This window comes from Centrocercus urophasianus, unplaced genomic scaffold, assembly GCF_019232065.1.
Source record: "Centrocercus urophasianus isolate 14NV4802_14NV808 unplaced genomic scaffold, USGS_Curo_1.0 seq_54, whole genome shotgun sequence".
Classification (NCBI taxonomy): Eukaryota; Metazoa; Chordata; class Aves; order Galliformes; family Phasianidae; genus Centrocercus; species Centrocercus urophasianus.
In genome coordinates this window covers 1,307,588-1,449,588 of record NW_024885133.1, presented here as the reverse complement: position 1 = coordinate 1,449,588, position 142,001 = coordinate 1,307,588, and the positions used below count along the sequence as shown (strand labels likewise).

General features: G+C 42.0%; 5 protein-coding genes across 8 annotated transcripts; 3 read left to right on the top strand and 2 right to left on the bottom strand.

Annotated features, from left to right (window-relative positions):
• Positions 1-17,640: 17,640 nt before the first annotated feature.
• On the top strand, positions 17,641-21,946 carry FEM1A (fem-1 homolog A). Its single transcript, XM_042835688.1, has one exon. It carries the CDS (start codon positions 18,003-18,005, stop codon positions 20,049-20,051), a length of 2,049 nt encoding a protein of 682 aa, XP_042691622.1. The 5' UTR covers positions 17,641-18,002; the 3' UTR covers positions 20,052-21,946.
• A 2,761-nt stretch (positions 21,947-24,707) lies between these two features.
• On the bottom strand, positions 24,708-28,025 carry TICAM1 (toll like receptor adaptor molecule 1). 2 transcript variants are annotated; one of them, XM_042835690.1, is made up of 2 exons: positions 28,002-28,025; positions 24,708-27,038 (listed from the first exon to the last, which is right to left on the bottom strand). In XM_042835690.1, exon 2 carries the CDS (start codon positions 26,829-26,831, stop codon positions 24,981-24,983), a length of 1,851 nt encoding a protein of 616 aa, XP_042691624.1. In that variant the 5' UTR covers positions 26,832-27,038; positions 28,002-28,025; the 3' UTR covers positions 24,708-24,980. The 2 variants fall into 2 exon arrangements, with proteins under 2 accessions (XP_042691624.1, XP_042691623.1); XM_042835689.1 differs by lacking the exon at positions 28,002-28,025 and adding an exon at positions 27,842-27,946.
• Positions 28,026-28,624: 599 nt separating this feature from the next.
• On the bottom strand, positions 28,625-37,386 carry LOC122169470 (perilipin-3-like). Its single transcript, XM_042835681.1, has 8 exons — positions 37,376-37,386; positions 33,499-33,567; positions 32,842-33,037; positions 32,153-32,235; positions 30,915-31,845; positions 30,296-30,495; positions 29,976-30,104; positions 28,625-29,890 (listed from the first exon to the last, which is right to left on the bottom strand). Exons 2-8 carry the CDS (start codon positions 33,553-33,555, stop codon positions 29,342-29,344), a joined length of 2,145 nt encoding a protein of 714 aa, XP_042691615.1. The 5' UTR covers positions 33,556-33,567; positions 37,376-37,386; the 3' UTR covers positions 28,625-29,341.
• Positions 37,387-43,657: 6,271 nt separating this feature from the next.
• On the top strand, positions 43,658-54,851 carry UHRF1 (ubiquitin like with PHD and ring finger domains 1). Of its 2 annotated transcripts, none has more exons than XM_042835728.1 (16): positions 43,658-43,820; positions 45,693-45,956; positions 46,652-46,815; positions 47,214-47,429; positions 48,243-48,349; positions 48,512-48,698; positions 49,684-49,807; positions 49,888-49,995; positions 50,807-50,911; positions 51,752-51,858; positions 52,402-52,564; positions 52,680-52,817; positions 53,185-53,290; positions 53,408-53,565; positions 53,846-53,944; positions 54,570-54,851. In XM_042835728.1, exons 1-16 carry the CDS (start codon positions 43,668-43,670, stop codon positions 54,714-54,716), a joined length of 2,346 nt encoding a protein of 781 aa, XP_042691662.1. In that variant the 5' UTR covers positions 43,658-43,667; the 3' UTR covers positions 54,717-54,851. The 2 variants fall into 2 exon arrangements, with proteins under 2 accessions (XP_042691662.1, XP_042691663.1); XM_042835729.1 differs by lacking the exon at positions 43,658-43,820 and adding an exon at positions 44,898-45,225.
• Positions 54,852-66,810: 11,959 nt separating this feature from the next.
• On the top strand, positions 66,811-141,694 carry KDM4B (lysine demethylase 4B). Of its 2 annotated transcripts, XM_042835607.1 has the most exons (22): positions 66,811-66,973; positions 68,723-68,898; positions 70,142-70,256; positions 71,643-71,836; positions 89,386-89,435; positions 92,217-92,320; positions 96,056-96,193; positions 108,450-108,646; positions 109,147-109,179; positions 113,168-113,337; positions 117,789-118,282; positions 119,406-119,523; positions 122,422-122,600; positions 123,681-123,903; positions 126,469-126,545; positions 126,707-126,762; positions 127,261-127,369; positions 132,460-132,645; positions 132,741-132,905; positions 133,564-133,683; positions 136,826-136,918; positions 138,680-141,694. In XM_042835607.1, the coding sequence occupies exons 1-22, from the start codon at positions 66,833-66,835 to the stop codon at positions 138,863-138,865; spliced, it is 3,324 nt and encodes a 1,107-aa protein (XP_042691541.1). In that variant the 5' UTR covers positions 66,811-66,832; the 3' UTR covers positions 138,866-141,694. The 2 variants fall into 2 exon arrangements, with proteins under 2 accessions (XP_042691541.1, XP_042691542.1); XM_042835608.1 differs by lacking the exon at positions 109,147-109,179.
• The last annotated feature ends 307 nt before the right edge of the window (positions 141,695-142,001 follow it).

Below are 142,001 nucleotides of genomic sequence, written 5' to 3'. Positions count from 1 at the left end.
TGTGTCAGCGTGCATCATGGTCCACTACTGCATTGCAACACAAGTATGATTCTAATTAAGCTGGTGCTCTCCACTGAACAGTGCGAGACAAGAGCTTGGCTCAACCAAGCATTCAAGCAGACACTTCTCTTAAGCACCCACATCCACCCCAGTTCAGCAAACACTTCAGCAGGACTGAGGTATGCCACGGAGTCAAGACTGAATGAGAGCTTAAGGCAGAACTCTGAGCACAGAATTTTGCTTTTCTGCACACTGAAATCAACTGGGAGATTTATCTGTTAAAACATTAAATTCAGATCCCCCCAAAGCAATCCATTACTAGGGCAGCAAATGAAATACACCACCTAAGGCACTACTCTAAGATCATAATAAGAACCCAAAAGAGGTGATAAGCAAGTGATAGAATTGATGCATGTGTTTTTACAGGCAAGTCTTCCCTTGAAGACTTGTGATTGTTGTGTGTCCTTTAAGTGTGCCATTGTTTAGCTCCTCTTTAATACTGAATGCATTTACAGCTGACTGAGTCCCATTGGGATTTGTAAAATAAGTTTGGCAAAATCCTCACTTGAAAATAAGTAGGAGTGGGATTCCAAATTCATTGGGAAAGTCTAAGAAGTTCATTTGTCTATAGATACTAAAATCTTTTACTAAATCTTGTCCTTTAGTAAAACAGATGCTGGGATTTTTATTTATGTAATTAAGCATGCTTTTTTTTAAGCATGGAGACAATATAAGAATGGAGAATAGTTAATATGATGTTCAATATTGATATTGGTGTTTGAATACACTAAGGCTTCTCTGGATATCTGGAGCCTTCAGCATTCACTGAGATTAAAAGGAGCTCCCCTCTGAGCAGCTTTGAACCTCCTGGCCACAACTCAGTGCTGACAGATCAGGACTGAGCACACATTATCTTGGCTGCTGTATGATCAGAGAGCATCCAGCCCATGGATTAAAAGAAGCTCAGTTATAGGATTGACCTTGCAAATGGAAAAAATTCATAACAAAATTAAAAAAAAAACGCTACCACACTTTCCATTGACTCAGCAGAGCCTAAAGTGCTCTGGTAGTTTGTTATGCTACTTTCATGAATAGGGCCATTCACATTCTACAATCATCACACACACACTGACTCCAGTAGCCCTTATTTGCAGAGGCCACATGGTTCCTGACTTTTGACTGTGAGATGTGGCCCCTTCCTGGTATACAGTGAGTACAGAGATTTTAAGTTTACCCTGTTTATACACAGCTATATGTAGCAGCACTGAAATGAAGGGTCAATAAGAGGATTTTAGCTCCAGCCACCTCTGAACTTGGAGGGAAGGCTCGAACAAGTGTTGCCATACAAGGTTTGTTAAACTTGTTGATTAACAAGGGGAGAGGCTGGGTGGGGTTTGTTTGTGTGATTGTTTGCATAGTTGCAGCCACGTGGAATTTTGCACTTATTCAAGCCTTACAGATACATCACCATGGTGAGCTGCATGGCTCCATGAGACTGTCATCTCTTTGGGATATGAACATTTTGTTCTATGCTTTTTCTGCACATAACATTGTCTTTAATTTGTGCTTTGTGTTGCTTACAAAGTGCAAAGAATGGGTATTTTGTGGTACAGTCTGTGGCTCTGCATATGAACGTAAGAACAAGCAACACTTTGTGTGTTCCATGCAGCATCAAGCTTCAGTACAGAGGGGAGAATTTTGTCTTTTGTTTTGATTTGGAGACTGACTCAGGAATTCTCATAAAATAAACCTACAGTAACTTATACAGTATTGGGCCCCACTTAGGAGAATTCAAACGCACTTGCAGAAACTTCAACACATAACTCCTGCAGGAAACAAATAAATGCCTAAAGTTACGTGCCTGGCTGAGCGAAGTATTCAAAAATACTCCTGTTATGTATGCAGAGATCTTTTTATTCTGTGTTACTTAGGCCTGTACAGCCTTCCCAAGTCATGTTCTAGGGAGAACAATGGCAAATCTTTTCAGTAAAACTCATGAAATTATTAATGTTGTAGTCTGCAATTCTGTCCAATCAAATCTGCTATGTCTCTGTGTTGCTGGTACAATGTATCTGGAGAAATCAATGGCACAAAGTGATAGAAAACTTTACGTAGGTCCTTCCCACTCAGTTAAGACATTACTATCTGAAAAACGAAGGGTTCAAAAAAACCCTAATGCTCTGCAGACTGCACTCAGATATTGCACAGAATCTAACAGAGGCAGTGCGATTTTCTCCTGAGCAAGAAAAGAAAAGGACAATTCAGATAAACCTCTGAATTCAGGGTGTGCTGTCAGCACGCTGAACGTCTAAAGAGCTTAAGAGTTGTTCATACAGGTTGTTCAGATTTGCTTGGAAATAAGAACTAATTCAATGAAAGAGAAGTTTGGCTGATTTTTGCAAAGCTAATTTTAAACTGATTTGTAAAGTAAAATACACTTCCTCCTTCATCTGTAAAATGAACATTCTGATATTCATTTCACAGGTGTACCTAAAGACCAAATTAAGAGACATCCACAAAGTTCTGGAGATCCAGGAGCAAATGGAACAAGAAAAAAAGGAAAAGGTTATTATCTTGTCAGGCTTGGCCTGAGAGGAACATTATCCATATGTCTTGCCAGACCTACTTATTGTCTTATTTTCTCCTACTTTATCTTTTATCACCTTTCTAATCTGCTCCATCTAATCCAGCCAATGTTTAATTTTAGCACAGCTCTTGCTACTGCTGATGAAGCTGTGTTTGGTAAGAGGGGTATCTGCAGCTTTTATGAAACCTGATAAAGCAGAACACAGGTAGGTAAAACAGTAGGTAACAATTAATGAATACTTAAAAATATGTATTTGCTTATGTATTTGCTTTTTTTTTTTAAAAAAAAAAAAAAAGAAAATAGATGGTATTGGTATATTCTTCTGCTTGTCTGGGAATGGGTTTGACAGAGCTCCCTTTCCTGCATTTTGACAGAATGGACTCCATTCTGCATAAAGTACATTGATGTATATAATAATACACGTGTGTTTTATTTACTGTGATGTGGATTTGACAAAAAAAAAAAGTTATATATAAGTGGATGTAATGCATGAAATAAGTTCCTATAATGGGAAGTACTGCATCATTTCAATCATGAAGGATTCTGTGATAAATTCTAGATGGACTGTGTTTGTCAATTATTGCTTATGATTTGGCTGTACTGACTCAAAGAAAACAATAGAGTTCAGGGGCTTCCAGTCCTTTAGAGGGTTCAACAAGCAAATCACAGCATGCTGGAAATGCTTCTGAATACCAAAGCCCTTTCATTTTCCCTTGTCATCAAACAGCACTTCTCCCCCCTTCTTGCTAATATTGCATTAGGGTATAAACTTTATAATATCCAGAGCTGTTTCCTGGAACAGATACGAGTGGAGCACTTGGTTAGGGACAGCCAGAGGCTGGGAGAGATTATTACCTTCAGGCAGTCTCAGTAGAACTTCCCAGGGTTCCTATGGATGCAGCCTAATGCAGGACTTACAATGCTGAACAGACTTCCATTATGAGGCTGGTGATATTGATGTACATCTACACACAGACAGCTCCTAGTTAAAATGCACACCAGTGGCTCCAAAATACAGCAGCTCAGTTGGAGTTCATTAACAGCAAAATCATTCCAAAGGACATTGTCTCTGAGTGGAAATAATTTCATTTTTTTCAGGATTGGTTTATAGTTGCATATAGCCTGGAGATTTTGCTAAGGATGGTGTTGAAAGTGGAGTTAGAGATTGGGCCTTGGTTGTACAGCCATGTTGCAGGCTTTGGTAAGATTAACTCCAAATGTGCATGTGGCATCTACCATGGTGAGACTCCCGTTTAAACAGGGTGTCTTAAAATGAATTTATTTTAAAGAGGTGTCTTTAAAGCATGTGTATGCTATAGGAGTCCAGAGCTGGCCATATGTCATAGACTCTGCACTGCTAATGGAGGATCTCCACCCACAACAGTGATGGGTGAGCAAGTGTGCTTTGTTCTGCTCTCAACATCCCTTTTCAGCAGGCACATAAGCAAATGCTCCAGAGCTGTATGGCTTTTAAGACAGCGAGGGGTTGCTGTGGTGGGAAATCTTAGTCCATTTCAATCAGCAGGTATTATATAAACAAAGGAATGACCATTAATAGATACGAATGGACTGCCACGCAGCTTGAGCTTCTACTTTCTCTTACTTATTTGCCAGAGACCTTACTGGAATACATGAGACAACAATTGATGATTTAGCAATTCACTGCAAGTAAGCACCTAATTACCAGCTCTAAGAAGGGAAGGAATAAAAAGCAACTAGGGAGGTTATTGGTCATCTTAGCTTTGATTTCTTATATGGAGTCTTGCATGAAACATGCTGGAACTCTCACCTTACATATATGTCACTGTTACTCAAGGATAAGTCTGGTGCCTGTTCATTGAAAGCTCAGCTCTAGTTTTAAGATCTACTCACTCTGGAAGTGAAAAACAACAACAAAAACACAACAAAAAATTGTACAGCAAAAGGGACAAATTGCTCCTCAACAAAGGCTCCTATCAGCAGCCTGTAAATAATGTGCCAATGGCCAGAAACTGCCTTTCGAAGAGGCTCTGCAGCCTCAGTGTGTACTTTGAAAGCAACTGAGGGACATGAGCAACATGATAATTATCTCATGGGTGACATTTTCACTGGCTCTTTGGGAAAAAGGAGAGATGGGTTTGAGATGGCTGTGATCAATATTCATCCTAACATCACATAAGTGGCATGGTAACATGTGGGAAATAGTCCTGGAAAGCAAAATGAACAAGGAAAGAAGGTAGGGAGGATAGAGATGGTGAAGACAGACAGATTTTAAATCCTCGAAGCTGAAAGAGCAAGCTACAGTCGGAAGCAGAAGGACATAACTTGAGATAATCAGAGCAAACTGGGAATTGGAACAGGCATCAGAAAGTCTGGCAGAGCTCCACGAGCCAAGAAGTGCAGGAATAGGAGTCAGAAGGACTGCAGGATACCTGATGGAGAAGAAGGTAATGGATCCCCCCGGGTGAGAAAGAATTCTATACAAAATGGTGTTCACATGTACTTGCACAGGGAAAATTCCCCAGTAAGTACATCACCATTAATTCCTCTTCCTTTTACCATCACCAACCATCAATGGGCAGCATTGTCCCAGACTTAGTCCATCGTGTCATGACTTTATTAGGTCATAGTTGCACTCAAAGCATAAGGAAGGAGGAACAAAACATTACCAGACAGAGAATAAACTGTTGACACGATGTGCAAACAATTTCAAGCAGATCTGACAGACATAAGTGTCTGCTCTGCATTCTCCAGTATTGCCTTTTAAAGGAGATCTCAATGCAGAAATAATGTTTGAGGGTTTTTTTTCCTAGATAAATATTTGTAATAATTCTCCGTCATAGACAAACTGTGCTGAAGACAGAAATCATTGGGTATATTCAGTATAGAGGAATCTCCCAGGGTACCAGTAGAATGAATTAACAATGTATTTCTCCAACTAGAAGTGATGAGCAGAGCATGGAGCAAAAAGAAGGTAAGGCAGTTAAAAACAACTTGTATTTTTAGATCCCAGGCTCCCACAGAAACCTTTGGAGATGCCGAGCTCTGTACTTGTGAAAAATAGGCCTTTTATTTGCAAACAAAAGCAATGTTTTAGAAGTCCAGCTTGGACTTCTGTTACTTAAAACTGTCTTTCTCTGGACCAATTTGCTGTCCTGATAATTAATGTAGTTAATCGCTGCTTTCTTCTCCCTTATCTGCAGGTTTGCTTGTTTGTTTGCTTTGGCGTGTGTTTGTGTGTTTGTTGTTGTTGTTGTTGTTGTTTGTTGTTGGTTTTGTTTGTTTGTTTGTTTGTTTGGTTGGTTGGTAATTTAACACAAGCAGAGAGGAGCAGAGAGAAGAAGATGAAGAAATCTCTCGAAGGATGCTGTAACACTAGTATCTAACTAAAAAGAATTCGGACATACACATAATCCTCAGGAAAATTCAACTCCACCCTCCCAGCAGACTCTGGTGAGAGCCCTTGAAGTGGTAATTAAAGTCTATTGAGTGGCAACTGCACCTGTTTAGAAAGGCTAGTGTGGGTAAGAGGTGCACAAAGGGAGATGAGCAGCAGAGATGGAGTGTGAGAGGAGCAGCTGGAAGTGGAGAGGGGAAGTGGAAAGAGGAGAAAATGTAATTGTTGGAGAAGTCAATCCAATAAGATGTGCATTTCCTATTCTTCCATTTATTAGCTTTCTGCCTGCTCTCCTGCACCCCTTCACACATGCAGCTGGAACTGCCCCACTCTCACACCCACTGATGGAAACTCCAGGGGGCTTTCCCCACTTTAGCCAGAGTGCAGGACCAGCTGCTCATCTAGTGTAAATCAACAGAGTTCCACTGAAGTCCTTGTGGATTTACAATCAGCTCATTTACACCAGCTGAAGACCTGTTCCAGTGACACTCATTAACAGTCACTGGGCTCTTCAGACTGGTGACAGCTGGGACATGCTAGTTCTTGTCTGCTGGATTGTCTTTTTCTCTAGAATAGAGCATGTCCCTTTGTGTAAGCTTTGCCACCCAAGTGTAAATCCTATAGCATCTGCAATGAATAAATCAGTGATCTTTCTAGATTCAGCAGATGTGTCTGAGAGCAAGAGTCTAGGCAGAAACTGACTGAAATGGAGGAAATTAGGACAGTGCTTACAGGAGGCCATTCTGTGTGTATTGGTAAGATTGCTATTTTTGCACATGTAGCTCCCAGATGTTCTGATCTGTTATCACACTCAGATGGTCCTAGGTACTATCTGTGAAGCCATGCAAAATGAACTTATTCTTAATACTGCTGGTAATAGTGGATTTTTTCATGACCTTGCAGACTACCACTGGTCCAAGGACCACTGGTGTGGAACCACTGTTCTGTCCAGGGATTTTACAGTTCATACCACGCTTGAGGGCCAAAATCCGTGATGTGTAGTGATGTAATGTGGAAGTTCTGCTAGTTTATTGAAAGTCAGCACAGAGCAGCACTGACTTGTGTCACCAAATAACTGCATATTAGCTTGCTAATGGCACAAATCAGCAGGTCAGGTAATAATACAACGGAAAAAAGATGAGCACAAAAAGTGGCAGAGAGAAATCCTCCAGTGTTTGAGTAGAAGAGTAAGGAAAAGAGGTCATTCTTTAGTACAGAAATCTGGACTGCTCTAGCAATCAAGGAGCCAAAGGCTAGAGCTGCATAGTGATATAGATGCATGGTCCAAGAGATTTGCCATCCTGAAGCCTGTGGACTGATAACAAATCCTAGTTCCTTTGCCATAATCTGAACTTCATATTTGATGCCATTAAACAGGATTTCATCCTGTTTCCCCTACAGGGCATTTCAGATGCAGCTATAAAGACATAGCACATCTACTCTGTACAATTAATCAAAGACTCTGACAATAGAATTATTTCTTACACTCAACCTATGCACACACACTACTGAAGCTTACTCAAGTAATACCTTTATCCCATCTAAGTCTTTCTGTGTTACTACGCATTTGCAAGGGGCTACATTAATATAAACTATCCCTTTTCACTGCAATTCTATATGTGCCCTAGCAATAAACTGCACTAAACTAGAATTTCTGGGGTGAAAGCAACCTGTTGAGCTGAGAAAAATGATTCAGGCAGAATAATTTGACTGGTGTTTGCAAAATTTTCTCTCTTGCTGAACTTGATGGTAAATAGTCCCTTGTGAATAGAAACTTCATTCTGTTCAGGCTGGCTGGGATGGTTGAAATAAGCCACAGGACTTTCTTCCTGATCCCCAATTGCCAGAGCATATACACATCAATGCTGGTGCGAAGTTGTTGCATCCGCTTCCTATTAATGTCTCTGTAGCATGTTGTCCTGGTGGCTGTACCAAGAACTGCATCCTTGTGAATGAAGACAAAGAAATGTGTATTCAGCAAAAGCCAACTCCTCTGGCTGTTAAGGGTGAGATTTATAATTAAGTGGAAATATGATCGAACCAACTCACTGCAGCTCAGCTACAGTTAAGAGAGACAGACAGATACATCTGAAGAAGAAAGCAGTCTACCAAGCATAGTCTTAGGGTGGGATTAGTTTTTGCGCCGGCTACAAAGGAAACTTACATAACTCACTTAACACTGAATGGCTAACTGCTAGTTGGTTGCAGTTATGTGAGAAGAATCATGTGCCAAATCCCTCTCCTAAATTCTAGTCTACAAAAGCACCAGATAGGTGAATATCAAGTGATATACTGCGTTATTTCCATATTTTTGTTCCTGAATACTCGTCTCTCTCTTTTTTTCTTCCTTCCAGCCCTCCTGTTCCTCACCCTTTTTCTTTTTCTGCCTTCCCTCTCACTGCTGAGTAGCCTTTTGACTTTTCCATCAATAAGTCTAAAGAGCATTTGAACGATTCTGTTCCCCCCCTTCTCTCATCCCTCCAGTTGCAAGTCAGGCAAGCACATCGATCAGAGGAGCTCAGGAAATATCTGGTGTTTTGTTGTCAGGATGATAATAACATTGCAGTTGTGAATGGGCTGCTGCAGGTCTGATCATGGACACCTGCAGGGTTTGTTTAATTGCATTTAATGACAAATCCTATACAGAGGAGCATTGCCAGAGAGATTTATTAGCCACCAAAGAGGCAAAGCACAACAGCTCAAAATATAATTTGCACTGAGCATTTTTCCCCTGCCTCTCTTTAAACCACTGTAATAAATAACAAATCAGGTAAAGTGGGAAACACAAGTCTCAGAAAGAGGTGAGGGGCGGAGGAGAGAGACTGAAACCAAAGGAAATAACAGCAATAAGGCCACGCTGTTCTTTCTACCATCCCTGTGGTTGGGTATATAGAAAATACTGTTTGTTTAATTTACAGCCTGTGAGTGCAGCTGGGGATCTCTCTGTGATAAGCCAGCCTCTTCTCAGATAGCTGGAGGCTAAGCTCTTGACTCCCTATTCTTTCTAATCAGGCTTTTTTTCACCATGTTTGGTAGCTAAGTTTAGACCTGATCTATATAAACAATTACAAAGAAACTACAGAGGCTTCTCAGCACTATGGCTTTTACCTACCACAATTACAAGGAGGCATAAGTTTCCATACTGTTGAAATCTCTGGGACAAACTACAAGTGGCAGGTCCCATTCTGAAAAAATATCACATTGAGAAATATGGCCCTACAGAGATAGCTTCTCTATCAGAAGTCTAGACAAAAGTCTCACACACCTCTGAGTCTGGACAGAATTTATGTGTTCTGCTAAATACCGTGCTCCTAAGAGGGAATGCATACCTGTAAAATCAACAGAGAACCTCATTCCCTTGCTCAAGCCAATTACTTCTCTTGCTTATTATGTGATTGTCTAGTGAAAACTTGTGGCAAATCCCTTTGCCAACCTGGTATATCACTGCTAGGCAGAGCGCAGTTCCAGAACAATTGTAAAGAGTTGTCACTTGAAATGGGGTAGTTGGACTAAATGACTTTTGAATGTTCCTTCCAACCAAACTATTACAGACCAGCCTATTCTACTCTACTCTAATTGCAATCTAAGTTAGCACTTTCTGAACCATTTTCTCTCACACAAGTTCATAAGTGATCTTCACGATTCTCACTCTCTCTTCCAATTACTCTTGGCAGAATACTGAATTGTCCTGGCCAATTTATTTCTAAAAATCGTCTTGCCCCACTGAAGTGGTTTTTTTTTTTTTTTTTTTTTGTTTGTTTGTTTGTTTGTTTGGGGGTATGCTCTGTAGCATGGCAGAGAAGATTTGCTGCCCTTTAGAGAAAATGCTTTACTTTAGGAAATTCAAGCACAGGCCAAAAGAGGCACATAGCAGAGCAAGGTTGTAGTCAGAATAAGCAAAGGGTGCATGCTCACCAATGTTCTACTTCATATTCACATTAAATTTTACACTTTAAATGATGTGCACCAGGAAGTCTATGGATAATGGCAATCTCGTTCCAAAAAATATCAGCCAGGAGTGTCCCTTCTGCAATGTTTAGTCTCTGTTTTAATAGAGGTAGAAATTGGCAGTTGGCAGTCATTACACAAATGTGGTGTAGGGTAACACCTGGACTTCAGATTTATCTGATTTCCTGGACAATAGCAGTATCACTAATACCCTCTGTTAAATAAGACCACCTGGACATCTCCTGGTACCAGCTCAAGCTATTACAAACATGCTTACCACCTAGGCTAGCACAATGGATTGTTATCTCCTGAGCAGCACAAATCCCCAGATTGAAACAAGCCATCTGGAATCTGATTAAAGTGTCCATAGAAAGCACATATGTTTAAAATGGAGAGAGAGGGAGAGAGTGGAAGGGTTGGTCCTTGCTCAGTAGGGCACAATCTCTGTCAGAACCAGCAAATTCTTCGTTTGCTGAAAATTCTTTCTCCTTCTATGCAAGAAGCCTTTCACCAAAGCAGCTCTGCAGAGGTGAGGCTGCTGGAGGATACTGTTCTCCGTTTTTCCTTTTTACAACTGCAGACAGAAGTATGTTTAAGAGTCTTAGTTTGGCAACAGGAAGGATACCATCCCTTGTCCGATTCTACTGGCTGAGAGAAGTATGCCCCAATCAGACAATGGTGGTCAAAAGGAATAAAGCAAGATCCTTTCCTTGGATGTGAGCCAGCCTTGTCCTTTCATGCATTATTCATGAAATATAGAAGGTATTAACAGCAAAAGCTGGGAAGTGGGAGCAAAACTAAACCTGGGGTGAAATGAAGATCACTCTTCAACAAAATCAGAGAAAAGGAAACAGAAAAAAGATTTTATTTTTCTTGCTTAAATCAGTCTCTCAGTAGGATTCCAGGAAACTCAGTGCTATCATTTTCTTTTTCCTTGCTGCTTGATTCATTTTCTCCAGCATTCCCAAGTATATATTGAATTTACTTATTTTAGTCAGACTAAACTACAACAGAAAGATAGGCAGGCTGACAGAGCACTCCAGGAGAAGTTTATCATAGGTATGAAAGAAAGAGATCCTGCTGAGTTCTGATATCCCTGAAAAAAAAAACATGACCCAAATTTTTATACGTATATACAGTCTGCTGGGTGAGAAAATGGAGCAAAAAGTCATAGATACAGTCACCAAACTGGATAGAAGATTATAGTGAGATCTGACATGATCTCACAAAGAACACTATGGTTTTTTTGTTTGTTTGTTTTTGCACCACCTAATATGTCTGGCAGCCATCTCTGAAATGAGACACAAGTGTTGAATGAATGAGAACAAGTGAAGAAGGATAAGAGAAGAAGAAACGAAGGAGGATATCCCTGACAAGGAGGTGCTGCTCTCTGTGGTCTGGCTCTGTGTGGAAGACTAGTGATTTTGTTGTTCTGATTTATAAAGGTGACAACAAATCATAGCCTGCCATACAGCACAGATCTTCACCCTTGCTGGTAGGAAGAGATTGTTGACTGGACAGGCTTAGACTCTGAGTGAAGCTACAGGAGGAGTGTCCATGAAGAACCATGCTGTGGGGCGTTGAGTATTGAGTATTTCTCTCCAAGTACAGCAATCACCTGCTTTCAGGTGATTTAAAGCAATTTCACATCAAGATCAACTATCATTATCTTCATACTGTCGATTGAGGAATCTTAAGTGTCTAACTTAATAGAATTCACAATATTTCTGTGGCAGAGTTGGGGTTTGAACCTCAGCAGCTGAGGTCTGCTGAGCACTCAGAGCTTCTGCTTGTTTTGAAGTTCCATCTTGGTGCTTCCAACAGGGTTTCAAAAATCAAAACAAGTAAACTTTCATTACCAGCCAGAAGCTCTATTCTCAGAGATGTTTAAGTGTGAAAATGGAATTCCAGAATCCTGCTGAGGCCAGAGGGGAAAGTAAGTACTGAAATGTCTCTAATAATTTGGTTGGTGGAGCTATATTTTCTTTGTCTGCTCAGCATGGCACACTTGTCGTTGTTATTACCTGAAGGGAGGGTGAGAGAGGACTGAGCCATGCCCTTTTCAGTGGTCCCAAGACAAGAGGCTGAGGGGAAAAAATGACATGCAGGAGATTCTGTCTGAAAGCATCAGGAAGCACTTCTCTGCTTTGAGGGTGACCAAGCCCTAGAGCAGGCAGCCCAGAGAAGTTGAAGAGCCCTCCTCAATTCTTGAAAATACTCAAAAGCCACTGCAAGATGAAGACAGCCACTGACCTCCAAAACAATCTGTTTTGTAGTTTACAAACATATTTTACAGTCCTTGTATCCAGATTCCTTGTGGGTCCTCATCCTTTGTGTCCAATTGATACTGAACAGCTCCTAGGTTCTGTTTCCTAAACATTTGTTGATCTGCTGCAACTTTTTATTCTATTTATTTCTGCCTTATTTGTTACCTTGTAAAAGGAAATAGCAATTCTCACCTCTTAGGAAGATGGCTAAGAGTGCTCTGTCTGTCTAGAAGACTGCATGTTCCTCATGGCTTTTGTCCTACCAGGGAGCCACATGCTGCAAAGGAGAATGATAGCATGCGATTGAGGAGGGGACAACTTGTTGAGCCACTCCCAAGGAAACTGATTGTACATTAAAAGCAAATTGAACCTAATTCTTAGGTGCAAATCTGATGCTTTTCTACCTTGCCATCTGCCTCAAAGCTAGTTTTTTCTCCTTTAAATTTGGAAGAGAAAGGGTCCAAATCCCAAGATATTATTATTATCATCTCAGATAATCTGTAAGTAGGAGGAGAGCAATTATTTTCCCAGGAAATTTACTGCTAAAGGAATTTAACAACTGTACAAATTGCTGCCAATTGGTGATGTATGAAAGAAAAGATCATGTTTCATAAGATGAATGACATACTCTCCCTTTCTTCTACCCTTCTACTGATATAAAAGGTACAAGAAATCGGACGGCAGTAGTGCAACCACTAATGCTGAAATTGCTAGGCTGGTGTCTAATGTAAATGGAACTTTGATGATTTAGTGTTACCCAACATATCTCTCCTCCTTGCTCACTTCATGCAGTCTGACAAAAATCCTTCCTTCCAGGTAGCAATGGCCTCATGCCCTGTATAAGCACAGAAAATAATGTCATCACAAGCCTTAATGATGAAGGTAGTTACAGGACAAAGGCCCCTGCAGCAAGTTCAGTATTGGGTCATTGTTCCAGCTAATGTCATGGTGCCATTTCTCACTATTTTTAGAATTGTTCTCTTTGTACAGCAAATTTCTCTTGTAGTTACTTAAAAATACAGCAGATCTTGCCTTCTCTGGACTTAGTAGCAAAAGATTATCTTCCTCTGACTTCTGCAAATTAGACAATCCCCTAAAAGCTGCAGAGATTGATTAAAAAAACTTAAATTTAAAACCTAAATTTAAGCTTAGAAAAAATGAGGATCTCAACCCAGAGTGCTGTTAGCTCTCGGTGTAATGACAGACTAAGTACAAAGACCTTACAGAAAACTGCAGGAATCCAAGTTATCCCTTCACAGTCCTAAAAAGTAACTCAGGGATTCAGTAAATCAGCACAAACCTAATTCCCAAGTTGTTTATATGTTAGCACAGATCCAAATTTCTCAACATTTTGAGGAAAGAGATGTTAAACACTGGATGAGGAACATTCCATCCTTTCATGCTAAAATTGTGTTCCATGTCATATAGCCAAGCTCTTTTATTATTATCTACTTTGTATATTATGGTTGCCACAGATATCTTATCAAGAATTGAAACTGATTTTAGTTGCCCTATAAGCACAGAAAATGCAATCTTTAAACTCGGAGTTTAAAGATTTAGAAAGCAAGACAGATAGAGAACAGTTCTCATTCCCATGTTACAGACAGGGAAATAGGACACAGGAAGGTTAAATGACTAGCCCACGGTCAGAAAAAGTTTCTAGCAAAGGTAGGGTCTCAGCCTATTTTTCCAAAGTCTCTGCCCAACATTTTAGTGATCCATTCATTTGTTTTGTTTTGTTTTGTTTTTTTAAGTACTGTGTCATTATTTCTGTGAAAAAAATTATGCAACTCCTTCAGCAGCCAGTACTATATAATTCAACTTGTCTGAAAGGGAATATGAAATGGCAGTTTAAAGAAAAAAAAAAAAAAAAAAAAAAGTAACCCTCCTGCCATACAGTCTAGCAGCCCTGTCAAAATGTCTCATGTTTTATCTTCTTTTACTCTGACTGGTATTTAAGTTCCCTCTGTAGTCTTAGAACACTGGCTGGGGCTTTATCTGCATTACCCTACAAAGTCAAAATCATGGAGTCTCCAGGGCCATGTGGAGGACGTATTCTATAGATGAGGGATGTGATACCTTCCAGTCCTTCACTTCAATGCCAGGTGTTCAGAGCCACATGGCATTAGGAGCCTGTGAAGGTTTCCTGTCAGATTCTGTGACAAGGAGGAGTAGTGACTGTTACTCATGAGGATGCAGGAACCAGCCCATGCAACAGACCTGCTCACCCAGATCCTGCTCACCCAGATGCACACTGTGTTAGATGGGACGTTATATGCAGATCAATTCTTCAGTGTTGTATCAGTGGGAGCTGCACTTACGATGCCAGTCTGATTCAGGAGACAGTATCCATCTCTGGGTAATGTTTCCAGGCATCCTGGGAAGGACCCTGGTTTCAGATTAATTGTTTTGGTGGTGACTACTGTAAAAGAAGTCAAACAAAACAGGAGAACCAATGTCAAGGGAAATTGATCAGAATGCCTCTGGTTTCTGCCTCTCTCCCAGCCCAATCCTGCCCCAGTGCAGCACATCAGTGCAAGACAAGTTGATGTAACACAGTCACCAACATGTTCTGTGACCTCTCAAACCAGATAATCCACTCACAGCTGGGTCAGGGTGTACATGGCTCATCTATTTCATACCTATGCTTCCGATCTTTACTGAGCATTTTCTTTATTCATGGGAAACAAACAAACAAACAAACAAACAAACAAACAAACAAAAACAAAAAACAAAAACCACAGCACGTTTTAATCAGCTGTAGTTCTGTGTTGTGATGTTTCTAACAGCTCACCCAGGAACTGGAGGAAGGCTCTGATATACATTTGGGAGCTAACAAGCTTACTTATTGTTACAGTGAATTTCATATGCATCGTGAGGAGGGGAAATGAATAGGGAGCTTCAGCTAATAGATACCTCAGATAAAAGTGTGAGTACATCTGATCACCATAGCAACACAAAGAGATTGCAGGGAGAGAAAGTGTCACACCGCCTGTGTCTGTGCCTTGACCTGCCACAAAAACAGCAGCTTTCACACACAGATGCTCGCCAGCAGGGATACAGACCTGTGTATACGTCACAGCCAAGCACATACATGTTCTGTTCACATTTTCAGCTGTTCAGTTGCACGTAGTGCAATTGGAGGGGAGGGAGTGTTGATCTGCTGGAGTGGAGAAAGGATCTACAGAGGGACATGGATAGATTGGATCAATGGCCAAGGTAAATTGTATGAGTTTCAATAGGGCCAACTGTCGGGTTCTGCAGTTTGGCCACAACCCCAGGCAACCCGACGGGCTTGGGAAGGAGTGACTGAAAGCTGCCTGGTGGAAAGGGACCTTTGTGTACTGATGGACAGACAGCTGAATATGAGCCAGCAGTGTGCTCATGTGGCCAATAAGGCCAATGGCATCCTAGCTTGTATCAGGAATAGTGTGGTGAGCAGGACCAGGGAAGTCATCCTGCCCCTGTACTCGGCACTGGTGAGGCCTCACTGTGAGTACAGTGTTCAGTTTCGGGCACATCAATCCAGAAATGACATTGAGGTGCTGGAGCAGGTCCAAAGAAGGGTACAAAGCTTGTGAAGGGCTTGGAGAATATGACCTGGGGCTATTTAGTCTGGGAAAGAAAAGGCTGAGAGGAGATCTTATTGCTCTCTTCCATTACCTGAAAGGTAATTACAGCAAGAGCAAGGCTGGTTTCTTCTCACTGGTGACAGGTGACAAGATGAGGGGAAATGGCCTCAAGCTGCACCAGGGGAGGTTTAGGTTGGATACCAGGAAAAACTTCTTTACAGAAAGGGTTGTTAAGCACTGGAATAGGCTGTCCAGGGAGGTGACTGAGTCATCATCCCTGAATGCATTTAAAAACCATTTGGATGTGATGCTCAGGGACATGATTTGGCAGAGGGTTGTTAGAGTTAGGGTGGTATGGTTAGGTTGCAGTTGGACTTGCTGATCTTTAAGGTCTTTTCCAACCTGAGCAATTCTATGGTTCTATGATTCTACAGTCAGCTAGTGCATGCACACACACACGAAACTCCATTAAAATGGACCACCTGTGTCCAAACTCATTGCTGACAACTATTTACATAGGCAAACACAATTTTTAGCTTGTGAACACAGGTGTGGATTTGCAGAGGGAACATTAGGATAGTCACACAGCAAATATTCCAGTGCACATAGCCACTTCTCCTGTCCTCACACAGCACTTGCACAGCATGCACATCCAAGGTGCTTGGAAAACTTGGCTTGTTTTCTTTTCAGTGTGAAGCTGCTCTGTCCCCAAGCACACTGCTCATGCAGAGGACACACGCATGCAGCCCAACTTTGTGTGGGAATTCTGTCACAGACACTGGCTTTGGCTGTCAGGAGCACTGAACACCTGCTGCTCCCAGTGACTTTAACAGCTGCTGAAGTGAAAATTAGGCCCACGCTGTCTGTTATGCAAAAGCAGTTTCTAAGCAACAAAAATTATATTCTGTGTGAAGGCAACATGCATTAGCAGCATAATCCTAGGTAATTCCAGACAAGACCTAAATGGGTGGAAGAATGGATGGACTGAACAATAACAATGATAGACTAAGTAATGGTAATAGAAATAATGAAGCTAATCTTATTTACTGGGAAAGGAGAGGAACACTATAAATAAAACACAACAGGAGAAACCTGGTACCAATTCCCCATATAAAGATTTGAGCAACTTAAATTTGGCTTGCACCCTAAAAATAGGCTCTAGTAACCCAAGCTTTACTAACCTCAACCAGGGTGTTTATGGCCTTAAATATTTGTGCTTCGCTCCGCATCAGCATTTGGGCACAGATAAAGCTGCACGTTGCGTCCTGCGCTCTGAGAGCGCTGCTCTGACAGCGCCGTGCCGCGGGCAGACCTTGTCCGTCCACAGCACTGCCAACCCCAAGCAGTTCATAACGCACAGCCTGACGACGTGCAGCTCTAGCCTTTTGGAGTTCAATCACTTCAAGGAACGAAACAGAAATTAAACCCCCAATGAAATTTGTACACGTAAGGTTACGGAAGGGTTTTGGATGCCAAAAGCCTATCGGCTCTACACAGAAACTGAGGCTTCAGGCCGCGCTGGGGCTCTCAGGGTATTCCGGCACAGAGCGACTCTTTTTCTTTTCCCGCCTTTTGACCAACTCAGAGCCAGGCCCACCTCCCCCCAGCCGCTCTGCTTTCCCTGTGAGAACTGCGGCCCTCACCGCCAGACCCCGTCTAATCCACACTGTGGAAGGGAAACCGCGGCGCTCACTGCAGCCGCCCCGAAACCACCCACCCCCATCACCACCACTTCCCACCCTCCTCCTCCCCCAGAAGCCCCTGCGCTGACGGGCGCGGGGTGCGCCGGGTAACGCGGCCTCGGCGCTCCTGGAATCCGCGGGGAAGGGCTGCGTTCTGTGCCTTGCTCGGACTGCATTTCACACAGCATCCTGCACGGAGTCTCGGCGCAGGCTGTGGTGGCCCCTTCCCCCTTGCGTGCCGGGAGACGGAGTCCCTACGGGGGAACCCTCGCGTTGCCTGCCGGGCGCGAGACTACATTTCCCATCATCTCCCTCCATCTCCGTCCCCCGAGCCGTCCGGGCGCCATTTTGTTTCGCGTTCCAACCTAAGATGGCGGCTGGGCGAAGAGAGTGAAGGTTGTCGCCGTCGGGTAAGGGCCGTCTCGCCGAATGTCTCCGCTCCCGTAGGGCTCCTCCTCGCCGGGGGCCACCCTCGCCCGTTCCCCATCCCGGGGCCGATTTGGGTCCGCAGAGGCGGAACCGGTCCATGGCCAGGAGGCGGCCGACGCGTTCGGTGCGGCCCCCGTCGCCATGGACCTGCGCACGGCCGTGTACAACGCGGCCCGCGATGGGAAGCTAAAGCTGCTACAGAAGCTTCTGGGCAGCCGCAGCCGGGAGGAACTGGAAGCGCTGACAGCAGGGCCTGGTGGAGGTGATGGCTCCGGGGGTGGGAGCACTCCGCTGCTGATCGCTGCCCGCCACGGACACCTAGAGGTGGTGGAGTACCTCCTGGATCACTGTGGGGCCCGCGTGGAAGAGGGTGGATCTGTCAACTTCGATGGAGAAACCATCGAGGGGGCCCCGCCGCTGTGGGCCGCATCTGCTGCCGGGCACCTGGGGGTGGTGCGCAGTCTCTTGGATCATGGTGCCTCAGTGAACCAGACCACGCTGACCAACTCCACGCCACTGAGGGCTGCCTGCTTTGACGGGCACCTGGAGATTGTGCGCTACTTGGTTGGAGAGCGCGGGGCTGACCTGGAGGTAGCGAACCGGCATGGACACACTTGTTTGATGATTTCTTGCTACAAAGGGCACCGGGAGATTGCACGTTACTTGCTGGAGAAAGGGGCTGATGTCAACCGCAGGAGCGTGAAGGGGAACACGGCCCTGCATGACTGTGCAGAGTCAGGCAGCCTGGAGATCCTGCAGCTACTGCTCCGCTCCAAAGCCCGCATGGAGAAAGATGGCTATGGCATGACTCCTCTGCTGGCTGCCAGTGTTACTGGGCATACCAATATTGTAGAATATCTCATCCAGGGAGGGCTGCAGCAGGAGGAAGAGGATGTTGCAGGGAACCAAAACGAGACCTGTGCTTTGGGTGGGAGCCATCAGAGGTGCTGCAGCGCTGGTCGGAAAACTCCTGAGGGCTGCGACAAAGAGCAGCATGAGAGATGTTGTGCATCAGCTTCCAGTCAGGATGACCAGCAGGTTCCTAACGTATTCTGCACTCGAGAGGCTGCTGTGGAAGCACTGGAGTTGCTAGGTGCCACATTTGTGGATAAGAAACGTGACCTTTTGGGAGCCCACAAGTATTGGCGAAGGGCAATGGAGCTTCGATACGAGGGTGGTCAGTACCTGCCTAAACCTGAACCAAGGCAGCTTGTGCTGGCATACGATTACTCACGAGAAGTAAGTTCGTTGGAGGAGCTAGAAGCCTTGATTACTGATCCAGATGAGATGCGCATGCAGGCACTGCTCATTAGAGAGCGCATCTTGGGTCCTTCGCACCCAGACACTTCCTATTATATCCGCTATCGAGGGGCTGTCTATGCTGACTCAGGCAATTTTGAACGCTGTATTAACTTGTGGAAGTATGCTCTTGACATGCAGCAAGGCAATCTGGAGCCTCTCAGCCCTATGACAGCCAGTAGTTTCCTTTCCTTTGCTGAGCTTTTCTCTTATGTGCTTCAGGACCGCTCCAAAGGCACTTTAGCTACCCAGCTGGGCTTCTCTGATCTCATGGGAGTACTGAGCAAAGGTGTCCGGGAGGTAGAGAGAGCACTTATGCATGGCAAGGATCCTGTAGTTGACTCGGCACAGTTCACCAAGACACTGGCCATTATTCTCCACCTGGTTTTCCTGCTGGAGAAGGTGGAATGCACCCCAGAGCAGGAGCACCAGAAGCGCCAAACTATCTACCGCCTGCTGAAGTGTAGCCCTCGAGCCAAGAATGGCTTCACCCCTTTGCATATGGCTGTGGACAAAGATACCACAACAGTGGGACGCTACCCAGTGGGCAAGTTCCCATCACTTCATGTTGTTAACTTGCTTCTGGAGTGTGGGGCTGACCCAGACAGCCGTGACTATGACAACAACACCCCGCTGCATGTTGCTGCTCGCAATAACTGCCCACTGATCATGAGTGCACTGATGGAGGCTGGAGCCCATATGGATGCCACCAATGCCTTCAAGCAGACTGCTTACGAGCTGCTGGATGAGAAGCTGCTCTCCAAGAGCATGATGCAGCCCTTCAATTACATCACCCTCCAGTGCCTTGCTGCTCGTGTCCTGGACAAGCACAAGATTCCCTACAAGGGCTTCATCCCTGAGGAGCTGGAAGCCTTCATTGAACTACACTAGAGTGGGAGAGCTGAACTCCCAAGCCTTTCTTGGCACTAACTTCACCCCCAGGAAGTAGCACAGCCTGAAACTTAAGGCTATCTTTGTCTGGGTGTCAAAGGCCGTTTTGTGTTGATGGGCTGCAAGCTTTGTCCTTACTTGTCACTGGCAAGCTGGCGAGTGCGGGGGTGGGGGAAGAGGAGGGTCAAGAGCTCATGGCTATCCTTCATTGCCACCTTCAGGTACTAGTTATCTCCATAGAGCACTGTATCCAGAGAAGGCTGCAGCCCCTGCGTTTTTCCATACGAACCATCTTATCCTGAGGAGGAAGGAAAACGAAGATCCCTGGGACCTGCTGCCTTTCCCATTAGTGCAGAATTAACACAGCATTAAGCTTTGGAACAGCTACATGTCACATATGCACTCTATCCCTTTCCATCCCCAAAATTGAACAGTTAGGAATGCAAGAGTGGAATAAAGTATTTTCCATCTAGTTCTTTCCCTGCCTCCTCCTCAGACTTGATACAGTACTGGTCTGATGGCAAAGTGGCTTATTCTCTGCTGAGGTAGTTGCTTTGCATGACAGTAGGGCAGGGTATGGTGATTATTTTTTTGTTTGTTTTCTTTTTTCCTTGGTTGGCCATGTAGGAAGTGATGTTGAAGATTTCGATGATTGTGCATAAATATGGGTTATTTTTTCTCTTTTAGAGCCAGGCCCTATCTATGCTGCAAGACTACTTCAATCCAAGTAAGATATAGTAAGATCAGTTCTGGTTACAGTTTCATCGGAAGATATTGATATGAATGGGGAAGAAAACCTGTGACCTCAGAAACAAAATGCTAATTGGAATTCAAGATTTTGCCTTGCCCATTCTGCACACATTAACTCCCTTTCCCAAACAGGGTCCTTCAGCTCCAGAGCTCAGCAGGTGATCACACTGAGCTGTACAGAATGAATATAGCCAAGTTTCAGAGCCCAGCCTATGCACTTTTAACCATCTCTGAGGATGTATTCTGGTAAACCCCTTTAGGATGGGAAGTACTTACAGTGTGAGTGTGGGTAGTGCTTAGGATTTTTTAATTGAGCCAGTGAGTGTAGCATGTCCGTATGAAAGAAGAAAGAAATGTAAGTTAAGGGCACCTTCTGGGCTTATTGATATCAACCCAGGAGGCTCTGTTAGTATCCCATTTTGAAGACCTGCATGAAGTAGATTGTTAATATCTGTTTTTGGCTTCTGATTCTTTCTGTATATTTACTGAGGGTGGCGGTGCTACATCAGGAATAGAATTTGAAATCTCATCTGGCTACTGTTAGGCAAGCTCATTTCTCTAATTAGAATCTGCATGCAGCTTTTTTTTCCTCTTTAAATTTGTAGTCTTGGGGTAGGTATTTGCCTACATTAGCAGAACCCTTCTTGGTGTAAACACGATGCTGTTCAAGCAGTTTATCTTCTTGCAGGAGGAGGGACTTTGGCGCCCTCTGGCTCCTTTTTTGGTCTGGGCAGAATGGAAAGCACAGTTGAGGGTGAAGCAGCTGCCTCAGCTTTTGAGAAATGTCAAGATTGGGAGTACAGAACCCTGGTAAACAGCCATGTGCTATATGCTTCTGAAGCTTCTCTATGTGTATGTATAAGCCAGCATACTCATAAACCTCAATAATCCAATACTCTCTGCTCCTTAAAGATACTAGAGATCTGCCATTACATTTTTGCAGTGTTAACTATAAGTTCTATTTATAAAGTAAGGAGTTCTAACTTTTACTGAGATGTAAAGTTCACATGTAGTTTTGCTGCATTTTTCCCCCCTCATTTTGGCTGAAACTTGATCTAAAATGCAGGAATGGAATTTGTTAATTTGTGAGCTGATGAGTGCTCTTAACTTTAAATAATAAAACAAAAAAAAAATGGCTGCTAGGATGTAAGTGCCTTGGACTTCTTGCTGGTAAGCCTCTATTTTCAACTCCTTGTTTCGTAGCAATGGTATGTTTGTGGATATGGTAATTCTGTTTCATTTCATCTGAATTTACTCATGGGAAGAGTTAATCTACACTGCAGATGCAAACATTTCCCCTGAAAAGGGATAACACTGATACTTGAATGACATATCTTTATATACTTTGCTTTGTCTTATGTAAATGAAGTAGGAAGGGATTATAATCTTTTGACTCAGATATTACCAGCCTTATACACAGTCAGGACAGGCAGGAAGAGGGATGCAATGTGGCTGTCATCAATTTGTTTTTAAGCTCCAGAGCTATCAGTGGCAGATGAAAAGCAAAACAAAATAATTAAAGTTTCTGGAGCTAGTTTCAAAACAATGATTTGGATTTAAAAAATAGCCTTCCCTGGGCAGGAAAGGAAAAGATGTATAAAATATTTGAAAGTTTTTCCCTTCACTGATCATTCCTCAAAAATAATTTGCAATAGCTTGGTCATTGTTGAGCATTTCTCAGCTTCACAGAGAAACACAGGGGAAAAATCAGAAGGTCACAAACACGTGTATGTTCTCTTGTGAAAACAAAGAGTGACAAGCTTCCTTTCCATGATGAGGAAGAACAAAGACAGCCCTGAAAATGTGGAGTGAGTGAACTTGTTGCTGCAGTTGAAATAGGCTTTGCCTGTTATGTGGCAGTCACACCTTTTGAGTCACTTGGAAATCAGTGTACAATAAGCTTTAAAAAAAGCACCCTGCAGAGTATTTTACTGCCTGCTGCTGTGTCTTTCTCTGTTTCTCCACTCCAAGCAAACTTGTTGTGACTGTTTACAAACTGGAGCAGTTTCCAGCTGACCAGATTTGCAAGGTTTATAAAATTTATAGAAAGCATAATAAATGGAGCAAGATTGATGTATATGCTTTCTTCAGAGGATTTGGAGGCTGCACAACTGCAGTGTGACAATGTTGCAGTAATACAATGCCTATTCTAACAAAGGTGATGTAGAGAAAATAGGATCATCTTTAGAAAGAATGCAACCACCACAAGAATTTCAGCAGGCTCTGTAAAGCATAAATGAGTTAATCCTTTATTATTAGGTCAGTGTGAGAAACAGAAGTCAAACTGTTTCAAAGCTGGAAGCCAGCAACTGATGGCAGCTCTTAAGCAGGACAGAGGGGGCTTTGGTTTGTCCAAGTCCCTTTATCTTGCACTAGGTCTTAGCCAAGGAGGCCCAGGAGGAGCTAAGCCTTCCTTGAGGTCAAGGAAGGGAGATAGAGAGACATTCTGTGAACAGACTTATGAGTTCTTCTATCACCCTTTGGGCACTCTGCTTGGATAGTACGTGACCAGGATGGCCTGTAGTAGTCCTGCTTGTTGGCTTCCAGACAAGGCTGGCTTCTCTTGATTTGAAATATACCAGGGCAAGTATTCAGAGTGACATGAGCACACAAATATCAGCAGTAATATCAGGAATGGGAGTCACCTGCTGTGTATCAATTGCACTGGCCCTGAAGGCTGTCTTTAATGAGCACTTGGTAGCTCTCTGGCTCTTCCCAGGGTGAGGAGTAGGTAGGGTGAGCTGCCCTACAGCTTGCACGGACCCTGGAGCAGTGCCAGTAGGCTCTGGAGTTTGCTGCTGTCACTTTGAGTCTGCTTGGCAGAGGAAACAGTTTCTAGACACCTGGTGGCTTTGGTCTGACCTCTGCTGACAGAACAGGCAAATGGCCATGGCAACACCCATCAGGCTGAGCAAGCAGGTTGGCATTGTGCTTCAGATGCCCTCCTTGGGCTAAAAGCCTAGTAGAGGTCTGCCTCATAGAGCCATTGCCCAGATCCTGCAGAATATCTCCATGTCACTGGCCTTTCTTCACTCTTGTAATGCTCTGCTCAACACTTCTGGTTTTGAGTCAAACTTTTCCCTCAAAGGTGGTAAAATAAATGGAAGGAATAATCTCAGTAGAGCATATTTCTGTGTATAACAGCCAGTCTAGCAGGGCCTAATCCCATCTGTGAACTTTTCAAAACAGATAAAGGAGAACCCACAGCTTCTGCTTTCTTAGACTTTCTCCAAATTTTCCTCCTTTGCATTCTACCTTTGTTTTTTGTTTTGTTTTGTTTTGTTTTGTTTTTTGTTTTTCCCAAAGTACAGCTTTCCTGTAAAGTTCTTATTTAGCCTCATACCTGGTGTATAATCTTGGTCCTTTGAGTTTAACAGAGTTTTCTTTAAAATATTTTTCTTAAACCATGCCTCTAGGGGCATGTGGGAATTCTATCTCACAAACACAAAGCTTGTCTCTTTGCAGTTTCAGGGGAGAACTGAGAATAGTTATCTCCTGATGCCTCAGCCTAGAGGCCCACAGCCTCTCAGAATTTTTTGAAGCAAGTTTCATGAATTTTCCCAGCTCTGATGTGAGGCTGGGGGAAATGGCGCTGCACAGCAGCAGCAAGGGGAGCGTGCCATGTGCACATAGTAGGCACCGATATGAACAGGCCACACTGCAACCACAAGCAAAGAGGGCAGCCAGTGTGACCTTGCAGTGCAGAGCACCTTCACAGGAGGCCACAGTGACTCCCCAAAGAATTCTCAGATTTTCCCTCAGATTACTGAGGGTCAGCAGCAGATTATGAAACATAATCCAGATGTGCTATCTCCCAGCCCCCTCCACTTAAGAGCTAGACATAGAGAGATATCCCCAGCTGTCCCTTTTCTGATTTTACAGGAAACAACTGGAGAAATGCAAATATAAATTAATTAAAATTTATTTATCAAACCTTTCAGTTAATCCTCAGAAAATCAAGAAAATTGTTTTCTCGGTTAAAGGAAAATAAGCAAATGGATAGTAATCTGAGGAAATGACAACCTCTTTGTAAAAGAAGGCACTTTTCTCCTGTGCTCCAAGAAATAGAGGCTATTAGGCCCCACTGAAATCAGAATAGTCCCTTTTCCAGCAGAATCTCTCTAGTCTAGAGTTTGAAATGAAGAGTGGGTGACTCTAGCTGACTTTTTGCATCTCCGATTAAGCATTCTCCCTGGATTCTTCCCCACTGTCCTGTGGACCTGGTGCAGCAGTTTCCACATGCATTGTGTTGTGGTTCCCAATTTGAACCATTCGAGCATGTTGAATGATGATGGGATGGGCACCTCCTGGATCTGCAGTCCTGTAGTGCTGGCCTGATGGGAGATTAAGTGGTTGGGAAGGAGAGGGACCCAGCTGGGTAGATGTGGGATGACCAGCCTGGAGAAGTGGGTGTGTGGCAGCAGAGACAGACGTTGGAGGATGGCATTGTTGGGATAACTGGAGAGGCAGGAGCTGTTCTAGCAGCTGCTCTAGGCTTGACTGATTCAGCTGCACTACTGATGGAGACATCTGGGGAAGGGAGCCAAGGGTCAGAGCACCTAAGTTCTGCAGTGTTTGGCAGTGATCCTGATATAGCTCTTGCTTCCTTTTCTGCTCTTGGACTTGCTGTATCTGGCACCACATGGCCTTCCTTTCATTGATTTTCTCGGGGGTAAAGGTGTTCTGCACTGTCCTGGCAAACACAGGAGAGTTCTCATCCAAGGCCACCAGCACACTGAGCATGCTGGGAATCTGACTCCGCTCCAATGGATTCTCCTTAGGTACAAAAGGAATGACAGAGTTGTGCTTGGAAGGTCGCTGGATGGACTCCATTAGAGCTGAGTTTGTTTGAAACATACACTGGTGGCACAGAAAGTTCTTGGTCAGCAGAAGGATGAGGAAAGCAGAGTTTTCCATAGCATCCTGAAAGCAAGTCAGCTGGTTGTGTCCTGCAATGAGGAAGTCCTCACAGAATGTGGCACCATTGGGCACCCCCATGTTCTCCAGCAGGTCCTTGATGCGACATGCAATATGCTCATCTTCCCAAGCATGTAGAACAACAAAAGTGAAGAACTTTTTCTTTTCACCACTGGGCTCTGGTGCTAATGCTGCTTTCACAGTTTTTAAAGGAGGAGGGCAAGTTGGAGAGGCGGATGTGTGGAGGGGAGTGGGAAATGGTACGCTGTAAGGAACACTCTGAAGAGGAGAGGGAATGGTTGTAGAGGAATTGGTTTGAGGAGGAAAGGAACAAACTGAAGTGGAAGCAGCTGCGGAGTTGGAAGTGCCTGCTGGAATGTAAGAGTCTTCTATGGGTATGCAAGCAGGACCAGTATTTATTGTCGTTCTTGAATAGGGAAGACTTGTAGATAATTTTTGCTTTTGGTCTCTGTTTTTTTTTGGTACCTGAGGTTCTGCTATCACTGTGCTGGAAATATCATCACTCTCAACAGGTTGGCCCACAGCACCAAGTGTGGGCAGCTGTGTTTCAACAATAGGGAGAGATGGATGACAGGAACTGACCTGCAGTGTCTTCCCCAGATGGGGGACTTGGGGATTTGTGTCCTGAGTGGAATGACTGCTGGAGCTGCCTGTTTCCTGCAGGCTGTGGCTCTGTCTCTCTCCATCAGGCTGTCCAGTATCACTGGTGATCTCTTCACACAGCAGACTGGACTCACAGGAAAGAGTTGGCGTGCGAAAAATAGCTGTTGGCGATTGACTGATCAGGAGATTGGTGAAGGAATTGGAGATCCCTGAGGATTGCAAGGTCTGTGGGCCTGAAAAGTCTGAAGTGTTTCTAATCTTCATTGGGGAGCTTTTTGCCATGCTGTTTGGGCTGGTCATACGGACAAATCCTGTGCTCACATCAGATCTCAGTGTCCGAAACTCACAATCTGAATCCACAGTGCTGATAGCTGAGCCACACCTTTCCTGATCTACAACCGGGATGCTATTGACTGCGTCCCTCTGAGAATCCCTGTTGATATTAAAAATGTCCTCAAAGCTTGGCTCGACGTCAGCACTCTGTGCCATCTCATCAGCTGGTGGCCAAGATGATGGACTGTAGCAGCGTGGATGGAAAAAGCATATTACAGCATTTGGATTCAAGGTTTATTTCCCCGCAGTGCTCTGCATTGCCCTGGTTGTACTTCCTGTACCATGCAAGCAATGCCTTTTTGCAGCTCAGTGATTCGACTCAGAAGTGAGCTATCTCTGTCCTGAAGAGCAGAGCAAATGAACCTATGAGAAGAACATGGGAGAACATACTGAGACACGATGGGGCAGAGAGCTCCCAGGCTCTCAGAGCTCTGGTTTTTTTCCCCCCACATTTACTGCTTACAAATATGCCAGCACATGTGACATGCTACACACATAATTCCAACTCTGTTATTAAGCAAAGAGTAAGTTCTTCACATTCTTTTCACATTATAGACAACAGTTTTAAAGTCACTGCTAAATTAATCATGTATTTGGGTAAAGCCACGCACTCATCTCCTCCAGGGCCGCTCTTTGCAGTGGCAAACTAGGAAATAAAGCCCTTTCAAGTCCCAGGAAGGCCAAGAATACCCACACATCTGCTCTTGGGCTGCCTCATGTCACTGTGGACATTGGTGTGATCTCCTTCTGTATCTAATCCCTGGTCTCTCCTAAACCGCAGCACTCACCAATGCTGACTGAGCGGGGTTAGATTGAATAGCAGACCTGCAGCTCCACAAAGAGCCTGGTGAACAGCTTTCTGCATATAAAGGAAACTGGGGTGTTTACAAATAGCTCTCAACTGGGGAAAGTCTAAAATTTAAATTTGTTTTTCTCATTCAGAAAAATTCTCTAATTGCCTAATGAATGAGTTCAAGCTGAACCTGAGGAAATTTGTGGCACTTTAAACGAAAACCGTTTCAGTGAAACAGTCGATGGGGGGAAGGAAGGAATGAAAGGCCAGGCATCGAAAGAGCAGAGCGGGACCTTTGTAACTCGTTGATACCCTTCCGCCTTGTGACTCAGCGAAATGCCCCAAACGCCCCCAAACTTCTTGTGGTTCTCACCGTGCCTCTTCGGCCGCCGCTCTCCGCCCCGACGCGCAGCGCTTCCGCGGAGCCGCACCACAAGCACCGCTTCCCCGTCACACCCCCCGGCTGTACGGTCCTACCTGCGCCGCTCCCGCCGCCCAGGAGCCCTCGGCCCTGCCCCTAGACCGCCACGCACCCCCTTCCCGCACAAGCAGCACCCTCCAGGGCCAGGCCTGGGGTCGCGGATGAGGCCTGAAGTGAGACGCTCCGCGCTGCCCCGGGCCCGGCGTCGCTGCTGCCCGGGCGGGGCCTCCTGGCACACGAGGAAGCGGAGAAACTCGGAACAGCGGGGCGGAGCAGAGCTCGGCCCCAGGGCTGGGGCGGAGCGGCGCTTGCGGAGCAGGGGCAGGAAGCCCGGCCTGAAGCAGCGCCTCCCTTCCACCCCCCACCCCCCCTTTCCGCTGCACTCGCCCCGGCAGAGGATGAGCCGTAACGCCTTGTGCTGTCACCCTCTGTAATAGCTCCTGGACGTACTTAACGCAAGCTGCCAAGAGCACATGCGCTATAGGAATTACATTTTCTTACAGCGAGAGGCTTTCGGCATCGCTCCTCCGAGCGCCAGGGGCCAGAGGTACGATGGGAGAGTGACGTGTGTGCAGAGTGGGGCTCGAACACTGGGAGAGGGTTGCTCCTGGTGCAGCTCTTCCACTGAACGCATTTATTATGCAAGTGATTTGTCTAACACAAGCTTCCAACCTGCTCTAGGTAAAGGAAAGAACAAGTTTTATTTTCAAGTCTTTACCATTACTCCAACCCTAGCAGTGGTGCCACACCAATACAAAATAAGTGACACCAGGAACAGTTCCCAAGCAAACACTGCTTTGTAGAAGTGAACAGTACCTACCTCCCTGTTTTGTTTACAGCCACAAAATATTTCACTTGTAGAATTAATTTAAGCACACACAGATAATCACTGAAGTTCTTTTTACAGTCAGGAAAGACAGTCCCACTGCAGATTGACATGCTTACAAGAAAATCCCTCTACAAAAGAGCAAGTTTTTGGCTGATAGAAAGAAGCTACTTCTGAGAAACAGCCTCTCACCCCCAGCTGAAGTCAGAAAGGAAGTAGTGTCTGTAACACAGTTTTAAAACTTCAGGAGGAAAACACAATCAAAGGTCAAGTGAATAATCCTTAAGATCTCTGCAGCTTGGATGAAGTTATTAACATAATTCAACATTAAAAATAACTCGAGACTTCTCATCCACAGCTTGTCTCAGCAAGAACCTCCAGTCAGCTGTGCTGACTTAATTAAAAAGTACAGACCCTCTACCTTCCTTTTTTGGATTAACATGCTTGAAGAAAAAATACATCAAGATCCAGAATCACCCCATCTTGGTCATCAAGCCTTCTTGCAAACTACATCTTACTGTAAGCTCATTCTGGGACAGTGAGAGCAGCAGCATGACTGACTTTGGGTACATGATTAAAAGACTAAGGAACATTCTTACAGGCCTTAGCCAGATGAATTGAGCTTCTCAGGGATCTTCCTTCAGCGCATTAGTTATTATCTCCTTTGCAGCCAACACCTCTTCTGCATCTACCTTCCCTTCTAGCTTCTCTAGCATTCCACATGCTTCCCCCAGATTTGTTTTTGCTCCTTTTGGTTCTTCAGGCCTCTTAGTCACCTTTGATGAAGCAGCCTTTTCTACAGCAAGTGATTTTATATTACTTTTACCTTTTTTCCCCTTTCTGCTATCCTGTGACACTTCAGCTGTTGCCTTGAAGGGACCCACAAGCCAGTTTAGAGGGGTGTTCTGGGTTACATACTCAAATAAGACATCGAGAGACCTTTGGGCTTCAGCCACACAGTTCCGGCTCTTGGTCAGAGTTGTGCTGGAGAGATCCTGAAAAGAATTAGCACTGGCAAAAGAAGTGTGCAGCTTCCTGATATTTTGAGTTGCCTGATGCACAGCTTCTTGGATGTTCCAGGGGAGGCCATGGATGCTGACTTTCAGATTCTCATAAATAGCTTGTAGCTGCTGAGTGATGATATGCAGCATAGCTAGAGTCCGTGATTCCATCTGCTGGGAAAGAAATACAGCTCAGCTGCTGTAGCAGATGAGATGCACACCATTCACAAGAGGTCCAATTACATACACCCACATATACCTCCATTTGGGAAGCTGTTTTAACTTGGTGTCCCTTGGGTTGAGTCAGACACCAGCTCACCCACAGCTGATGGAGTTTCTCTTGCCCGTCCAGAAGCTTCTGGCCAACCTCCTTTTTCACAGATTCAATCTGATAGGAAAAATGAGAGGCATAGTTGCATTCAATGTACATACAATCAGCTAAGCAAAAGTGGTTCCGTCAGCACTTCAGATAGGCAGGGACACAGCTAGGTGCAGGATGGAAAAGCACCTACAACCAACTCCTAAAGCAGAAAGGTTACAGAAGGAAAAAAAAAAAAAAAAAAAAAACCATGTTTGTACCAGATTTATTGCCAGCTGTAGTTGTGAGAGTGCATTCTGAGTGCTTTGTTTAACATGCTGCAGCTTGTTCAGGGAGAGCTGATAGGCTCGGTGGCGGACTTTGCTAGAGAGGGAACCCAGTCGAACAAAATAATTCTGCTGCTGTTTCTGCTCCTCCACAGAAGCCATACCAAATCCCTCAACAGCAGTGGCAAGTTGACCTGAAGGAAACAAGAACAGAGGTGTAGCTGTGCTAGCTGTAAGGAATGGCAGGGAGTAGTAAAATCCCACACTGGAAAAGTAGAAGACTGAAGTTGCTGTATAAGCAGTAGAGGTTTGCAGATGCTCAGGTATTAAAGGTGAGCTAGTCCCCAAACAGAGTGTTCTCTTCAGATAAGCAGGCTTGACAGACAGGTTGAAGCAGGCACCCACGTTTGTCTTGAGGCTGTAGGACAAGGAGTAGCTAGCAAATTCTTGAAGTCTGTCCCACAGCAAGCAGCTAGGCAGCGTTGACAGAAAGCCATCCTGGTGATACATACAGAGCTACGTGTCTATTTAGATGACTCTTTCAGCATCAGGTGCTCCCTAGCCATGTGAGAAAGGCTTTGCATTTACAACCGCCAGCTCAGCATTTTCTCACCTAGTTCTTCTTCAGTCATGGGGAGGTAATGATCCACCAGATCTTCTGATACACCCAGGACAGATTCAACACCACCTGCCACTGCTTGTCCCACTGCCTTGGCTTTGCTCACACTGTTGAGCACCACTGAATTAGTTATCTCCACACCCTCTTGGATGGCTTCTCTGCTCTGCTCAAGGGCTGTATTTATTTTGCTAGCTATGGTGCTGTACGCAGCATCCAGAGCTGTACTGACTGTTGAAGCAACCGCTGATTTGGTCTTCTCCATACCATCCTGAACAGCCACTTTTGTTAGATCTACTGCCTCTATCACCTTGTTAGTCACAAGGTTCTTGGCACCCTGGGCAACCTCCACAGCACTGACAATAGTATTTGCTACTGCAGACTTGGTCACTTCCATGCTGTCCTCCACAACATGCTTACTGAGATCCACAGCTTCTGTCATCTTGTTACTCACAAGGTCTTTGGTACCCTGGGCAGCTTCCACAGCACTGACAATAGTGGAAGTAACCGCAGACTTAGTCAGTCCCACGCTGTCCTCCACAATGTGTTTAGTGAGGTCTACTGCTTCAGACACCTTGTTAGTGACAAGCTCCCTGGCACCCTGAGCAGCCTCCACAGCACTGACAATCGTATTGGCAACTGCAGACTTGGTCATCCCAATACTGTCATCCACAATGTGCTTAGTGAGGCCTACTGCTTCAGTCACTTTATTAGTTACAAGGTCCTTTGCACCCTGAGCAGCCTCCACAGCGTTGTTAATGCTGTAAGTGACCATTGACCTGGTCAGCTTAACACCATCCCCAACAGCATTTTTAGTGAGATCCATAGCTTCAGTCACTTTATCAGCCACTGCTTCTTTTGCCTCACAGGCAGCATCCATAGCAGATGTCACTTTGGTGGAAACCAGCTGTTTGGTGTCTGAGAATACCTATGACAGGAAGGGAATAAAGATTATTTTTTTCCTGAAGCGGGTTTTCCTTCCCCAAAGTAGCTTTTCCATGTGGATAACTGTGTGCACTCTGCTAGTAGACCAGAGAAACACACCGTTTCACGTTTGTTTCCACATGCTGAAGGCATATCTCCAGCTTTCATCAGCTAGCTATGAGTCCTTTAGCCTATACCAGGGACTGACCTGACAGAGCACTGTTGCCAAATTTTATTTCCCCAAGTTCCTCTGTGCCCATAACAGTTCCATCAAGAGATCAAGCCATGACTCCCCCAGAAAAAGCTTTTACCTTATCTGCTGGCTGTTGAAGAAAAGGCAAATTCTCCTCCAGCTGATCCAGTCTTTTACAGGCATATTCATTTGCAAGTGCAACTAGACAAAAAAAAAAAGACAGTACCAGTTTAGACTTCAGTTTTCAGAGAGGTTTTGACCCTACAATGACCAACAAAGAGTGCTCACAAAAGCAAACAAAAACACTGTTTTAGGATGAGATGCATGCAATACCCCTAAGTGACTGGAAGGAGTGGAGCCAGGATCCACCTCGACCTAGACCTCATTTAAGGCTTGACAGTAGAGGCAAAGGGATCTTGTTGGAGATTTACTGTGTACCTAAGGCCTTCCAAAGGTAAGCCAGTTTTCTTCCTTCATTTCTGTGTCCGCAGCTACTGTGTTTGGGCTTGTCCTCATTTACTGCAGCCAAAGACTTTAACACCCTGCTATTACTGCTATACTTTCCACCCCATTATAACATTACAGGGGAGTCAAGAGGCCAGACTTCACATACTCTAGTAACAATATTACATCCAGCAAATTCAGTGAAATTATTGAGCTGCTGAAAACAAACAAGCAGGGGGCTGAGTGCTACCATTAACTAGAATGTACTCTAAAGAAAAAAAGAAAAAAAAAGGATGTCACTGAATGAGTCCATGAAACTCCCCTCCCTCTCTACTCCTGTATAGGAAGGGCCCCCTTGCTTACTTTGTGAATCCAGTTGGTTCAGTATGGGCTGTGCGCCACCAACCACACTGCCTACTGCAACTGCAGCCACAGTCTCAGCCACATTGCAGACACCACTGAGGCAAGGATGCATTTCCTTAGTAGAACTGTAGGCAGATGAGACCATGTTGAATGCAGAATTAAGCAAAGGCAGGTTGGTTATCCGGTTGACAGCACTCTAAAACCATAGAGAAATGTGTGAAGTCAGAACCAGCCTCAACCTAGTGTGTGAATATAAGCTATTAAAGATTCTAAGGCATTCAGTCTATCTCATCTTTTTTTTTTAGGCTCAGAGTTGAAGAGACTTGCCCAAAGACAAGTCTTTGTCAGTAGCAAGCCAGGAATAGAAGCTGGAGCTCCAGGCTTGTCATGACTAACTCAAACTTTGTTTTAGCACCATCAAGTTCAAATGCAGAAGTAGGAACTATAACAGCCAATGTTTCAGAATTATTTGCATTACCTGAGCCAGCCATGGAATATTTCCTGGGGCGAGCTGGCTTCTGTATGAGTTTGGACTTAGGCACAGCTTCATTTAGTCATTCTTTCTGCTACCCCCAGCCTGTTTTTGAGATGCTGGCAGAAGTTGCTAACCACTATATGTCAACAGGTAGTTTAACTGCCACATGATAAAGTACCTACCTCTTGCTGCTGTTCCTCAGCCTCCCAATCTTTTTTTGGGATCTGCTTTGATGCCATAGTGAACTGCAGCTGAAAGGTTAAAAAAGGGCACAGATGTACAATTTAAGATTCTGCCAGTTAACCATAGTCACAGTAATACTTGCGAGAAGTAGAGGGCAACAAAGTTTGGATCCAGAGCAGTCTAGGAACTTCACAGTAGCATTGCTACCAACTTCAGCAATGCTGGAAGTCTCACAGCTCTGGGAAGAATATGAAGATGCTCCAGAGCAGGCTGTGTTCCTGCTGTAGCATTCTGATCATCTACTTAAAAACTTGTTCTGGTCCTGCTGGAGAGCAAAATTCACCTCCTATGATACTAACTCCCAGAAGCATTCTTACTTTGTAATGGGATTTAAGAAGTTCAAGTATAAAAGTGATACAACAGCTTGAATGTGTATTGTCTCACTAGCTTGGATCAAGGTTGACATCCAGACACACCAGAATAATGACAGATCTAAGATTGCATCTTGCCTCAGTCAGGCATAGCAGAGATTTCAGCATACTTGTTGTTCCTTGCAGTATCTGCTTCCCTGTCTTGCCAGCTAGTGTCTCTCTTCTTAGAAATCCTACAGCATTTTTCCAGTGGGAATCCCTCAAACCAGAATTCATTACAAACAGGATTCCCAAGCCAAGAACTAGACTTCCTAGCAGACTATCCAAAATGCCTGCCATCTGATAAGCAGCAGAGACTGCTGTCTCTTTCTTGTCAACACTGACCTGCTTAATTCTTACATTTTGCTGTGGAAACAGGAACAGAGAGTTGGGACAGAAACAGTGAAACGGTCATTCGTTTGCTCAGAACAGATGATGGACAGAGCTTGGGGAGACTTCTCAGTAATCAGTGCCACTGTGTTTGACAGTCTGGCAAGTTATGTATGGAATTAATTGGCACTGTGGTGTGAACAAGGCAGTCAGGGATGCAGAGTACATGCCTATAGCAGGAGTTGTCACAAACTGGGACACCCTCCTTTTCCTCTGGAGGGCCAGCTGACACAACACCACATCAAAGGTACAGTTTAAACTTCAGCAGCCTGGGAAAGTTTCTAGAAAAATCGCTCCAAGTAAAAGCAAGGCTTGAATGCAAGTTTCATGCCCAAAGTCCATATGGTTTGCGCAGTCAGTAGTTACTCCTCTCTCAAACAAGTTTGTTTTTTTGAAGCTGAGAAGCACAGCTATTTCAACACCATTACAAACAACTCCTTTGCTGAGTTGCATCACTTCTCAACAGTGAGAAACACTCATACTATAGTGTCTCACTGGCTGGTGTCAGGGTTAGCACACAGAACAAAGTACAGCCAGAAGTAGTGCTCTAGCTGCAAGCGTAAGTCAGGAGTAATTAAATTAAAAAAAATACAAAGATTTAGAATCAACCTCTGAAGTACTAAGAGCTCTCCTAAATTATGGAGGCAGCAGTTAGTGACAACCCTCACAGCACAGTCATGTTAGAACATAGTTTGCTGTCCTCCAGAGGAGGAGTCAGGGTGTGTTGCAACTCCAGTGCTTGTAGCATAGATGTGTCTTTGTGAGTCATGCAGACAGGCTAGTTTTGTTTTCTCTTTCTGTGCTCTCACCTCCAGAGGTGGGGAGCAGATCTTATGTGCTGCTATATCACAGGGAAGCGCTGTACTCAGCAGCTCCACGAGTTGTTTCATACTCTCTGTTGGGAGACGTGACTCTAAACTGGGGTAGCTGCAAGCAGAAATCCCACAGTCTCCTCTACCAGCAGGCAGCCTCTCAAGGAAGAAAGCAGAAGCAGCATCACTACTTGCTCTAGTTGCATTAAGCAAACCAATTCTCCCTTAGCAGGACAGCTTTGTCTTGCAGATGACTTCATATTGCTACAGCAGAGATACGAGGTCACTGCTGGAGAACATTCTCAGAATAGTTCCAGAAAAAAACAAAACTTCTCAGTACATCTCTCTAGTGTGGCATAGTCACATAGCTATTGGTTATTGCCAAATTTGACACAACTTGGAATTCAGCAAAACAAAGGGCTAAGGCACCAAAACTCCAGAGCTGCTGCCTGCCTGTTTTCTTCACCTCAGTCTATCACCACTCTGCAATAGGGTAGCCTGGCACAAAAGTGCTTTCTTGCTGGGGTAGGCAGCTCCCCTCATTTCTGTCTCTGACAACAATCAACATACACACATTAAAAAAAACAAACAAACAAAAAAACCCAACAATCCCCAATTTTAAGCTTGCACAGGGCTTTTCTTTTTCTCTGGAAACAAGTTCTGCCCCAGGGAAGCTGTTACATCATCCTGTGGATGGAGAGGTAGGATCTCAATTAGGAATCTTTTCTCCCCTCAGTGTTTCATCTATGGAACTCTGATTGAGTCACAGCTAATATGCCTAGTTCAATAGCTTACCTGGCAGCTCTTCAATGGACATTAACAAATGAGGCTAAATTTAACAATTTGGATATGAGCAGGGAGGACTGTCCAGGGCAGAGGTATTAATCTTTGTTTGAAGCACTTATTTGCATTTTTTTTCAGATTTATCATTAATACCCTAGTTACCATAAATGTGGTTGGCATAATGTGGTCAAGAGAATTTCTGCTGCGGGGGAAATGGCAGTGCCCTCAACCAATCATGGTGTTTGCAAACACTCAGGGTAGAGCAAGATCTGGAAATGGGATTAGAGAATTTAGGCCTTGGAACAGCAAATACAGAGTTGCTGGCAGAAGTACACATCTGCAACCTTTCTGGAAAGGCTATCACTTTTAGGATGCCTCAAAGGCTAAAACCACTTCTGCAGTGGGAGTCAAGGATTGCTCCCTCCCAGAATCCCATGGGAAAATGAACACCATTGGTGGCCATTGCTAAGTACTTGCTTGGGACAGGAAGCATACAAGCTCCTAGAATTTGGAGATAATTAAAACCATTTCTTCTATTCTAAAGAGAAATAGCTTCTGGGCTTCCCAGTATTTTCTGTTCACTGATTATAACGCAAGAACTTCCAGAGCTCTGGACTGCACCTGGAACTTGCAGAGCAAGAAACATGCTTTGCTGACTACTAAACAGGAATTTCAATCTGTCGGTTTCAATAGAACCAACTTTGGTAATGAAGTCTTTCACAGACACAATTTCAGGTAGCCACAACCATATGCAGAATCCTGTCAGTCTTGAGAAACACCACACAGGTTTGCCAAGTACTCCTTCAAGCAGCCAGGCAAGGCTACATGCACAGATGCAGCCTCTGTCCGCCCATGAGCAAGAAGTTACCTTGTCACTAACCCCTTCGTTAACTCTATTATCATGCCTTCACCGAGTGATCATCAAGGGAAATAGCTATAGGCAGTAGTGTCAACAGGAAGGGCATGCCCACCTGAATCACAGATCAGCAGCAGGCACATCACGCACAGCCATGTACTGCAGACCCCCTGCCCTGCCTCTTCCCTCTAGAGAAAGAAGAGCTTTTGGACCTGCAGCTGCCCCAACACAGCTCAGATCCACAGGGATCTTATCAGAAGCTTCTTCCAAGCCCTAAGATCTTTTTCCTGGCATACCAGGTAAAGCACTGTCACCAAGATGCCACTTTGTCTCTCTAGTAGCCCATCCCAAGGCATCTTTTGTGCCTAGCAATAGGGAAAGTAGCAAACAACACTGGGACTGCAGCTGCCCCTAGGGAAGCTGATAGGGGAGGAACACAACCCAAGCAGGAAAAGGATTTTAGCCTTAGTGCTCCCCAGAAGCAAGAGTCAGCTTGAAGCCCAGCCTCTGCCTTACATCTCTGGGAGGGCTGCAAAGCAAGAGCCAGCCTCAGCAGTCTCACGGTATAGGAATAAGCCAGATGCCCAACCCACAACATCCTCCCCACCAGCCCTCCCTCACTTACCTCGCCTGCGTCCTCGGTTTCAACAAGAAAGAGAGGGAGCCTCGCCTCGCTTAAATACCCGCGGGCCTGATGAGCAGACCAGATAGCCAATGGACGCACGACACGCGCTGCCCAGGCCAATGGGAAGAGAGAAGCGGGAGGTGTGAGGAGGCTCCTCTGAGGGGTCAGAGCTGAGCCGCCCCCCGGAATAGAGACAAAACTGATGGGGCCTTTTAGGGGACCGCGTTGGAGGGAATCCGTCCCTGCTGTGTTCCCTGCCCGGCAGGGAGTGTTGCAGTAGGACCAGGGGCTGGAGGTGCTGCCATGGGGCCCACCCAGTGCTTGGCCCTCGGCCTGCTGCTGCTGCTCCATGGTGGAGATCACAGAATGTTAGGGATTATGAGGCATCGTCTTCCAATCAAGATGAAACATCATCTAGTCCAATCCCCCTGCTGGAGCAGGGGATCACAGAATCACAGAACTGTAGGGGCTGGAAAGGACCTCTAGAGATCATCAAGTCCAATGCCCCAGCAAAGCTGGCCCCCTACAGCAGACTACACAGGTAGAGATGGGTGAGGTACTTGCACCAAGCATGCTGTCCAGACAGAGATTGAGAGCTATTTCTGCAATCCTTCCAACAAAGAACTGCTGCAGAGCTGTCTGTGCTGTTGGGGATTCACGTCTGGGCCTTGCACACCACCCACAGTGTAGGATCATGCATCGCAGCTCACATTCAGCTGCAGTTTGGGAACAGGAGTTCAGCCTATTTCTCGGGTCAGGGCTCAGCCCCTGCCAGCAGGCAGCTCATGCTTGGCTTTTGCCAAAGCTGTGTTAGCAGCCAGCAATGTGGTTGGCAAGTGCTTGGGATGGCATGCCTTGCTGGCACTAGGCATTGCCCAGAAGTCTCAAAGGAGTAAGACAGACGGTCTGTGGTTCAGCGATTGGTGTTTCCTTTGCAGATCTCCCCTGCAGCATGAGCTGGAACTGCCAAAGATGGCAGGCACTCTTGCCCCCAACCTGCGCCTCGGCACAGCAAATACATAATGAGGAAAGGTGCTGCTTCTCCAGCTGTGATTTTCAAGGTAGAAGTTGTCTTTCATTTTCATACTTGCAGAGTCCGCAGCAATACAGGACTCTGAGCCTGGCTAGAAGAGATATGGGCTCTTTAATATACAATAAATAATGAATGTTTTAGTATTTTGTTTTTCTGTTTGTGTTGCTTCATGTTCAGATCTCAAAAGATGGTTTGAAGCTATTAAGCTTGCTGTTGTCTGTTTTCCAGATCTGAGGGGAGGAAACTGAGGCACAGGTAAGAATTATCTGAAGTCTTCTAATATTCAACTGATTGAGTCACTTTGTTTTTGGCCCATGCAAGCAGGAGACCTTGGGTCTCATTTCTGTGTTGCCTATGGAAGCCATGAAGGAGATGGGGCGCATCAGTGTGTTTTGAAAGCGTGTTGTTAAGCTAACAAAAACATTGACAATTATCACTTTGCAGCTTTGAGGTTAAAAGGAATCCCCCTCCTTACCTGAGTCAGACTTATCACCATCTTATTGCCTGAAGAATTTTGGAGATCTCAATATGGTGGCTTTTATATGTTGTGATGTGCACAGGGGAAGGATGGATGTTCTTATCTGTCCTCAAAGATCTGAGGAAACGTTTTTCTTTCAGGAACCCAGGAATCAAGAAGTTAGTCCTGTGTTTTTGTAAATGTTTGGGCTATATATGGAGGTGGGCTTTGTGTTCAAGTAAGCTAGTCCAGGGGTGTGCAGGGCCTGAGCAGACTTAGGTCTGGTGATGATGGTGAAAGTCCCATAAGCAGACTAAATTGCATTGTTTAAATGGGTAAAACAGCGCTTGCAATCTGCACAACACATCTTCATGTGACTTGTAGCACAGAGGAATGTGTGTAGAAGTGAGAATTCCCATGTTCCTTTGTAAGTGGCAGGTGATTTGCATGAGTTAACACCAGAAATTATAATTAATTAGACAGTGTTTGATATCTGAAGTGTCACTTTGGTGATCCAGGACAAAAATACTAATGCTTGGAGCTGCTGCTCAGTGATAGACCTGCCAGTACTGTCAGAACTCGGAAATTTTGGAGATTGTAATTTAAAAGCAAAGGTTTGCGTGCTCATTTCTGTGATTCTCGTTATGTATATGCACCATATAACTAAAGCAAAGATAAAATCAGTTCAGAAGTTTGGTGGGTGTGGGAAGGTGTAGGAGGAAGCAGAGAAACATGCTTGCGAAAGAGTCATGCTGGCTGGAGCAAACAAACCCTGTGGCACCAGACAGAGTTATTCTGCAGCCCCTGTGCATGTGCTACAACGTCAAGACATAGTGGAAGTGTGGAGGATTTGAAGGATCAGGCCATTACAATGCTTTCCCTGTGTTAGTCCCCGTTCCTCTCCCTTCTCTGTGGTGTGCTCAGCATCATCTCTTTGGGGACCAGAAGACATGCATGACACCCCATCTGCCAGTGCACATCTGCTGCAGCGGAAACAGTCTTGTTCATCTTCACTAATGCCCTTTATTCCATAAGTAATATGCCAAGATGCTGTGGTCACCTTCCCCATGATAGACTCAGGCATGAGAAGAGATGATTCATGGGTGAGGCATGTGTTGCTCTGATTTCTGTTCCTTGCTTAAGTCAAGTAAAGCCCTCAGGCTTCCATCAAGCTCCTTCACAAGCTCTGCTCTGTTTAGCTCAGATGTCCCTCTTTTCAGAGCTGCAGCACAGAGTTGTTTGGAGCCCACTGAAGGGACAAGTCAGCCTGTGGTCTTTGCCATTTGTTTCCTTGCAAGGTCCACAGGATGGTGTGTCCCATGTATCTCCACTGCCTGGAACCTCTGCTCTCATATTCCTGTCTTCAGGAATATTCTCCACCACTTCCCTTTGATGGGAGTGGGTCCTTTGGGTAGCAGTGCAAAAATAGTTTCAACTGGTAATGACAACTCAAAGCACTTAACCTTTCATACTGCAGCTTCCTGTCTGCTGCAACAGCAGTTGTTGCTCTTCACAGCAGCCTTGTCCAAGACCACGGTGTGAACAAGCATTGGGTATCCTTGTGCTAGTCCTGCAGTTCTGGCTGTTTGGATCTAGAGCAGAGTGATGGAGGCAGGGCTGTGGCAAGAGACTCCTGGTTGGATCTTGTCTTATTCTACCCAGCTCTTGGTTTTTGCATGATGATCTCTAAAGGCAACGGCCATCAGAGTGCCATGGCCTTCTGAAAACAATTTGCTAGTGAAGTACCAAAAGCTTTAGCCTAACTTTTACCTCCCAAACCTGTTCTTCCTAAACCTTCAAAGCACTTTCCTTGTCCAAGGCATGCTGCAGCTCCCTACTGCCAGTTCTGTGTTCTGCAAACCATGAAACATGCTGTTACCATGAAGCTTTTAAGCTCTTAGAGTGTTTAGATCTCTTTTGAGTTTCTTGTAGTTTTCTAGGATGAGACACCCTGCTATTTCTCCCCAAATTCCTTATGTCTTCAGATACTGAACAGAAAGTGCTGTAAAGGCACTGTAAGGCATAGATTATGGATCATAATAACTATGATGAGTAGATTGTCCTGCCCACACAAGGGCAAATCTTGGAGCTGGTATAACCAGCTATCAATTCTTCTTTATCCAACACTTAAAATCATGTTTATCAGCTGGTATTCCTTATGTGCATGCCTGTTCAAATATATATTCCTTGTGCATCAAGTTAATGTGACACAGTATTCAAGGAAAGGGTCAGGTCTGGATCTTAAAGTGTTCTTTTTGAACTGCTTCTTCCACGTTTATAGAGGTGTAAGGAATGCTGAAAAAACTCTGAAAGGGGGTATTAAGTGTATGTTGTTAAACTGGAAGTTGTGAGAGGTGTGTGTTCTCCACTCTTCTAAAAATGGGACTTGGGTGACTACACATGCATCCAGGTAAGCTATTAAGCAACACGACTTGAGACTTTAACCCAAAAGGCCCAAACATGAGATATTTTAGATGCGCAACCTGTCCTTATAAGAGTGAAAACTGTTCTCCCAATGCACAACCTTTCTTCCTGCTCCCTGCCAGCTCTGAAATATCTAATAACCCCTTCAGATTGTGGAGTTTGCTGCTGCAGTGGGTCAAGGTTAAGACTCCAGTTCATCTCTAGGGGGGAAAATGACTTTCTCGTAAGGTAAAGCCTTCAGATCTGCGAGGAAATGAAGCCTGACTGCTGCAGGTCGTAGGTCATATCCAAGGCTTTTATGCACTGATACATGCCTAACCTTTGGTACTAACCTAATCTAAGCCAATGCCTTTCAACCTGTGATCTGTGGCTTAGCTGTGGGATCCCCAGCAGATCCTAAGGATGAGAGCAGGGGGATAAGGGAGGGATGCATACTGCTCTATTGCTGTATGCATTCACTACAGCAGTCTGCAAATCGGGGGTGTGCTGGGTGCTCCATCCCACAGATTTTGTGTTTTTTAACATGCACATGAGAGATTGGCTCTGTGCCTGCAGGTGCAGGGGGCATAGCAAGGGAAGTTCTGCTTTGCAGTGAGCTCCAGAGCACCTCATGCTCTCCTTGTCTGGAAGGACCAGGTAGCGGCTCTGCAAGGCCCAGGCAGATTGCGGAGCTGCTGAAGCTGCTTCTGTTGGAGCCACCCGCCTGCAGCGACCACACTCCAAGCTGAGCACCTCTTCCCCACCTTATCCAGTTTTCATTCTTTCCTACTTCTTTCCAAGCCGCCTCGTTTCTCAGAAACCTCTTGGTAATCCCCAGCTTATGGTTTGCTCCACCTGACACCCAGGCTCAGCAAACTTTATCCTTTTTTATTTTGTTCCTTGTTGGAGGATAACTCCCCAGAGCAGCCCCACTCTCGGTACCCAGGCCACATTTCTGAGGGGCCCCATGCTGCAGCACTGCTGCCCACCCCGGGGGCTCTGCTGCTCACAGCTGAGGGGCTTGGAGCTGCAGGTCCCTGGAAGCCTCTCCCCACCACGATGGTCCCTCAAGCTGCCCTGAAACCTGTGCTACATGGTGGGCACTGGGTGGTGATGGTGTGGCCTGGAGTTATGGTGATTAGAGGGGAATGAAGAGGTGAGACTTTGACTTTCTGGACCTGTCGGCGGGACAGTCGTGCTCCCAGTTTTATATTACGGGACACTCAGTGCTGCCTGCGCCCTGGGATGCTGCGGGGCTGTCTGCTGCGCGGCTCTCCCGACTCCGCGCTCTCCGGCCCTTCGCCCCCCCGGCAGTGCCGCTTTCCCGCCCGGACCTCCCTGCAGCTCCGCGCTCCCGGGAGGCAATGGCGGCCCCACCCCTCCCGCTCGTTCCCGCCAGCGGCGACCAATGGGCGGGCGCCCGCCGCGCACGGGGCTTTTCCGCGCCAAACTCCAAAGCCCGGGGAGAGAGCGGGCGGCGGCCGCGGGGCGCAGCGCGGTAGCGGCCTCCAGCACCGCGGAGCTACGCTGGTGAGTCCCGCTGACCCAGGCCCGCCAATAGGGTTGCGGCCACACTGGGGAGGGGGCGGCAGCGGCGGGAATTCACCTTCGCGCTATGCCCGTTGCGAGCAGCGGCTCCGTGTTGGTGACAGCTGCTGGGAACTCGCAGCGCCCGTCACCGCGGGGCAGGGTGCTGGGGGGCGACTCTGCTCCCGGACGCCGTGCGTAACGCGGAGCTCTGGGGCTGCGGCCCCTGCCCTCGCCATGGGGCTGTGCAGCGGGGGAAGCGCGGGCAGCGGGGCGGGCAGAGGACCGCTGTTGGCCCTCAGAGCTGCCAGCAGCCGCGGGTTGAGGCGGTGGGGGCCGCTGAGGGCTCCGTTATTTTTTTTTTCCGGGAGAGGAACGGCAGCGGCGCCCCCCGAGGGTGGTCGTGGGAAGAACGTTTCCGCTGCTGCCCGTGGGGAGCGCCGCCGTTCCTGGCAGTAGGGCTGCTGCGGCCACTTTAAGAACTTAATCCTCCGCGCCCCAACTAGTGCTCCGCTCTAATTTGCATAGTCTCGCGATGTCTAGGGGGAGGCCTCCGCGAGAGCTGAGAGAGTGTTTCAATTGTGGCGCGAGATACAATTGGCGCGCGGCGCCCGCCCGCAAGGCGTAGTGAGGCCCGGGTGCGAGCTGGGCCGTTAGGCGCGGCGGGGGAGGGGGCGGGCCTAAGGCACCTGCAGCCAATCCGAGCCGGAACCGGCCGGGCCGGCGGCCAATGGCGCGGAGGCAGCGGGAGGGCGGGCCGGCCGGGGCCGGGCTGGCGGCGGGCTGAGCGCGGCCTCAGTGGTCGGGGGGCTGCCGCGCCGGGCTCCGGCGCCGTCCTGTGACGCCGCGCTGCTCCCGTAAGGGCCGGCGCCATGTGGATCCAGGTGCGCACCATGGACGGGAGGGAGACCCACCGCGTGGACTCGCTCTCCAAGCTCACCAAGGTGGAGGGGCTGCGCCTGCGGATCCATGAGGTGTTCGGCGTCGAGCCGCACCGGCAGCGCCTCTTCTACCGCGGCAAACAGGTACGGAGCGCGGGGCGGCCGCGGGGCCCTCTCGCGGGGGGCGGTAGGGCTGTGCCGCTCTGGGGGCGGTGACACGGTGACACCGCGCGGCCCCGCGCAGCGTTCTCCGCCCCCGCGGTACGAACGGGCGCGACGCCGGGAGCGCTGCAATGTTGGGGGGGTAGAGCCGGGCCAGTCCCGGGCTTTGTGTGCCGCCCCTCCCCTCCTCCGTTCCCTCCGTCCCATTTGGAGTGTGAGGAACCCAGGATATCCGCGGTCGCGGGGGCGGGAACCACTGGCCGCGCCAGGGGGGCTCCCGTGGGGCTGCGGGTCACTGACAGCCGCAGTGTTGCTCGGCGATGCGCGCCGAGGCGACACCAAGCGCTTGGAGCAGGCGCGGCCTGCCACTTCGCTAAGTTTGCTGTGTGCTCCTGCATCCTCCGTTCTGCGTGCGCGTTTGGGCTTTTTGTCAGTTCGTTGCAGACAGAACCGTTTACACTGTGTGGTCCAACCTCCTTCGATCTTCCTCTGCTGTGCCCATCAGCACTTTGGCTTTGGAATCGTTAGAAATGGTTACGTTTGAAGAAGTCAGGAGAAAGCTCGTTAGTTTAAAAAAAGTGCACCCGTTGCTGGAGGTGCACACGCAGCTGCTTCCACCTTCACCAGGAGTGCTTTGCACGCTGTGGTTTGGCATCCTGGTGCGGTTCTCTGCTGCTCTGCACCTGCTGCCACATGGTCTGTGAGCGCAGCGCTGTGCTGCCGCCGCGCTGTCTCTCTTTAGAAGAAGCGGCGCGCTTTTGGTACATTCTTGTGTATCGCAGTGAGTCTTTGTCTCTCAACCAGATCCAGCCCAGAGCATTTCCTGCATGCTCCGATTTCCAGGGATTGTCCTGTAACCATTCAGTGCCATAAATCAGAATTGAGATATCATACCGATTCCTGTAAAGTGTGAATTTTTGTGGCTTTGCTCTGTTTCCCGCTAATAGAGAACAAAGCTCTTGAATTGCAGCTTCTGGTGGTTTGGGCTGAAGGGGGTGATCATTTCCTGTATAATTTTTTAGTCAGACCTTTTATGCAGCGAAGCTTTTGTCTCAGCTTCTGACTGTGCCGTGGCCTCAAGTGCAGTGTTCTGATGGCAGTGAGAGTCCTACCTGCCCTCTGTGCCCCTCTTTTTCTAGGAGCGAGATATTTATTTGACTCCATACAATGCCATACTTGCAAAACAATCCTTAAAATTGTGGAGGGTGTGACACTAAGACATGCCCTGCTACGCTAAGAAGTGGATGGACAGTTCCAAGTTGAAGTGAATCCTTGACTGTGCTTCCAATGGAAAAGCTGGAAGTCTGGAAGAAAGAACGTTCCTTGGTCTGTACTTAATGCTGCATTTCAGAGCGAGGTTCTAGCAATAATCTGGAGCATGCAGAATGTAAGGACTGTTCTGTGTTAATATTTGTATGATGGGATGTGTTTGAATTAAGGAGCTTGCATCAGAGTTCCTAGGTAATGTGGAATAATCTTTAAGTTTTGATAGGAAGTAGTGAATCTGTGGTTCTTTTAAGTTCTTCTCAGAGTTGCATTTCTAAGGAGTGTAGCAGTAACTTTTCCAGAACTCATAGAACACAGCAGTTTAATGTGGGTAAAAGTCCATTGCAGTATGGAAACGTAGTTTTTTGGTCTGTGGAGCCTGTTGGAGAAAAAGGAATGTTTTAAAATAGAATAACAATGTGTGACTATTGTGCAACTGAAGAACTGCCAGGTCCCCAGTTGTTAGTGGTCTTTGAGAAATGTGGTTGGTTTTGATGCATGAAGACAGTTGCAGCACGATGGATGGTTTTGAATTGGAAAATCTCCATTGAATTCAATAACCAGATGATTTTGATGCTTTCCCTGCAGATGGAGGATGGTCACTCCCTTTTTGATTACAGCGTTGGACTGAATGATATTGTTCAGCTCTTGGTTAGACAAAGCCCAGCAGTGCTTCCTGCTGTGAGTAAGGAGAAGGATTCAGAGCTCTCTGACACAGACTCTGGCTGTGGTTCAGGTCAAAGTGAATCCGACAAAAGCTCTCACAATGGAGAAAGTGTCATGGACCTGGAGGGGCAGCCCAGCACGGCAGCACAGTCTGACTGGGCTGACCCAGGATTTGGCCTCTATAAGGTGAGTCAGTGAAGAACAGGAGTTGCTTGGAGCTGTGCTTTGGGAGGGAAGGGGTTTTTCTGTGGTTGAGAACTTGGGAAAATCTTTCACGATACAATTGGTTTTTTTTGTTTATATTTTTTGAACTTTGCAACAGCGAAACAAAAAAAAATTCCAATAAACCCACAAACTAATTAAATGCAACATGTTCTGGGTTAAAATAATTATTTTTCATTTTCCCCTTTTAATTAGAATTACAGTATGTGTTTAAAAAAAAGAAAAGAAACACATTACAAGAGCTTGCATTTGTCAAGGCCGAAGCTTCCCTGAATGGACAAAAGGAAATTCTCAACCAGCTGTTCAGAATCATTTTACTTCTGTTTCAGTGTTTTTTATTACAGATCTAGTGTTCTCTTTGTCAGATTATGAGCAAGATGACTCTGAAAGCCTGTTGTAGGTTAATTAATGGTTTGTACTAGATAACAAGGCTTTTTATACGTGCTGGTATATAACGGATTTTTAGCCTGACAGGATCAATCAGAGGAGACCATAGGGGGATGCATGTTGGGAACAGGAAAGTAAAGGAGATCTTAAAGTTAATTGGTTAAAAATCTTGACAGTAGTTAGCTAGAGAAGGTTAAATTTTCAAGTAGATTGGAAAATAAATGCTTACTTTGAAAATGACTTTGGTGAGCTGTATACTTTGCTTTATATAGATCAATGACTTGGTTGATGCTCGTGATATGAATATGGGAGCATGGTTTGAAGCCCAGGTTGTAAATGTAACCAGAAGAAAAGCTGCGAGTGAGAGTCGTGCAGTTGCTGATCAGCAGACAACCATTCCTGAAGAAGATGTAATATATCATGTGAAATATGAAGAGTGAGTTTTGTTGACTTCGTGCCTAATAAATTCATTTGGATTGTGATGTCAGTGGGGAATTTGATTGTAGAGATCCCTGAGGTAAAACAGAACTGGGCTAACACAGTAATTGTATGAGTTAACCACATTAACCGTAAGACAAAACACATGGACTAGAATCGTGTTTTTAGAGATATGAAATGCTATTACCCAAGTTTTGGATGGGTTGCAATACTAATTAAGTTAGGCTGCTCTTTTTAGCTGTGACTGCGTAGGAGGAGTTTTTATTCTATCCAGTATTCCAGTTTGTGGCTTCAGTTCTTAAATCAACTCGTCTAGGTAAAATATACTGTGAATAAAGTGTGATGATGAATCTTACTTTTCTTCCCTGACCTTCCATGTCTACCTTCTGACTCAAGTTATCCAGAGAATGGAGTTGTGGAACTGAGTTCGAATGATGTACGGTCTCGTGCACGGACTATCTTGAAATGGCATCAGCTAGAAGTAGGACAGGTGGTGATGGTCAACTACAATCCTGATGAACCAACAGAGAGAGGTTTTTGGTATGATGCCGAGATCCTGCAGAAAAGGGAAACAAAACTGATCAGGGAGATAAATGCGAAGATATTACTTGGGTAAGCAATTCAGAACAGAAATGTGGGATAAATGGAACTCTCCAGCTCTTAAGCTTTCATGAGGTCTGAGTGACTGCAAAACAAACAAACAAACAAACAATGCAAACAAATCCTGGAAACAAACAAACAAAACCAGCAACAGAAATGCTGAGGAGAGATGGAAAACTGAACTGTCTTTTGGGGTGATTGAGTTAAACTGGAGGAATTGAGCGCTTCAGGGAATCACAGGGCATACTGATCTGTGGATTCGCATACTGCTGGGAGAAAAAGCCCCATATTTGCTAGGAGGTGAAGAATTTACTGTATTACCTAGTGGTTTAACAAAAACTTCAGGGTAATGTTTTGTGTTACATATGAAAATTTAGCATAAGCCTTCACTTTATGAGGATGATAATCTTCGATTCCTTTCTAACGCGTACATATGAAGAACTCTCAATTTATGTTTCACATGATAAAAATACATTTTCAGAGGGTTGCCAGAATATTCCTTCTTCCTCTCACTGTAGTTATTTTGATTTTATAAAGGAGTAGAGGATTTTAGTCTGGTTGTTATCAACAAAAAAATATTTCAATGACAATTTCAACTCTACCAGTACCTAAATTTTCAGCGAAGTAAAAGGAGCACACTTCAATTACATGGAAGGATTCCATGGTGATGCTGTCATACTACTGTTGTAGATCACTTGATGCTACAATGGGTTTTCTTGAGATACAGGACTGATGTCAGATCAGTTTATATTACCGATGTATGTGAGCTGTGAATTCATACTGTATGATACTTTCTGAACTTTGACTTTTATCAACTTATTGTAGGGAGGCTGGTGATTCTTTGAATGACTGCAGAATTAAATTTGTGGATGACATTTATAAAATTGAAGAACCGGGCAGTGTTTGTCCAATTAGTGCCAGACCATTGAAACGTGAGTATTGTATTTTTCTCACACATACTGTTATCTTATTTTGTGATGTTCTCTTAATAACGTCTGAGCATCGGAATTCTAAAACACGTGCAGCTGTGATTCCTCTGACCATTCGTAATGTATCTTCGCACTTCCTGGAGTGTTGTTTCTTTTTGCTAACAGGACAAAGTGGACCTGTGTGTAAAGCTTGTAAGGACAACCCAAACAAAACCTGCAGGATCTGTGCTTGCCATATCTGTGGGGGTAAACAAGATCCTGATAAACAGCTCATGTGTGATGAGTGTGATATGGCTTTCCACATCTACTGCCTCAACCCTCCCCTTAGTAGTATACCAGATGACGAGGACTGGTAAGTTCTAATAATGCTGTGTGGTATCATTGTTGCCATCTAGACTGAGTAGTGAGTAAGGACTAGGGCTTCCTGTTAGTTGGCGAGTGATTGTGCGAGGTGAAGAGTTGTGCTACTTTTTTGGGTGTTCTGAGTGTGCTGAGCTTTTTATTTTGTTTTTGTTAGGAAACTTCATAGCTTCTCTTGAAAATCAGGTCAGTGAGAGTATTTTTTTTAGGACAGTAAGCCAGTGGCTTTCAAACTTTTTTTCCCTAGTTTTGGGACATACGTTTCCTCAAAGAAAAATGGAAGTAACTCATAAAGTAATGCTTCCTATTTATTTCCATGGAAACTACAACAGTTACTAAAAGCACAGCAACACTACTTGATAGAGCAAGTTCTAGGCCACAAAAAACTGTTTCACAACACAGTCACCACCACTAGATGTGCATTTTTGTTCATTTGGCAGGCACTGATAATTATCAATGGATACAGTTTTTTCTGCACAGAGAAATTCAGTTCAAACCCTTTTCTTCATTTGCACTTCCATGTCAGACACCATTTTGTCACGCTGCTCCTCTGCTGTCATCTGTCGCATGGCAACAAAATGTAACGGGATATTGGTGGGAAGATTGCACCTTTACTGCCATCCCACCGACATCCACCTCTTCTGTTGTGGGCCAACGTGAAATAAGATAGGAGGTGTTACTTTGGAGCAGCTGTCATGTGGGAAAATATATGGTTTTATTTCATGTATAACATGCTGAAATGGGATGCAATAATTTTTATGACACAGATGATTTCTTGACATGTGCAGTGGTTTAGAAGATGGTGCAAGGCCACTAACACAGCTAACACAGATCCAATTTGTGTATGGGGAGTTGCTTCAGTGTCCTGTCTCTGTTCATATGGGGAAACTGTAACATTATAACTCTATTTTTGAGACTCTTCTCTTTTGAAATTTAAGCTTTGCTGCTTGTTAACTTTCTTTGGTTTATGAGTTCAGGTATTGCCCTGAATGTCGAAATGATGCAAGTGAGGTGGTTCTGGCAGGAGAGAAATTAAAAGAAAGTAAAAAGAAACAAAAGATGGCATCTGCTAATTCATCGTCGCGGAGAGACTGGGGCAAGGTCAGGTTTTATTTTTGAAGAATAGCGTTGGTGTGTGTTTCCTTGTAATTCTTGGCTAACTGGTCACCCTTTTGAAATAGGGCATGGCATGTGTTGGTCGCACAAAGGAATGTACCATTGTACCCTCTAACCACTATGGACCAATTCCTGGTATTCCAGTTGGCACCATGTGGAAGTTCAGAGTTCAGGTATGAAGCAGAATCCTGGTCTCTTACACTATAAGAAAAGTGGGAATGATCTCACTCTTACATGTAAAACCTGAAATGGTTAATATTAGAAGTATATGTCCCTGGATATGTAAATGCAGAAAGGAAAGAATTCTGGCTTTGTATCAAGTGTTCTACAGCTAATGTTGCATTGTCCAGGCCTTTCAGGTGTGAGTCTTTTTTGATGACTTAAAATCCAGACCAAATGTATGTACTTCCAGTTTTTTGCCCTGGAGGTGTGTGGTATCTCCCCCTTCTTCTGACGTTAAGTCTCTCTCAAAAATCTGGATATATTAAACAGCTTTATTGTCCTCTTACAAACGGTCGAAAGAAAGCTGTGAGCTACTCAGACTTTTTCAAGTAGGATGTGAATGCTGCCATTGCAAGTCTTCAAAGACTATTACCCTTATGTTGTTGTAGTACCTGTTGTTACTGCATGTTACTGTAAAATTCCTGGGGTTTTCAATAAGCAATCTAGGTTGGAAAAATCAACGTTTCTAAATTCACATAATGAAAAGTATCCTTGTGCTCAATTCACTGGAATACTCCATTGCTTCATTTTTGAAAACATTTTTCTTTCTTTTATCTGAACATTTTGGGAGGGTGTTGGTGAAGACAGTTTCTCTCTGGAATATATGCAAAGCAAATGTGAAGTAATACTACTATTTTAGTTCCAAGACAAATAAGTGATCATGTTGCTTGTGGTTTGTTGATAGCAGTTGCCTATCAAACTTATGGATTGTTTTTTTGGTTTTAAACTTTTTTTAAACTTAATCTAATTTTCCTCTTCCAGGTGAGCGAATCTGGTGTTCACAGGCCGCATGTGGCTGGGATCCACGGCAGAAGTAATGATGGTGCTTATTCCTTAGTTCTGGCAGGAGGCTATGAAGATGATATAGTAAGTGAATCTTTATTATTTATGTCTGAGAATCAAACTGACTTGCAGCTATGGTCATAATTACATCCTACGTTCTCTCAGATGTTTCTCCATTCTCACGACATTTATTTAGAATAAAATAGGTGAAGGAAGTCTCCAATCCAGGAAAATCTTCTGTATTAAGTTTAACATCTATATGTCAGCTTTTAATCCAGGAGTTCTTAGCTGTATTTTCTGGGTCTCATCAGACTCTGTATGTGCTGCAAGATCTAGAACAAAACCAGGGATAGAAGTGCTACTGCTGAATATATCTGTTTGTTCAGCTAGCCAAATGTAATCCTTATCGGGCTTTCCCAGCCTGTAATGCTCATTCTTCATCAGTGTAGTACTAGTAGTAATACAGTGTAGTACAGTGTAGTACTACTCCCTGACTCCTTCCCCCCGAATGCCCCTTTGAACCTCTCACAAAACACCTATGAATGCAGAATATATCTCATCTACTGTTTTGAGTCCTAATTCATGCAGCAGTGTAAGTACCAACGCACAAGTTCAATGATCTTTCATCTAGAACACGCCATGCGCTTCCACACAGGTTCTGTGCAAGTGGTGTGCTACTCTCTTGGCAGAGGCCTCTTTGCACTTTTCAGGTGTGATGAGACAGCAGTTGCAACCCTGATTTCTCTTCTGCTTTTCTCAAGAGAGAACTACACTTAAATGGAGGAATTATCTTTCCTTTTTGTTTTTTTTTGTTTTTGTTTTTTTTTCTAGAATGCAATGTTATAGCTACTTGATTAAAAGACTTTTCCTTCTTGTATTGAATTACTCTTGTGAATATGTTGAAACAATCCATGTGCGTTTCAGGATCACGGGAATTCCTTCACATATACAGGGAGTGGAGGTCGTGATCTTTCTGGAAACAAACGTACAGCAGAACAGTCTTGTGATCAAAAACTCACCAATATGAACAGGTTGGCAACATTTACATTCAATTTCTAACCTAGAAGCTGGCAATCTGTCAACTTGAGTGTTTGTTTGTACTATTTGTAATCAAAAGAAACTGGCTAAGTGCAAAAACTACTTTTGTAGGCTGCAGATCAGCTGTGCAGTGGAAATGTTTTTTAGAGTGTACTGTACAGTTGGACTAGATGATCTTGCAGGTCATTTCCAACCTTGCGATTCTATGATTCTATAAATGAAATACAATAAAAAACGATAGTCGTCTCACATTCAATATTGGCTCAAACATAAGAACAGAGCAGTAAAATAGCATAAACATGTTTCTGGTAAGCCAAGCTAAGGTTCAGCACAGTGACAGTACACTGCTACTCTTTGTAGTAATAGCACCTGACTGTGTCAGTGCAGTGTTGAGTAAAACAGTGTAGTTGAACTCTGTAGTTGAGCTCTGTACTAATTGGGTTACATATAAGTTCTGCTTTGCTTTATCTTCCGTTTTTGATTCTGAAGAGTTCTGTCTGGTAAATATGCTAACTTGAATGGACTTTTTCTTACAGAGCTTTGGCTCTAAACTGCAGTGCTCCCATCAATGACAAAAATGGAGCTGAAGCTAAGGACTGGAGAGCTGGAAAGCCAGTCCGAGTGGTGAGGAATGTAAAAGGAGGCAAACACAGCAAATATGCTCCTGTAGAAGGGAACAGATATGATGGCATATATAAGGTAAGTAGGATTTGAATCTACTGATTTAAGAAAAGAGAATTTGCTTATGGCAAATAAGGTTTTATAATGTCTGGTGGACTTGAACGTGGCTTTTTTTTTTTTTTTTTTTTTAAAGGTTGTGAAATACTGGCCTGAGACAGGGAAATCTGGATTTCTAGTGTGGCGTTACTTGCTTAGGAGAGATGATGAAGAACCTGCTCCTTGGACCAAAGAAGGAAAGGACAGGATGAAGAAGCTTGGCCTAACAATGCAGGTGTGCTTCTGGAACATCACTGTGGTTCCCTTGGAGAACTTGATGGATAGCAAGGCTTTTTCTATTATACATTGAGGATAACCTGCTCTGCATTGTGTAAGATTCTAAGAATCAAGAGAGCCCGCTTTAGACTGAGGGGGATTGAAGTGCTTTCAATCTTATGGGTTGTTTTCCTTCTTACATCAGGAGATTAAATGGACAAAACTAATTTTCTTTTAGTGAATTTTTGCAGCCTAGCGCTTTGGAAGAACAGTGTTCCATTATTATGCCAGTTGCTCCAGGAATTACCTTTCCAACCTGTAATAGACAGTAAGTCTATGAATTGGCATATTTACATTGGGTGCTTTTTGGTTTTGTTTTCCTACAGTATCCTGAGGGGTATTTGGAAGCCGTTGCAAACAAAGATAAAGAAAATAATGGAGATGATGAGTTTGATACTCCAGGGAAAGGAAAGAGGAAAAGAAAATCAGCAGGTTTGTGAAGTAGGCAAGTGGATATAGAAAGCCTTGTAGGTCTTTGTGCATTTTACTAATCTTGTTTGTTTGATTTTGGTTTTGTTTTTTGTTTAAAGTCATTCTGTTTTCTTTCAGGAGCGGAGGAAAAGGTCCTTAACTCTCCTTCAGGGACTCCGAAGAAATCAAAAGTTGAGCCATACAAATTGACGTCTCAGCAGAAATCTCTTATAAGAAATGATGAAGCCAATGAAAAACTGTGGAATGAAGTACTTGATGCTCTTAAAGATGGACCGGTAAATCATGCTTGTCATTCCTGAAATAAAGTGATGGTTAACTTATCCCTAGATATAAACTTCTTGGCTGTGCAAGGAAGTAGCTTCAGATTGTTAGTATTTTTTTTCATTGTGGGCATCCACAGCATAACTTTAAAGCACTGGTTCGTACTCGTATTTAAGACCAATAGGAAGGAGAGGAACTTGCTAATTTTTTTTTTGTGTGTGTGTGTTGAGCTTTGTAGAAAAATTGCTTGTATCTTTCATAATATAATAAATAGTTCAAATGTTTTCTTTACAGAAATTTCTAAATAAAGTTGAAGAGGCTTTCTTGTGTATTTGCTGCCAAGAGGTGGTGTTTCGGCCAGTCACAACTGTATGCCAACATAACGTGTGCAAGGTGAGCAGTTGGTGCAACTCTCCTGTTAAGCAGTTGAGCCAGCAAACCTTGAACTGACTCGTTTAGTGATGAGATTTTGTTTTGACTCAATCTTTTAGCAGGATTCAGGTATATATGTGAAAACTTGTGATTTGATAATAGTTCTTTGGCACAGAAAAGTTGATGCTTTAAGGAAAACTCCACTGCTGTATTGCTACTATCAGATTATTTTAAAAGAGGGTAATGACAGCTTATCTGTGGATTGAGTAATACTGCTCAGTGACTCTGGAGTCGACAGTGTTACAAAGCATATGGGTTTTTAGTCTGTTTCTCCTTAGAGGTATGATGTGAACTGTTCTTATGGAAGGTACAGTAGTCTTTAACATTTCTACCATGCCCTTAAACACTGTGTCCATGACAAATGTGCTCTGAAGAACATGGACTTATTATAATAGTGGTTGCAATGAAGGAAGCTTTCTTTCCTATGACAAGCCTGGCAGCACTTTGGGGCTTTCTCAGCTCTTGTCAAGTACCTAGGTGGACTTGGATGTAGAAGGAATCTCAATTTCCAACAGGGGCTGCGTAGAATAAGCGGAACTGCAAGTCTTTCTATTCTTAACCAATTTCTTTATTCATCCTTCACCAGGATTGTTTGGATAGGTCCTTCAAAGCTGATGTGTACAGTTGTCCAGCCTGCCGCTACGACCTTGGCAAAAATTATACCATGCAAGTGAATGAAACACTGCAGACCATTCTAACTCAGCTCTTTCCTGGATATGGCAACGGGCGGTGATTCCGTAAAGCACTTCTAATTTTCTTTTATTCAAACTTATTAATGGATTTTACATGGGCTTAATTTAAGAAAACAAAAAAAAAGTAGTTGGTGTTCTCCCAGACCCTTAAAAAACAACAACAACAAAAAAATACCCAACATATTCCTTAAAAAAAAAAAAAAAAAAAAAAAACCAAACAAAAACCAAAAACCTGAACCTTCCATATGTCCATAGTTTTTGGTTTTTTTGTTCTAAATGCTGAACTTTGTACAATTATTTGCCCCTCAAAACTGCCATCCATCAGCACAGTTTATAATATATATTTTTTTTTAATGGGGATTTACAAAGTGCTTCTGGTAAGGCTGCTGACAATTGTGAAAGTTTTTCTGCTTTTTCTGTCCCTTCTCCCCACCTTTTTATTTTTGTTTTATTAAAAAAAAAAATGGCTTGGTTGCTAGAACAATCTTCAACATTTGGGATTTGGGCATAAAAGTAGATTTGTGCATCACCCTGGCAGCATTTTGGTGTGTAAGATGGTTCCTGGCTTATGACTTCTGTTTTTCTAACACAAGTGGGTATTTGTTATTTTTTCAATAACTGTTTTTATACATTTGACAAAACTTATCAAAGCCATTTCCTGCTAATTTTGTATGTTCAAACAAACTACTGGCTTATAGTCAAGTAGTTAGAGCAATATGAAGTACTACCTCAGTTGGACTTCTTATTAGGGAACTATTTGTTCAGCCAGATTCTGTCTTCTGTCCTGAAATGCCATTATGGAATATACTAAAGCCATTCTTAAGTGCCTTTTTTCTTTCTTTTTTTTGAAATACTGGGCCCAGAATCACCGTATATATGTATTATTTTTTTTCATAAGCACTGAATTGTTTAAACCTGCCAACCGGATTTTGTTCTTTGAGTAAAATATAACACTGTAGCTGTATATGATTAGCATGGATTTGCAAACTTTCAGGTTTCCTCCTAATGCTAGGTGTGTGATGGTAACATGAATTTATATATATATATTATTTTTTTCCCACTGTGTTTCTACCTAGAAATGGAGAATAATTTTGGAACTTTGGAAACATTTTGGTTATTGTATATGACACCAATGAGGCTTGCTTTTGTGAATGGATTGTCTTTTTCTAACATAATCAAAGTTTGCAGTTTAATACCTCAGCAAGACAGAGATGTTTTTAATCACATTTGACTGCAGACAGACTGGAACAAACGTGCCTGGTTTTGTTTTTCTTTACTCTTACTCTTTTAAAATTATAATGTTAATATGTTAGGGGAAAAATGTTTTATAGGCTTTTTGCTGAATTTGTTAATTTTTGTACAATGTGCAAGTTGAAGTTCTCAAAATAAATATCTTTTCAGATGAAGGTGTTGGCTGTTCTCCTTTAACTCTCTGAAACAGGTTTCCAGACTTAATTGCTTGTGCAGGACTTTTGTATTCATCTTTCATTACTCTAAGCCTATTTTAATTTTTAATACTTACTATTTTTCACTATAGAGAAATAATGGAAAAACTACTTTGATATTCTTGTACTCAAAATATTTCATAGTCAGCACTGGAGAAAAGTATATGGTATATTCAATTAAAATACAAAAAACAAGATTCTCAGCATCTCTTCAGCTTTCAGGGGGTTAACTTTTTAGTTAGATTTCCACACTACTGTAACCCAAATGTAAAAGATAGGGTTTTTTTCCTACTCAAATGCAGCTAAAATAAATGGAAAAAAATATAGGCATTTAAGATGTTGCATAATTTCACAGCTTTGGTTTTCAAACGTTGTTTAGTTGCCCCCTTTAAGTTTATTTTAAGGTTAGTGTTAACACTTAAGCATTTCAGTTTCAGGTCTTTAGTTACTACTGAAAACATTATTCTGCTTTTTAGTCTAAGTTGTGTTGAGAAGAATTGGTGGGTGGGAACAATTCAGGAAATATGTATATTTAAGTGGGATCTGTTGCAATTGACTCCCCTAGTATATTGTTTCTTATAATTTGGATTTTAAAAAACAGTTTGTTCTTCCATATAAATTTCAATTGTACTGTTCTGAGTTTTTGTTTATGTAACATCAATTAGGATAATTCTACTGCAAATTAGATGCTTTGTAACTTCGGCTTGCAGATCTCAAAACAGAGCTCCACTAGCAAAATTACTGTGCTATAAGATAGTGCGTGGCTGTAAATGAGGTTTGCCTTGGGTTTTTTTGGTTTGGTTTGTTTGTTTGTTTTTAGTGTTAGTAGAATGGTGCTTCATTTCCTGTACAGACTTGTGTATACTGGTATTGTGTATATTGGTAATATATATATATTGTGTATATTGGTAATAATATATATATTATATATATTATATATATTATATATATATATATATATATATATATATATAATATTACAGAGTGAAAATCTAGTATGTGATTTGGTAAAGTAACTGTTTTACAGATAAAGAACCAGGAAGCAAAAAAAGCGGTGTTGAAAGAACAGCGTAATGATCTTTTATTTTGTGAATTCCCATCCTTTCCTAGTAAGTGTATGAAGTCTGTGGTCTGCATGACTTAACTGCATATGAATTAAAAAATGCCTGATACTTCATCGTGGTAGAGGTCTGTGATGGTGTAACTGCTGCCAGTTGGGGCAGAGTTCTGTGCTACGGTGACTGCGGGAGGCAGTCAGTGCTGGGCAGGCTGCAGGCACTCATCTCAACCTGTAGCATCTCTGCAGCAGATGGGCAAAAGAGCGGTTTGGATGGGCTCCTTCCAGTGGCTAAACTTCACTGTGTGGCACTGGTGGACGTGTGGGAAAGTGAAGTGTTGGTAAAGCACAAGGGTGTAAGGAATAAACTAACTGGGAAGAGGTACAGTGTGAGTAGTTACAGTTAAATGCTTTCTGAAAGTCTAGCTTATGTGGGATGGGGAACCTAAAACCTGTTATGGGCTCCTGCTGAGGAGCTGATTTCACTGCCTCCTTTGCCTTCCCCAGGTTTGAGCCCTCTGGGGTTCTGCCCTTCAGCTTAGGTGAAAGGTGTGGAGCATAGCCAGGGCTGTTTCCAAGCACCTCCGTTGTGGCCCAACAGGTGTACGCAGGTGAGTGCCCAGAGTCTTTTATGGCAACGTGGCTACCTTGAAATGCAACGTTCTGTTTTTAACCTCTACTACAGCGGTATTGCCACTGACGACTTCCTCTGACGGGCACCCCAGTGAGGAGCTTGAAAGTAGACTGCACAAGGGCCTGAGCTGCACGTCATGGTGAGACCACCCCAAGGGTACAGCGCTCGGGGCAGAGAACCCCTCACGGCCCGGTTCGCGCCTGAGACAGCGCGGCCCGCCGGGGGGAGGGGGCGGGGGGGCGGCCCCTCCCCGTCCTCCATTGGCGCAGGGCGACCGCAGCGCCCCCCCTCCCCGCGCGCTGCTGTGCGGCTCCTCACGTACTCGCCGCCCCTCGCCTCGCCGGAGCGCAGGCCAGCGACGTACTGACCGGCAGCCCACTCCGCCTATGGACGGCCACAGTAGACGTCTTTCGCCCAATAGCAGCTGAGGGTGGGACACTGTCTTCCCGTTGCCGCTTCCTATTGGCAGGAAGCCGCTGAGCGACGGGAAAGCCACGGGCTGATCAGCCTGCTGGTGGGCGGGCCGTCCATCGGAGCTCTCCTCCAATCGCTGCTCGCGCTCCCCTTGTTGTTCGCTGCCCGGTAACTCCACGGGCCGTAGGCACCGTCGTTCACCGGAGCCTCGCCCAATCGAGCCGAAGGTGGAGCCGGCTTCACCCAATACGCGTGGCGAGGAGGCGGGCGGCAGGTGCTGGCCCAGAGCGAAGCGCTCTTTTGCCGCCCCCCTTCCGCTCTGCCTGTCGCCGGGCCGCTCGGGCGCTGTGCTGACGGCAGCTGGGGGCCGCCGCCTCCGAGGGGACCGCCCGCGGCTCAGGTACCGCCGCCCGTCGCGCGGGGTCTTCCTCCGCTGCCTTCCTCCGCCGCCTACGGCTCCGCCCCCGGGCCGCGGCGCTCGGAGCCCCCTGCGCCTCAGCGCTGCCCCTCGGGGCGCCGCGCTCCGGCCCTTGGCCCTTTCCCTCCGTTCCCGGTCCTTCCCCGCGAGCGGCCCCTCCCCTGCTCGTCGCGGGCCCGGCTCTGCCTTTCGCTTCCGGACGGCGGCGTGCCGCGCCTCCTCCTCGTCGTCCTCCTCCTCCTCCTCTCGGCCCGGCCCCGCGGGATGCGGCCCTGGGCCTGGCCCACGCCTCCTGGCCCGCTGCTTTGTCCCCGCGGGGCTCAGGCCGCAACCCGGCCCGGCGCTGCCGGTGGCTGCGCGCCGCGATGGCGAGGTGGTGCGTCCGGGGCCCAGCGGGCAGCGGAGACCTGCGGCGCGACGCTGTGTGTTTTATTTTTATCTTTTCAGTAATTCATTTAACTTCTAGAGACTGCCAAATTCTGGGGCCGAAAGCAGGCTTTCCTCCCCTCTCGGTATAAATACGCCCGTGTTCATGTGCGGCCATCCCTGCCGGCATCGCTGCGCTCGGTTCCTCCTCCTTCTCGCGCAGCGGCACGAAGCGGCGCGATGGGCCGCTCTGCTGCTGTCACACTGCTGACCTCCCCCGGCCTTTGGCTGCATGGCTGCCGTATGTTTAATTTTCTCTTTAAGAAATAGGTAGAACCTGAGTGAGGTTCTATACTTTTGTGATGTACGCAGTGAAAGGTGAAACCGTTCAGGAAATTATCTGAAGGTGGCAGTGAGGCTTTCCTTCTGCTCAGCCTCTGGTTCTGTAAGATGGGACGGGTGGCTGTGTTGGAGCTGGATATATTGTAGCAAAACTCCTTTAAACTAATTTGTTTTGCAGGGTTAAAGCCCCGCTCAGGTCTACTTTTATGTATGTTCTCTAACTTTTATAGTTTTTTAGGAAAGCTGCAGTAGGGAATGGGTGCTGCTCAGGGACACCAAGTGTTCTTGCGTTTCTGAGACAAAAAATAGTGGGTTTTGGAGTGTGACCAGATAGTCTTTTTGGCTGGGCAACATAAATAACCCATTGTGTTACAGCAAGTTAGACTTTTCCATAGTTACTTTCCTTTAACCAGAAGAAGTGAGTTTTCAGGAACTCTGTCCATTGGAAACCTAACAATGTTTTCTTTTTTTCTCTTTTCGCACACAGTAAATCACTTCTTTCTTAGGGGCATCTCTATTTTTGAGGTTTATGCCTATTTCCTTGTATTTCTACTGTTTTGTTAGCAGGACTGCAATTACTAGGGCTCTTAGGATTACAGTTTAAAACTTACAGTTATCTTTTGGCAATTACATAAAATGACTGCTGGAGTACATGTGGGTAATTGGTTCTGTGACAGTAAGATCCTAGTTCTCCACTTCCCCTGTAATAAATAGAGAAGATTGAGACAGGGAGACACAGCCTGAAAGAATCCGTTAATTCCATCTTAGAAGCTGTGGGAGTTGCTCCTGTGTGCAGTGTATGTGGGTGATACGCTTGATTCTTTGCTGCAGAGCAACTGTTTGTGGATGATACACTGAAACTTCCATTGCCAGGAGTGTCTTGTCCAATTCTCAGTAACGAGTTGTTACTTCTTTTCAGTTCCCTGAAAGGAGATAGTTCACCTAACCAGCCTAGTGAGAGCAGCATGGGCATGGTCCTGTGAGCCAGAAGTTTGTTGCAGCAGGAGATTAGAACATGCGGGTGAAGGCAAAGAGTTTTTGTGCAGATCTGCTGTTCCAAGTTTAACATATGTTTAAGTATATTAAGTAGCATGTATTTATTCTTAAAGACTTCACATGTGTAAGAAGTTTAATCAGCTTTTGGTGAGGAGTTGATAACAAAAGACTGGGAAAATTGCACTTATTTGCTGTAGGCAGTGCTGATTGTTGGTCTCAGGAAGATAATTATCCAAAACTACTCCTCAGTGCTTGAAACTGTTAGAGCAAAACTTACGGAAAACTACTTCCAGTGATACAATTGGCCTTGCCATTTAAAAGACAAAGCAGAAGGATTTGCTTTACAGATTTGCAGACAGTGGGCTTTGTAAATTCTCAAATGTGGGTAACTTGGAGTCGGTTTTATGTAACAGGAATCAAGAAATTTTATATGGTTTGGGAAAACCAGTTTGTCCGGCCCCACTGGGTGAGCGTGTTGGCTGTATATTTCTTTGTGTGCTTTATCAAGTGATGTATTTTTGTTTTCTTTTGGAGTGCCCAGCTCTAATACAATAAACAGTCTGTTGTCATAGTTAAGTATAGTTAATGTTCAGAATTTACATCTCGTTTTGAAAAACAGGAAAGTTCATGCTTAGAAATAACAGCACTGACTTGCTGCAGGCTTACCTAACATCCCGTAACACATCATGAAAATCTCTTTGCAGTTAGACAAATTAAAAACTTTTATTACCTTTTAATTTCTTCCAGGCAACGTAGAGAACTACATAGTAGAGATTTCTCATTCCTTCTGACACACTTTACGGTATTTTGTGCTGTTGAAATGCATGTGGAGGGCCCGTTACTCTCCGTTCATTGTGCCATATGCAGTGTTACTTGCAATACAGCATCTGTTAACTTCAAAGATGGATGATGGCAGAATATGTCACTGCCAGCAAGGGATTTGCTTTGTGGATTTGGATGCCATCAGCATGCTCCGTGGTTGTGCACGGCGCTGCTTGAAATGATTGTTTGTCATCTGTGTAGGAATCAAAGGTTGGTTTGTCACTGACGGCGCACTGAAACCTCTGGCTATTGCAGAATATTGGCAATAGTGTTGTCATTGTATGGAGGCTTTGCAATATTAACGTTGTGATGGTATTATCTGTATAAAGTCATCGTGGCATGAGGGTTATTTTTTCCCTTTTCCATGTTTTTCAGTAAATAGATCACTACTTAGCATGTTTTTAGCTTTCTTTTGGACCGAGTATGTCCTTGTCACAGCTTATGGGTATCGTCACTTACTACCATGGCTTAATTATTGAAGTATTTGTGTTTTCATTCAGCGAACTGTTTTGTTTCATACCTTAAGAGCTCCTCCATTGCATCCTTACTGGATGGCTGCTGACACAGGAGAATGCATTTGTGTCCCCTTGTGCTACTTGTGCGTTACTTTCTGTTATTTTGAATAAGATCTTTAGTCTTTATATGCGTCAACCAGGGCAGAAATGGCTTGCAGTCTTCATTTATTTTTTTTTATGCTTAGCTTCCTTTCTGTTTCAAAAGAATTTCTTGAAATCCATGGGATTGTTCTGTTGTTTCCTAAACCATTTGGCAAAAATACTGTATTTGAAATCCAGCCTGAGAAGAGGACATTGGAAGTTGGGGTGTTCAGGTGCTTTCGTGAGGAGTTCTGATGTTCCTTTACAGTTTCTGATGTGTGTTCAGAGCAGTGGGGAAGGTTTTGGTGGACCTCTGTGGTTTGCTGTTGTGGATAAGCAGTTTGTGTGAATGAAGTTTGCCACATTTATTCCCAGTTCTGTGTTGGCAAAACAAGCAGTGCTGCTTTGGCTATGGTGTGAGTTAAGGTTTGGGACTGCGGCTTTGAGAGGGGAGAACTGAGCTTGAGCTAGGACAGATTGAAGTTGTCAAACACTGCCTTAAAGTACCTTTTTTTCCTCCCAGCTCTGCTGAAATATAGGTTCTAAACTTTCACTCCTTTGAGTCACAATTTTAAAATGGATGTGAAGTGTATGCTTGGAGCCTATTTCTTGTTTTCCCTTCTCTGTGTGAAAATGACCATGTAAGTTACTTACAATGCAGCTGAGGACGGGTGTTCTTGTTGAAGTGCTGCTGCTCAGTGCTGCTTTCCTACTCTGCCTTCTGCTCCATCTCTTCCTGGAGATCAGTTCCTGGTGGTGCAGCTGCTCCTAAGCTCAGAATCTGGGTCAGTGTGTCACACCCACTCCATGCTGAACTTATTGGTACCTTGTGCCAAAAAAAAAAAAAAAAAAAAAAAAAAAAAAAAGCAACCAAGTTTCCAAGTTTTTGATTTTATGTTGGCAAAATAGCAACATTAATTAGAGCAGTATTCTAAGCAGCTAATTTGTTGAAATTCTGCCTTATCCAGATAAGACATTGAGTGAGCTGCTGAGACATATATGTATGTGCGTTTGGTTGTTGTTGTTTTTTTTTTTTTTTTTTTTTATTTCCCCAATATCAGGAACTTTTCTTGCCTTGTTTTGGACTATTTGTCTTAGATGGTTTTCTACAAGGCTGCATAATTCCCTGCTCTTTTGTAGCATACTGAGCTGTAGAATTTAATTTCTCAGCTGCTAACAGCAGATTTACTGGTACTACAAGTGTAGCAATGTTTGTTGTCTGCACTGATTAGGTGGAGAGTCAGTAGGTTCAGCATTCTGTAATAAAAGAGCAGTCTGGCTGCAGAGCACCAGTAACCCTCAGTTCGTTTTGGGGCACGTACAAACTCCAGCTTATGCAGCTGATAACAGCTCTCCTGTTTGCGAATAGGGATTATGTTCTAGGAGGGGAACTTGTTATAACTGTGCCTTCTGAAAAAGTTTTATCACTTGAGTTTTTTTTCTGTAAGTGGTTCAGAGGATTGAAATGTGTTTTTTTTTTGTCTCCTGATGGGACTGTGGTTCAGTGAGGTGGCTTTGCGTTGCTGCCATAGGAGTCCTACCCTTGTAACTATGCTGCATCAGCTCCCTGCTCATCGCATTCTGTGGCACTGTGGCATTTGGCACAGGAGAAGAACAAATGGCCATTGATGGGGGCTTGGTAGCTATCCAGGTTGGTACTGCTGCGAAACTTCTCCCTTCTAGCCATGCCCAGCCACCTTGTTTGTTCAGTGTAATTCTGATGGTTGTGGTTCTTTTTCCTGCGGCAGACTGTGATGCTGCTGCTAGAGCATTGCCCACTGCAGCACATTTTGTGCTCTCTGTTGGCGCTGGGTTTTTTTTTTCTTTTTTTCTTTTTTTTTTTCCTTCTTTCTTTCCTGACTGCCGGTAAAACTACAAATAAACTGAAAGGCATCCATGAAGCAGATGGCACTGGCGCAGGTTCTGCTCAGGAAGGAGCTTGGGTTTCTCTCTCTGGGCCAGACGCACCGGCCCGGCTGCGCCAGTGCCTGTGGCACTTCTGCTCCTGCTTTTAAAAATAGCAGAAGCATTCTCAATGCGACTGCATTTGAGCACAGATTTGGGGATGGCATCTCTACATGTCTCCAGTGCTCACGTCCCACATCTCCAGTGCTCACTTTTCTTCTGTGTTTCCTTGTGGACAGTGCTTTCTTCAGTAACCCACACTCAATTATGGCTGCCCTGAGCTGGGTGCCAGTTGGCCCAGAGGGCTTCCGTCAGGGACAGGAGGTGCTGGTTCCTATTTTTATGTTTCTGTAAAAAATTTGTGTAGTAAATTGCTTGTGCACAAATGCATTAGATGTTTCTTTTTCTAAAATATGGACCACAAAGTGTAGCAAAATCCTTTCTGTATGGCAGGATTGGGAATTTCTTCAGGCAGGGCTGCACTGAAGATGAAAGTGATTGGTAGAGGTTGCCCCTCTACTCTGTGCTGGTGAGGCCTCACCTGGAGTGCTGCATCCAGATGTGGAGTTCTTAGTACAGGAGAGATATGGAGCTGTTAGAGCATGTCCGGAAGAGGGCCTCAAAAATGATCTATGGAATGGAACACCTGTCCTGTGAGGTCAGGCTGAGAGAGCTGGGGTTGTTCAGCCTGGAGAAGAGAAGGCTCTGAGGTATCTAAAGGGGAGCTACAGGAAAGAATGGGAGTGACTGTTTAGCAGGGTCTGTGGTGATAGAAGAAGGGGAAGTAGCTTCAAGCTCAAGGAGTGTAGACTTAGGTTAGATGCAAGAGAAAAAAAAATCTTGCACAGCGAGGGTGGTGAGGTGCTAGAATGGATTGCCTAGTGGTGTGGATGATACCCCGTCCCTGGAGGCTTTCAGGGTGGTGCTGGATCAGGCCCTGGGCAACTTGACTGAGCTGTGGCGTCCCTGTTCATTGCAGGGGAGTTGGACTAGGTGTCCTTCAGAGGTCCCTTCCAACTCTAAGGATTCTATGATTCAAGAGAACAGAGGACAGTGACTTCTGGCAGAAATGTGGAGGTAAGGAGTGAAGGGTTTTGCCCAAAAAGGTTTTAGTTCCAAGCCCTACAGAACTGTAGTGGTCAGGAATCGGACTCTGGAGCCCCTCAAAAGCAGTTCCCTACAGCAGCTGCACAGAAGAGCACCCAGGGGGACCAGAACATCTCCAGGGAAGGAGACCCCAGCTCTCCGTGCCACGCTCACAGCACAGAAGTTCTTCCTCATGTCCCTATGGAACTCCCCGGGCTCCAGTCTGTGCGCGGCGCTCCTCGTCCTGGCGCTGAGCACCACAGGGCAGAGCCCGGCCCCATCCTCCTGACCCCCGCCCTCCACATATTGATCAGCGCTGATCAGATCCCTCCCAGCCTTCCCTTCCCCAGGTGAACAGCCCCAGGGCTCTCAGGCTGTCCCCATCAGGAGGTGCTCCAGGCCCCCACCATCTCTGCAGCCGTTCCCCGTCTGCCTGGAACTGGGCAGCCCAGCTCTGGGTGCCGTGCTCCAGCTGTGCTTCCCCGGAGCAGAGGGGAGCAGAACCTCCCTGCCCGCTGGCTCTGCTCTGTGCAATGTACCACAGGGAACCATTGGCTGCCTTGGCCGCAGGGCACACTACTGGCTCGTGGTCACCCCATTGCCTATCAAGACAAATGAGTTCATTTGCCTCTGAAAGGAAGAGTGTTTTACCCTATTAGAATTGTAAAGGAAACCTCGGTGTTTCTGGAGACCTGGGTGCTGCGACTGTGTAGTTTTTGGTAATTGCGGGATGGGCTCTGGAGAAATAGGTGTGTTCCGTGCTCACTGATTAAAGCCATGATATGGCAGCCTGTCTCTCTGTTTGCTAACACAAAGAGTACTTTTAGTAGGATCTGGAGTACTTCTTCATTAGGTCGAAGTCGATTTAAATTCAACCCCGCTTGTGTTGCTGGCAGCTGATGTTGAGTGTGGCCGCTCTTAGAGGGCGCCCCGCGGTGCCCTCTGCTGGCAGCACGAACGCTGCACCGGATCCACTCCGACGCGGAGCTGCTGCGACTGAACTGCCGTTGAAACTTATTGTTTGCATTCTAAGTTTCTAGGATAGCCTGATAAAAGTGTTTTCAAAATGGTGATTTCATCCTGAATTGCTTTGGGTTCTTTTTCCCTGCCAATTTTGAAATAATTGAACAATTTGGCTTTTCATGTTGGAAGGCACTTTGAAGTTACACTTTTTTTTTTTTTTTTTAAATGAATTGCCTGGCACTTAATTTTCTTTGTGCAAATGCAAACAACGTGTAATGACACCACCTTTTAAAAAAGATCCTGATGTAATGTTTTATGTAATCTAGCATGGCAAAAAAACAAAACAAAACAAAAACAAAAAAAACCCAGAGGAAATACTGGCTAATACATTTCCCAGAGCTGGTGAGTTGTTGTTTTTTTTTTATTTATTTTTGTTGAAACTAAATATAAAATCATTCAGATGGGAAGCTTTGAGGGACAGCTAGTTCCATGTGTGCTGACATATGCTGGAGGTAGGGAGGAGTTTGTTCTTCACTGCCGTTCTGGTGAGGCACAGTTTCAGATGATGAATGGAAGGGGCCAATATTAAGTCTCTGAGATATATTTAGGCAGCACTTGAACTCTCAAGTGATACTGGTGTTCCTGTCATATTCCGCAGTCGTTTCCTCTGTGTAGGCTTGGTTACGCAGCTACAAATGGACTCACATTAGTGTGGCATTCTCCTGTATGGAAGTGAGAAGTCAGCACTGTGAAGGCAGCTGTTTTAGAAATGAGTGCTGTCACATATTTCAGCTTTGAATGCCTTGACAGAAGACAGTAGTGAAATGGGAGAAAACCTTGTGGAGTTTGCTGATACTTCGCTCTTCTTAGAGCCCTGCAAACAAATAGACATTTGGATTTTTGATCAGAAATCCTTCATACCCATGTTAGAGTTTTCTGCTTTTAAATACTTCCTTGGAGAGTGGGAGGACAGAGAAATCCCAAATATTGCTACCTTTCTATGAAATTCAATAAAGCATGTAGAAAGAAAATAATGATTAATTACTGTTTGTTTTTTTTTTTTTCCTTCCTGATTTGTTTTCACTGCTTAGGTGCTGCCACCCTCCTGAAAATATGGGGTCTGAAAACCCAAGTCCGCAGAATCCTGGCTGTAAGATTATGACCTTTCGTCCCACCCTTGAGGAGTTTCGGGACTTTGGGAAATACGTTGCATACATTGAATCACAAGGAGCTCACCGAGCAGGGCTTGCCAAGGTGAGTTCACCCCGTTCTGGGAGTTGAAAGCTTTCTGAAGAATGCCTTCCTGAGGCTCTTTTGCCAAAGCGCCTGTGCAGTGGTATCACTCAGAAGTAGTGTTCTTTTGTGTAGTCAAGTTTTTTGAAATTGTATTTCCAATCTCTGCATTTTGATTTATCAATAAAATAGAGGCAAAGATGTTATGATCCTTTCACAAGAGTGAAATAAGCGTGTAGTTAAACTATATGTATTTCTGATCCCCAGTGGGAAAACAAAAACATTCTCAGCCCTTACAGAGATCAGTTAAGGGTACTGCCATGTCCCAAGTCTATTGCTGAAAATAGAGACGATGGTAGCCAAGGTCCTCAAGGAGCTCTGAGGTTTTCAGCTTCCTCAGATTGTTGGGTAAAGCATCAAGTTTTTCAGGTCTGCTTAGGGTTGGATAGGGAATTGGGTCTGAAGTCACATCTATACGCATGGGTGCAGACTTCTTACTCTTAGCTTTTTTATGCCCTAAACAACTACTTTGTGCTAACTTGAATCTAGGCCTGTAAATGTGACATGCAGGTGTGTGTTCCCCAAAAGCACCGGAAAACCCTGCAGCTAGCTCTGAAACCTCTTTCCAGCTTTCCTTCCCATCCATGTCTTTACATTGAAGCTGATGAAACATTATGAGAACTCTTCATGTTATACTTTAAAATCCCAGTGCGTGACATGAAGCATATGACATGCCGCTTGGGAAAGAAAAACAGCTAACTGTCTAGAAGGATTGCTTCTGTAGTAGTGTCATGTTGCTCTATAGCTGAGAGAGCATTTGTTCTGACAAAGTAGTTGTTAAACGTGGTATTTAGCAGAATCTAATAAAGCACAGCAGAGAAGTAAAGCTTTAGGGTGTGAAATAGTAATGATTTCTTTTAAAATAGGTCAATTACTGTTTTTATTGCAGTCATAAATAGAGCAAAGTACTGATAAAAGGCTGTCTGTGAAATGTTTCCTTGTCCACTCAAGTGTACTGGCAATTATGTTTCATGGGTTGGCTGAGGTATTTTAAGAAAGGTTGTTGGTGAATTGCTGATGTTATAGAGAAATGACTTCCTGTAGGACTAAATCTCAGCATTTCAAGTTATTTTCTCTGTTTAATTTATTGCAGCTACCGTTTAGAGCCGTGTTATAGCAGTAGAGCTCATCATATCCTAAAGGAACCATCGCTACAAAAATCACTAACTTCACATTCCCATAATGTTTTGGGTGCGGGTTGTTTTTTGGGTTTTCTTTTTTTTTTTTTTTTTTGTGAATTCTTCCACCAAATTAGACTGTAGATACATATATATATTATTTTTTTCATTTCACTTGCACACTGGATGTTCTCAGATGTGTCCCTGTAATCCAGAAACACCCACAGGAATAATGGAACAGGATCTAATAGAAGGTATCCCTGCACATGACAGGCTTTGGGACTGGGTGGTCTTTAAGGTTCCCTTCCAATCCAAACCTTGCCATGATTCTGTGATACCATTTGTGATTGTGAGCCTTCCTAGTTTAAAAAACAAACAAATAAAGCAAAAACAACATCCTCCCTCTTTAATGTTTCTGATCTTCTAGATGTAGTAGTAATGTAGACTGAGGTGAAAGAATTTGTTGGTTATTTGAGATGCTGCTGTTATCAGATAACATATAGCAGCAGGATGAAATATCTTCTGTTTAAATTTGTTTAACTCGGTAGAAATTGTTTGCCTGTTTTGAAGATTTTGGTGTTTTTATTTCTAGGTGATTCCTCCCAAGGAGTGGAAGCCCAGAAAAACCTATGATGACATAGATGATATGGTTATCCCAGCTCCCATTCAGCAGGTGGTTACTGGCCAGTCAGGATTATTCACACAGTACAATATACAGAAGAAACCCATGACTGTGGGAGAGTACCGGCGTCTGGCTAACAGTGAGAAGTATGTCAGTGTTAAGTGTGCTTCCTTTGTGAGTGGAAGAGTAGCACAGTAAATCTTTCTTTCCGACAACAAGCTGGAAAGAAAATACAACCAGCTATATTAAATAGGAAGCATTTTGAAGCAAACAACATTTTCTTGATAATTGACCTCCAGAATTTCAAACCAGTAGATAATTTCATGGCTTTTGGTGTGCATCTTTGATCTTTTTCTCAGAGTTGGTGTAGAAAGTTTCTTTGAAGTCAGCATCTGACTAAGGCTGTGCCTGAAAACAATGGCTTAAGGCTCTAAGGAGAGCTCCCAGTCTGTTAATTGTTATTCTGGAAAATATGTTTCAGTGCTCAGATACAAATGCGAGTGCGCTTGAGTGTGTGAGTGTCTTCTGAAGAGCCTGGGAATGTTGCAGAACACTTCAGTTAACTGGGACGAGCTAACCCTTACAAGCTGCGGTTGCATCATTCTTATAGAGTCGTTTTCCCAGAGCTCTGGAATATTTCAAGTTTTAACTCAAGCATTACTGACAACATGCAGTCAACTTTGAAATATTGCTAACGCAGCCTATAAGGGTGCTTTACCTGTGTTCAGCAAACTGTAATAACTTCATCTCGCGCATTGCTAGGATGAGGATTTGATGCTTCATGTAAGTGCTCATCCTGTTTGTCAATATGCACTAAGAGGTTTTGTAGAAAGATTTAAAAGGCAGTAAATGTGATGAATTTGAATAGAATTAAAAATGTAATACATCTTCAGCAACCTCTCAAGTGTGTGTGCTTTGAATGTGAACTTATTTTTATGGGCAATAGAAGATGAAGAGAGAAGAGGTTTAAAAGCACAAGTTGCAGGACTAGAAACAAAAACGCTTGTGTTTTGTGCTTTGCCGTAAACATGCATTGCAAGAATTTTAATCTGATTTACTTTTTTCTTTGCCTTTTTTCTCTTTCTTACTGATTTTTTTACACTCATATAATGTAATTTGTTATATAATAACAGATTTAGATAATTTGCTGATTATTTGTACATTGCTTTGAGATAATGAAATGGAAGATACGATAAAAGCATGTCCAATTTTACTGTGCTGTATATAATCTGCTGCCTAAACTATAGTTTTTTCTGATGCTGACTAGTAGGAGTGTTAGCAGGTGTTCACAGTGCTGAGAAATGCACTCTTCTTGTCAGCCGTTTGTCTGTCTGTAGTGAGAGTGCCGTAGGGCTTCTTGCTTCCTTGCCTCCTTTGTGTTCTTTTCAGATATTGTACGCCACGCCATCAAGATTTTGAAGACTTGGAGCGCAAGTACTGGAAGAATCTCACTTTTGTCTCACCAATTTATGGGGCTGATATCAGTGGCTCTCTGTATGACACAGTAAGTGAGGCTCCTCATTAATGTGTGTTTTTGCTGAACCCATTAGGGAACAGTGATTTAGAATTTGCTTCAAAGGCAACTAACTTAAAGCTGTGCCTGTAGTTATCTTTGGAGTAGAATGGCCTGTTGTCTGACTGCCCACAGTATAAACTCTCTTGGTATAAAAGTGTCTCTCTATTATCATTATGGTTTAGTGTGGATTTAATTGGAAGGAACTTAGATTCTGAAGTCACCACAGCCATAGACCTCAAAATTTCCCAGTATTTGGTGCTGTGATGAGTATCATGTACTTGTACAAGTTTTTGGAGAAGCAGTTTCTTCATGTACAGAATGTATATTGTTTCCTTCAGTTAACTTCAAGTTCCCCTAAACAGAAATTAAATAATTGGATTACCAATGACATCTAAAGAACATTTCCTGTTGTCTGACTACCAATACTGCTTGCAAGCATTAAATTGTTGGAATAATGGAAGTCTCTCTGCACTTCTTTTCATCTCCACTTACAGCTGCATCCTTTCTTCAGTTCTTTCTCTCCTGCCTGTTTTTTTTTTTTGTTTGTTTGTTTTGTTTTGTTTCTAGTTTGATATAGAAAGTTTAAAGATTGAGCAGTTTGTTTCACTTTCTAGCTGTTACTCCAGGAAGCAGTACGGAGCTGGGGTTGCTTGCATATGTATCAGCTACATACCTGCATGTTAAGCACACCAGAGAAGGGACATGAAAGGAGGTGGTTTGCTTTTACAGATAGTAATAGGCAAATCTGTAGGCAATTGCAAGGTTAAAGATTTTTATCAGTTTTTTTTTTCTATTCTTTATTGAAGTAGAGAAAACCAATAGCCAGTTTTAGAACCCTTCCTATTATTACTTTTTTTTTTTCTTTCTGATAAATACTGATAATTACTAAACCAGCTTTCCTGTTCTTTATCTGAAGCACTGAGCTCATGTAGAGGCCTCTGCCCCATAGGCCACATTTCAGTCTGCTTATATAATCTGGTCTGCTTATACATACTCATCAGGTGAAGAACATCGGGATGGAATGCCAATGAGAGAAGCATATTTTACCCTTAGTTTATCTCACATTTATTAGTAGATCAGTTAATGAATGGTAGAGTACCAGAGTGAAAGTGCCTCTTCAGAGAACACAGTGAGAAGCTAGTAATCAATCCCTTTACCAAAAGTATTAGTAATGCATCCTTTTCGTGATTATTGATGAAAGTTAATAGTAAACCTTCCGGAAAAATGTAGAATTAAATTAGTGCAAGTAAATGGACCTTCAGAATAACACTAGGATATCCACATGTTAAGGCAACAAAAGGAAGCTGTAGGCTGTTGCTGTGCTGTACCAAGTCCTGATGTGCTCTAGAGCAAAACTTTTACTTTGAATTATAGGATGTGGAAGAATGGAATATTGGCAATCTGAACACCCTGTTAGACATGGTGGAACATGAGTGTGGTATTATTATAGAAGGTGTAAACACTCCCTACCTCTACTTTGGGATGTGGAAGACAACGTTTGCTTGGCATACAGAAGACATGGATCTCTACAGTATCAACTACTTGCATTTTGGGGAGCCAAAATCCTGGTAAGTGATATCCTGATAGGTAGTAGCTACATACCATTGCCTTGTTGTACTTGGAGACCATGTGGAGTCCTTTTTTCACACCTAATTCCATCAGGCCTACAAAATTTCTCACTTCCCGCTTCCCCCCCCCCCCCCCTCTTTCTCTACACTTGAAAACAATTTTATTTTCTTTCTGGTTGACTTGCTTGGCGACCTAACAGCAGAATTAGGAAGGCTTCTTGACATTATGATTAAAAACAGATTTTAGCATTTGGCACATTTTTGGAAGCTAGTGCACAGGAGAGCAAATGATGATAGGAGTGTGTGGATGCTTTTGAAGTAATTCAGTAGTGTTGTTTTTGCACTGTTATATTGGTAGGGGATTTCAGTTACTTTAAAAGTTCCATTTTTTAAGTTTATAAATATACTTTCAACTCCAGAGACAAGGTAGGCTGAAGTATTTTTGTGGTCAATTCTTAGAATGGTAAGCATTTTTCAACACTGCTGATGCATAAACTAGTTGGAAATAACTTTCCACAAAAGTAGTTAATAGATAAGGATGAAATTGAGAAGCTAGCAGATCTGGAGTAAGTTAGCAAGATCCAGTATTTTTTTTTTTTTTTTTTTTCTAAAGCTTCTTATTTAAAAATATAACCAGAGAGACTTAGTTAACCCAGAAGAGCTTTGCTGAAGATCTTGATGTGACTAATAAATATTGACATTTAAGCTCTAATTTGCACACAAATGTCAGGGTGGAACTGCTGTCATTATGCCCTGGCACTGGCAGACAAGACCCTCCCAGCTCTCTGTAATATGAGTCCCCAGTGTCACTGTGTATCTCCAGGCTGTTAGTGTCTGCAGGCATATAAAAGCCAACAATGAAGATCCTGTGATAAATGGATATAATGTTCTTCTACAGTCTTGAAAAAGGGTGGAAAAAGGGGCTGGGCTTGAAGCATTCAGCTGTCAATGTGCCCTTTAAGAATCTTTTCCAACATGTCAGAAAATTTGTTTTGCCAGCATTTGTGATTCTTAGTTTCCTTTGTTCAGGCAGTTAGATGTACAAGGATTTTGCAGAATCACTTATGCTACCTCTGTTAAGCGAGTTGGATGTCAAGAAACTTGGATTTTAAATGAAATGGAGCATGCTTTCATCTTAGATTTTCGATTTTTTTTTTTTAGTATGTCTTCAGAGGCAGTTAGATCAAAATTTGATACTCATCTCCAGTAGGTGGTGCCATGAGCACACAAGAACCACTTTTCTTTGCCTAGACAGTGCAGTGACCATCAGCAAGGCGTGCCACTTTGGAGTGTCTGTTTCAGCACACGAGAGTTAACTGCTTTGAGAGTTGTACAAGCAGCTGGCCTGAGGTTTGCATGATTATCGTGTCGTCATATCTGCCTCTCCTTCCATGCCTGTGTGTTATGAGGTTTGCCTGGCCTGTCTTCTGCTCACTTTTTGTTCCGATCCTGCAATAGAGGGTTCTCTCTTTCAAGAAGCAGAAATAAGAACAGGTTACTTTGAAAAGAAAAGCTTGCTCCAACATGAAACTAATGCCTTTACAGCTTAGTAACAAATAAGCTCTCGCACTGTGAGCAAAATTTAGAGAACAGATGCTAAATGAAATGTACACTGAGTATTTGTGGCCTTGAACTAGAACTGTATAAAACTTAGGAACTTCATGTCATAGAATTGAATTGCTCAGGTTGGAAAAGATCTTAAAGATCATCAAGTCCAACCGCAACCAAACCACAGTACCTTAACTCTAACAACCCACTGCTAAATCATGTCCCTGAGCACTACATCCAAATGGTTTTTAAACACATTCAGGGATGGTGACTCAACCACCTGGGCAACCCTGGGTAGCCTATTCCGGTGCTTAACAACCCCTTCTTCCTTTCCCTTTCTTTGTCATTATTGTTGGTGTTGTTTGTTTGTTTTGAGTAATGTGAATAACATTTGGGCGCCAGCATATTGTGTCTATCATAAGGATGATAAACTTATTGCATGAAGCTGTTCTAAACAGTGGCTTTTCCTTATGTTCTTATATATGTTTATTTTCTTCCTTGTGGAAAATACAGATTGCATGATAGAAAAACAAAGAAACCCTTCAAAAAGGAAATCCTCAAACACCTGCGTGTAGCATGGTGTATATGAAGAGGGTAAGAATAAGAAGAACTAAAAACTGTAGATGGAAAATTGTGTCTGACAAATACCAGATCTTAAAAGTTCTCAGTAGCTTTTATTTCTGTCTAATCCTGTTAAGGAATTTGGGGACATGCTAGGGGAACACCTGATTGCTCCCCTAGGAAGAGTTTCAGTTGTTGAAGAATTCAGCTGCTAATACAAATGGAGAAGACAGATCATACAGTCTACTTGAAAGGAGCTCAGGTCTTTCTGGTTAGAAGTCAAAGCAAGAATATGCTCTGGAGCTGGTTTAGGAGAAGAAAAAAAAAAAAAAAGAAAAAGGTATTTTTACCATGCTTAAAAGGAAATGAAGGGGACCTATGCAGCTGTTCTGTAGTTGTATAGGTCTTTTTCTGGTAACTAGCTGTGTAAACCTTATGCATTAGGAAAGAAATGAGGATTTTGAGGTTTGACCATGTTTCCTGTTCAAGTGAGCTTCATATCTACATAACTGTGTCATGCAAAAATAGTTGTATTGTGGCAGGATGCCACTGGTGGTTTGGAAGGCCTTTATCTTGTTCCCCGAAGTGTGAGGAAAGAGTATGCCACTTGCCTAAGTAATTTCTTTCTTCTTCTTCACCCTGACTACTTCTGTTAGTAAGTTCTTAAGCTCTTCTGTGAAGAAGTGTTGGTTTCTGAGGGGTAAATCTGAATACTGCTTTGAGCAGACCTGTAACTTTGCATCCATGCAAGCAAATGCTGATTTTTCTGGATATGATTGCAGTGATCCCAAAGGTCAGGTGGGGGAGCTCTTGGACTTCAGTGACTAAATGCCAGTGGTGCAGCCTGGCTTATCTCAAGGATGGTTGAAATATTCGTTGTTGGTTTTTTTTTTTTTTTTTTTTTTTTTTTTTTTCCCTGGCACTACCTCGGTAGAAATCTTCCCAGCTTCCTTCATCCGTTTTATAGACTCTTTGATTCTAACATTGATCATCTTAGAAACACCTCAGGGAATAGCAGAAGTGTGGAGAGTTATGGAGTCCACCCATTTGGGGTTGAGCTCTATAATAAGAGACAGCATTATTGTTTGGCTGTCAAAGATTTTTGCATATTGGTAGTATTTTACCCCCAAATTGTCTGTTAAAAGCATAACGCTTTCTTCATGTCTCTCATAAATTATCTTAGGCTATTTTAATTTGAGCCATGTAACCAAAACCCTACTTTGCTGAATAGTGAATAGGAATGGTGAGAGGCCATCAGTGCTATTTTGTTATAAATGTAAGGTGTGAAAGGATTTGGGCCATTTGAAAGTGCTTCCCAGACCTCATTTAAGTGAGTTTGGCAAGAAATGATCATGTTTATTTTCTATGGGAGAGGTAGAAGTGACTTTTCAGAGAGGTCTGGATATGGTCAGATCACGAGGAGCCACCCCAGTGGACAAAGATAATCCGAATGAGAAATCACTCTATTTGTAGATCTGAGAAGATAGGTACTGAAGTGTTATTTTGCATGGATCTTTTATTTCTGTCTTTGGAATTCTAGATTATACCTCTTGCAAAACAGAAGCTTTTGGGACTGGAATCAGAATTAAGATAAATGTTTGTTTCAGCAACTGAAGATGGCTTCTTTGTACAATCCAAGAGGCAGCTGCATGGCCATACAATTCCTTGATTAATATGTTTCTTTCACTGCAGAGAGATCCTGCTGCCAGCACTTTCTTGCACTATTCCTTTGCCGTAAACTGAGTGGAATAGACAGTAGCAAAATGAGCTCTAGCGTTGTGTCACTAGGGATGCAGGTTAAAATACTGTTCACTGCTAAGTGAAGCGCTTGAGTAATGAAGGGTCATCCAGTGATGGGGGGAAAGCTGAGGGGGTAATGGAAGAAAGCTTTTTTCCTTCTTCCACTCTCATGAAATGATTCTATGTTTGTAGATTGCATTGCATTTATATCTTTTGTCTCCTAACAAGAGGAACAAGCACTGTTGTCGTTAACCAGTGTAACTGCTGATGCAGAGTTACCTATCCTTCCTCTTTCTGAAGTTGATCCTCTTCTTTGTTGCACTCCTTCGAGGGTATACGCATCTGGTCTACCAGTGTAGTCACGCTGCTGTTGATTTAACTGCAAAATAAGTCAGATTAGATTAAGGAGGTAACCTGGAAGTTGTGGGCACTGTCCATCAAATGTATCACGAATTTGTTGTGTAACTTCATTTTAAGCTTCTCAGGCAGGGAGCTGCCAGGCTGAGTCTGTTGCTTGCTTGTTCCTCAAATTACAAAGAAATGTTCCTCTCGCATTAGTAGCTCAATTTCAACCTTTTCATGGTCTGTTTTCTTCTGTTGTTTTTTTTTTCCACCAGAAGTTTGAATGTATCTCATTTTGCAGCCCTATATTAAACCTCATGTGGTAGGAGTTTTTGGTGTATCAATTATACATATTATATATAATTACCTTATACATTCATATGCTGAGATCTAAAATTGAGCATATTGTCAAGAGATGCTAACAGAAGACTGATTTTTATAGTGACAGAAGCAACAAAACTGAATGCCAAGTCTTAATACTTCATGTTTATTACAGCATTTTACTGAGGAATGTATGCATCACAGCTCTTGGAATTTGAAAAGCATATCTTTAAACACTGAAATACTCTGCCATCATTTCATTTCATCTCAGTAAAATAGTGAGTGCACGTACATGCTCTCTCCTGGTATAAATTATGGTCTTGCATATCGTTTATGTGGGTTCTCTTCCTGTGTTATATACAGGTTATTGTTTTACACTCCTGAATTGCTGTAGCAGTAATAATCACATTTGGAGGAACAAAGTGGTCTGATACTGCCAAACCAGCAGAGTAGCTGCTAACTTTACAGAGTGGTGAACAGTGCAAGTTCCATTGCTTAGATACTTTGCTGCTATATGGCAAAATTAGTCACAATGTTAGATATATTTTTGTAAGTATTAATGCAATGTTACTCTGTATAATTTCTTAGAAACTGGGCTCAGCTTTGAAGTTGTACTGTCTTCTCTTCAAACACTCTCCTATTGAGAACAGGTCATGCCTAATCTGTTTGCTATCAGATATCAGACTTCTGCCAGATCAACAGTTTATGAAGATTTAAGGACAAATTACCAAATGAATTTTAAAATAATATGACAAGATAAAAGCAGTGGTCACGTACAATTGCATTTTAAGGCCCACTTGAAAAGTTCTGTCTTGGAGAAGTATCAACACCATTTGCTTGAAGATCTGTAGAATTACCTAAAAACTTTATTGATTAATTAATTGGTACTTTCTTTCCTCGGGTTCTCTGGAGGACTGCCTGTATGTCCTTCATACAGAAAGGTAGGTCTTTCTGTATGAGCTGAGGAAAACAAGTACATGGGAGGACTAGCTTATAACATCTACACTTAAGTAAATGTGGATTATGTTACTGATGCCACTGTCAGTAGGGAAACATCACATTTTCTGAGAGTGATATAATGGGGAGATTTAAAGCAAAACATGTTTGTTCCCCTGAGAGTGGATAGGAGAGGGACCTTGTTTTTTTTGGCTAACGGCATATCCTAAAGCAGCTGCAAACACGCAAGTGCTGAGGATCTTACTGCTGATTTTATTTTTCATTATTGTCTTAGGAAGCGCTGCAGCTGGCTTAGTCAGAAATCTTGTCGTATCCTCCCCCCGGGATAAAAAAAAAAAAAAAAAGTTGATCCCTGGAAAACTGTCTTGGGGAAATAAAATGACCCAATACAGTCACAGAGATTAACTCTTCAGGTTTTATCATTCCTCATTTTCAGTTCAGGATACTGGGTCCTTGTCCCCATTTTCCCTGTGTGGTATTCTGCACCATCTCTCCGCTTTAACAGACTCTCACATATGTTGCAGTTTGTTGTGAACTCAGTGTAATCTCATATAGAGCAGCTGGATTGATACTGAGATGTATAGCAGCAGGGGGGAAGGGCATTTGTCCCTTGCATTATTTATTGCCTTCTCACTGTCACATTCCCCCAGGGAGCCATTGCACAAGGCAGCTGGATCACTGAATTGGTAAGATGTGATTAGAAATCTTGATTATTAGGATCTCAGTAACCCTTGCACCCTGGAGATCCTTGAGTTTCTTAAAGGTTGATTAGCTGGAATCACATAGGGACTTTGCCCTTGAGGGAACTCAGGACTCTGAATTTGTTATGCTATGACTTTTCATTTTGCTCCATACAGAGGATTGATGTATCTCTCTCTATATATAGATATCTGATTTTTATTTTTTTCAAATTTTATGTATCCTATTTTTGCAGCGTTCTCCCCCACCCCCTTGATCCCCAAGTTCTGCATCAGCTTTTCATGGGAAGTGTATGAGGCTGCCTTCTTCTGAAGCGTGTGCACATTTCCTGTTTGTGTGTTCCACTCTTGACAGTAGAGATTAATGGGCTTGTTGGGGTGGAGTAGAGGAGAAAGGAAAGGCAGGGGAAGGCCATTTGGCAGTGATGGGTTCCTTGCAGCTCACAAATTTCCTTCCAGCTTCTGCTATCCCATGTAATCTCTTTTACAGCTTTGCAGTTTTGGAGTGAAAAAGAGTAGAATTTATGGCGATGGTTGATTTATAGATTAACAACAACACCATTTACTCTCAGGCAGATTTGGCAATGCGAGATGCTTTTCTACTGGGAAAAAAAAAAAAAAAAGGATAGAGGAAAGAACAGTGATATTCATTAAAAGAAATAAAATGAAAGTGAGATAAAGTATGACCAGGCAGAGCAGCTTTTCACTCTATCTGTTCTACAATCATGAGGTGGAAGCTGCTTTGGAACTGGATTTCTAGAATGAGAATCCATGTGCATGTTGATTTGCTCTGAGATTTGTGAAAGGAATGATATATTGAGATGAAGAGTTACATTCCCCTGTGATTCACTGATAAATGAGAGCAGTGCCGTGGCAAGTTATTAATACAGCCTTTCAAGCTTCATATACCGCAGTCATTAGTTAATCAATACAAGCCACACTCTGCTAGTGATTCTTGAACAAGGCTTCCTCCGGGCCCGAGAGTACTGTTTGTCCTCCAGGTGGAGCTGTGGCTGAAGGATGATGTAACTCTCATTAAAGCAGGAGTGGTGCATGTTGATAATCTGCTATAAAATTCCAGGAGATTGGTGTGTTGTAGGGATTGGATTGGTTTTAATGTAGTTAAGTCATCAAACCAAACTATATGAAGAATCATGAGCTCTGGCTTGTATTAAGGGGATTATCCTCCAAATCAGATGCTTGCAGTTGGAGTAGTGGAAATTTTTCTTTTTAATAGACTTGGATTTTTGTTGTGTTGTAGATTATTAAAAGGTAATTTTTCCTGATGCAAAGGAGGCACGCTATTCTGGGGAGATTGGACTTGCATGTTGCCTGTCTTCACCCACTGTCATCTAACTTTGAGGAAAAAATGCCACGAAGGTCAGGCCAGACTGGGATCAGTGGTGGAAATTGTCTGAAGAGGGACTGTTGCCCTGTAAGAATGAGTGCACTGACCTCAGCCTCGGGCTGTTTGTATGCATCTGGTGCATACAAACTCTTCCTTTCTCTCAGCTCTGCTATGTTTGTGCTTTTTTTTTGTTTTTCCTTCTCCCTCCAACTGAAGTCCTTTGCTCTTTCCATTTGTCATCCTTATTCCTGCCTAAATCTACTGCAGAAGACACATGTTAGTATGTACACTGCCATTTTATTTTTCAATCTGTGCATTTTGTATCTATTTCCATTGTGTCTGTGTTCAATATGTTTGTTGAAATTAAACTCTTAGAGATTGGGGCGGCCCATCTGCCAGTGGTTGTAGTGAAAGTAGCGAAGTAGAGATTCCTCTGATCTGTAATTCGTCTTTATACCCTTTCATAATGATCTTGAAAGGTGACAATACAGATCTGTGATCTCATTCCTATCTTTGCAGCAGTGTCTTCAAGTGGGCTCCTGCTCCTCTGATGCAGTGTTCAGTGTGTGTGGCTGGTTTCACCAGCACTAATAATTCATTGCAGCTCAGTAGACCCACTCTGCATTGAGAGAAACATGCCTTTGATCCAAGAAGGCATCCACTTTCGCTGAAAGTCATTCTTGTGTTTTGAAAGAGTCTGCTCAAAGCTGAGGCCTGATTTGAAATGAAGATCTGTGGAAGTCTGACAGGATCACAGATTGGTTTTAATAACTGAGCTGTTTGAACAGTGCACTCTGCTGCTGAGACTAGATGGGAGGGATATGTGCTTCCATGCTTCGTGTAACTCTTTCAGCCTGATCTGACTTGAGCTCTGTGGGAGACTGAGCTTGCAAATTTTGGCTTGGCACGGCCCTGAAAGTGAGTTGGTTGGGTGAGGAGGAGCCAACCATGATGCTGCTTGTCTTTATTCATGTTTTGTTAACACATTGGCGGACATCACCAGGGATTTTTTTCCTTTGCACAGCAGAGAAAACTGATGATGGGTGATGCCACATACAGTACAGGTATAGTTTAAAAGAACAGAAGCCTATAGCAGTGACAGCACTTAAATAGTACTCTGCATTTTTGAGGTGCTGTGTGGCTGGTAACTAGTTAATATTCTGAGTAATCTCTGCTGGGGTTCTGGACACTTCTTCTCAAAGAGGACAATCAACGTAGCATGGGGGATCTGGGAGAAGAAATAAAGGAAATTTTATGAAGCGCCACTGATTTTTATCACACCTTAACTGTAGCACTTCCATTTTGATGCTGGCTAGTGCAAAGGCACTTGCTTCAGCGTGGATGTTGCTGGAGCCTGTGATGGTGTAGTTCGATGAACGAGATGATTTTATCTTTGGAACATTTTTTCCCTCAGAAAGGAAAGTGTGTATGGAGGCATTGCATCTCTGGCACAAGGGGTTTCCCCATCCAAAGATACCTGTTTCTATAGAGCAGATTCTGTTTAGGCTGCTCTAGGAAGTTCCCCATATCCTTTTCCAAAAGCAGTGAACAGCAGCAGGCAGTGCTCAGGAAGGAGGAGGGAGTTCGCAGAGGCTGCTTGGTGCAAGATGAGAACATCTGTGATGTCTCTAGTTACCGTATTTTGTTGTTGTTGTTGTTCCTTGAATTGTGTTGATGTCTTTTTATAATGTAAAGTCTTTGAAGAGCATTTTTTGCTTTTCCTTTAGTATTGGATACTGTAGCAATACAAAGAACCAGTAATTAATAATATGATTACCAGTTTTGAGAAAGAAATCTGATGTGAACAGGTTTTTCAGAACAAAGAAGAAAGAATGGCAAGAGGATGCATATATTACAGTCATTCATTACCGTTGAGTTGTGCACTAATTATCTTAGCCAAAAGCAATATAAATAAAAGATTTTATCATGTTGTTTCCTAAACACTTTTTCTTAGTAAAACACGCGCTTCCCACTACCTATTCACCGCATATGGTGGAAAACTATGGGTGTATTTTGTATGTGTGTCACTCCATTGTGATTTGTAAACGTCTGCTCTGGGCCTGCATTTGTTGCAGGAAGACCAGATGGTTGTTCATATGTAAACTCCTCTTTTAAAGTAGTATTTAAGAATTGCATTTTAGTTGTGGAAAAAAACTCTTACAGTTATTGAAATCTAAGTGAGAAAAGTGATATTAGTTAATTGCCTAATGGAAAAAATTCTGTAGCTCAAGTGCCACTCGTAACAATTTGTACTGCTTTAAAATCAGAATTTTAAAAATCTACTGCCCAGTGTGTGTTTCTTGAAAATCTGTCTCTAGCCCATGGTAGCCTATAAGATTGACACAATTTAGCTTTGACTGTTCCAACAGTTGATCCATAAGGGTTCAGTATGAAGCCCAGAATGACTAGAAATATTCTGCCAAATGCTATTGGACAATAAATTTTAGAGTAATTACACAAATATCAATTTCTTAAGGGAAGGAAGAGGTTTCTCATCTTGCATACTGTTCTGTTAGGAGCAAACCTACTTGTCTTTTTTCTGTATTGTGGTTGACAGCAGAGTTGATAATTAGACAGCAATACTGATGGAGAAGGGATCGTATCATGGGAAATATGCTACACAGACCCTTTCTGAGCAGGTTTTGTCCTGATTTTCTTCCTGTGTTGGCTTCCAAAGGGTTGCATTTGAGCAGCTGTCTGCAGAGCTCATTACTCTCTGAGCTTTAGAAGATGGGCTGATTTGGTGTGCTTGTAATCTTGTTCTGTCATTACCTACTTACTCTTTATTATGGCTTTTCGAGGAGATACTCAGAAGCCTCTGTGTGTTTCTTTCTTTCTATGTGTATTTCAATAAAAATGTCATTATTTGGAATCGTTGACACTGCTGGTTAAAGGTACTGAATTCTAGCATCTATTCTCTTGTAAAATGATCCATTAAAGATAAAACTGCAGACACTCAATAAAGGTTTTTTCGTGGGAACAAGAAGCTCTCTGATCAGTACGAGATCTTATCTCTACAACACATGTTTACATTCTTGATGTGAAGGAATCACAAGAGAAGGGGATGGATGAGGGAGCCCAGAGATTTTTTTCTTTCTGAATGGGATTGCAAGAAGTGAAACTGCATGCTTAAAGCAGATTCTCTGCTGGATAACCTCAGATACTGAAGAGAAGAAGAAAGGGAGTTGACACAAACTCCAAACATTCCTTGAACACCTCCAGGGTCGGTGACTCCACTGCTTCCCTGGGCAGACCATTCCGGTGCTTGGACCACTCTTTCAGAAAAGCAGTATTTTGTAACGTCCAGCCTAAATCTCCCCTGGCGCAGCTTGAAGCCGTTCCCTCTAGTTCTATCACCAGTTACACGAGAGAAGAGGCCGACCCCCAGCTCACCACAACCTCCCTTCAGGTAGAGAGCAATAAGGTTTCCTCCGAGCCTCCTCTTCTCCAGGCTGAACAATCCCAGCTCCTTCAGCTGCTCCTTATCAGGCCTGTGCTCCAGACCTCTCATCAGCTTTGTTGCCCTTCTTTGAACCCCTCCAGGGCCTCAATGTCTTTCTTGCAGTGAGAGGCCCAAAACTGGGCGCAGTACTCGAGATGCGGCCTCACTAGAGCTGAGCACAGGGGGACAATCACTGCCCTGCTCCTGCTGGCAACACCGTTCCCGATGCAAGCCAGGATGCCATTGGCCTTGGACACCCGGGCACACTGCTGGTTCATATTCAGCCGAGTATCAATCAATACCCCCAGGTCCATTTCCTCTATGCAGTGTTCCAACCACACCGCCCCAAGCCTGTAGCGTTGCCTGGGGTTGTTGTGGCCAAAGTGCAGGACCCCGCATTTGGCCTTGTTGAAACTCAACCCATTGGCTTCAGCCCAGCTATCCAGCCTGTCCAGATCCTTCTCTAAGGCCTTAGTACCCCTAGGCAGATCCACACTTCCAGCCTTGGTGTCATCAGCAAACTTACTGAGGGTGCGAACGATCCATTCTTGGTGTTAAAAGCCCTATTTTGAGACAGGTTTCAAAACCAACTTAAAGAATAGAGCAGAACAACTTCTAGAGCTTTAGTTTTATCCTACTAGGAGATGTTACATTGTAATTGTTGAAACCTTAGGTCTCAGAACCAGTGTTTGGACTGCAAACGAGGGGCTCCCCAGCGTGTAGTAGTGGCTCTTAGTGGCTTCTATTGGGTGATAAGTGTACCTGACAGAGAAAGGGATTTTTAATTTATTCATTGGCTTTGATAGCACTGTTGCAGTTATGGGAGCTAAAGATTTTGAGGACTACAGCTCAGATTATGCATTTATAGACAACTTTCTCTTACAGAGATTGGAATAATAGCTCATCACCACTGGGAGTAGGTTGGCATTTGTATCTTCAAAGAGTCAATATTTTTGGCACAGCTAAATCTGCTTTGAAGACAGATAACTAACTCCATGTGACACGCGTTCTTAGTTTTTTTTAAACATCCTGTTCAGTTTTTCTTTCTTTTCCTTATTTCAGTAATTATTGCATGTTAAACTGTATGGGCCCTGTTTGGCCAGACCTTGTGCAGACACTGTGAAATTAACTTTCATACCTTCTAATGTGAATCAGAGTGAAATGACATTTTTGAAGCCTTGCAGCTGAATCTCCTGTCCATAGTGCCCAAGTTCTACTAGAAATTAGATGCATGAGGCTTAGTAATCTAGTTGTTGCTTAATTGTTCTGTTTTGGTGGAGGAGGTGCTGGGTATGGAGTGCAAGGTGGGGAAGGAAGGCATTGTAACTAACAAAATCCATGTGTGTGTCACAACTGTAGCGGGTAAAGGTCTCAGAAGCCTTGAGAGACTCTTGACCTAAGGGATGGGATGCTCTGATGCTCTGCCAAAGCTAATGACAGCTCCAGGTGAGAACAGTGCCTCCTAAATCTGGGGGGGAGGGTGTGAGTGGGCCGAGGGTTGCCTGAGGCAGAATTTTTAATAGCTTTGAAGACAAAATTGAACATACCCTCCTGCTTGGATGAAGCAGCCTTGAGGTCGGAATCTGAGCTAGTCTGGAAGGTCCCTGAAGAAGATCTGATGCTGTAAATGGTGTCATTGCAGTAGTGAATTCCTCACTGTGTCATCTTTTAATGGCTTCTAAACTTGCATCCTTGCGTCCTGGGATGGTCAGTGTACTCTCTTTATTTACTGACACATTCATGTAATTCTTAACTCGCAAGACATTTGCTTATTTATTTTCACTGTTCCTGATAATAATTCTAAGCCATTAGAGGGGAAAATTGTATTCAGAAATGCTGTTTCACACTTTATTTGTTTGATGATGTACAGCGATAGAAAATAGCACATTTGCTGGCTTTTATAGTCTGATAATTATCAACATCCATCAAACCATTCCAGGGGAATAAACAAAACACCAAGAAAATTACACTATTAATGACATCCTTTATGGCAAATGGAAAAGATCCTTTGCATTAAGGGTGAAAAGGGGACTGCCCAGTTAGACTTGCTACTTGTTAACAAAAGCAAACTACTGTTGTTTGTAAATCATAGAAACACAAAATGGTTTAGTTTGGAAGGAACCTTTAAGATCATCTATGATTATCTTACACATTTGTACTTTGGGGCATGCACCTTCTAGACCTGTGATCTCAGTGTGTGGTCACTACAAGCAGAATGAGGTTTGAGGGATCCTCAAGAACTCAGAATATTATGTGGAAGTAGAGGTCAGTTTTGCTAGAATTTAAGTTTTGTGAAACAAGTTTGGAAGTTGAGAATTTTTCACGTAGAGCAGCAAAGTTCCATTTTTGAAGAAGTGATATTTAATCTATTTCAGGGGCCTGCTCTTGTTTTAGCAGAAAGTGTAGGAAAAGGTAATTTAGAAGAATCACTATATTACTTTCAGATTGTTGACTTCAGGGAAGATGATATTTGAGTCACACAGCTATAACAATTTTTTATCTTGAGGCTTTTTTCTGTTCTGTAAATCTTGTGTTCCCTGGCAAAGCAGTAAGACATTATTCATGTTGTAATCCCACAGACTATAGCATGGCAGTTTTCAGGTAGTTTGGCCCTTTCTTGGTTTGTTTGTGTATGGGAACTGCTGAGTCACGGCCTGAACCTCTGATTGATCACCTGAGGCGAGCCGTGAGTCAGCCAGAGGAGCACAGGTGAAGGCAATTCAATTCACCTGTGCTGCCGGAAGGGGTGGAGCCAGGCTGCACCTCTCCTAGACCTATTGAAGAGCTGGCTGCCAGTGGGGAAGGATCTCATCTGGAGATCTGCTCTGCTGGTGTTTTGTGGGTGAGCCCAACGTAAGGGTAAGCCTTCCATTTATTCTCTTTTGCTGTCATAGTCTACTTCGCCTAACTGTCTTGTTTATTTTGTGATTGTAACATCTTGATATCCATTGATTATGCAGTTTGCAAGCTCAGTTTCTTGCAAGTTTGATATGCCTTAACACAATGGCTGCTTTAGCACTGCTTACGTAGACATAGCTTTACTGGGGGACCTTGCTGTGCCGGAAGGGACAGATGCTACGTTTGAAGCATTGGCTGAAGGTCATCATTTTAGGCACAGTTGTATATTTTGTTGGCGGTTGTTGATGTTTTCTCTGAAGCAGAAGTAGTCTATAAAAAGAGAGTTATTAATAAAAGCTGTTTAAATATTTATGCTGCCACTATCAATTCTCTTTAATGTTATGACTGTTTGGGATGACAGAAAATTCTTGCTTCGTCTTTGCTGTGGTTATAAAGATGTGTCTACTGTAGGCTGAAGAAAAGGTAGGTCTGCAGCGTTCTTCATTCAGTTCCACCTGGGCAGATGGATGTCAGAAAACTGCTTCTGTCAACTGTGATGAAGCATCAGGTAGTTGTCAGTCTGATATTGTCAAGTTGAGATTTTTACAGGATATTACAGTCTATTTTTGGCCTACTGATGCAGAACTCAAAGTGGCATTTTTCTTGTATTTATGTACTCTTCCTACTCTTTCCATGACTTTGTGGAGTGCCTTTATACTACAGCCTTAATGGAGCAGAGAAGGGAAGCAGTTTTACATGTGATTTTTCTTTTTCCTTCAAGTTTTTGATGGGGTAGCTTTTGGTTTTGGTGTTTATCCGGAGGTAACTTCTCTTAGTATGGGTCTGGGGTACTGAAGGAAAAAGAACACTCCTACTTGCTGAAAAAATCTTGAAGTTTCCTGAATGATGCCTGTAGAAAATGAAGTCATTGGATATAGTGAAGCATAGTCCTCCCAGCTCTCTCTGGAATTAAAATCCTTTATTGATCTAAGCCCCAGCCTGTGGGTGCAGGAGGGTCAGTAACAAAAGGTATTGAATGTCATTGCTTCATCAGTTCCTTCTGTGGAGTACTTTGTCCCTAATAAGTGTCTGGCCACATTTTGTAGTAAGAACACAAGATGCTGCCATGAGAGACAAGAGCCACCCGTTCATGTGTGCTTGCATGCTCAATTACAGTGCTCCTTTGATTGCAACAGTTTATGATCTTTCCCTGTCACCTCCATTGTTATTCCTCCTTGTAATCAGTCACTTTATGTCTTGATCACATAAAGCTCGCTTGCTCGACCTGTGCAGAGCTTGCAGAAGGCTTCTGTTTCTATTCCTGGTTTTAAGTAGCAGTCCGAATTCTCTCTCTATTGCTTATCTTTATGTAAATCAGTCGGATCCGTGAGTGTAACTTAAAATAGAATTTTACTTACTCCTAATTAATTCACTTCTGCAGTTAACTTTGTGAATTCCTACGAATAAATTTACAAGAAAGTGTAGACCCTGCTTCCTAAAAGACTTGGTCCAAACAAAAAAAAAGTTTATAAATGTGGAGTCAGCTATTCCCAAGAGGCTGTTCTGTGGTAGGGTGTTCTGATCTGCATATTATTACATATACTCCATTTTTAAAAGCTGGAAATTCCTCCTCTCTCACTGGTTCCTATCTAAGCAAGTCCTTTTTCTTTGACTCTCCATGGACTATTCTCCAAAGCTCAGCTTGGCTTTTTGCAGTCTGCAGTTGCAGATAACACAGTAACCATGTTCCAATATATTAGACTTTTAACATCCTCAAGATTCAATTAATCTTATCTTTACAACTCCCAATTACAGACACTAATTAAGTGAAGGTTGCATTGTAGACGGGGGATATTACATTAATCAGCAGCAGCCTTGTAGCCATAAATTAGTTCTTTCCCAATCCTTCAGCGTTTTTCCCACAAGGACTGGAATGTCTCATTTCCCTGTTTTAAGGGACATTAATCCCACAAAGGAGCTTTGGATCAGGATTAGTTTTATCACGTTTATGTAAGTGATAAATTGTCTTTGTAAAATGAAAGCTCCTAGCTTTGTCCCAGACAAATGAAATTGAATTGTTTGATTATTATACAATTTAAGGCACTGTCAGACTTTGGTCAGAGTATGCTGGGAGCCTGTTGTTGTATTTATTATTTTATAAGATTAGGTACTACATAGTATTTTCCCTTAGATTTTTTTTAAGCCATCAGTTTAAATCGGCTTAATGTCTAAATCTTAGGGCATCCTATGTAGGATTTCTTTCCATTGTTATCCTTTCTAACCTGCAAGGATCAGATAAGGTAAATTTTGTTAATGTGAAAAAGCAATTTGGGATATGACTTCTATCTGTTTTTCCTTACATTGTAGATAAACTTTTGACTAAAAAATTGAGAAGCTGAATGAGAAGACTGGCAGCAAGTCCTCTAAACCCATTGTTTTTTCAGAGATCCTATTGGAAGAACAACAATACTCTTTACGTGTTGTTGAGATCAGGCAGTTACCTGCTTACGCTGGCCCATTTTGTGACAATTTTGACAATTTTATTGAAGATAACAAAAATAATTCATTTTTTTATTATTCACATTGTACAAAAGTTATAGTTGGTAATAAATACATCTTTTTCAAAACTCTTGTTATGAAAAAAGGTATGACAGCCACATTTAATTATGTGTAATGTATGTATGTAAACAACAATTTTACAAATTCTATTGGCATTATTATTTGTGCAGTCTGTTTAAAGATGTTTGGGTGTATATGGTGTTCAGTCACATCGTGACCTGAGTGAAGCGTAAAATCTTAAGCAGTTGATTTTTCCTTCTGTGAATACCTAGGCAACGTAACTTCAAAGAGTGAAGTAACTAAGATCTTCTGAGGGGAGATCTCAGGAGAATATCTCAATTAGTGATGTGTGACTTTAGGCAGTTGATTGTTTTTCCTGAATTGTATTCAGTACTTTGCACCAGCACGAAACAAACAGAGGAACCTCGTCTCAGTGACATTCTTTTGTGCACTTTTTACTCCTGATCACAGAAAACTGTCTTTTAAAAATGTAGAAACGGTTCCCTGCATTCTTTCATGTATTGTTCCTTTGAAGACCCCACTTCTTCCATTCACCTCTTCTAGAAAATTACCTAACAGTTTAATTCTGTTTGTTTCAAATCAGTCAACACAATCCTGCCAATGCAAAGATCAGCTGCTTTGACTGTTATGAAAAGTATTTACTTTTTGAAGAAAGCCAAAAAAGATTTGCACACTTGTCTTTGAAAAAATATTTATCCTCACTCCCTGTAAATGTCAGTGCACACAGATCCTCCCTCACACTTTTTCAGCCCATCTGAAATTCCTGTCTTTGTCTTTAGCACAGCCTTGTGAATTTCTTTTGCACGCATCCTTCCTGCAGAAAACAAGACTGCTGTTCCCTATGCTGACTGATTCCTGTTGCGCTGTCAGTTTGTCACCTCTGCTCTGCTTACACCTTATGAAGCTTGAGATGGTGCTTTTTAAAAAGTAGCAGGAAAGCCTCCCGCGTTGTGTAACACATTTAAGGGCTTTTCTGAGATACTGACTTTCCTCCTCCTTTTGTACTGACGTGTTACCGATGCCTTCCAGACTTCTAAATTTTTGCTTACGTTTGGAGACATTATTGTAAGAGTGTTGTGCTAAAAGTTATTACTACCTTTGTTTTTAGTTTTTTTTCACTGCTTTTACATTGTGGTGTGATTATTTTTTTTCTTCTGTGTTAACTTTGTCCTAGGTATGCCATACCTCCAGAACATGGCAAGAGATTGGAACGCTTGGCGAAAGGTAAGCTTGGCTTCTTCCTGTGGTAATGCTGTTTGGATAAATACATAGGTATGTGCTTAGTGAAAACCAAAGCATTCCAGAAGAGAGTCCAACTCTTAATTTTAAAATGGATTTGTAAAGAATTTTAAGATTTATAAAGAATTTATTTTGAACTGACTGCTGTAACTTACTCTTGAAAGAGCTGCTTGATGAACCTACATTGGTATAATAAACTCTTGAGTCAGAAACCTTGTCACGTCAGAAGTGCTGTGCACAATTCTTCATAGTGCAACTGTTTTCTCAAAATCTGTCTTCTGACACACCATGGCCCTAACCAAAACTGGTGGCAAAAGCTTGATTTTTCAAAGCATTGAGACCATGCATGGGAAATAGAGTTCATCATGCATCTCTGTAGGAGGTTTGTGGCAGTGTGGTGAGAACTCTGTTGCTCCAGTTTTGTGGTGTGCAGTCTGTGAAGTATTGGTGATGATTCCATCCCATACCCCCACTGCTGGGAAAAGGTGTGCTAAAAACCATTATGTCTTCCTGTGTTATAAATGTTATTTATGTAGTACTGGTAGATTACTTCAAATCTTATTCAAGCAAATTCAACAGCGCTAATGGAGAACAGCTAGTGGAGTTCTTGCCTCTCTCTATGACGACATACAGTGTTGTTGGTGGCATTCCTTTCCAGTGCCATCCTCCATCATCATTTCAACACAATGAAGTCCAACTCAAAGAGCAGGGCTAGCTTGAGCTGTTGTGGTTTTTGACCTTGCAAGTGCCAGCCTCAGCTGCCCAAAGCCATATGTGCACTTCTTGCCTAAGTACCTGCCAAGGTCATTCTGCAAGCAGCAAGCATGGACATCAGCATTCTGTCTTTGTCGCTTCTGGTTTCCAATTGGTAATGGTGGCATGGTGGCAACTTCAGGAAAGATGACTGACTGTAGAAATATATATGTATTTATTTGTTGATGTTTTATTTGTGCTTTGTTGTTGTTTTTGTATATTTGCAAATGTTCTAAGCGCTGCCCAGCCAAACAAAAGAAAGTCAGTGTTTTGGGATAATTAAGTCAAAATCCACATATTCCATCCTCAGTGAGGTGTACTCTGAATGATTTAAATCTGTTGTTGAAGTTAATGCGACAAAAGCAGTGCTGTGGTATGAGAGGCAGGGAGATCTGGAAGGCTGTATTCTGATGCAAAGGAGTAATAATAAAAAAAGTAGGTTTTCTTAGTGTTGGCATTTCTTCCTAACAGTCTGACGTTCTGGTGATTGTTTTATACTTGTGGAAAAAAGAATAAAATTTTGAAGCACAGCAGTAGTTGACAGTGTGTAAACCAGACATGTTATCCGTGATCTCATCTTTATTTTGAGCTGCTTGTTTTATTTTGCTTAGTACCTTTTGGAAGTTCGGATGAATAATGTCTAAAAACTATGATGAAGCAGCGTTACTGCTTGGGCATCCTCCCCGTCCTATGCATCAGCAGACTGTACTATGAAGATGTTCTCTCTGGAAAGATGAGCATGCAATTAATATAGAAAATGAATAGCTGAGCTGTAAATGGGCTCGCTGAGAGAGTTGTGGAGTCCATGGAGAGAATGTTAATGTGTTGCCATGTTATTGGTGCTAATCACTTAAAATGTGCTTATTTATTAGTAGCTTTAATGAGAGCCACATAAACTGTGCATTAAAAAAAGGAACTGCAGAGAAGGACAGCAAACCAGGCAGCAGACAGTCATCACTTTAATGTAAATGCTTTTAGTGCAAAAATATAGGAAAACCTGGAATCTGGCAATTCTTTTCACTTTCTGAAACCCCTTCCATTATGTCCCATCGATTAGTTTTGTATCCTGAGCTTGCTTGCTTTTTAAATTCTTTCTTTCTCAAAATGACATTGGTTCTTAATCCCATAAACACCATTTGTTAATTGAATCACCTGCTTGGAGTGTAACACATGATGGTCGCAAACACTGTGTTCTTACAGTCTAGCTGATGCTTTTGGGAAGGAAGTGTTGACATCAAGAGGTTTGGTTTTTACCCCAATGTTAATGTTTTTAATTATTTGTGGTTTGTTTTGACTCGGTGCGAATCTTGTAGCTATAGTCAAGCTTGCACTTTGTACTGCTGAGATGCTGAATTAAATCACAGTGTCTCTATATCTGACCTCTGTGGCCAATGAATGAGCAGCCCTTCTACTTCACTGTAGTGGTTATGTTTTGTTTTGTTTCTTTCTTTTTGACTCAATATTAACATCTGCATGCTTATTTCTTTCTTTTCTTTAGGCTGGTATGTAGGGCAGATCGTTCTGGAATCGTATGATAACAGTTGTGTTACTTTCCCAGGAATAATATAGCTGCCCTTCAGAGAAGGTATAAAAAGGACTATGGAGTAGATGGTGCATGCTTGTCAATTTTTCCTTGTCTATATTAAGAAAAAGGTTTGCTCAGACTCTAGCCAAAACTGGAGACAGCTAGGTTCAGTTTCTTAATTTGCTAGGGATTTACTGAGATTTTGGCCAAGTTGTGTATTCTCAGATACGATAGATTAGATGCTGACTCTCATTGTGAATGGAATTAACACTTATGTGCCTCAACATTCAAGTCTTTTTCACAAAATTTATGTGGCATTTGAAACAAGGAGGCATGTGCTAATTACTGACATCTTTAGCAGTATGCCTTTTGCTATGATCTACGTAAAATATTTAGGCAGGTTTTCATTTTGTCACCTTGTCACTGATTAAATAATGACTTGATATAATATTCCTGAAGTGATAGTCCTCTTTGTAATGTCTCTACAGGATTTTTTCCTGGAAGCTCTCAGGGATGTGATGCTTTCCTCCGTCACAAGATGACCCTCATTTCACCCTCAATCTTGAAGAAGTACGGCATTCCTTTTGACCGGGTATGTACAAAAGAGGCTTTGAGGAAAGTAAAGTTGTAAAGTAAAGCTGGCAAGTTGCTGTGATGCACAATCTATGACACCCCTCTTCTAAGGCAGCAGTTCTCTGCAGCTGGTCAGGAGCTGTTTGATGCATGTCCTATGGCTTGTCAATAGGCAGCATAACTCTCAGGTAGCTGTTCAACACAGTCTTAAGTTTTTTTTTTTTCTGGATCTCTTGTGAACCAAAAACTGGAGTTACACATGCAGGTTCTCTGTTGTGAAAGCATTCTATCTACACAGAGCCAGTAAGGATCTGTCTGTTTCTTAAGTCCTCTTATTTGAAATGAGGGGCCATGTTTATTTGTTATGATCATTTTAATGTGCTTATCCTCAAAGGCTTTGGGCAAGAAGTAAATCTCCTCAGTCAAGCATGGATTTTATGCAGATTCAATCAAGCGGTTACTGCTTCTGTATGTTGCCAGCATACAAAGCCCATTGTCCTGCCAGAATGGTTAAGGACACTGTTTGTGGGCATGATACTGTCAGGGTGCAGAAAAAGGAATTGAGTTGGAGGCACTGCAGCTCTAACTCCAGTGGAAGTGTCAAAGAGTACTTGATTTAAACTCATTTCCTCCTTCCTCATTTCTCTGGCATCATCAGTTCAAGACACTGTGGCCTTTTTTTTTTTTTTTTTTTTTTTTTTTCCCTAAGTAAGAACTCTTAAGCAAGGTTTTGCTAGAGTTAGTCCACCGGTGACAAAGTATACCACCTATTTGATGGTCCTAGTGATTCTTTGAGAAGTACAAGTTCTGCATTCTTTTATAGCATAAAAGCTATGAATTCATTCTATTTACTGCTCCAGAGACTGTTTCATTTTTCCTAGTGGAAGGCTGTGATGAATGAAATTTGAAGTGTGACTGTCTGGTTTGTTGGATGAGCTCACTGTGCAGCAGAGACTTGCAGAAAGCCATGTGTGGTGCTTTGTAGTTCAGTATTAGTGGCCACATTTTGCCTGGTTTGCACATGATAGTTGATATCAACTTGTTTTTAGGGATCAGCAAACCATTTTTTCTTGTAATTCTATCTGTTAAACCTGAAGTCCAAATGTGAAAACATGGTTATCTGCTATACGTGGTTGAAAATAATCTGACTTTGGGAACTGATCTTTTTAATCCCAATCTAGCTCACTAGATATTGTAAGTGAAGTTTGTTGTGCAGCCCCTTATTGGTATCCCATCCTTCTATGAAATGGAAAACTATAGGAAATGGAAATTAATTTCTGCCTCTTCAGTGCCCAAACATGCTGCTTGAATGGTTGTGGGAAGTCAGAATGTGAAGGAAATTCTTGTGAGTGTTTGAATGCTGTAGGTGGGCATATTTTTCTCTGATGAGAAGATTTATGTTTGCTTTTCCATGTACCTGGAAAGTGGCACTGATTAGTAATTACATGTATTGAGTAATTTCTGATCAAAACCAAGCAAGAGGAGCAAAAGAGTTTGTAATAGAGGAAAGCTTTTCTATCGAGCTTATCCCAAGTCAGCTTTACTGAGCTGTTTGGTGATGGGCATGGGATTATGAAGTACTTTGATATGGAAGGACTTTCTAATTTGTTGCCTGGTAAAAAGTCTTTTCCCAGTTAGGTAGGCTTCCCACTGTGAATCTTGTGATTTGGGGAGGGAAGGTGTGTAGGTTCATCTCTGGTGCCTCCTTCATTCTGAGTATTAAAATGTGTGCTACCTTAATGATAAGGAACTTATTTTGTGTATAGATTTTTTGTTTGTTTCCTTTGTATGTGTTTGGCTTCTGTATTTTTTGTTGGGATTTTTTTTTTTCACCCAAAAAATGGAGGCCAGTGCATGCGAAGATAAACAATATTGCTGTCAAAACCAAACTTTTTTAAACAAGGGGTATTGTTAACATCTCACGTAAAGAAATATAATTCCTAATCCTGTTTTACAGAATGTGGGGCACAAATGTGGTTTTTTTTGTGTATGTGTTTACATATTCTCTATTTTCTATGGCACTCACTGGAAGGACGTTTTTAAATGTGAAGAGGAGGAGGAGATCTCTTTAGTCAGAGCAGTCCATGTCTGAATAACTCCTATCCTGAAAAGTAGGTTTTGAAGGAGGATTGCTATTGTTCAGGAACAGGGAATGTGTGCCACTTTTCTGTAGAAATAGAGATAGGATCCCTTCATCTACATTTCTGGCAGGTTTCAATGAAGTGAATAAGTGCGCATTTATAAATCTCTATAATGGTATTTACTTCTCGAAATAAAAAAGCAGATCAATACTGGGGCTTTTTAATAATTAAAAATGTGTATTTCTATAATCTCCTATTGATTTCTCCACGTATTCTGCAAGAGCTTGCATAAGTCAGTAAATTTAGGCCTTTCTCCATGAGTGGCAGTTTGTGCTGGCTTTTCTTCAATAGTTATTACTTTTCTGCATGGCCTATCCATCATCTCGAGTGCTTTCTAATTTATTGTAGGGATAATGTTGACAGCAGTGACATGGAGGACATATGCTGTGGGCTTGAAATGAAGACACCAGGATGTAGATGTTGTGACAGAAACATAATCTTTCTGTTTTCTGAAGTTAGCAATCTACTGCTGTGCAGTGATGTATGGAGGGATGGGAGGGGACGCGCTGCAGGCCGTGCTTCAGCACCCCTCATCTGGAAGCTTTTGTGCTATCAAATCTTGCATTTATTTTCTCGTTTTGTTCTCTGCTGATGTTCGTAGTATGAACAAGGTTGGGCTCAGTCTAGTGGGCCAGTGGTTTAATTCCTGATAACATTTTCTGCTTGGTTCTATTCCTGTGTTTATATGTGAAAGTTCTTTGAAGGCTCAGTAGGCTCCAGACTGCTGAGTTGTGGTTAGTGTCAGTGGGAAATAAGCCAGATGTGTTACGAAAGCTTTGTCAGCACTTCCAGTTTAGAAAGACAGGCAAAGGTCAAATTTTGCCATATTTCTGATCTGTTAAAGGGAGGAGATGGTACCCTATGCTTTGGGAAGCTAGCAGGTTAAGCTGGTTACGCTGCTACCAGTTGTTCTTGTGTTGCTTAACAGGGACATTCTTTTCACAACGTTTTCTCTTTGTAGGTTTTTAAAAGGTGATTTTCTAGAAGTACTGGGAATCGTTCAGCCTCTGATTACAGCTGTAATCTGCAGTTTTCAATCCTTTTTACTTACTTTCATCTTAATTTTACTCAGGTGGACAAATAGCAGGCTAAGATTTTTTAGGTTGTTTGACTTACAAGTGAACAAATGAGAATGATAACCATATAAGTGAGGAAATAAATACAGGAAAAGTTATGTATTTCAGTAGGACACTGCAGCACAGAGCACATGTGTAGGTGGGAAATGCAGTCTGTTTGGCCCCACTAGCATGATGTGGGAGAGTAGGTATGAACTTAACAAGGGATGAAGTGACAGCAAGCAAAAGATTTGTGCATCTTTTGGAATGCTGCAGCTTGGGACCCTTTTCATAACTGGGGCCTTTATATCAAGAGTTAAGATCTTATAGCAGCTTCTGTCCTTTGTACTGTTTTCTTTTGTCCTTTGTCTGTTTTCACTAGTAGAACTACTTCAGTATTTCTACAGTTAAGAAGAAATTGCTGTAGGTATAGCCGAGAACTGGCTGTGACTGTTCTGCCTTCTTGCTGAGAGAGATTTAACAAGGAGGATATAACTGTCTTCACAGTGCTTTTTCTGCTCATCTGATGTAGGCTGTCCTTTTATTTCTGTTTTTCAGATCACCCAGGAAGCTGGAGAGTTTATGATTACATTTCCTTATGGTTACCATGCTGGCTTCAATCATGGCTTCAACTGTGCTGAGTCAACCAACTTTGCCACATTGCGTTGGATTGACTACGGAAAAATGGCAACCCAAGTAGGTATCTGTTTGGTTGGGGCGTTACTTAAAACCACGAGCTCATAAAGTAATGATTGGGTGGGGAACTTCTCCCTTTGAACAAACTGAAAATGTCCTTGTTTTGAAAATGTACTTTCATTGATCCATGTTATTGTTTTATTCCTGTTGATAATTCATGACATTTTGAGGGCAAACATGTCTTTCTTGAATGCCTTTCTTGAATGCTGAATGTACATAAGCCTTGTGTAGAGGTGGTTTTGGAGCTAGAAGGTTTGGATTGGTTTTCTGAAGCATTAAAACTGCATTTCAGGGTGGATAAGGTAACTGATGTAACTGAATACAGTTCCTAGGGTATACACCTTGCAGGAGAAAGGATAAATTAGAGGCATCTTAAACTTTCATAGGAGTATACTAGTAACCATTTTTAAATGGTTATTTAAAACCAATTAACATTTTTAAATTTCCCTAAAAAATGCACAGTACAAAAGGTCTCAATGATGTCTGAAGAGGAGAAACATGGTGGAATGACTCCATGTGGCTATTTCATCAGGGCAAATTTCTTGTTTGAATTACTTTTGACAGTTCTGAAGGCAGTGACAGTTTTCCATGACAGCATGCCTACGATGTTGTCTAGTTTTTTTTACTAGTAGCGATGGACCTATATTTCAAACAGATTAATGTGGTTGGCTTTTTATTTTTATTCATTTATTTATTTTTAAGTCTGCTTTAAAGGGGTTTGTTTTGATGTATTGATGTTTTTGGTACATTAGATGTGGTGCAGTGAGGTATGACTGCTTCATGAGTTTTTAAATTGGGGATCAGTTTTGAGAATCTTTAGGAAATTATAACCTTGGGTAGGAACTTAAAATCACCACAGACGCTCCTTTCCAGAAAGGCAGTCTTAGTTTTCATTCTACAATAACATTTATATCATCTTCTGCACTTATTTTTCTTCCATCAACTCAGCTTGACTCCACAACTTTTATAATACATCTTTTGTTCTGGGCAAATACAACTTTGCTGAAGATGCACTGCAAGTACCTTGGTGCCTCATCCTGTGAAACAATGTAATGCTGCCCTGTTTTCCTTTACTAGGGTTTATATTCTAGAAACAGTAGATGATTACTGAATGTAGTCTTTGCTTTGGGATCCTACGGTTGTTGACTGTGCTTTCTTGATACCTCCATCTTCTTGCTGTAATGTCTTCAGCCACGATTGACCTAAGCTGAAGCTATCTGTGCAGAATTATATTTAGAATGCTGCGTGTTAATCACTGTGAGTGGTTGCTTTGTGACTAATGCCATGCACTGCTTTCTGCTTCTAGACGCTAGTGCTGTTTCTGGCACTGCAGACAGTAAGGAATCTGCTAGAATCGTGGGAGGAAAAAAGCCAGTGCTGTTTCCCTAGTTTTCCTTTTTTGTAAGTAAGCATAATTAACCCAGCTAGGAAAGGAAGACGGTTGTTACGCCCATAGGAGCCTTTTTTTGAAGCTTTCCCCTTTTTGTATTTATGTCCTGCCTCAGCAACTGCTGACAGGCAGTCCTTGACTATAAAATGTCACAGCACTTAGTGTCTGAGAAGCTCATCATACAGAAAGTAACTTCAGCCCTTTTGGTGACTGAAAGGTGAAGTGTCTGTCTTTGTTCTTTTTAGTAATATTCAGCCCATAGTTTCATGGAGTCCACTGTTAACAAAGAAATGCGGCATCTGAACTCCCTCCTTTTCTAAAATAAACACGTAGATTTTATTTCATTTCTGAAACTACGGTAGTTTAAAAGCATTTTCTGTTATGCATGCTATTGTTTGTGCTGTGAAGTATAAAATAACGCATAATCACTGTGCCAGGCAGGTAAAATCTCTGAATTGCTAGCAATGGCAGCCAAAACGATTCTCATAACAAAAAAATCCTCATTCTGAAAAGTCATGCATTTATCTTCTCTGTCCCTTACATGTGTTCAGGTATTTGAATCCGTAGTTGGTGTTTGTAATCTTTCCATCATGGTGTTAGACTGGGCCATGTGGAGTAGCTGTAGACTCTAAGGCCATGTAGAGCGTGAAGAGGGAATCATACATTTGAATTTGTTATGGAGCTACAGGGTTGGTAAGAAAAAACTAGACCTGTAAGAGGCCTCAAATCTGGTTTGGGAAGAAAAAAAAAATAATTTTGCTGTGGCCTTGAATCCCAGGTTTGTCTGTAGCAAATGGTCATGGTTATACACCCCTGAAAATGGGGTTTATCATGGAAATTCGACAGACCTTTAACTACAACAGTGCCAGGAGGCACCACTCTTAATATCGAAAGCAATTTTGGGTTCAGCCATGTGTTTGCAAACAAGTGACATTTGGGAAGTGCAGTTTTAGATTGAGCCTCCATGCTTACATTGTTAAGCAGCGTAGCGTGAAATTACTGAACAAGCAGCATAGAGAGCTCTGAGCAAATCTAGAGAGAGAAAGTTGAAGTGTGGAAGGAGATGCCCAATTTATTTCCATTGCACTTGCTGACACTTGTCTATTCATACATTTCCATTTCATATTACCTAAACCACACACTGCATATGTGTTAATTAACCCTTTGATACTTTACTGTCGGGCTGCAGATGAGGTATGAATGCTTTTGCACTGAAAGGGCTAAAGGTTTATTTAAATCCCATTTTAAGTTAAACAGAGACTTTAATGAAACATCAGCTGATTCTGTACACCTGATCTGCCTGCACATTTAAGGAAAAAATTTGTGAAGAGAGGCATCCTGGAGTGTGAGATGTTTGTTTGTTTGTTTGTTTAACTATTGCAGGTTTCCTAAATCTTGAAAATGACTGTATTGATGTCTGTGCTGTCAGGCTCAATTAGATTACATTTGCCTACATCCAAACAGGTGTTTCTCATCTGCTTATTTTTAAAGTTCTTGGAAACTCTTTGCTGGGCAGTACTCTATCTGTAGTGTTACTGCACTGAAACCAGTTGGGTGTAAAATGATTCTTCTTTTTCCCTTGTCCTGCCAGAACTCGTGATATTGGTGACAAGGTAAGGTTCAAAATTAGCCAATTGTAATGTTCTCCTGGACTTTATCCTTGGTATTAAATTTGAATTGTTGTTCTCAGAGTTATGAGTAGAATGATATATGTCAGTGGCATAGAGCAAGAGAAAACTCATGTAGGAAAGTAATGGCTTACCTTTGAGAAACATAGGCAGAACCATGCTAATTGCCTGCCAGATTGTTGAAATGTTCTGCTAACTATAGTGGAACCTGGCTTGGTGTAAAAATATATGATAATTAGTGAAGTTTAAAGATCATATCCCATTTATTGCTAATGTAAATGTCTCCCATTAGTCCTTAAGGAGCCGTGTGTTGCAGCTTTCCAGTTGAGGTGACCTTAAGACCAGCCAGTTTACCTATTTTATTTAATCTGTGGCTGAATAGCACATCTGTCAGCTGCTTGTCTATGGGTGGGAGAGAGATCTTCAATTAATCTTGTGGTTCCCGTAGGTCATTCTGGAGTGTAGTCACTGGATCTTTGCAAGTGTTTAATGGTAATTCATTTCAGAATTCTTTGCTATGTTAAATGGGAAGATCAAACTCTGGCAGGAAACGCTCTTTAGTAGCTAAATATCAGGAGTTGGCTCTAATTTGCATGCTCTGTACTAGACCTTAACATTACTGATTAAATAATACAGCTGAATAGGGATGGTTTTGTATGCTGTATGTTAATGTTTACCTGCATAAGCAGAGACTTAAAAAGTTACTGAGAAATGCTTTCCTTTGTACTCCATAGTTAGAGCTCTTCAGTCATTTGTTCTTCGTTGATTTTTGTCATGATTTTTCCTGTTTGATTGTTGAGAAAAGCCTGATTAATGAACGCATGTGAATGATAGTTTCTGTTTCCTGATGTCAGGTTATTTTATTTTTGTTTTACTACATGAGCCTGCAGTTGCTTTCTGCATTGCTGTTTTGGTTCACTTTGTTTCTCTTGGAAACTCTTGGATGCAACCATCAATAGACCAACAGGGTGGTCTTAGCTGTGTACTGACTGAACAGGCCTTTCAGTGCTGAGTTGTTCAGTAAAGTGTCTTTCTTGAAGTTGAGGTGATCTTGATATTCAAGAAGACCAATGTAAAATTTCAGGATGTAAAATTTTAGAAGAAATTCAAGTGTACCTCGCAGGTCAATTTTTCTGTTTCTTTTGCAAACTGGACTAAAAGTAAGTGGATGAGAAGGGAACCATTATTGCACTCTCCTTTATATTAACAGCAGACACTCCTGAGTGATAGCAACAGTGTTACTATGAGTTGACATTTTCATACCTTCATTTTATACTTCAGAGATAGTGCCAGAATTATCTCTCTCAATATAAAATGGGATCGTCATTTTTTGTTAATGAAGCAAGAATGCCATCAGAAAAAAAAAAAAAACCCTTGCAGGTGGTCAGTATCCCAGTCCCCAGGAAGGATGTCTGCTCCACTTTCTGCCTCATCTGGGTGCACTGCCATGGAAATGGTGCGTGTGAGCCACTGTGGTACTTGATTCGGGAGGTAATGATGAACTCTTCAGGACCTGATTGACAACGAAGGGAGTATTTTATACTTTGTGCCAGTAGATGAGAGCAGAAAGGACTTCAGGCAGGTTGGCAGTTCTCTACTCAATGTTTGTCCTCACCCTTATGGAGGTGCTGTCATGGATTTGCTGTAAAAAAAAAAAAAACAAAAAAAACTAAGCCTATTTGTGCTACTCAGCCTGATTTACACTTAGCTTAATTACTGTACAGTATCGAGCACGCTGCTCTTGACTTTTTGAATGCTGCTTGGTAATAACTTTTCTGGCTCATGGTGACTCCAGGACTCTGTGGTGGAAGCTGCCCTGAACCCGTGGGTACTGATACTGCTGGGTTGACACAAGTTCCCATCCTCTCTGCCTCACTAACCCTGTGATTTATAGTGCAGAGGTGTTTGCGTGCTTTGTGGCTGCGAGTAAACAACTCTGTGAAGAATGTGCATCCTGCAGCTCATTTGCTCAGCTTCCCTGCTGCATGGGAGGCCCTGTTAAAGTCTACAAGCCCCAGTCATTCATGTGTCAGAGCTGGGCTTTTGGGGTCATCTGGCTCTGGGGATAATAGTATTGCAAGGTCATCAGAAATGCCTTTTAAAAGCTTCCTTAGCATTGTGCTTTCCTGTGTGGCTTGTGTTACTCCACAGGAATTGCTTCAAGAGGGCCAGAGAGGGGCTTATATAGGAACAGTTTTATGTTCCACCTAAGAATAAATAACCAGATAGCATATTCCATTTAAGAACTGCAGAAACTATGATATTAGAGATTTGAAAGCAGTGTGAAAGTGTGAAGTAGCTGTGAGTTCACATCACATGTACTCATCAGGTACCTCTTCGTTGTCCTCCTCAATAATTTCTTTGCTGTACTGAAAGGCAGATGTGGTTAACATTCTTGTCTCTTTGTTCTGTACAGGAAAAACATTTAAAAATGAAACCCCACTTCTTATTATCATGTGCTTAGAGCTGTGAATGGTCTCTCTCTCTTTTTTTTTAAACTCCATTTTGCTCAATTATTTGTCTTCCCTGATAGCTGTGCTGCTCCTCATTTTCTTGCAGCTTGGTTTCCCGCTGGCAGTCAGCAGGTTCTGCTGCTGGGTTGCCTCATAGCTGGGTGTGTTCTAATCTCAGTCATCAGGATTCAGATCTTGCATCTGTTCTCTATCTCACCACTCTCCAACTGCTTTGGGAACACTTACAGGTGGATCTGGATTATTACTGGAAAGAGATAAAAGTGTTTCATTTGGTGTGTGGTTTTCAGAGAGGTCTTAATTGCTGTTTCTTTTAGGATAGATAGACAGCCTCTCTCCTCCTTTATTTATGAACCAACCCTCCCTTGATTCTAATTTGTGTTATTTGAAGATGCAACAAATAAATTCCAGCTTCCTATCCTCTTGAAAAATCTTACAGAAAAAGACTTGTCATTACAAGGGAAAATAATTTCAGTGTGCTGGAAGCAGATCGGGGGTTGTCACGTGAAATAACACTTCATATTCCACCAAGCAAAATTATTCATGTTTTTGTAAACTGCCTAGAAATTTTCCTAGTCATCGTGTACAAAATGGTGGATTTTACTGCTTCATCTGTTGGTTTACAGGCATGTGCTGTATCACAGCATTGGGCTTTCTTTATAAAGGAAGTGACTGGAAAACCAATGGTGAAGCGAGAGGATAAAAGGATAACTGTACTCACTTAGCAAGAGTTATCTAGTACATCTGTCACTTCAGAGCTGTAGAACTTTGCTCAGCCATGTCAGCTCATGGTTGCTGCTTTCTTAATGCATGAATAGAGTGCTGACTCGATGAAATATCATTGCTTTCTGCCAGTGAAAGCCAGTCAGTTGTGGACTTCTTTCACCAACTGCAAGACTTACGATGTGGAAGAAATAATAGCTTGAGATAACCTTAAAATGATATTCACTGTAGACTTTCACCCAGTGGTTATGATTTAGTCTTTGTTTATCCCTTGTACTGAAATGAGTGTCAAAACAGAGGGGAGCTGGTATTTCACTGAATCCTTCTTTTTTAGCATTACTGAGAGCACTGAACCTTTCAGCCTTATCTGTATGACACATCTATTTCTTGAACTAGAATCCTCTTTATTTTGAGTATTTTAGTGGAGTAGGGTAAATCTGGCTCCCTGGCTAATGTCACTTGCCATTCACTCAACTCTTTTGCCCACAACATCTGCATGGAACGAACGTTCTGACAGTGAATTAAGGAGGCAAACGAGGAAAAAGCATGCCTTGCAGCCAGGGACCAGGAGGAGTCCTTGGAAATCTTTGCCTAATTGTTTTGTTTATGAAACTCTGTGGAAGATTTCCAGTGGGTTTCCTAATGAACTGGTTTGTTGTTGAGACTTAAAGCTATGCTTGTAATTACAGTAGAAGCGGGGGGTCAGGGCTTGTCTTCCTTCCCACAAGCTCTCAACTTCCAACTAGTAAGCACACAAACTGTGAATTTTAAGTTTTTCTACTTCTTCTCAAAGTTTAACTCCTTACTGACTCATGGAATGCCTGTCACCCGTCTTGCAGTTACTAACCTGCAATTACGTGTTCCTTCATTGCTTCTGAAAAGATGGGCATCCGTGAGAGCATTGCTGTACAAGATGTATAATCAATGGATATCAAGATATTATAATCACAAAATAAACAAGACAGGCGAAGTAGACTATGACAGCAAAAGAGAATAAATGGAAGGCTTACCCTTATGCTAGGCTCACCCACAAAACACCAGCAGAGCAGATCTCCAGATGAGATCCTTCCCCACTGGCAGCCAGCTCTTCAATAGGTCTAGGAGAGGTGCAGCCTGGCTCCACCCCTTCCGGCAGCACAGGTGAATTGAATTGCCTTCACCTGTGCTCCTCTGGCTGACTCACGGCTCGCCTCAGGTGATCAATCAGAGGTTCAGGCCGTGACTCAGCAGTTCCCGTACAGTAAGGTGTGAGTGGCAATGTGAGTTTGGATTGAATGAAAGGAAAGTAAACTGGAGCCCAGACGAGTTTTGTGTTGTACTGGGTGAGCGTTAATTAGACATCAGGAAACACATTTGTAATCGGATAGTGAATTGGATAGCTGTTTCAGAGTATTATACTGGGAGGATTTTGTGTTTTTTCCCAAAAGCTGTAGCTTTATATCTCGTCCTGGCAGTTTATAGAGAGAAGTTCAGAAGTGTTCTCTGTATGTATTTCTGTAGTACGCTGTAAGAATTTTCCTAGCTACCTTTTGGATATAACGATCTTTTTTTTTTTCTTTTTTTTTTTTCCCCAGTAACTTGCTTTTAGACTTCATTGTTATGGAGAAACAGATACTAAAACTTAAATGCAAGTCTAAAATATTTATCGATGGCATAATAGCTGAAGGAACTTTGGATGTATTGGGTTTTCTTCTGCTTAAATTTCCATTTAGGCAAAGTGGGAGGCTAGTTGGATCTTCAACAACCGCACTGGCAACTAAATTAATTTGAATGTGAGGTGTTTCTTTTTTCCCATGTGAACCAGATGTGCTGATTTAATTAGATTGTTTTTGTGACTTTCTATGTAAGGAGAAAAGTGTTATTTTACATTAACTCTTTGTATGTCATGGAACAGGTAGGATTCAATTTAGTGTTAATAACTGGGAAGTGAGGGAAGGAATCCTTACAAAAATGCAATTGAAGATTGAGGTTGAATGAAGTTACATTTTTCCATAGATCATTTCATTTTATTACTTTAAGGAGACAGTCTTTTTATTTGACTGTTACCTTATAGGGATTTATAAGTATTTTTATTTAAAAAAAAAAAAAAGCCTAAAACCAGATAAGATCATGGTTATGCATTGTGTAGTCACAAATTTCCTACCATCACTGTGAATTATGTTTGATATCACAGAGTTCTCGGAGAGGTCAGATGTATCACCAGCCTCCAACTTTGAGTAACATAATAAAATAATAAACAGGGGAAGAATGTTGTTTTTCTGCTTTTGAAAAGAGTTTCACACTTCCATTTCCTGAGAATATTTTTGTACGCTCTTTTTATTTGCAAGTTGCCTTTGTATGTTCTTTTCCCATATGGGCAGCAAAATCATTAGCTTACAGGAAGAGAGAGCTGGGGCTAGCAAAAGTCTTCAGAAGATGGAACAAATAGGTTCCTGTAAATGTGGGGAATATGGCAACTCCTCTGGTCTTCTTGCTCTCTTGGGTCTTGGACACCTTGCAACTGAAGACAGAGAACTAAACATAAACCTGTGTTGGTGTGTAAGTGAACTCTTGTTAGTCTGTCCCTCTGACAGCCATGGCAATCTGGCTGCCAGGTGGAGAAAGGCAGAGGAGAAATGCAGAGGTTTTTGATTAGTTCTCCGAGTTCCTTAAATTTCTCACCTGACAGCTGGGCAGGACAAGCCTTCATATTGCCATTCAGTCACGGTCTGTGCTTTGGGTGACCATATCACTCCTAAATCTTTCACAGGTCTAAAGCTAGTTGTATTCTGCTGACAAAGGAAGGAAGGAAAGCCTTGGTAGGAATTTCTGGAGAGCCTGAATCGGGGCTTTGTGGTTCAGTTTTTGCTCACAATAAGAAAATGAGATTTCTTTTCTCTCCTTAGAAGTTGTGTAAGTGTGGTTATGTTCATTTTATGTTGTTGCTTCTACAAACGGTAATAATACTGGATATTAAGGTGCTGGAATTTGAGGGTGAAAAATGGAATAGGGAAGATACATTCTGCAGAAAAACAGATAGGGAGAGAGAGAGTGTGGGGAGGAGTTGTGGGTATTGCATATCCTAGGAAACATGCATGGTTGTGGCCACAATTGCATAATCAGAATATTTGAAAGAAATATGACTGCATATATAAGGAAAGAAGGACAGTATGTGGAGATGGCTATCACTGACAGGGAAATACAAGCTTGCTCTTTTTGCCTTGTTCTGTTAGAATAGAGCAGGTAATTAATGGCAGAGCAGTCTTCTTGCTCCTCTCTCCCCATAGTCTCCTTCTTTATCGTCTCCCCGTCCCACCTCTAGCATATGTGTGCACATTCCTTTTTGCAGTTCATTTGCAGGTGTCTGCTGTATTAGCAGGATCTTATTGTGTCTGAAAGGTATAAAAAACATGCCGATCATTCTGGGAATATGAATGTGGACAGACGTGCAGCAGCTGAGGAAATATAACTGCACTGCCCAAAAGAAGCCCCAGGAGAAAGAGGCTTTCTAAATTATACATGGTTGCTACTGTAAAAGCAATAAAATTAAATTAAATTGAAATGTAAATATACGTCATCTTAGATTTGTGTATGAAGAAAGGAATTTGGCTACAGCAAGCTTCTGGTGTTGCGGTGCACTGAAGATTGCTCCCGCAGTGTCATTTCTCTGGACAGTTCCATGAGTAGCATCCAAATAGTTCTACATGTGGTGCCTGGATAATCTGCATATACTTTACATTGTACTGAGACTCTTAACCAGTGGTTCTGTGGTGTTGGAGCTGTTCTTGAGACCTTTAGATCGTTGGGATTTGCTCCACTTGATTTGAAGGAGTTGGCATCTGTGTGCTGCAGCATCTTTCTTCCACGGTGGAACCAGAAAGTGGTCTGTTCCTCTTTTGAGTCATTTTTCATACTTAGTAAAGGCAGAAGAGGTTGATTACCATGCCTCACTGATGCTCTGTGCTGTTGGGTGGTCTTTGTATTCCTCTTTTTAGCAGTACAGAAGTGCTTTTAAAACGTCTTAAGGAAAAGTGATTGAAAATGCGCTCAATACAAATCTCTTAAGCCCACATTGGTGGAGGTGCTGGTGAGAAGCTTCTGCTGGGGCAGGAATTTGGAAGATGGGTGCCATCTGTGTTCCTGCCACTCTTTGGCCAAATTGCATTTCCAGCCTTTTTCTCTTATGCTGTTTTTCATTAAATGAATTGAGTTTTCCTTTAAGTGTCTGCCCATAAATACTCCTTCCTACACAATGCACTCAGGTTGTTATTGCTCTCCAAGTCATAGCAAAGCAGACGGGAACCAAAATGAAAAGGAGGAGCTGGGAGGGGAGTGGGATAGCTGAGACTACAGAAGGAATCTTTCTTCTCTCTCAGTGGTTTCTCAGCTGCAGCCATAAGTCTCTTATTAATGGAAGTGTGAAGAGAAAGAAGAGAGAGAAGTGAGTTTAATTTCATGCCTTTCTGCTAAGAAAAAAGACAGAATAGTTCTGAAAAGATGTGGAGGAAAAGTGAAACAGCTTTAAGGAAAAAAAAAAGTCCTATGAAGTCACCATAGTTACCTCATTCTCAACTCAAAGTCGAAAGGTAGTTTAGTGCAAATGCAATGCTTTGAACCTTAGTGCAGAACTAAAAAGGGATCTGACTCTCTTCCCATACAACAGCAAAGCAGTAGCTGTGGCACCCAAGCAGCCACTGATGTATTGCTGCATCCTTGTCGATCCTGTGCCTTCTTTGCAGTTAGAAGTTTGTAAAGAGCAGATGCTCAGTCAGTCTGGCATTGTGTACTGGGTAAGAATCTCCTTGGATGAAGGACTCGGTTTGTTTATTCTGCACTTCTTCATAGGAAACAGATATCCAAGTAGAAGTGCTTGTGTCTAGTCTCTGTATAGATACGCAATGATGAGAGCATAATTCTAGTGGCTGAATTTAATGAACGTATGTATGCTAGTTGAAATGGAAGCTGCACATTTTCTTTGGCTTAGGTGTATTCAGACTAGATGCAGAATGTTATTTTAGCCTTTTTTATTTCTTACTTACAAATCAACACAGTTTCTCTTATCATTTGTAAAAGCGTGCTCAGTGTGCAAGTAGCTTTCCTTAGTTGCAGAATTAGAAAGGCAGTGATGGAGAGCAGCCACGGTTCCACTGCAGTGTGGCTGCCTGCTTGCTTTCCAAGCTGCACATCTGCATTTTTATTCTTCATTTTGTGTGGGTTCAGTTTCCCAACTAGCAATATTGCCAAGCAATTCTTGGCAGTTTCCTGCATCCAGTGACATTTTTCTTCTGATTCTTTTCCCAATGTCCACCACTCCTCTCTCCCCCCCTCCCCCCTCCTTTTTATTTTTTTTTTTTTAACTGTAGTTTGCTAAGTAGCCAGGTAACTTTTGGTAGCTGGACACACACAGCTTGACCTCGTCCTTATGATCAGACAGTCTTGCATTGTATTCAGCAAAAAGTTTTGTAATTAAATAATTTTTGGTTTTGTAATTTACAGTCCTGTGAAGGATTTATCTGCCACATCTTGGTGTACAGTTATGAAGTTTAACTGTCTTGGACATTAGGTTAGGCTTTAGCTCCCTAAAGGCTTTTGCAGTGATGCAGTTGTACTACTAATCTCTTTTCTGCCTGAGAAACTTGAGGTGAGACAGGCAAAGAGGGGAATGTAGGCCTGAGATCAAACAGACCTCTGGTCTGTATCAACCACAGTTATTACTTCCTTATGATTGTAACACTGTAGATGAGTAATACGCTGTGTATCAGGTACCAGAAAGTTCTAACTTGGTTGCTGGTCTTAGAGAAGAAAATTTTGGAGAACTGAATCTTCAGCTACCCTTGGGACAGTACAGTATCTTGTGCTGTCCCTTTCTGCCAGGGGCAGATGGAGGCAATTTGTGTCATTGAGTCAAAATACCCACTTAGACCGTGATGCAATTCCCAGTTAACCTACTGTAGGCCTTATGACAAAATCTGCTGTCAGTTGGCCTCTGGAAAAAGGCAAACTCAGCTGATTAGAAAAATTTCCTCTGGTCTCACATGGTGTTGATGTCTGGAAATCTCTTGCAGTGTACGTGCCGCAAAGACATGGTGAAGATTTCCATGGATGTCTTTGTGAGGGTTCTGCAGCCAGAACGTTACGATTTATGGAAACAAGGAAAAGACATTGCTGTCCTGGACCACATGAAACCCACAGCTCTGACTAGCCCAGAACTAGATGCCTGGAATGAGACGAAGGCAGACTTGAAGGCCAAATTGCTTCGCAGGTAAAAGCAAACAAAAAAAATCCCACACAACAAAAAACAGTGACAAAAAAAGTTGTCTGGATACTATATTTTAGTTGCTAACCCTTTAAACTCTGTAATTCTCAGTTTGGTGGAATAGTTCATACTCATCTCTTTATACTTGCTCTTGTATCTCTTCTTGGATGATGCAGTCCCTCATTGTTCTGTTTCTTCTGAATATTACGGAACCCCTTTATTTTTATTATTATTATTGTTTGAAAGTAGGACACTGTGCCCTGTCAGATCCCATCTTTTATCCTGGAATACAAAAAAATCTATAGTAAGCATTTATAGCTGCACTTATTAGAAAGCAAGAAGAAAAAGCTGTCAATTGCAAAAGGGATTTTATGCATGCCTTTTTCTGCTTCCTTTGATCTTTGTATTAATTTTCTGCAAGTTCATCATGTTTTTCATGTATTACAGCATGCTTGAATTGAAAATTTGGCATGCTAACCTTTTACTGTTGGAATCTTGCTTTATAGGATAGGAGATGAGGAAGAGGACAACAAGCACCGGTATGTTACTTCCCTCATCAACTTCAATGATTACAGTTTTCTTCCTATCGAGTTTCTTAAAATAGTAACTCCTAAAGTATTTTTCTGGTTCAATTAGTTGTTTCATGTCTGCTTCCTTGAAAGGGCACAGAAGATCTTGGGGTATCAAAATAACCTTCATCTTGTGCTTGTGTAGATTTCTGAGATCTCAATCTCTTTTGTCCTATTGGAGAATCTCAGCTGCCTGTTCTCGTTCCATTCTTGAGTCCTGGAAGCAGCTGATGTCCTGAATAAACCAAAGCTAGTGATGTGATATTTTTACCATGATTAACTGATTATAGATAAAGCTGACTGGTCACCAAAGTAAGTAGTTATTAAAAAGTTGCTGCTGCCTTGGAAAGTGGAATTAGACTTGAGTGTGTTAGGAATGAGCTTCCAGTGGGAGAAATTCCTTGTCGTGCTTCCTTGAAGAGTGCTATTTTACAGGGAACTGAATTATCAGAGGGCTTTAATGTACTCAGATGTAAAGTGGGTGCTCCTCCATATGCTCCTTTACACTTTTTTTTTTTTTAAACACCATTCTGTCTGTTACCCAAAATACTTCCTTTGTAATTCTGCTCACATCTACTGTTTGTTGAATTTCTGATGTCAGAGTTGGAAATTTCTGGAAATTTAACTGCTTCATCTAAAAATAATATTCTGCTCATAACTTTCATTCAGTTATAATTTCCTTGAAATTCAGAAATGAAAGCTTTAATTAGTTGTTAGATTTTGGGGGCCGTGTCTGATAAGGACTTTGAGTGACATTGAGTTTTAAAATTACAGACCTAATCAATTCAATTATATTGAATGCATTTGAGTTTCATGTTTTTTTGAAGAAAAAAAAAAAAAAAAAGGATACAGCAGTAAGAGTGTTCCTCTTTCTCTAGCATTGGTCTTTGTTGTCCTCTGGTTTTGTCTTGCATGGTGATCTGTGCCTTGCCTTTTCTACGTTAAAGGATCGGTCCCTGATTTCATGAATGCTGAAAAGGAAAAGCATGTTGTCCTTTAAAGACATGCTCATAAAATAAAGTAGATATTTTGGCAGATAACTGACCTCAGCAATAGTGCTTCACTTCAGAGGTTATTTTCCTGAAATGTTTTCATTTCTTTTTTCTGTCGTGAGTTTCAGGAAAAGCAGGGTGATCTGAGACTCAGCAGGTGTGATGCATGCTCTTTGGGCTATGACTCTCTGAACTCCAGTGTGCCCCTTAATCTTTTTCTTCCACGTCTGTGAATTTGGAGTCTATGGAAATACTTCCTATGGATTTTCAGGGTATTTTAGAATTATTTACTGTTTGCACACATAACACCCATGTTTATTTTCCCTTTTGAAAACTGTTGCTTAGCAGAGAAGCTCCTCTATTTCAGCCTGAGCTACTGTAAAACATCCAGCCACTTTTTTTAATCTACTCATTGTATGTAGATTTTTTTCAGTATTATCCTGGAGCAGGTTTCAAGCTGTTGAATCCTGCTTAGTAGAAGTTTCTCTCCTATGCTTACATCTTGGAAGGACACTTGACTTGAAGACTGACTTTTCTCAGAAGGATGGACTTTGCTGGAAGAATGGGATCCACCTTATCCCAAACATCTTCACAGTTGTACCTACTTAAAATAAGTCACTCTGTGGTCTGTACTTCAAAGAGTACATATGCTGCTTTTTTCTCTCTCTCCTGGAAACTTAAAGCTTTTAAACTCTACAAAGAGATATGCTATTTTTATTCTAAGGTCATTCATACCTTGAAAATCTCTGTGTTTATTTTATGGCTTCAGCAAGAGAGTGTTTTAGTCTGGTCCACAAAAAGCCCATTTTTGGTATGCAAATTATTTCAGTTACAGAATATCTTCACTGGAAATGCACAGCCTTTAGCTTGTAGTCCTGGAAGCAGTTTCTTTAAATGGCTGTGTTCTTTCTTTCTTTGTTCATTTTTACACAACTACAGAGCCAGAAGAGCACTTTAAAAACATCCTTTTTATCTACTGAGAATGTAAAGGACTGTAACTCAAATTTTGCCTCACGTTCCAACACAATGGCAGTAAAGCCATACACGTTTACTTGAAAGAACATTTGATGCTGGATACTACTCCAGTGCTTTTTTTTTTACCAACTGTGGAAAGTTCCAGCTGTTAAGGTAAAGTTGTACAGGTCTGTCTTCTCTTGCCTTGACTTTCCTCCTCTGTAGAAGGTGCTGTGTACTTTGAATGTCAGTGTAGAGAAAAGCTGATCCTTCTGGGTTCAGTTGTGTGTTCTTGCTGATGAATGTCTTGCAGGTGCGAAGTTAACATCTATACTTGGAGTGCTACCATATGGCTAGAGCCTAGCAATTATAAATTACTGTGCATATGGATCAACTTTCTTTTTTTATTAATCATTCATTTCAGGTTGAATTTTTTCTTCTTTCTTTATGGTTGCCTGATTAAGGACTCTTAACTTTGCAGCACTCCAAATCTAATTAGCAGCTGAGTTTGTGGGGATGTGAAACTGAATTTCAGCTTTTCTAGATATTTAAGCTGATGGAAAAGAATGAAGCATGAGGGTGTTTTAATTTGTTACATGGTAATAGATGCAGAGGCCTAGGAACGAGGAAGCCATTTGGAAGATCCAGTTTTAAGAAACAAAAAACAACTCTGCTAAGAATGCTGCAAAATTGTAGGTTTCTGAATTAGTCTCTTGAAAAAGAAAGCTTGGTAGGTTTGCGCTCTACTCCGAAGGAGCTATTTGGTGGATATTTTTAAAAGTGTGTACTGACTGACATGAAATTAACGCTCATGCGAGGCTGTGATTTTGGTACTGTAGCGAAAAAGTGCTGATAGCACTGATGTTTTGGTTGCTGCTGAGCAACATTAGCACAGTGTCTGGGCCTTTTCGCTCTGTATCTCTGGCCAGTGGGCAGGCTGGAGTGGGCAAGAGGCTGAGACTGGGACAACGGCCTGCGCAGGCTGGAGGGATGTTCCATGCCGCCTTATGTCACGCTCGGCAGTAAAGGCTGGGGAGGAGGAGCAGCCCGTGGGTTGGGTTTCTAAGGTGGTGTTACTCAGAGGCTGGCTGGGCGCCAATCTGCTAGTGGGAAGCAGTAAGTGATTTCCTTTTCTTTGCTTTCCTCTTCACTTTTTTAATCTTTCTTTCATCCATTAAACTGACTTTGGACTTGAAAGTTTTCGCTTTTGTTGTGCCTATTTTGTCCTTTTGTTCTCTGTCCTGCTGGACAGGTGCTTGGCTTCTGACATGGCTCCTAAGCAAAATATATTATCTTGACTTCTGACTTTGCATTTTTCTTTGCATTGTGACTATTGCAATCTTTTTGTTTTAGTGACACTGCTTGTGACTGATTGGGCCCTGTTACAATTAGTTTGTTAGTATTAATCTGATCGTGTTATTATGCTTTTTTTTTTCTTTTTTTTTTTTTTTCTCGTCTTCTTCGTAGACCTTAAACCCTGAGAATTATACTGCTGAAAAGTCTCAGTCTATTGATTATTCTACAAGAACTCATTAGATGGTGTTTTGAGAAAGTGTCAGTGGTGGGGTAGTGCTTCACACCTGGAAGATGCTCGTGGGCTTCCAGCGGTTTGCCAAAACGAAGCAAGTAGAGAATGAAAAGAGATGACAGAATGGAGACAGAAAGAAAGATTTGTAACAAGTTCTCATCTATGTTTCAAAGTACCAGCAAAATAGATTTAAAACGAAAACCATTTTAACTACAGCTCGCAAGCTTATATTATCAATGGCGGAAAAAGGTCTTTAAGAAACCAGAACCATTAATGGCTGCTGTGAATGGATCTTAAGTGTGTTATGCAAGGTTCATCTGTTTCTTTTCAGATATCTGTTTTGTCCTGCAGCTATTGTTAGCTACCTTGTGTTTTCTTTCCAAAGAAGATCTTTTTGTTTTGTACTCAGTTTTTTCAGTTGCTGATCATTTTTTATATTGAAGGCTGTTTTTTTTAATGTCAAGTTGCTCTTCTCTACTTCTAGGTCTCACAGAAAAAGGAGTCAACCCAGAAGACATAAAACAGAGGATCAGAAGTCTCTAGGGGATGTCATGGCTATTGAAACTGCCTTGGAAGATGTGAAAGTGAAAGAGGAACTGAAAAGAGGGCCAGACCTAGAGGAAGAAGACAGAAGCAAAGTGGTTGAGGGAGAAGGTAAGGACTCTGCTCAGCGATGACAGATTCTCAGTGAAGAACTACTGGGAGCATGCTATTTCTCTAAAACATGTTTGTAAATACCTTGTCAACTGTTGTTTATTTTTGTTGAAATTTCAGTGAAGTCTTACCCAGAATTAAGTCTGTGCTCACTGAAACATGCTATCACTTACAGCAGCAATTGATTTTTCCCTCTCTTTAAGGATTGAAACCAAATAGATTTCTTGGCAGGGCTTAGAAGTCCTGCCAAAACTATTACAGTTTTGCAAAAATATGTTTTAGGGATGGAATATTTTAAAGTATTTTATGAAATAGCAAATAAATGCATTTTGTGTCCCCCTCTGGAAAGTAAAATTTTGTTTATTCCCTTCTGCAATTAATCTTTTTGCCATTTCCACCCTTTTTCCCACTTCTTACAGACTGAGGGTAAGGTGAGCCTTAGGTTGTATGGGATCCACAGCTGCTGCATGCAACATCTTAGAGCCATCCATGACATCTCCCAGTCCTTTTTGACTTCTTGCATGTAAAATCACAGGTTTCAAGCTGTTGGGGAGAAGGCAAAAAGAAATAGAAGCTGTTGCAGTGGCAGGGCTGTTTTCCATGAATCCATGGCCACATTTTTATGCAACCTTTGGTAAGGCTGCGTTAGTCTTTCCCTGTACATTCAAGTATCTGTAGTGCGCACATATTTCTTATATTACAATCCTCCTTTTGGAAACAGTGTCTCTAAGATTCTTTGAGGCTATTTGTTAGAATACACCATGACTTCTGTCACTTGGGGGAAAGTATGACTGAAGGCCTGTTGCAAAAGCAGAGAATTATCTTGCGTGTAACATGTTCCTTGTGTGTGTTTAGTACAAAAGTCTGTCCTTGGAGGCTCTTTTTGATATATATATTTTCTTCAATGCATGTGGGTAAGTGATTGGTATTTATATGTTGCACTCTCTCGTTGAGGCTTTCAAGCATTTCATAAACATTAATGAATTTGTTTTCATGTGTTGTACATCCATTGTTTATTTTGCATTTGAAGAAAACTGATGCCACGCTGCTTGTTGAATCTTGATAATTTTAAAGATCAGTGGAATTTATTCACAGTGGAAGCTGTGAGTAAAGAATTGGGATGATCTTTCAGTTCTGTGGTCTCTTAGCTAGACAGTGTAGATTTTAGGAGGTAAGGAGTTTGAAAATCATTCTTGTGCACAGCAAAAGTAGCGTAGTGTGAATTGTTAATTTGTGGTACTCCAGCTTGGAAGTGGCAGCAGTGTGTTAAATTGTATGCCCTAAGCTCTTATGCAGGTTTAATAGTTAATGTTTGTAATAAATGACCTGAAATTGCTGATATCCCTTGAGAGACGAGATAAGTGACAAGGACAGATCTGAGATCCGTAGAGTAACAGAGAAACAATAAAAACTCTGTTCTAGTTGAATAGGTTCTAAATCATTCATTTAGGCTACTTGTTAACATCTCCTTAACTGTTAGCAAAGGAGGGACAAATTTATTTTCATGACCATTGGAGAAAGCATTGCTGTAAGTAGAGTTTATAGCACAATTTCTGAGGGGCAGAGTGTTTGATGTGGCTGTTAGCAAGTATACACATTTCTTAATGCAATATAGCAATTAAATACCACTGAATTCTCTAATTTTCTACATCCTACTGTCTGCATGATATCTCACAGTTTTGTATGGAGAGGAGAATCTTTTTTGATGGCTCTACTCTTCGCAATTTAGCTTTCTGCTCTCCATCGGTTTCTTCTTCTTATGCTCTGCCTTGAAATTGGTTTGATTTCCCACTTATATCGGAAGAGATGGCCTTGAGAAGGAAGAAAAATGAGATTTAGAAGTAGGTCTTAATACTTTATGTTTGTTATTTGGACTTGCTGAGTATTAATAAATTTCAAGATTTCTCACCCTGGTACATTAACGTGTTTTCTTTTTGTCTTTATGACTCAGCTTTATATTCATAATTTATTACAGAGCTATTAGTGCGTTTAGAATTCTTAACAGGTTGTCTTGGGACTTGAAATTAAAAAGGAGAGTTTTTGAACTCTGCTTATCTCTGGGTGTGCAGTATGAATGCAGTCTATGAGTCAGCAGGTGTTATCAGCTGTGCTGTATGCATTAATAGTCCTGCAGATTTGGGCTACAAACCCATATATCTTAAGAGGACATCTTTCTTCCAAATTCGCTTGAAAAGAAACAATGAGATGCTACCTGTAAAATAGCTGTGCGTTATTTTCTGGCCTGTTTCATTAAATGACATTTCCATTCTAATGCTTTATAGACTCATTGCACAAAGGTATGGTGTAACCTCTGGAGTAAGCAGTTTGATTTCCCCATCAACTACCCTTTCCCTCAAAGATATTGGATATCTGAAGCTTCAGTGAAATCAGTGTAGTTATTTCAAGCTATCTACAGACAAGCAAGTTTTTCCACCATATGAAAACCTCATCCTGCTCTTTTTTTTCCACATGTATTAGCTCTGCTATTTGCATTTTTCTCCTTCAGTGGAAGACCAGCTGACAGGGACTCTTCTCCTACTGATTCTCCGTATTGATTTGTCTGAAGAGATCACTTTACTTTCTTGGAGTATTCATGATAGCCAGAAAGTGCCTTTGAATTTTGTTTCACTTTGTTGTTCTGCTGATTTTATAGATTCACTTGCAAATTAGTTTGTTCATCTTAGTGCAAAAACTTTTAAACAAAGTTCTGCATGACAGCTGCTGTGCAGTTACTCATTTAGAAGTCAATAAAGCTGGTGAATGGCATTTGTTCTGTTCTTGGGTAGAGAGTTTGCTGAGTGTATAGGGAGTAAATATGATCTGGTTTTGTACAACTGGGGAAAAATCCAATTTGACTTTCATTGAATGTTGTTGTTTCTCTAAGGAAATTCAATATTCCTTTTATCTGTGATGGAACAAACCAGTTTATCTGAGAGACTGCCAGCACAAGTACTACAATAGCTATTTGGGCTGGACTTGTTTATCTTTTTTCTTTTTTTTTCAGCTGTAAAAATTAGTATAAATAAAGTTGTCAGACCAGATTCTGGGAAATATCCAAGTTCTGGTGCCCGCTGGCAGATTTTAGCCAGGAATTTGGCACTTCATCTTACTGTGGAATTATTCACCTTCCACTTTCAAATCCTTCTTCTTGCAAATATCACATTATTGTGTGATGGCTCATCTGTTTACAAGGTTTGGTTGGTTGGCTTTGCTTTATTCCCTAATGGAGGAGACTGAGTAGGTTTGGACTGGTAAAGCTTTGTTATCAGGATGAATAGGCTTTCTCTGTCTTTTGTTGTCATCAGACCTCATCGTATTAGTGGGGAAATGACCTTTTGCAGTAGAGTTGTCTAGTCATAACATCTGCAATCTCTTACGAAACAAATTGAGCACTTGCATCTGTCTGTGGAGCATCTATTTGCTCTCCTTTCAATGAATGATAACATTTATTTGTGAAGTGAGGAAGGAGTTGGGTAAAGGGAACATACATCATTGTAAAGGGATGAAGGCAAGCTATGAAGGCATCTCCAGTCCTAACCTAGAAGCACTCACTCAAGAGCCGCTAGGAATTTTAATTACCTCTGTAAAGTTAGGCTGTGTGGATCAGAATTCAACTGTAAAGTAAAACTGTTGAGAGTTTTGTATGTTGAAAAAGGGGATTTATTTTCACAGCCACGTGGGTTCTCATCTGTGGAGACCTTCAGAAGTCTCCTGGTCATGGGCCTGGGTATCCTGCTCTGGGCAGTCCTTGAATGTCCAGTCTTAGACATCTATTACTGCACAAATATGTATATTATAAACCATACATTAAAGTGGAAATGAAAAAAAAAATGGTGAAAAAAGAAAAATAAGTAATGTTTTAAATGTAGGTTTTATTTTATTTATGGTACCAAAAGTAATTTTTTCCTATACACCAATGAAAGGTTTTGCATACCTCATTTGGGGATCACCGATACTGAAATACCAAAATAAAAAGGGCTAATATATTATACTGTATGTTTTTTAGCACTCTGTCCAGTTTCTGGGGGCCTAGATGCTTTCCCTTCAGGCAAGACAAAATGACACGAGTCCTTTATTTCTAAAGTGGGCTTCTTCAAATCAGTGATGTGTTAAGACTGAATGGACCTTCAGTCTGCCTGCTGGAAGGAAAGAATGATGTTGTAATCACAGAATCACAGAATGGCCAGGGTTGGAAGGGACCTCAAGGATCATGAATCTCCAACCCCCCTGCCACATGCAGGGCCACCAACCTCCCTGTATAATGCTAGACCGGGCTGCCCAGGGCCCCATCCAATCTGGCCTTGAACACCTCCAGGGATGGGGCATCCACAACCTCTCTGGGCAGCCTGTTCTTTAATGTTATATATTAGCCCACCTTGAAAGGGGAAAAAACATTAAATGCCCGGACATCTTGATGTATGAAGCTAAATGTTGCCTATTTCTTAAAACAGGTGAAAGCAAAGTAAAGGCTCGTCCTCCGAAAGTAAAAGGTGAGAGGAAGAAGAAGCATCTTTTTCATCAGCACCAGCACCACCTGCAAACATCTCAGCCTCTGCAGCAGCAGCAACAGCTGCCACTGCCACCAGCAGTGCAGCAGCAGGCAGAGGAGGAGGCAGCAGCAGCACGGCCGCCAGTACCCACAGCAGCACCTGCAGCATCCGCAGCAGACAAGAGCTTGCTGACCACCCCCCTCAACGTTGTCCAGCCCTCAGAGGCACCAGTTGAGGAAGATGACTTTAAGCCTCGTCCTATCATTCCCATGCTTTATGTGGTTCCACGGACCAAAAAAGTGGTGTTTGACAAAGAGCACATGTCCTGCCAGCAGGCATTTGAGCAGTTTGCTACTCAGAAGAGTCCTGGTTGGCGGGAGCAGACAGTCTCTTTGGAAATCCCTGTAAAAGAGGAGGAGAGTGCAGAAGCAGAAAATACAGAGATTGCTACAGAGGTCAGTGATTTACGGGTATATGTGACCAAGGAGGTGACTGGATTTGCTGGTTTCAAGCAATTAGATGAGAACCAGACTTGGTGTGACAAGAATCCCGAATTCCACCTGAGCAGAATAGTGTTGTGAAATACACGATCCATGACCTATAATCTATTACAGGCATCTCTTTCCCCTGACAATTTCTTAGCTGGAAACAATTTTCAAAAGAGGAGAAAGAAAAATATTTGCAATTAGCATCAGGTCAGATGAATATTGCAAAGCTCTCCTTTCCTGCATGATGGTGCTGAGAGAGCCAAAGAAATGGCAAAGCACTATTAGAAATTGGGTGGGGAGAGAGAACAAGGGGAAGAAATAAGCCTTTCTGATGTGACAACACACAATGAGAATTCCTTACATATAAGTGTTTCTAAGACATAATGGATGCAGACTAGAGAGGAAAAGCATTGTCTGAGGTGCTGTGCCTGTGATGGGCTGCCTTACCTTCATCTCCGTTCTCCCCAGTGTGGCATAAAATGTACTTGGATTTCATTTTTAATCCTTTAGCGCTGCTGCTTGTCTTCATGTGGGTGAAAAAGGAAACAACCGAAAAACACGTGGCACTATTTCTGATACAAAGTAGCTTACATGCCATGTGTTTGGTGCCTTTCACTGAAGAGGACTCTGAGCTGCTGTGATCAGTATACATGCAGTATTTACAGTGTTTGATGGTGCATAGAACACTGGATACAGTACAATATGAATACATTTGTCATAAAATGCACTGTAATGTTATAATAAAATGTTTCTGGTCATATATGCCCTGTGCATAATTTTCGTAATAGATTTTCCAGCTGCTTTTGGGAGTGACAGACTGCTCATGAGTGGCAAATTTGAAGCTGTTCTGAGCTGATTTTAAGAAAATGCTGAAGTTTATATTTACCTGACATCTTAAAAAATAACATTGGCTTTACTTACTGCAGTAATTGGCTTGGAAAGCTCTGTTGATTCCAGCCAAAAGGCAATGAAAAGTTGACTGTAAATTCCACATCTCTTTATGACAATAATTCTGCCTGTTGTCCTCAGCTAACCTTTGCTTGCCAAGATATTCTGGGGCTCCCATCTAACGTGTTCTGGTTTGTTACAGACTGCTGCTTTTTCAAAAATGAAGATGGAGATAAAGAAAAGTCGTCGTCACCCATTAGGCAAACCACCAACCCGCTCCCCCCTGTCAGTGGTTAAACAGGAGACCTCGAGTGACGAGGGTGAGTGCAAAGGCATGAAGAATGCTTGTATGTCTTGTCTAATATGAAAAACTGCTGCAGTCAGTAAACAAAACTGGACGGCCAGAAAATTTTTGTGTTATACTGAGTTGGTAGAAAATACAGCATGTTCCCATTTTGATAACCCAGCTAGAGACAAAATACATCTTTGGGAGGTGTCCCTTCTCGCCTCCCACCCTTTATTCTGTCAAGAAATATATTTTCCTGGATACAAAATGAGGTATCATTTTGGAAAAAAGGAAATAAGTGTTCACAGAAAATAACCACATAAAAGCTGCCTCTTTGGTACTGCATTACAGTGAGTTCCCTGCATCTCAGGTGGAGATGGAGATCGAGATCAGACCTGCTGTGTATAGGGAAGGTTAATTCTAACTTTTTGGTGGGCTTTTTGAGTTATATGAACGTTGGGATCCAACTTTTTGTACTCTTGCTTCCGTTGTAGCATGTAATTTGTCACTTCTGGATCCCGGCTACATTATAAAGTACTCAGAATATAGAAAACTCCATGGTAAACTTTTTCACACTGGACAGGTATGTGAAGGTGTAGCTGCCAGACCCAGCTTTCAAGGAAATTAAAACTTTATATTCAAAAGGAAATAACAGAATATATTTCACTGGATCACAGAATATGTTTCCTGTTCACTTCCTGTTTTGGAGAGCATACCTGTTGTTTTTAGAGGAGCTTTCTGTTTGGCAATGGCAGGGGTTGCACGTGCATCCATCCATGCCCTTTCTAGGGATGATGCATCTGACAGCCTGCATGTGTATAATGTCAAGTGAAATGAAAAAACATTTGAGACTAATTACCTTGTTTTGGTGTGAAGACCTTGCAACAAACTTTTGTGCTGAAGGATTCTCATTAGATGGATTCGTTTCACTGTTTTTACTTGTTGGATGGTGTATGGGGACTTTCCTGGCTGACTCAGGAGCAGCTTTCTTTGAAAGCTGGCATTTCTTGGAGACTGATTTGCAGTACTACTGGGCAAAAGATGATCAAACGGATTCTTCTCTTCCCTGACAGGAAGTAGCAGCAGCTCTCTGCGCTCCTTGCATTTTCTGGGCTAAGGTATAAGGGTGATCAGGAGGCTGCAGTGAGGGAAAGTGAGCATATAAATCTAAGGAACACAGTATTCTGCTCTAAGATTCATTTGAGACAAACTGTTAGCTTTTTCTTTCTCTGCGTAACTTGCTTTTGAGACATGGGAGGCATCCTGAATTCTGAGTCTCACCTAGACTCAGTCCTGGGATGAGCAAAGGCAATGATCACATACAACAGTAATGACTGTTCTTTTTTCTCTTGCTCTGTCAGTATGGAATATGATGTTGGTTTCCAGTCAAATTTTATTGATTTAACTGGTACCATAAATCCTTTCTTGTCTCCTTATGTGCTTTGATTAAAATTTGGAGAAACATATGCTTTGCTCGTGTCTCAAAAATTCCTTGAAGGTGCTTGATTTTTTTAAAAAGGTGAGTGTTGAGCTGTGCTTTAAAAGTAAGACATTGAGAGTATCAGTCTGCATACTCAGAGACACTGATCTTTTTAATTCCAGCTGCACCCTACGCAAGATGTAGACTCCTAAGTGTGTTTAGCTGAAGTTACCACTGTATAAGCATATCCTTGTTTGTGAGGTCCAACACAGAAATAAAATGTTGCAAGAAAGCAAGGATGTTTTAGAAAATGATCTTCATTTAAGTGTAACAAAGATAAAACTGTTCATAATTTCAGAGTTGGATTGATTGAGCACAATCCCACATTGTCTGACAACTTTCAGGTTTGTTAGAGGGGGCATTCAAAACAGGCTGTGAACATGACTGTGTTTCCCTGAAAGTTCTTCTTTTCCAGTTGGGTAAAAGTTTGAAAATGTTGTAAGGGATGTAGGAGCGGAGAGGAGAGCATTAACTGCCTCTTTCCAGTAAATAATGGTGAAGCAGTGGAGAATGTGGTTTCAGGCACTGAGCTCTGAGGATAAAGCTCCACTGAGATGTTTTTGAGTCCTTCTGGTCAAAGGTCATCTTTGGGTGCTTTGCAGATTGTTGATGTTTTGAGCAGTTTACATTTAGTCTTGCATTGAACGTTTCTTAAATGCTTATCGTGACTCAGAACTCCTTAGTAATGAGTGGTAAGAAACTTGGATCCTCAAACTGGCACGAATGGATTATGTGGTGGTTTAATTCTAAAATACCAAGGGTTTTGTAAAAACAAAGAATTAGCAAACTAATTAGCATGAGCAGTGCCTATCGGGGCTCTCGCAGAAGAAAATGTGGTGATGAATGTAAATTGAAGGCTCAGTGACGTGCACTTGTTGGAATTAGCTGTCAAGTAGTTGCAGAGAGGTAAAATGAATATTTGAACTGTGTGCATCTTGTGGCCAGCATTTGTTTGTAGGAACAGGTATGGGATGCACTTTGTTGAAGGTTGAAACAGACTTGCTGCTGACAGCTGGGAATTGGGAGTTAGCCTAACCAAGCAAGCATGCGTTGCATGCACAGCTGTCTGAACACAGCTCCTAAGTGTAGAAAGTAAAGGGGGATTTCCTTGCACTTGCATCATGTATTTTGAATTTGGCTTCATTAAAGGATGCTGTTGGTTTCCAGGGCTAGAACAGTAGAGAGAGTTCCGGAGGCAATAAATATTGATAGTTTCTTCTTACTCATGGATGATTTTATCAGGTCATCAGTCTCTCTGCTCTGTCTGTCCAAACCATAAAGTGAAAATTATATCCATTTAAGGAAGAATCTAAGACGTGTGAAAAAGCAAGAATGAGTTAAATATTCCCATTCAACTTCTTGTGTTGTTGAAATATTAACTCTTTAACTCTACCATGCTATGTTTTGCCTCTACTAAAGACTGTCCATTATTTTGGAATTTCTTCTTTCTAGAAACATTTCCGTTTTCTGGGGAGGAAGATATGAGTGACCCAGAGGCTTTGAAATCTTTACTTTCCCTCCAGTGGAAGAATAAAGCACCTAATTTCCCAGCTGAAAGAAAATTCAATGCAGCTGCTGCCCTGAGTGAGCCATACTGTGCTGTCTGTACCCTCTTTTACCCATATAACCAGGTAATTCCTGAAACTGCTCTGCTGGATGGGTTGGTGCTGAGTGCTGAATGGTGACTGTGAAAGAGTGCAGATCTTCAAAAGAAAGAGGCAAGTCTCATACAAGTGTGTGCCTCAAAGAAGTGTTTGGATTTGGCTGAGGCAGTGGGTCAGGCCTTCCCCACTATCTCTTCTGGATGCTCTAGCTTTCTCAGCTTTCATTATTTAAATGGCACATACAGAGCTTTGCATTGCAAACCCTGTTTCATGCAGAGAAGCAGTGTCATATTGGGCCTATGAGTGCTCCTGTTTAGATGCGTGCCTGGATTTTTGAATATATGCAAACAAGCAGCAAAATGAAGATTTATTCAGTAAGCATATGGATCATTTTTTTGAAACTACCAATATGCTTTGAGATGTATTATAGCAGAAAGGCAGAATTTGTCAGGTGAATTAGTTATTTGCCCAGTTGTGCATTGATTTGTTCTTGTGTGCTAATGGAGCCAAAAGGAGTGTGTGTGTGCATTTTGGAGGCCTTTTCTGAGAAAAGCAGGACACTCCTCCGCCTACAATTGAATATTGAGAATAGAGTATCTATTCAGAATTCCCAAATGTTGTTGTATAAAGGTTGTAAGGAAAGCAGATATAGCTAGAATGTTTTAATCCGTTGTTTTTAACTCTGGTTTGCTACCAGAAAGCTTGAAATGTTCTTCTAGGGAAAATCTTGCAGAAAGAAAAGGGAAGAAAAATGCCAAAAGGATGGAGGGTATCATGGGGAGTGGCGGGAGATCTTGTTTTTACTAATTTCGTTTTCTCCGTAGTGTGTCCAGCTGCAGTTTATGACCTTAGATTTTTACTGAAGGAGAAGGAAGGCTTCTCATTATTCTAATGTTTCTTTGAGTTTTTAAATAAATTGCAAATCCCGGTAGAGGTCTAAAGAAGAGAGAGGAGCAAAATGTGGCGGGTGGAAGAGTGCATGAGAAGATACAGCTTCAGGTTCCTTATCTGTGCTGTGTGGTGTCAGGTGCTTTTTGTAATGGTATTGCTTTGACTTTAAGGTTAAAACTGTGACTAGAGAAGAGTGATGTGATCTTTCTCTTCAAGTCCTTACAGATGGATAAAGAAGCTGTCCCAGTCTCTGTAGGGGAGACCACCTCTTTTGTCCACCTTTCTAAGTGCGGACAGAAGACGAAGCCTCTGATCCCAGAGATGTGCTTTACCTCAAGTGGAGAAAACACAGAGCCCCTTCCTTCAAATTCGTATATTGGGGAAGATGGAACCAGTTCCTTGATATCCTGTGCCAAATGCTGCCTGCAGGTTCATGCTAGTAAGTGTTTCCTTTGCCACCAAAGTGTTTTGGGTATTCTCAGATTTCTTTTTATGCTGTCTGTATTTGTAATCCCTAATGTAGACATGCTTGCTGTTCCTGTCACTTCTACTTCTTCATTTTCTTGTACTAGTATTAGTGTATATTTGAGTCCTTCTTGGCAATAAATATTCATAAAATGTAAACAAATAGCTGATTCTTTTATGCTTCACATAAAAAAGCCTTCATTTTGTTATATTTTGCTTTTTAAAATAAAGCCAAAATCACACAGCTTATTGTACTGTTTTTGTTTGTTCAAGTAGCAGCCTAAGGTAAGAAAAGGTTGGTTTGGTTGTGTTGATTTGGCTGCATTGTACAGAGGAGTTTCTGAGATATATTTTTTATTAGTGTCTTAGTTACTATTTGTAGGAATGACACTTGATTACAAAAAGGAACATATGTCTGTTTGTTTCTCTGCGTTCTGTCTAAAAGAAGAACTGATTAATCCTCGTTGAGTGTACCTTTGCTGTAGATTGTATGACATCCAGTTAACATTTGCACTTGTACTGGATGTGACAATTACTGTTCAGCTGTTTGATCTTGACAGATGGGAAATCCTATTTGCCTTGCATAGTTGGAATTACTTTTGTTGTTCCAACTTAATAGTCCACAGGTCACCACGCAGCTCAGTATGGCTGTCTCTTCTGGAGAACTAAAGCACAGCTGTTGTTTCCATACTGCAGCTGTGATTATGGTCGCTCACTTGTGGTTAATAAGAGCAAATGATAAAGAGAGAGCGTGACTGTTTTCTTTTTTCCCCCTACAAACTGTGGTCTCTAGTGATCAGACCAGAGATGCTGGATCTTGTGCATGCTATGTCTTCACTAGACTAGTCTATCAAAGTAGTTTCTGTGGCCAAACTCTGATTTAGTTAGAGAGTCATGTGGTCAAAGTGATGTTAATCTGCAGTCTCGGACACTGTGTAGAGAAACTGAGCTTTCTGTTTTATCTGTGCCTTGCCCTTGGGAATAGGGCTTAACTTCTGTGCTCTAGTCTGATGTGGTTTCAAGTGTCTGCTTTGTTTCCATGTTACTGTTTGTACCACCAAACTGTGATATACCTTTGACTGCTGCAGAGAGTCCATTTGCTTTTATTATAGGATTGCAGTGTTCAGTTGCTGTTAGGTTCATCTGACAGCATGCTGTGAAACTTGGCAGTCTGCTTGCTATTGAGAAGTGCCCTTACCCAACCCAAGCGATAGGTTATGACAACAGCAAGGACACAGAGAAGAAAGCTTTTGCAGAGGTCTTTAGGCTTTTAAGGTGTTGGCAAATCCATGAAAAGGGCACATGTTCTTGTACCTTTGCCATCGTTGTTAAGGGAGAATCTGGGATTCAGTAAGCCCTGACTATTTCTCCCCTCGGATCCTATAGCCCAGCTCCCTGTGGACTTGAAGCAAGAAATAGTGCTATTCTACATCCTGTTGAGCTCCAGCAATATTTCAGTCAAGGGTGTCAGTTTCTCTTGCAGTTCAGTTTCCAGGTTAGTTTTTAAAGATTCATCATCCCTGTCTGTTTTCCAGGATTGAGTTGAATGTGCTTTCTTGGTTTGCCATGTGATAAAGAGAGACTTAATGTAGGGGAGACAGCTGTGGATCTATATTATCGACTTTTTTGACAAACAGTTTGTCTGGTTAAGTGGATAATTTTTATAAATCCAGTTATGGTGGCAGTCTCAGTGCTTTCTGAATAACTTCTTTTAGGTTTTATTCAGTAATTTGAGACTGTCCAGCTGATCTTTTATGTTCATTTCTGTTAGGAGAGCATGAAGATCATGTGTTGAGCTTTGTGTTAGCTAGGATGCTGACCAGCAGTTTATAAATATGTTTGGTTTTCTGCTGCAGAGTAGCATTTCTTTGCAAGATGGTAGAATCATAGATACACTTCAAAAAAAAAAAAAAAAAAAAAAAAAGTTTGTGTCTTCTGTCGTTATTCAGTAGCAAGCCTCAGCACCTGTTACAGAGTTTTAAGGGCTTTAGAGTCTTTCTTCTCTGTGTTTGTTATAATCATTATGGGACTTTCCTGTTTTGGTGCTGCTGAGAAGTACGCTGGTGCTTACATAGCACAGTAATAGATGCCCTGTAAAATCAGTTGCTTCTAGTATTTTGTATAACCAGAAATTAGAGGTAGTTTAAATGCTGTTAAATGTGAAATGCACGTGTTTAATTTTGTTGTGGTATTGCTGCTTCTTCTTGCTTAGAAAACCTTTAGCAGAAATGATGTTCTGAATTCAGTGGTCTTAACTGTTTTGATGTGCAAGTGAAGCCCAGCAGTAGTAATTTTACTGTAATTCCAGTCCTTGCTTAAAGGGTCAAAGTACTCAGGGTTTTCTCCGTGTATTTTTTTAGCTTAGTGTTTTGTTCTCAGACCTGTTGGTCCAAATTCTGTCCGCTCCCTGAGAATGACTTTCCTTATTTATTCAAATGCTGCTCCCAGTTTCAAATATATTTGTGAACTGAACAGGCAACAAATTAGTACTACAGAAATAGTAGCAGAACTCTGATGTGTGCAACTCCATTTCTTTCAGGCTGTTATGGAATACGTCCAGATTTGGTGAATGAGAGCTGGTCTTGCTCACGATGCTCAGCCAATGCATGGGCAGCGGTAAGCATCTACTCTTCTGGAGACAGAGTTGATGAGATACTTCCACAGCGATGGGTGGTGGGAGGGTACTTTTTGCCTTTGCATCCCAGGCATAGTTGTTTTTTTCTGAAAGATCTGGCAGACCTTTCCAGTCCTGCTCTGAAGTAGTTTTGTTACTACAGGAATGCTGCCTGTGTAATCTCAGGGGAGGAGCTCTTCAGATGACCACTGATGGGCGGTAAGTAATGTTTTTAAATGTTTTGTTCTTCCCTTTTTCATCTCATATTTGATGCTGTGAGTTTGGGCTTGATGCTCAGTGTATCAGCAATTTTTGGCATTGTGGAAGTAACTGCTACTCACTAAATTGGCAGGGTGAACTTTGGTAACTGCTGTCTTACAGGTGGGACCAGATTTTTCAGTAGCAGGGTTATGTGGCCCTGAACACTCTTAAATTTGGTTCCTTCTCAGTGAAAGTTTTTTTTTTTTTTTTTTTTCAGAAAACAGTTAGTATCATTCACCATCAAACGCCTAAGAAGATTGAACCCTATTGTTCCAGAGAACTTTACCTTGGCAACAGTGATTAACAGATTAGTTAGTAATATTGCCAAGGCTGCAACCACCATCATAAACATTCCTTGATACTGTAGGTGAAGGAGTCAGAGAAATGTTAACTGCCCCCTGGAGTGTTTACTTCAAATAGTGGTGTACTTTGTTTCCTCTTTACCTCTTTTTCCAGGTGGGTCCATATAATTTGTGCTATTGCTGTCCCTGAGGCCCGTTTTCTCAACGTAATAGAGCGTCATCCTGTGGATATCACTGCTATTCCAGAGCAAAGATGGAAACTGGTAGGTGTCTTCTGGTGTTGGTGTTCTCACTCTTTTCCCCGGAAATCATAGAATCATAGAATGGTTTGGGTTGGAAGAGACCTTTAAGATCATCTAGTTCCAATGTCGCTGCTATGGGCAGGGACACCTCCCTCTAGACCAGGTTGCTCTAAGTGCCGCCCAGCATGGTTTTGAATCCTTCCAGGGAAGGGGCATCCACAACCTCACTGAGAAGCCTGTTCCAGTGTCTCCCCACCCTCACGCTAAAGAATTTCTTCCTGATATCTAGTCTAAATCTACCCTCTTCCTGTTTAAAGCTATTTCCCTTATCACTGCATGCCCTTATAAAAATGAACTAGGGAGCTGTATTATTTGCATGTGTTCTTGAGATGCTAAGTGTCTGATATGTAAGCAACCAGTGTGCCTTTAGTCTCTAGGAATGTTCTCTTTACCCTAGATGGAGCCTGGGATATTTACTCACCTCACAGTGGGGGTTAAACAAAGTACTGCATGGCCGGGAGTGGGCTGGGAGATGGTAACTGGAAAGAAGCTGATGTATACTGACTAGTTCACCTTTAATTTGTTTTAACTTTACTTAAAGTATTTCTCTTTGTTCATCAAGAAATGTATTGTAGAAATCAACAAACATTTGTGTGTGACCATGACTGTGAGACACCGCAAAGATCTTAGTAAAAGTCCAGCTACAGTTTCTTATCTAGCTGCACATAGTTTCATATGAGGGATTAGTAATGGATGATTCATTAGCTCAGTGCAATTAATCTTTACGTTAGTTAATGCTCCATCTCTATACTGTGTTATTGCAAAATAAATCATGCTTTTGCTGCTTATTTTGTACAGAATTCAGTTGGATAATAGTTGAGTGTGGTATGGGGGAAGGTGATGTTAGCAGTGATACATTGGTTAGCACTGATGTATTTGTTCACTGTGCAGCTATTTAGTGCAGGCAGCCCAGACAGGCCTGGGTGAGAGATTAGGAGGAATCTGTCTGCTTCTAGAGTTATTTCTGTTGTGCAAATGGGTTCTGTACACAAATGTGAATGTAAAAAGCATTCATTATTAAAGTAGAGTGATGGAGCAGCGTGGTGTGAGAGTGATAAATCTTACAGCACTGGGTCTTCATGGATCATCTGACATTTCCAGCATGCATCCTCTTCATTACCACACTTGTAATGATGAACCAAAAATCCTTTTGCACAAGACTTACTTGTACTGCTTAATGGAGCCTCACAAGAAAATATTGTCTTAATTCTTTAATTCTCCTGTGGCTACCCTACAATCCTATAGAGCCTGGCTCCTATTAGCACAAGTAAAACTTTGCTGCTTCATTCTGCACTGACGGCTGTTCCACCCGAAGCCTCACTGACCTCCTACATGTCTTTATGTCTGAATTAAAGCTTTGTAGTTCTGTTAATTTATTCGGTGTTGTATTCCTTTTACGCTGTAGGTGTTATGATGTAAGAAGGAGACTTTTAACCTAATTACTGATTACGAAAATAATTCTGCTCTGTTGGTCATACTTACGAACGCTATTATGGAATGGATGCGTGCTCTGTCAGTGTCTGTTGAAAATAGGTTATTGGTGTTGCCACCACATTTAATGTGACATTCATAGTTGGATTGGAGCGGACCTCAAAGATCATCAAGTTCCTTTGAGCGCATTTGATTTGGAAAAGAAAGCAAATATTCTTGAGCTAAAACTTGAAATCAGTTTAGTGTTATGAACTAGTAAAGATTAATAATAATTGAGATGTAAGGGCGGTGGGACTTCTGCCAGCAGTTTATCTAGGAAGCCATACTGAAGCTTGCTGAAAGGCAGTGGTGTTAGATCTGGTCTTGTCGTTGAAGTTGATGTAATGCTAGATAAAATTAGAGTTGACTTTTCTTGCTGAAAAAGATGGAAGAAGATAGAAGAAGTAACATGAAGATTAGTTGAAATGAGTAGATAAGACTTCTATCTGTGATTATTACTATTATTTATTGTTGTTGTTTTCAATACATTAAGTTACTGTGAGAGGGCTGATGTGTCAAGGAGTTACAATGACCTGTTTGAGGAGTATCTCCTGTTGTACAGACTTACACCAGGCCTCCGTTTTGCAGCCCAGACTTACCAGTTCATTGATGGGTATTGCATCATTTGAAGAATGCAGTTTGCTTGCTTCCTGATTAATGGTGTATTACAAGCCTGTGTGCATAAATTATTTCTGATGTGGAAATTTGGAATAATTAGCTGTCATTCCTCAGTGGAATAAATGAATTGCAGTGTTCATCAAGCGGGAAACAGCCCATTCCTCACCTCCAGCTATGACCCAGCTCTCTGATGTGCATTCATTCTGAAGATTTTTGTTCTGGGCTTTAGACCTTCTCACATCTTCCCTCCCTCAGAAAACATCTTTAATCTTGCACGTGCTGCTTCCCTGCAGTACTTAGCACTTGTGCTTTTAAGCATCCCATCTCCCACGCTTCCAGATGTTCAACGCTCTTACTCCCTCCACATCTCCTGCATTTCAGTCTCACTGTGGCTCTCATTTTCCTTTATCCTTTGATCGTATTTGCTCTTGATATTCCATTTGTGAATCTCTCTTCTCTGTCATGAGAAATTTGTTTGCCGCTCGGGTGTCATTAAAAGCGTGCTAATCCTCTTGTCTTGGAAGAGTCCTGTTTGCATCAATAAGGGGAGGTTCCTGATGCTTGAGGGTTAATACTCCCTGGAGAAGCAGTATTGAGCGCACTGTAGATCAGCAGTTGTCCCTGCTGGTGAGAGAATTAGGTATTGACAGTTTAATAATGAGATCTCATTGCTATTGACTTGCTTTCAGTGCTGTGTTCCTGCTGTGCACTTTGCTGTAGTGCTTATCTGGCTTTTGAACATGGTTTACAGAATGATAAAGGCATAGCTTATTAAATAAAACAGAAAAAAAAACCAACCCACATTCTGGCAACAGTAAGGCCCTGACTTTGAATTTCCTGGCTTTTGTTAATGCTAGTAAAGAAGTCCAAATTAATCTTTGTTGTAAACATACTGACTTAATTTAACTCACAGGAAGTGAATTTGACTTCAGATCCTTGTGGGATGGGTCATGGCTGGGGAGCGGCTGGCTGGCAAGAAGGCATCTCCCTTTCTTTTGTGTGTTTTGCTTTGAAGGAAGAAAGAAATATTCTTTGGAGAAGGAATGGTTTTTATTTGCCTTGGCAAAGCTTTGTAGCTCTTACCTGGGTCCCATGCACTATGAGAACGCAAATATAACTCTGAAATTTGGCAGTTCTTTGTTTGCATTTATTATGTAATTTACAGTGCTTTATGGCTCTTCATATTTTTGAGGATACGCTCTTCAGTTATGTCAGATCTGGAAGCAGAGTGAATTTGTACTTCTGGGAGCTGTATAGGCTGACTGTGTGAGCTCAGGCAGCTTATATTGCATTGCTAATCCTATGGGATGCAGTCATTCATGCGGATCTTACAGCTCAGGTCATGAGTTCCGTGATGATGTGTGCTTTGAACAGTGCATTAACAGGACTGAAGTAAATGAGAGACCATGAAGATGTAACGAGGAAAAGAGAGACCATCAGACACGTCAGTTTAACATCAGACACCGCAGAGAGAGAAAGACTGTGATGCATTGCATCATGTGTGATTATGGGACACTTATATTCCAGTGGATGGATGGTTTAGGATGGAGACAGTCAATCAGACAGTGAGGCAGTGGCTGAGATGAGCCATGTAGTGTGTTTGGAGATGGTCATCTAGAAATGGGCACTAAAAATTATCACATTGCTCTGTTCCTTCTTGTATATGGGAATAGTTTCTCTAATAACTAAATTACTGGGATGTATAGTCAGATTCATGGGTGTATGATGTCTCTCAGGATTTTATTTATTTGAAGTACCACAATTCATTCTAACAAGTAAAACGCATGTTTATCTCAGGCGTGGTAATTTCCCTGATTTGCCTCATCTGAGAAGCCTCAGCCAAGGTGAAGAAGCTGTCATCAATCAGTGACAGACTCTCCGCTTAAGATCTTAAAAGCTTAAGAGTGGCATTTCCAAATAGTTGCATGGAAATATTACCATCCAAGGGACTGGGACAACCAAAATCTCATCCGTATTTCTGAGGGAAACAATTTGGTGCTCCTAGGGGATGAATGAGGAGGTTCATCTTGTTTCCTATTGACATCTAATACTGGCTTTCGGCCCCCAAAAAGCTTTTAAAGCAGTCATGTCTTAAATTGCTTAGCCATTCCCCTTAGGTTCTGTCTTGTTAGATGAGCTTAATGAATAGATCTGCTTTGCAGAAGATGTTTTAAAAATACCGAAAGATCTCATACTACTTTCCCTTGCAATTCTGATGTTTGGTACTAGATTTTTATTTTTTCTGTTGTTTGCCATATCTAATTTAACACACATTCCAATAAAACATTTTCAGTTGATATGTTTTTATCAAAACATAGAAACAAAACAAAGCAAAAAAAAAAACAACCCAGATAATGTTTTGTTCCATTACAAGAAATGATATTCTGTTAGATCCACTAGATGTAACATTCCACTGAATAGAATAGAACAAAGTATTACATAGTTATCCCGTGTTCCATTCTTTCTGAAAACGAAAGCATCACTTTATTGCAGTGTAGCTGTGAAGATTTAGCTGCCGCTTGAAATAACTGCTGTTGTGTATATTAAGGGAGATGAGTATTACATTGCAGCCATTCTTAGGTAATACTGATGTGTGTTTGTCTGCCGTATCCTCCTTTTCAGTCTCAAATTGGGTTTAAGACTCCTCACTGTTAGTATGGTGCTGGAGGACTGAATTAGCGGTAGATGTCATCACATTTGTGGGAACGACGTCAGTTTGTGCTGTGGTTCCTTGGCTTGTAAGTGATTCTAGGCTGGTAGTTGGACGGGCAGCTCTGGTAGTATCAGACTTGATTCCCCAGCATGAAACATCCCAAGTTTTGGTTGTGGCTTCTTTGTGCATACACTAATGGTGTATACATTTGTGCTATATAATAAATTCTGACCTTGTTGGTCATCAGGGTGGCAGTATGTCGCCTTAAAGCTATTGTTACTGCATGATGCTGATTTGTTCTTCTTCTCAGAAATGTGTGTACTGTCGAAAGCGGATGAAGAAGGTGTCTGGTGCCTGCATCCAGTGCTCCTACGAGCACTGCTCCACTTCCTTCCACGTGACCTGTGCGCATGCTGCTGGCGTGCCCATGGAGCCCGATGACTGGCCCTACGTCGTGTCCATCACTTGCTTCAAACACAAAGCAGCCAACCAGAATGTGAGTTTGCTGGTTGCTTGTTTTTGTTTTCCTGCACCTGTATTTTTAGCACAGCTTTTCCAATTGCATATTTCTTCCTTTCCTCTGCCAAACAGATTCAGTTTCGAAGGGAAGTGACTCTTGGACAGACTGTGATCACAAAAAACCGGAATGGACTCTACTACAGGTGTAAAGTGATCGGCATGACGACACAGACTTTCTATGAAGTAAACTTTGATGATGGGTCATACAGTGACAACGTTTACCCAGAAAGCATTATTGTAAGCAGCTAACTATGAAGGCTATTAAGTTATAAATGAGTGTACCCTCATGCTGTTCTTCATCTTTGTCCTTCCTCTATGACTTTATTTCATTTCATTATTCTGCTCCTTTACAAAGATGTGGTTTTTCTGTATGTGTAGGACTTAACAGAAAGCAGTGCTTGTTTTGAGTTGCATCCTGTTTGTTTTGTGGTTGAATAATCTCTGGTTTTTCAACTGACAACTGTGATTCATGGGGGAAGCAGATTGTCTGTAAGCGCTTCTGGTTGAAAATAGGAAATATGCTTAATAGAAGGAATGTATAAAAAAGGCTGACTTGTCATCTCATGCTTTTTCTTCCTGATTGAGCCATTGATTCACCACATGAAACATAGCAAGTCAACCCACATGTTTTTGTTGACATTGGCAATTTCATGGTTTGGGATCTGTAATGAGAAATTTTCTAGAACTGAGTACTGTCACCAGAAGGTGCAAGTGTTTTATTTCTCTTTTTTCACAGTTTATTGGTTTATTTGAGATTAGTTAATCACAAATCTAGTAGCTTTCTCCTGCTTAATTGTAGTATTATGTGGCAACTTCCCTGAGTAGTGACCTCTTCTACTAGTTGTTGAGCTTTGTCTGTTCTGACTGTCTGACCTCTTTGTCTCTATGTCTTCAGAGCAGAGACTGCATTCAACTGGGGCCCCCTCCAGAGGGTGAGATGGTTCAACTGCAGTGGACGGATGGAATCATCTATAAGGCCAAGTTTATTGCAGCCCAGATCAGTCATATTTATCAGGTATGCACAGAGGAGTACTTACATGCTTCATGTCAGTATGTCTGACGGTTGCCCTAATTGCTCCCTGGGTACTTGGATGCTTACTCTGAAGAGAGGTGTTTACTCATGAAGAGGGAATTTGCTTTCTGGAGTTAATACTATTCGTAGTCTAAAGAGACATGTAGTGTTACAGTAAGATCGCGATAAAGGTTTTCTGTGACAGAATATGGATGTATGAATAGAAGTATGTCTAGACTGTGCTTTTAAAACATAAGCTTTTCTTACAGTGAGAAAAACACGCAGCTTTTTGTTTAGAGTTGTGCAGGTCTTTCACTCGGATCTAAGAATAAAAAGAGAGTAAGTAAAACAAAAGGATTTGTTAAAGTCAATACAAGATCGTTTGGCATGAAGTAGCTTTCCTCTTGAAAGTAAACGTCTTTGCTCTTTACATGGACAAAGAGGCAACAGGTTGGTCTCCAGAAGGTGCTCCTTTCCTGTGACCCGTAGTAATTGTTTCCTGTCTGAGCTTTCACCATTATCAAGAAGCTTCTACACAGGAACGTGCCCACACCAGAGAGCCTGTGGAGGAAAAGCCATTCACCTCCATTGTGGGGAAAAGAATTTAACAGCTGGTGGCTCAGCTTTGTTAGTGATGAAACAACTCAGGTCAAAGTGATCTGCTCTCAGTATTCTCTGATGGCTGTCCAATGAGTTGTGCTAATGTAGCTCATGACCTAGAGTTTCCCATGAGTCAGTATTTAAATAATTAAAACTTTGCTTGAGAATTCAAGAGAAAGTAAGAGAAATGATGTATCGGGAGACTATTTGTAGTCATGGGAAGGGACTTTGCAGAGGAGTAGCAGTGTGTAAGAATAATAACCTCATATACTCTCACCACCTCCATTTTTAAGATGAGAAGAATAGCAGGCAGTTTTTGGTCTTTGAGTCTGTTGCACAGACAGAATCTTTGTTTCTGGAAGGTTGTGATAGTGAATAAAAGAAGATTTAACCTGGTACACAGTATTTCAGCAGAAGGTTTTATAAGATGCAGTATGTTCATATGACTGAATCTATTTTAAATGGTACCAAGAAGTTGAAAATAACAGTGATTTGTAAAGGAAGGTGTACTTCCTGCACATTCTTTTGGAAAATACATTCTGGGATTTGCAAAGAATTGTTATTTTAAAGAGGTTGGTGCCCCTGGAGAATTGTAAAAGGCAAAGGAAGTCCCAAATCTTGCATTTGTTTGAAATTGAGTTTGGATTTCTATCCTTTCTGCACAGAGTGTTTCATATCTGTGTGCCAGGAGCACAATAGCCCACCTTGTTAGTTAACAGTCTTTTTTGTGTGCGTAATGGAAGGCAGCTGCTTCAGAGAAGATGTGATCCAGGTGACCCAGGTTATGAATAAGTACAATACGTTGTTCTATGAAGATCTATTTTTATGCATGCTTTCCAGTTTAATCACACTATAGGAAATTGTCATTGATTTCTTGAAAGTAAAATAATTTGAAATAGGCTATTACACTTTGAGTGCCAGATGACAGAAAAATATGCATGAGGAGCCTGTGTTTTTCAAATCACACGGTTACCTATAAGTAAAGTAAAGCTCCTCTCTGTGGGGAAAACAGCCTGAATAGCTTTCTACATTGGTTTCCTGTGTGCGTATTTTTTTCAGCAGTTGCTGTGAATCTCTATTGTCTGTCTTGGAATAGGACTGTATTTAATAACACAGTGACAGTTCTGTCGTGAAATTAGTGTGTTCAGATTAAGACAGCATGGATTAGCTTTGGATTTTAAACTTGTCCTGTCCTATTTTGCAGTGGCTTTCGAATTCGCATCTCTAAGTTTGCATTTTGTGTGCTAAAATTAGATCTGTATATATATATATATATATATATATATATATATATATATATATATATATGTATATATATGTATATATATGTATATGTCTGTTAGTTCAAACAACTTTTAACATACTCTAATGTGTATTCTTAAGAGGATCTTGAGCCATATCAGTAGTTTGGAACTGTAATAAACAAAATGCAGCCATTGTGTGATAGCTGAAGATGTCATTGCCCTATGCTGCCAGTCCTCCCTTGCTGCTGAAGTTGAGCACGTGCAGTGGAAATGGCAGACAGGAGTCTGCTTGTAGCTAGTTCACTTGTTCCCTAGTGATCTGTAAAACCTCAGAGTAAATGCGAGTGGTAGCATCTTAAACCAGCTCGGCAGAGCTCATCTTTCAAAGATTGTTCTCCTACCTGCTTAGTTATTACTGTTGGGGTGCATTGCTCAGCTAAGGCACCTCAGCAGGCATCACAGATCTTGGGTAGCTAATCAGTTGTAAGATCTGGACAGCGCAGGAGGAGCTCGGAGTGCAGGTGCTCACTTCTTGCTGAACATGCCCAGTCTGAACCTGATGTCCCACATTAACTGCTATGTGTCTTTCTGCATTATGCAGAGAAGTATAAGCCCTAAGCAAAGGAAGTGAGCATCTCTTAAAAACTTCTAATAATTTTAACAATTTTTTATGCATGTTTCCATGAATAAACGTTGCTGTAACAACTGATTCAAAATTCATGACACAATCAGTGCTTAGTGCATAAGATTTAACATGAGGACTTACCACCAGTTCTTGTACCTGACTATTTCTGCTTAATGGAAATGTATTTGAGTAGCTGCCGTTGTTTCCTTATGACGTGTAAAAATGCTTTGTTTATGATGAAAGAAATTCTTATTACCGTATTGGTCTGAATACAGGGCTGCTTTTTATTATAAGTGAAAAGCTGTTCTTTTTTCAGGATTTGAGTTAAAAAAAAAAAATCGGTGGAAATTTCTAGCCCTCAGGCTGGGAGGGGATAGCAGGCATGCTGTAGCACAACCATTCTAATCTGCAGGAGCACTGAATGAAACTGCTTGGGCCAGATAAAACGGATGCCTGAGCAGCACTAAAACCTGGATCCTGGGTTCAGACTTATTAAAGCTCATTCTACAGCAAAGCTAGAGAGATGCAGAGCCAAGAACAGTGAATCATCCATGGAGCTGGCTTGCTGATACTTCCCACAAAGGGACCATGCTTGGCATTATCTGGGAGTGAACTGATCATGTATTGTGAATCTAGAAGCCAAACATTCTTATTTCATTTTCTTTCTACTGTGCAGGTTGAGTTTGAAGATGGCTCCCAACTAATGGTAAAGCGTGGTGATATTTATACCTTGGAGGAGGAGCTTCCAAAGAGAGTGAAGTCTCGCTTGGTGAGTATTGAAGTAAAAGAAACAATGAAGTGGCTGTGGCTTGAAGTACTTGCTCACTTTTTCTTAACATATTGTTTAGACATTAGGTGAACGCATTTTCTGTGGCTGTAAAATTCCCGGTCACTCAAAAAATATGTAGAGTCACTGAGATCTTTGGTGTGTAAATGCTTGAGAGCATGTATATGTTTTTTTTTCCTTATATGTTCAGACTTGATTCTTGTATTCTCTGGTTAAAAGATTATTTCCTACTATTTTACGTCATGAATTTAGTTATATGGACTGCCGCTGTATCTCAGTGCTGCCTTTCAGCTTGAATTAGATGGATTGGCCTACAGCTAAGTGCTTTCTGGAGAATTGACTTAGTGACATAGGAGCAAAGCCATTTCTTACCAAACAGGAGAGTTAAAACATGATCCTTACAGAGCTCTTGTCTAAAAGATCACCCTGCCTTTAAATGCATGCAACTGAAATATTCGGCCTAGAAAATGAGGGTTTATTGCTGGATGTTTTCAGATCTCATCCTTCGACCATTATTAAAACAAACACTGAGACCAGATTCGATGCCAATGAAGATATAGCTTTCCTCTTCATTCTAAATGTCTGTCATACTAGCTATTGCATGGCAGGGACAGATCTACAGAGTTAATCTGTGATATGTTTGTGGCCTTCAGTCTCTTAACAAATAAAATGATGGTCCAACCATTGCTTAAGAACACACGAACCACTATACCAAGTTGAACCAGTGATTCTCTGAACCACTAGCAGAAGCACAAACTCACTGTCCAAAAATATCTAGTAACAGTTGTTTATGTGGAAAAAAACTCACATTTTATCATGTTTTCCTCAAGTTTGGAGGAAAACTTTGCTTACTCTCAAAAGTGCTTACTTTTATCCAAGTAACGTTTGTAGAACGCTGTCTGAAGCATCTGTAGGGCTTCTCCATCTTCTTAGAGGCACTTCATCTCCACAAGAGGCCTCATGGCATAAATTTTACAGTTAAGTAATAATTTACCTTGTTACCCTCAGAAGATTTTTGGTGACAAAGACGCATCCTAGAATTGTTTTTCAGGATACAGGATTTGGGAAACAGCATATTCTCTGCAGTGGAGACTATTGGGCTTTATATCAGTCCCAGGGAGAGGAATGTAGGCTCTAAAGTGAACAAAATGTTTCAAGCCTGGCTGAAAGCTCAGATTCTTCTCCTACGCGTTCTGCTCCCAAAGACTTTAGATGAAACTCCTCAGAAGTGATGCTCGTGGTGCTTTTATAGAGAACAGCAGAACAGAGGAACAAAGCAATAGGAGAAACACATCTCTTTTGAGAGCATAAGAGGAGGATGAACAGAAGCAATCATACAGTCATCTTAGCCCCAAGTGCTTTCTTTGGGTCTTTCCTTTCTTTAACAGACATCAGGGAAGCCCGTTTCCTGTGTGCATTCTAGGAGTGAACAATGTGAAGAGACAGAGGAGGATAAGAGCGAACAGCAAACTGTCAAGGCAGGAATCGAAGTAAAAGATACTCTGATAAAGAAGGAAGGCAACTCAAGTGCTTCTCCTTCCAGTTTGGCTTCAGAAGCCCAGCAGTTTTTCTTTCAGCTTTGTGTGTTTTGGAATTCGGTTTTTCTTCAGAAATTCATTGTATCACTCTTTGCTGCCATGTTATGCCTGCTGCCTGGTTAAGCGGGCGCATTCAGCAGTTTGTGCATGTCTACCTGTGTTTTCCTCCTGTGCTTCTAATACTGTACTCTCATGTCTCCTGCAGTCCCTCAGCACTGGGGCCCCTCAGGAAGATGTATTTTTGGGAGATGAAATGAGAGCAGCCAAGCGTCCCCGGCTGGGGAATGCAAGGAATCCTGAAGAGTACGGACAAAACCCAGATTACTTGGCCTTTATGGAGAGCCTGTTGCAGACACAGTACCAACCTGGCACTCAGAGCAACATGTTTTAACCAGGATTAATTAAATATGAAGTTAACCCTTTTCAAGCCTGTAGAAAAATAACCAGGAAACTCCGGAATATAAGACCAGCGTTGTGCAATACCCTGCTGTGAACTCTTTTCATCATCTTCTGGTTTGGACTGCAAGAAAATCCTGTCTGGCTGCACGCTACCTCTACTTTGCCAGACCAACAGAACTGGGAGCCTGAGAAACCTTCAGGCAGCGTTTCACCTGGAGACTTTCCAGCATTTGTACTGATGGAGCTTTGTGATTAGCTCCTTTTTATAAGGCTTGGAAAGAGTTAAGATTTGACTAAGTGACTTTTTAAAATACGTCAAACTCTTTTGTCTTTAAAGGTGCTATTACACTGACTACTGAAGCAGCCTTTGGAATTGTGTTTTCTGTACATAGAAGTCAACTTTGTGAAGTTTTCTATAAATAAGCACTATTAAAAAAAAAAAAAAAAAAAGCAAACGAAAATAGGAAAACAAAAGTTTCCACAAAACATTTTTTCTAGATTATGGCTTTAAAACAGAAATAAAATCCTCCCCTCTCTCATCCCTCAATGAAATGTGACTAATATTACACTGGGGAGAGAGAAAGCAAGAACAGATGTCCTGGAAAGTTCTGGGTTCCTTTTTGTAAAGAAATACTATCTCATTTGTAATCTGGGGAAGATGGGGAAAGAAATGTTTCATAGCTGGGATGTTTCTTACTGTTAATTCTCTTGAAGAAGTGATAGATGTGAGCATTTCTGCCACGTCAACAGGAAGGGATGTAGTGAAGCAATGACCAGGTTCTGGTCATTCTTGTCATCTTCCTTTCCCATCCTTGCCATAAAAGTTGCTTTCTAGTTTAAAACAAAACAAAACAAAAAAACAAAACAAAACAAAAAAAAAGACAAAAAAAAAAAAAAAGACAAAACATAAAACAAAACCAACAAAGAGCATGGCTTTCAGTTATAATATGCCACTCGGTTTTGGCAAGTGTTCTGTTGCTGCTTCTTGTGTTAGTTCCTCTAAGAGCCATCCCCTTCCCCGCTGCAGACTAGAGCACAAAGGGATTGTTCTAGCTCTCTGGTAGGCATGTCTCCCATAGGAACCTTTTTTCTTTTCTTTGACTCCATTTTTATTTTTCTGAGTTGTGCTCCTTACAGTTGTGAGAATCATTCCATGACAGAAGCCCGGGAGGTGTTTGTATGTTTTTCTTTTATCCTATTAAAGAAGAAATTCCCCAAATGTCTTTGATTGTTGTGACATCCTTTACTTAAGTAAAGACTGAGCCTTTAAGATACTCCTGGGAAGAGGAATGCAAGCCCTTCATTTAATTGGACTCAGTTCACCGAGAATTGAATGAGCATTAAAGGCAAAAACAAATCCTCAGATATTGAGCAGGCAGCTCCCGCTTGGACACTTGGAAATCACCTCCAATCGAAGAGCTGTTATGGAAGAGTGTTTTGTAAAAGCCTGAACCAAAACCCTGCTGGAGTCACTGGAAAGTCCTCCACTTTCTTTGGAGGAGCTCTATCAGAAGGAAGGATGAATGCAGCCCTGGTGCAAAGCTGGGAAGGGGATGTGGCTTCCAGAATATCTGGGTGAGGGGGGCAGGGGTGCATCGCTGCTCACCTGGATGTCCTGGCCTGGCAGAAGCTGTCCTGAATGCTGCATGGCAGTCTTTTCCACTTAATTTCCTGAAATCACTTGGACAGAAAGAGACTATTCCAATATTCTTTTTCTTTTTTTGTTCTTTTAAGCCCCTTTGCAAGGTGGTCGTTGTTCTGTGGAATGGTTTTTAAGCAGTGCTATAGTTGGATCTTTGAGGGAATAAGTGGGAAGGATTTGTGGACTAGCAGATAGTAGCTGAGCATCTTACAAGACTTGATAGGTATTAAACTGCCCTACTGAAGAGTGGAGACAGTAATTTTTTTTTAGTTTTCTTTTTGGCTTTTTGTTCTCTCTTGAGAGAATTTCAGTTCCCTTTATTTCTTACTGCCTCTGCTGTGGGTTACTTTCTTTGTGTGCACACGTGCGTATTTGTAAGAAGTTTGAAATAGGGTTTTTTATTTTTGAGGTTTCGGTGTTTTCAATGGAAGTCTGGGAATCCAACAGAGACTAATAGAAGTTTTCAACATTGGCAGGGTTCTTAAAAGCCTCAGTTGTTACTCCTATGTAGCTGTCTCCTGTCAGTTAGAGCATCGTTTAATAGAAAGCTTGCTTGTATAAAAGAAAAGGAATGTTGCCAGGCCTTGGAGAAATATTTAAAGCAGCTGAGAGAATTTGAACAGCAGAGGAGTTTTTTTAGGAGGGGGAGGGAAAGGGTGGGATGAGATGAGATGAGTGGTTGTGAGTGACAGGGAATTTCCTCTGCATGTAAAGTCCTGACTGAAATAGCATCATTACTGTGTTCATATGTAGTACTCTTTTAAATACTATTTATACTGTACAAAACAAATTGTGTTTCCTCACCCCATTCTCAGATGATGAGTTATGTTTAAACGTGAACCTGGATCTGTGGAATGCCCTTCCTCGTTGCAGGGGTTCTCCCTTTTTGTTCATTTTTAAATCTCTTTTTGGTTTAGGAATGACTTGTGCAGATTATCTATAATGACTGTGTTGATGGCCTGTGTGCATCAAACTATTGACAAGGAAATAGAAAACGCACAGTCCTACCCTCTCCTTCCTTCAGTGAAATATATTTGTAAGTGTCTACTGATGTGCTATAAAAATGCTGACTTTTTTCTAGATTAAGGATGTGATGTATTTTTCTTTTTTTTTTTTTTTTAACCCTCTGCCTCTAGGTTCATAATGAATTAAAGGCTGTTGAGCACTTCGGAATTACAATTGTTGGAGGGTTGAAGTCTCTTCATTTCTAAGTTTAAAGTAGCTTGTACTGCAGGATAAGAAAGCTCTGCATCTGATTGGGTACCTGAGCCCAGACATGCTAAGACTGTTAAGCAGGAACTTGGTTGTTTTTTTTTTTTTCTTCTTTTTTTCCACTTCTGCTCTGTTAATCATGCAGGAAAACAGGTTTGCACCTCTTCCCAAAATTAGGAACCAAGCTTGCAATGTATTTTTCGTTCAAGGTCCAGGATTTGCTCTAGATTGATGTGTCATAAGGACAGTGGTTACGAAATAGCCAAAGGTTATC

Coding starts and splice junctions, on each gene's coding strand:
- FEM1A (XM_042835688.1), top strand. CDS start 18,003: ATGGACCTGCGCACGGCCGTGTACAACGCGGCCCGCGATGGGAAGCTA.
- TICAM1 (XM_042835690.1), bottom strand. CDS start 26,831: ATGGCACAGAGTGCTGACGTCGAGCCAAGCTTTGAGGACATTTTTAAT.
- LOC122169470 (XM_042835681.1), bottom strand. CDS start 33,555: ATGGCATCAAAGCAGATCCCAAAAAAAGATTGGGAGGCTGAGGAACAG. Junction 33,038..33,498: donor CTGAGGAACAGCAGCAAGAG/GTAGGTACTTTA, acceptor CTATGGTTTTAG/AGTGCTGTCAACCGGATAAC. Junction 32,236..32,841: donor GAACCAACTGGATTCACAAA/GTAAGCAAGGGG, acceptor TTTTTTGTCTAG/TTGCACTTGCAAATGAATAT.
- UHRF1 (XM_042835728.1), top strand. CDS start 43,668: ATGTGGATCCAGGTGCGCACCATGGACGGGAGGGAGACCCACCGCGTG. Junction 45,957..46,651: donor CAGGATTTGGCCTCTATAAG/GTGAGTCAGTGA, acceptor TGCTTTATATAG/ATCAATGACTTGGTTGATGC. Junction 48,350..48,511: donor TAGTGCCAGACCATTGAAAC/GTGAGTATTGTA, acceptor TTTTGCTAACAG/GACAAAGTGGACCTGTGTGT.
- KDM4B (XM_042835607.1), top strand. CDS start 66,833: ATGGGGTCTGAAAACCCAAGTCCGCAGAATCCTGGCTGTAAGATTATG. Junction 68,899..70,141: donor CGTCTGGCTAACAGTGAGAA/GTATGTCAGTGT, acceptor TGTTCTTTTCAG/ATATTGTACGCCACGCCATC. Junction 123,904..126,468: donor CTGCCTGCAGGTTCATGCTA/GTAAGTGTTTCC, acceptor CATTTCTTTCAG/GCTGTTATGGAATACGTCCA.